The sequence below is a fragment of the Anopheles marshallii genome, chromosome 2, assembly GCF_943734725.1.
Source record: "Anopheles marshallii chromosome 2, idAnoMarsDA_429_01, whole genome shotgun sequence".
Lineage (NCBI taxonomy): Eukaryota > Metazoa > Arthropoda > Insecta > Diptera > Culicidae > Anopheles > Anopheles marshallii.
The window spans coordinates 83,414,518-83,557,789 of record NC_071326.1 but is presented as its reverse complement, the minus strand read 5'-3'; the positions used below and the strand labels follow the sequence as shown (position 1 = coordinate 83,557,789).

At 43.5% G+C, this 143,272-nt stretch overlaps 12 protein-coding genes across 12 annotated transcripts in view; 8 read left to right on the top strand and 4 right to left on the bottom strand.

Moving 5' to 3' along the window:
* Positions 1 to 13,167: 13,167 nt before the first annotated feature.
* Positions 13,168 to 14,799, bottom strand: LOC128709134 (insulin-like growth factor-binding protein complex acid labile subunit). The gene has a single exon (XM_053804120.1). The coding sequence runs from the start codon at positions 14,797 to 14,799 to the stop codon at positions 13,168 to 13,170; it is 1,632 nt and encodes a 543-aa protein (XP_053660095.1).
* A 27,228-nt stretch (positions 14,800 to 42,027) lies between these two features.
* Positions 42,028 to 43,268, top strand: LOC128709563 (gelsolin-like). Its single transcript, XM_053804570.1, has 2 exons — positions 42,028 to 42,258; positions 42,330 to 43,268. The coding sequence occupies exons 1-2, from the start codon at positions 42,028 to 42,030 to the stop codon at positions 43,266 to 43,268; spliced, it is 1,170 nt and encodes a 389-aa protein (XP_053660545.1).
* A 1,750-nt stretch (positions 43,269 to 45,018) lies between these two features.
* LOC128709562 (gelsolin-like) lies at positions 45,019 to 49,927 on the top strand. The gene is made up of 7 exons (XM_053804569.1): positions 45,019 to 45,078; positions 47,025 to 47,099; positions 47,167 to 47,653; positions 47,719 to 47,933; positions 48,003 to 49,085; positions 49,160 to 49,396; positions 49,865 to 49,927. The coding sequence occupies exons 1-7, from the start codon at positions 45,019 to 45,021 to the stop codon at positions 49,925 to 49,927; spliced, it is 2,220 nt and encodes a 739-aa protein (XP_053660544.1).
* Positions 49,928 to 51,330: 1,403 nt separating this feature from the next.
* On the bottom strand, positions 51,331 to 52,029 carry LOC128709885 (uncharacterized). Its single transcript, XM_053804922.1, has 2 exons — positions 51,816 to 52,029; positions 51,331 to 51,734 (listed from the first exon to the last, which is right to left on the bottom strand). Exons 1-2 carry the CDS (start codon positions 52,027 to 52,029, stop codon positions 51,331 to 51,333), a joined length of 618 nt encoding a protein of 205 aa, XP_053660897.1.
* A 1,512-nt stretch (positions 52,030 to 53,541) lies between these two features.
* LOC128709777 (uncharacterized) lies at positions 53,542 to 54,396 on the top strand. The gene is made up of 3 exons (XM_053804796.1): positions 53,542 to 53,614; positions 53,689 to 53,898; positions 53,972 to 54,396. The coding sequence occupies exons 1-3, from the start codon at positions 53,542 to 53,544 to the stop codon at positions 54,394 to 54,396; spliced, it is 708 nt and encodes a 235-aa protein (XP_053660771.1).
* A 1,576-nt stretch (positions 54,397 to 55,972) lies between these two features.
* Positions 55,973 to 58,037, top strand: LOC128718712 (glutactin-like). Its single transcript, XM_053812332.1, has 4 exons — positions 55,973 to 56,890; positions 56,961 to 57,332; positions 57,406 to 57,736; positions 57,820 to 58,037. Exons 1-4 carry the CDS (start codon positions 55,973 to 55,975, stop codon positions 58,035 to 58,037), a joined length of 1,839 nt encoding a protein of 612 aa, XP_053668307.1.
* A 1,428-nt stretch (positions 58,038 to 59,465) lies between these two features.
* Positions 59,466 to 61,507, top strand: LOC128707736 (glutactin-like). The gene is made up of 4 exons (XM_053802695.1): positions 59,466 to 60,431; positions 60,536 to 60,910; positions 60,979 to 61,309; positions 61,374 to 61,507. The coding sequence occupies exons 1-4, from the start codon at positions 59,466 to 59,468 to the stop codon at positions 61,505 to 61,507; spliced, it is 1,806 nt and encodes a 601-aa protein (XP_053658670.1).
* Positions 61,508 to 61,841: 334 nt separating this feature from the next.
* LOC128708338 (protein FAM8A1) lies at positions 61,842 to 63,077 on the bottom strand. Its single transcript, XM_053803312.1, has 3 exons — positions 62,693 to 63,077; positions 62,478 to 62,619; positions 61,842 to 62,313 (listed from the first exon to the last, which is right to left on the bottom strand). Exons 1-3 carry the CDS (start codon positions 63,075 to 63,077, stop codon positions 61,842 to 61,844), a joined length of 999 nt encoding a protein of 332 aa, XP_053659287.1.
* Positions 63,078 to 65,293: 2,216 nt separating this feature from the next.
* Positions 65,294 to 88,267, top strand: LOC128719245 (ras-related protein Rab6). The gene is made up of 6 exons (XM_053812868.1): positions 65,294 to 65,363; positions 67,785 to 67,843; positions 82,964 to 83,123; positions 87,566 to 87,771; positions 87,863 to 87,929; positions 88,200 to 88,267. Exons 1-6 carry the CDS (start codon positions 65,294 to 65,296, stop codon positions 88,265 to 88,267), a joined length of 630 nt encoding a protein of 209 aa, XP_053668843.1.
* Positions 88,268 to 92,883: 4,616 nt separating this feature from the next.
* On the top strand, positions 92,884 to 93,816 carry LOC128708203 (uncharacterized). Its single transcript, XM_053803164.1, has one exon. It carries the CDS (start codon positions 92,884 to 92,886, stop codon positions 93,814 to 93,816), a length of 933 nt encoding a protein of 310 aa, XP_053659139.1.
* A 91-nt stretch (positions 93,817 to 93,907) lies between these two features.
* LOC128708147 (checkpoint protein HUS1) lies at positions 93,908 to 94,789 on the bottom strand. The gene has a single exon (XM_053803108.1). The coding sequence runs from the start codon at positions 94,787 to 94,789 to the stop codon at positions 93,908 to 93,910; it is 882 nt and encodes a 293-aa protein (XP_053659083.1).
* A 36,295-nt stretch (positions 94,790 to 131,084) lies between these two features.
* LOC128709496 (beta-arrestin-1) overlaps positions 131,085 to 143,272 on the top strand; it is a 14,357-nt gene continuing 2,169 nt past the window's right edge. Inside the window, 6 exon segments of the mRNA XM_053804501.1 lie at positions 131,085 to 131,251; positions 131,487 to 131,578; positions 131,759 to 131,901; positions 136,501 to 136,860; positions 136,943 to 137,100; positions 142,884 to 143,027. Of these exon segments, the coding sequence (XP_053660476.1) occupies positions 131,157 to 131,251; positions 131,487 to 131,578; positions 131,759 to 131,901; positions 136,501 to 136,860; positions 136,943 to 137,100; positions 142,884 to 143,027 (992 nt within the window). The 5' untranslated portion in view covers positions 131,085 to 131,156.

Sequence of the window (143,272 nt, the reverse complement as noted above, 5' to 3'; positions counted from 1 at the left end):
CAGCTGTGGTTTGCTGTCGCTCGCTCAAGGCACTTCAGCTGATGGGTCAGTGGACGGAAGTTGTCAGTGAACTGAGTACGATTGAAAGCTAATGAAAAGCAAGCAAGATAAAAGGGTATAAAGGGAAAATAAACTTGAACCATTATTATTAGTACCGTTTCGTAGGTTTTGTTTCAGAAGAAATTCAGAATTAAAAATTTTGTATTATAACATATTAAATTACAAAAGAATAAAAGGGTATATCAGTAAAAGACTTTATAACAAGTAGGTACATACAATGAGACTTTATAGATGTTTGCAACACAGTTTGCAACAAGCAAAGAATTCTTTCAAACTGGTGTAGATCCTTCTTTTACTTGAAACGCCTGAAAGTATGCAAGAACGCGTTATTTATTATTACGTATGAGATGAACACGGGACAAAGCTATTATATTGCATACTGTCAGGAGCAACCATCATGCATTAGAGAATTGTGTAGAGCTTAAATAATTATAAATACCATAAATGTTATTGCTGTACTTCATGAATAGAAATTTTAAAAATCTAAACAAACTTCCTACATGTGACTTATTTCCACAATCCCTTCGAATGCATCCACTTATGCGAGATTATAATGGAAAGAACCGTATTTTATAACGAAAACGATGCATTTCACTGGCATTGATCGACAGGTTAATTTCTGTATTCAAATGAGATGAGAAAAGTGTTGCACATGACATTACGCTCCACTAGCTGACCCGTCACGAACATTTCTAAAGCTAAACGAGCAGTTTAAATTCTGCCCCGGCACATAAATCATTTGCTCGTACGCCCACGGTAACTACCTTCATTCACCATGCCGTGCTGATGCATGGAGCAGTGTCGGAAGAAAAACAAATTCTACGATAAACCAAATGGACTGCATTTGGTGCACCGTTCGCATGGACCTGTGGTCCTATAAATTATCCAACCCGGCCAAGATCGACGCTCAAAATCGCTATTTAGTGCGGTCCGGGTTTCGGGTCACTTGCCCGATCGCTATGTAATCTTTTCCCACCCCGTTTCCAAGCCGTTGGCCCCAAAATGCAGCTACTGCTGCTAGTGTGCTCCGTGATTGATAGTGGCGATCAAAAGAAGTTTGCGGATGTAGCAACGTCCCACCGGTCGTTGATTGGTGTAAAGCCGTATACGCCGGCCTCTTACATTCCCGAGTTTCATGTTTGCATCTAGCGCTCCGATACACCAGTGCTGGTATATGGGTCAGCACCTTCAATCTTGGTGTTTATTTACCGAAACTTTGGAAACGAATGGCTTCCTCAGGTTGATCGAAATACTGCGGTATATTTTCTTTTCACCTCATTTACAGCGGATTGATTTCGTGGAAGCTGATAAAAGGATAAACTAGGATTTTCACGAAACATGCTTGAACAGATCGAACTGCTCGGAATAAATATGTCTTTCAGAGCAAGAGGAAAACTTGCTTCAATTTAAAACGAATTCTCATTACTTCAAGATGACATTAAAATATAATTTTTATTCGATTTTCAATTTGATTTAATGAAAATTATTCTATAATTGTTAAAAGAAATTACTCTAAAGAAACCACGAACTGAAAGCTCTTATTAATAAACCGATTTTAATAATTTTATTCATGAGTAAGCTTGTTTGTCAGTAATATTAAAAACCTATGTTTAAAAAGAAATATCAACCAAGTTTTCTCTTCGTCCATTTTACAAACATCTCACTCTATGGTTCTCAAGCTGTCAGGCGGACGAAACACAAAATCTGTCCATAACACTCCAACAAAACTTCAAATTCCTATCACTACCTTCTGTCCATTCATGCGACTTACCTTCAAGTGCAGAGTATCAGCCGGAAAGCGGATGCAGCAACTACAACCCAGCCCAACGGTCGACCGGTTGAGCATCCGAGAAACATTTATCCCATTAAGACATGAAAGCTTCCCGGTTTCATTCAACCGTTGCATAATTTATAAACTCGTGCACACTGCAAACCGGGCTGGGGTAGCACCCGGTGAACAGCGCTTCAATGTACTGTTTCGTCGCAAAACGCTTCGCCGACGACTTCCGGTGGCGCAAGATCCTTCGAATCCCTGCAATCAAGAAGTGCATCTTGGCGAAAAGCGCCACAAAGCCCGACTGTACCGGCGGCCGGGGGATGGTTCTTCCGTTTTCCGATCGCACACGGAACAGCGCATCCCACAAAACGCACCACCTCTCCCGTTAGGCCACCCGATATGGGGTGGTCGGAACGCAACTCCAACAGGATGCTCTTTCGAAGATGCACTAATAGTGGCTGGCAACTCGAACCCACCAAGTAACGAGATTGAAGAACGAAGGCGCACCATGCTCGTCGATGACGCGACACAGGATTTGCGCTCACACCGAGCAACACCAACCGGTCCCTGGTGAAGGTGAAATGAATCAACCGATACCGAACCGGCACCCGGGCGGGGGAAAATCTATTGGCCTCCGTGCAAAGACGTACGACTGCCAATGCCAAAAAGGCTAAACCGGCTGCAAACCGATTGCCAAATGGCAAGTGCTGTACCGCCGAGGGAGAAGCTGCTGACTCGAGAAGCCGGCTTCAAGTACATCGGGTGAAGCATTGCTCCGTGCAGTTGCACGGCCAGAGCAAACGGTTGTTAAGACTATTCGCATACCACCGGACGCACCCGAACGGTAGTGGGAGGAAAATTATTCAATTTAAGTTTTGTTGTGAACAGATAATGTGCTCCCATAGATCTTGCGCCAAGAAGTGCTCCCTTCGAATTCGGTTGCAGGTGGTCAGGTGCAGCATGGGTGGATTTTATTTATTGGCAATCTTTTTTTCTTTAACTCTATTAAAATTTTTATTTCTCCAAGGAATGTACACTTCGAGAGGGATTTTCGTGGAAAATAACAACCTCTCTCAGTGTAATTGGTCCACATTGAATTGCTAATAGAGATAAACATAAGCAGTCAGCAGCAAATACACAAAAACAAATTAAACAAACATTCCAACATTAGTTTGTGATATTGTCATTTGGAGGGAATTTTTGCTAGACACTATTGTAGTAGACCACTTCAAGCTTCTACTACTTTTCTAAACTATATCTTAAGGAAGATCTTGCAGATATTGGCGCAATAGCAACTGCCATCTTTCCATTTTTCCATACGTTGTCTCACATCAAATTGCAGCACGAAGAAAATGTCGTAGAAAATTAGCTAGTAGACCGATCCGTTTCAAACTTTCATACAATAAAATTAAACCCTTTTGAAAGCGTTTATTATATTTTTTTTTGCATCCTACTTCAATTACATTCATCACATGATAACAAAATCTGCATTTGGCTGTAGTTTAATTCGATGGACGGAAATTCACTTTTTTCCACGTCTGGTTAAAAATTGACCTCCTTGAGATGCTTCCGTAGCGTCTGCTTCATATTAGCCCTGTATTTTTGAATGCTTCTTCGTGATCCCTTTTGTTTCATACCACTTAAAATTCCAGGGTAAAATTGGAATATTGGCACGAAGCTAGAACCATATTGTGTATATTGTATAACCATATATATCCGTGTTATTTCTGCAGAGGAAACAAACGAATCTATAGACACTCCTTGCGGTATATCTACCTATTTACAGTCCCGGTAGTAACGAACGGCACTGTATTCGTTTGTCGCATCACCAGATCGCTAATCAAATCATGTTTTTCTTGACAAACTATAAAAGTTTCTACTTTCTTCGTCCTTAGCTCCCATCAAACTTGTGCCTTTCAGTCTAAAGAAGCTACCAGAAGCGCACTTTGACGGGATCACTTAGATTCGTGATCGGTTTAGATTGAAAGATGGGTCTTCATTTATCCTATAATAGTCCCCTCTTTAATGTTCAGATATGCCTCATAATAGCATTGTGCAACTTAACATCACCCCAGCTACCATTTACAATACCTTTTACGTTGAGAAATACAGGATGGTAGCTTGAAGGTTGAGGTTGAAATTTGACAATGCCTTCGTAACCGGTTTTGAATCGATATGTTACAACCTCCATGAGCTCTGAAAAAAACTTACTATCTTGTAGTGAATAAAACTGGTCGGGCTCCGGTGGGCTTGAATTCAATTGAACAACGTGTGATAAATTACACCTCAATTCAATGTCTTGCCTGTGCCATACTGGGAATTTTAAAGATATTCAGCATTTAAAGTACTACTTTATGGTAAAGCAAAACATTTGGCAGAGTAGATTCACAATCGCAATACTCCAGATACAGACAAACCCACCCATTGATTGGAACTTCCTTTAAAGTTCGATTTTACGCAGAGCCACGGCTCAATACGGCTAAACGCTTAATCCCTTCACTGACCGATTTAATGCAAATCGGTTTAATTATACAACCAGTGGCAGTGGCGGCAGTATCAGCATCAGCGCAGTTCTTTTGCAAACCATTTTCGAGCACGGTTCCGATTCCCCGATCGCACCTTTTATCGCATTATCCTCAGATGGTGTCGATGATACCGAAAAACCTGTTCCCATTTTCACTCCACTCTGCCATTTTGCTTTCCCGTTTACGCGCGAGTTAATCCGCGTACGCTGAAGCTGGAGTTCACCAGTTGACTCTTGACGGGGCCAGCTTTGGTTGTGTTTGCTTCTTTTCCATCGATTCCACCGATTGACAACGATACACAGCCCCGAAAAGGGATTAGTATGTTGTTGTGCTTGAAGTCACACCGAACTCCAGTGCTTCTAGGCAACGGATAAACGCCACGACCAGCACCATTCACGTAGCGGAAATTATCAGCTCGGCAAGAGGACGCCTCGAAGTGCGTACACAAAATTAATCAACGTCAGCGAAGATTTCCTCCGCACCGTTCCGTGCGGGGATTGTTTCAAACACGAGTTTTGCAGCCAAGACCGATGGCTGCTGGGTACGTTTGCCTTTCCACACAAAAAGCTATTTAAGCTTTCCGGACAGGAGCAAACAAAAGGGAATGAGGGTCGAACGGTCGGGCATTAGCTCGGTGTTAGTTTCATTTTCCATCCATCTATCCATTTTCCCTCGCTTTAGATCCGTAGATTTTAACAAACGACGTCAGGAGTTTCATGTTTTTCCGGCAAAAGCTTTTCCCGGAAACGCAGCAAAACACAATTCGATGGAAAATAGCCCCGATAAAAACGGTTGCGCCTGAAACAGTCCATTCCGGGGCTGCCCCTAATGGCGCTGGCAATGTACTAGTGACCCCACCCTCCCCTCCGTTCCACCCGGTAGCGCAAGAAACGCTACGGAGCAAACCAGACGAGACAGCTGCCACCAGTGAACAGGATTGTTTTTGCGGAATAATGAGATCTTTATGTAAGGGAAAAACGGTTCGATGAGTTTTCCCACCATTCCCCTGGTACCGTGCCGTATCCGGATCGTGGAAAAATGAGCTGCTCCGCCTTTTTTTAAATGTCCGTTAAAGCAAATAAACACAACAGCACGATCGCCTTTTTAAGACCATTCTCTGTCTAACTGCTCTCCACAGTTCCACAGCTCCCTAGCACAAGGAAATAATACGAATCCATAGCTCCAAGGAACACCGATGTAATGCTCCACTAAAATTTAAAAGCCTAATGAAACTTTTGCCAAAGTCAATCAGCTCGGTAATATTTTCAATTATTAGCAATGGGGCTGAAAACTTCGCCCGCCACACCGCCCCGGTGAAAGCAATAAACCTCATTAAAGGATAAATTGTTGTTATGGCGCACTGTTTCGGATGTGATAGAAGGTAAGGCGAAACCGAACAAAAAAAGTAGCCCCATTCCCAAGCAAGCAATCATAACTTTCAATTTAAACATGATATTATCAATTTTATTACTAGCTCTTACGGTTCTATTACTACGATTATTACAATTGTTCTTGCATTGGTTTCGTGTTTTTTCCTCCATCTTCTTCTCATTTTTCCCTTTCTTCTGCATTGTAGATTGTATGTATTTGGCTGGTTGTGTGTTTCCTTCTTACTTTTACCTTTCACACATTCATATCTTCAAGTTAGTGTTGGCTGATATAATGATATTTATGCTTATGATAATGTTTGGCTAGCGATTGCTCGCATTCATCCTGGCATTATGGGACATTCGTTTTGTTTTCTTCTCCCGTTTGTTCGATTATCATATTTATGTTTTATGAATTGCCACCAAGTTTGTTCGGTATGTTGCTTCAATTTAAAATCAAATGGATGGTGTCCATCACGGCTACTTATCCTTCCTACTTGGATTTTGTCTTCCTTGGACTTATATGAGTTAGTTGTTGATTTTATTGATTTTCTGTTGGCTTTATACAAAAGAAATAATGTGTTTCTCTTTTATGTTTCCTTTTTTTTGTATTCTGCGTTTTAATTATTTCATTCAACTGTACATTTTATCTCCGTCCATCATTCACCCTTAGTCTTGCAGTGGAGTAATGTTACCGAAACTTGACGCTACGCATGATTAGCTTTATTGTATCAGATTTTATATTTAATTCATCGCAGCACCCGGATCCCGACACGTGCCGCAATAGTTTAACGATTCTAAGCTCCGTAATTTCACTTTAAACGCAGAGAAACTATGCAACCATTCCCGTATCAGCTGTTTCGTACTTGAGGGAAAAACTTAAACCATCGGGCAACATTTCCACCATTGAACAAAACCACCTTTGCCGACGGAAAGATAACCGACGGGTCTGGCTACCGGTAGAAAACTAAAGACGGGAGCTTATAAATATTCATCACTTTTACTTTCTTTTCAAGGATGGATCATCTCTCGCCCACGGTACATCCGTTTGGAAACACGGACAGGCAAATGGTAAAACCCCGGCTAGAGTCACTTGCAGCTTTCACTCTCTCCTAACGCACCTCGGCATCCCAAAAACAAAACAAAAAAGAAACACGGAGCTCCGAACCCATTGAGCGGGCTGCTAATTCGATGCGGTCGGGAGTACGGATAAGATAAATAAAATAATAACTTGAGCCCGAGTTTATCCACATTTACATAATTTATCCTAATTACTACACTCGCGGTACCCGAACGCGAACGCAGGCGAAGTATCTCTCGCGAACTTCCCAACCCTCCCCGGGGTCCCGAAAGCAAATACGGGCGGCAACACGTATCGGGATGTTCATTTTGTTGGGGCTCCCCCAAAAACAGTCGTGGCCGTGGACGGTTTTATCAAAATATTCACCCTTACTAATTCGCACCGGCTCATCATTCCGTGCCGACCGATTAGCTGATTAGGACGTGGGATGTAATGTAAGCGGTAATGTGTCTTTTTTCTCCCCGTTTTGTAGCGCCATAGTCCGTTTGCCTATGCAAATAATGCTTCCTCAACCAGTATTTTCATCACATTTCATGCAGCGCATGTGTGAAACCCGTCTAGTGATGGGTAAATTTGCCGGAAATTCTAAAACAAAGGAAAAATCGAAAGTAACCAAAATAACAACAGCGGAAACTCCTTTGCTAAATTCCAGCAGAGAAACTTTTTATCCATCCCAGCTCAGTTACGGTGTTTTGCCTACGTCTCAAACAGCATCCCGTCTAGGGGAATTTTTTTGTTGTTTCTTTTGGTGATGGAAAACTTTTCCGGTACCGTACCATATCGGACGGTTGATTTTTCGTCCTACCGTCACAAATATGTTCAAGTGGTTTGACAGTGGTTACCCCTTGTTGTAGGATGGATGTACCGCGCTCCACAGCTGCACTCAATTACCTGTTAATCTAATCAAACATTTTGACTCTGTACCGTAAAGTTCGAAGTCACTCGCACGGATCGGTATATGCCCGTGCGTGATTACAGGCACAGGTGACAGAACCCGGAACGTGTTAGGCTTGTGGTAAAAATTAGCAAAACTCATGCAGCGTTTGTGGCAGCGTGCTCTCTACGACCGTGCTTGCCATGTACAACCCGAGTGGAGTAAGTGATAGGAAAAATTTCAACAATTTACCATCGGCCCAACGAGGTGCTACGGAAACGGGGCGCAAAAAGCGTGGCGAAAGTATTTCGATGAGTTTATTACATTACCCAACAGTGTGCAGCAATGGTGCGAAAGACTGAGAAGACGAGGTTTTGTATTAAGTGGGTGGCCTTGTGCCTATTTTTGCGATAGGTAGTCGATGTATTTTTTTCCCCGCAAAATTTCCATATCACATTGTTCGGTAGTGTTTGGTGCGAAAATTCATTTAGCAACTCGTTTAAAAATTAAACCGTGCGCTCGAACATCATTGTATCAACCCTGTTGCGATAATAACGTTACAGGTTACTTATCTCGATCGATCGTAGATGATATTGAATGTACTGAAAATAGTTATGCGCATTATGGATATCGGAAGTGAACAGAAAAATATGTTTCCTTCAGATAAAATGAGAAATTCGAATTAAATCAAATAAATTTTTTTAATTTAAACTACTAGTGTTCTTTAAAGGGTATCCTTCATCAAGTTGCATCATGGAAGAAATGCTCTAGAAAATGACCTAGTTAACTAATCCTTTTACAAACTTTCAGAAAATTAAATCATTCCCTTTAGTAAGATTTTGGCATTTTCATATTCACTTACTTCCTTCTGTGTAACATCTGGTTGCAACAACATCGGACTTCCAATACATGTCCTTGGATAAGACAGTGAGCAACTTGGCTTTATATCACTCCGGGAAAAAATGGAATAGTGGCTCGAAACTAGATCAGACCAGAACATCGTAGAGTATCATGTATTTCTTGACAAACTTTGAAACATTTTGTTTGTCTCACTATCTCCCGAACATCAATTTTTCGCTTGGCGGTGAAAAATAGTATCATCCATGATAAAGCAATTTTCAACGTGTTTGCACAACACCTTTTCATCACATGACAAAAATATAAAAATAACAAAAATATAGTTGACACTAAATTTTCAAAATTTCGAATAACTGGTATCGATCAAAATCCATTGTAAACAATACACTGTAAACTGCTTTTATTCAAAAATTCCAAAAGAAAATCCCTAATGGATAGCATTCTATGGCTCTTTTTTTCTGAAATGTAATTTGATGTAGAACAACACTTTAATAGAGCGCAACGCTTGCTGAAAAGGTGCTTCAAAATATACATTGCATACCTTTAGGCGTATATGTATAACAAAAGCTACGACTCCATCATAAAGAAAGACAGGTAAATTTACATTTCATTTTGTTGATTTTTACCCAATACTAGACAGACACTGACAGACAGTTGTCGCTTGTATGTAATGTCTGAGGTTTACCAAAAACAAAACCGTCCTCTCATTTCACCACACAACCAATCGCTTCTAAAACAATGCAGACAGCGTATTCCCTGCACCGGGAATACAAACTATCCATTGTTACCGCACTAGTAATAGCAGTAGTTCATCGAAGCATACAATAAACAACAATCACTGGTGCACAAGTGGCACCCGGCCAGCACCGTTCCATCCAACCATCAGGAACGTCCCAGACACGCCACCGGAGAAAACGACAACCAGACCAACAAACGGACAAAAAATATCTCTGGCACTCTTTTTTACTCCCCGCCAAGAATCGCTAGCTTGCGGTACATCATTGCTGTTCCGAATGCTTAAACTTCACCGATGAAAGTAAAACTTGCTCTACGAAGCTGGCCGGAAAACAATGGCGACGGCTCCACGACTACAGGTCGCTTTCACCGTTCCAGCGCGGAAAGCATTAGTGTATGGGCAATCGCTTCCCTGTTTGTGCCGAGCAGGGAATGTCGACGAGGTGAGGAAAAGCTGGCCAGGATACGCCCCATACAGCAAAGTGAGAAAAACAAAAGGGAAAAACGATCCAACAAACTTCCACGAAAGCCTACTCCGCACCTGCCTCTGTGTGTGTGTGTGTGTTAAATGTTCTGTTAATGTTTATCTTCTCGCCAAACAAGCACGCGGGACCCGGTAATGATCATGCAGGGCCCGATTCCACAGAATCCGCAACATCCGCGTGAAGCCCCAACGGGTGCGTACGAGTTTATGTGGAGCTACCAGGCAAAAAAAAGAGCACGAACACGAACATACATCCATTTTTCAACCATCCAACCACCGCTTCTACACTGGCATGTGCTGCAAAGGCCGTTGTGTAGAATTTCCCGCTTTTGCATCGCGCCGCAGCGAACTGCCGGCCGACAAGCATTATGGGAATTCAAAATACGGCCAAACTCGCACCTCGATACATCACGACGGATGCCAACCGAAGAAGCACCGAACGGCACGTACACGTGTGCCCTATATATTGCGCAGCGTGCACATCTCGGTGTGGGGGGGTAGCAGCAGTACGAGCGGACGGGTAGCGAACCCTACCGCACGCGAGGCTAAAAGGTAATCGACCAGACAATCCCGCACCGTTCTAAGGATATGCTTTTCCACCGCATTTTCCCTGTTTACCCTCCCGTCCAACGGCCAACGGTAATTACAGATTCATGTAACGTGAGCAATTCGGATGGGAATTCAAATGGAAAATCCACAACACCAGACCAATCCACTCGAGACACTCGAGGCACAGACGCACGTGGAAGCTCCATTTGTTTTATTATCCCTTTCGCTCGCCATTTCCGGCCACCATTTTGGACCACCATAAAAAAAGGGAAAGCAAAAACAATGCGAGTGGAAATCCATAATTTGTATTGCTATTTTCAAAAAAACCTTCCGCCGCCGTCCTGTGGACTTGCCCTCTACATTGGTTTGGCCGAACATTCGTACATATCCGACACAACGGACGGTATGCGACCGGTCTTTAGATCCGAGTGAAAGTAAAAGTATGCAAAGCACCGTACCGAGCATCCTGGCCTCGGTCGCCTCCGACTAGCCTGGCTCGGTCGCATCCAGTACGACGGCCAGCGACGACTACGGGCCGTACGGGGGAACGTTTGCCAAAAATTTTGTGCTCATTATTTGTGTTTGTGGACTAAAGTTGCACCGAAAACACCGAACCACCGGCCAGTATTTGCCGAAAAATGCTTCCAAACAAAAGAAGTTCTTACAAACAATGTGAATAGTGCTTAAAGCTCCACACGTCGGCAGCAACATCGGTAATGGGGGTTGGGTTGTGGTTGCTCTTTAATTTTCTGACCAGTTTTACAATTCCACCGGATCCTCGGGAGGGGCGAGAATAATTCGGTGTGAAGGCACCGATAAGAACACTGTGCCTGGCCGCCTGCCGGAAGGTGAGCCGGCGAGTCACTCGCAAATCGTTTGTTTTAATTTTTACCCACCATCATCACCTCTCATCACATCCTGGTGCTTGTTGCCGGTTTTTCGTTTCTACCTAGACCCCGACGTCCAGGGTAGCCCTCGAACCTTTTTTACCCCATCCCCCATCTTCACCATGGGTGCTCTGAATGTGTGCCCACCAACCGACCACCTGTACCGTCGGCACCTACGAAACACGCATCCGTAACCGCACGGTTGCAAAAGTTTCCCCCAAAAAAAAACCCCCAAAACTCCCCAACATAGCAGGACTGGTGGCAGCAAAAACCGGTGATCCTTTGCTCCATTCCATGTTTGGAGCACTTCAAACACAGGGCCGTCTGTTACGGGGAAAACCTCCACCCCGAAAGCTACACCCGCCAATACACGCCCGGACGAAAAAAAAAATTGGACGAAAAAGCCGAAGGAACACAAACGGATAATCATGGCAAATGTGGAACTTTTCCGCATTCCTAGCACGCTGGCTGCTGGTTGTGGCATACAGCAACAAAAAAAAACCGGGAGGATTGTGGTTAGTTGCTGCTCTCTGGCTGGCTTCATCCTTTCAATTTCCCCACCCCCTTCAGACACCTTTTTTCACGTCTCACACATTCCCTCCGACCAGTGCCGGGAACGGTTCGCGTGCGTCTTTGGATTAGCGTAAAAAAGAGGGGGTGCTGGGTGGGAGGGGGTGGATTAAATTCTACCACTTTATCTACATGACGCCCTGCGACGAGAGACGTGTTTGCTAGTGCTTTTACCTTTTTACCGCTTTGGCTGCTTGTTTTTTTTTTGTTCTGCACCGCTCTCGTTACACTTCAACACATTATAATTACAATTACCGCCAGCAAGAGGTAGCGCACACCGGTATCGCCGGCATGTGTATCGTCACAGTTGCCTCTAACTGGTGGAACTGGAAAATGATACGAGTTAAGAAGTGGGAAAATAAGGTTACATCCGTACAAAACCGTTTGGAAGGTTTCAATTGTTTTCTCTTACCCCCCACCCCGGATGCGCTTTTTTTGGTAGGGACGTGGGGTTAAAAAACCAATTAACTTTGATTAAATTGAAATTCGGAGCCTAGATGGAAAATGGTACCCTGCAGAAGGGAAAGTTTGCATGATTTTTGTCGTTGCGTTATGTTTAGATGCTGCACGTGGTTTATGTATTTGCTTGTGTTTTATTTGTTCGACGCTAGGAATATTAAGTACTGAAGTAGGCGTTAATGATAGTGCAGTGGTGATAAAGCGGGGTTGCATTTCGTTTAACACTCATGTCCTAGATTCGTAGAGCTATTGTACCGTTTATCCGTTATTTTTTTATACGTTTTTCTCTCCTTCCTTATTATTGCTGTTGATTTGCATGTTTTGTAAGATGGGAAGAATAGGTTGCCTTCCATTTCGTTGACGGGATTTGCCGTGCGAGAGCTTAAGTGATTGGTAAGTATTGCTTATTCTACTGCCACCTCAAACCTAACACTCATCTAATTAGTCTCAAAGTACCGATGGCCCTCTCATCATATGCAGTCAAGGCAAGACCATTGTGTTGGAAAAAAATTGATCGTCTTTCTAAAAATTAGAGTACATCTCACCGTAACACAACACACTGTACGTAACATTATACATTCCGTATGCAAGAATTTTACATCCATTGTAGAAAATGAACTTTAAGCCATATTATACAGCAAAACGCTCTTAAATGTACATGATTCTTTGTTATTCTCTTCAGCAACCAAAAAACATCACAATCAACTTAAACGCTAAATAATCCGGAAGGGAATGATCATTTGGAATGTTTCCGTATGTAACGCTTGGCGGCGTTGGATGCTTATAAAGTAGTGCTGAACCTAATGTACGAAATAATGGTACGTTATTCAATAAATTAATCATAAACTTGTTAAAATTCAAGTAAACTTTCCAATAGGAGAGAGATACAGGTAGCGAGAACCAACTTACACGCTAGCGTCGCATTCCTCCAACCTTCAATACTATAACTCCGTAATTGGTAGTGGCTTGTTGTAGTATACGCTTGGGTTCTGTTGAAGATACAGCGGATATCCGTTCAGCATCGGTTGTCCAACGCCACCGTGGTACAGGTTGCTTGATCTAATAACGTAGTCATCATCGGTGAGCGTCTTCTCGTAGTCCACCACCGTCGATAGCTCCGTACGCCCTATCGGTGGCAGAACGGGCAATCCTGCCGGACCGGCCGGAGTTGTACTCGCTGCTGCCTTGCTCTTGCAACCGTTCTTCACGTACTCTCGCAACAGTCCCCGGAAGCGGTAGAACGCCAACGCGATCGCTGTGACGATCGCCACCAGCGGTACCACAACCGAGATTAGGTTCTTGTTCTTCTCCAGCATATACTCGCACTCCCACTGGTCCGGCAGATGGTGCGGACAGCCGGTGGCATTGTAACTGACACGTGCCGCCGATTGCAGTCGTTGCAGCAGTTTCGAATAGTAGCAATCGCAGTTGATGGGATTGTCTGAGATGTCGACCGTGCGCAGACTGTTCCAAGACAGCATACCCTCGTCCAGTCGCTCCAGTCCGTTGTTGCGGAGACTTAAGTGCTTCAGATAGAGCAATCCGGCGAACGTTGACTCCTCCAGCACGGTAAGTGCCTTGTTCGATTCGATCACTATCGATTCCAGGTTGGTGTTTGTCTGGAATGCAGCTCGTTCGATGCGCCGCAAGTACAGGGATCCTTTCAGCTCGAAGCGCTTCAGATTGGGAAGCCCACGGAATGCGTGAGCCGGTACTGCTTCGAAGTGGTTCTGTCCGATCGCCAACTCTTCTAGACGTCGCAGTACAGCAAGCGCTGACGATGGCACATGCACGAACCGATTGTCGGCTAGATTGAGTGACTTTAGATTTTCTATCCCACCGAAAGTACCCTCGGACACGTTTGGTAGAAGGCTACTCCGCAGATCCAACAGCGTCAGCTCCGAGAGCACCTTAAACGCACCATCCTCAACGGCAATCAACGAGTTCGTACCAATGTACAGTTCGGCCAGTTTATCCACGGGCTTAAATGTCTCCGCCGACGGTATCACACTCAGCAAATTATCATCCAGCAGTAGAATCTTCAGATCACCAATACCCACGAACGAACTCACGGACAATCCCACGCTAGCGATCCGGTTCTGGCCCAGATTCAACTCCTCCAGCTTGGCCAACGGTGTGAACGTGAGTGCATCGATCTGATCTATCAAATTGCCCCGCAGATTCAACACCAACAGCTCGCCCAATCCCACAAACGTCCGGTTCGAGATAGTGCTGATCTTGTTGTGGTTCAGATGCAACTGCTGCAGCTTTCGCTGGTGTCCGAACGTGCGATCCGGAATGTTGAACAAATAGTTGAAGCTAAGATCAAGCAGCGTTAGCTCGGAGTAGAATTGGATGGATGAGTCGATGATGCGTATTTTGTTGTTCTTTATCACCAAACGCTGGATGGACGGATTGAGCGCAATCGGCAGCACATCCAGATGACCCTCCTCACAGTTGACGTCCAATTTTTCATCATCACAGTGGCAGCGGTGCGGACAGTGCAGAAGACTCGATGATAGATCCGGAACAATCAGCCCGAGAATGAAGATCCACGATATGATGAGCGTCATTTTGGAAGAATTATGTTGCTCCTGGACGATTATGAATGATCTGCAAATAAATATCAAAAAAATACTACTTTAGTTAAATTATACAAATATGGTTTTGTTCAAAGAATTGTTAAAAATTGATTTAAAATTATGTCCATTCTTGTTCACAAATTATTCAGAGGTAGTGAAACTAAAATATACATACTACTCTTGGAAAAGCTTAAATAGAAACGCTTAAGTTACAACAACTTATCTCTAATATCCCGTCCATCCGTAAATTTATCATGCCAAAATAACTAATTGCATACTTTCAGGCGCAAAATTCAAACCCAGCAAAGTGTCAGTGTTTGATATACTTAGACCCAAAGGAAACACCACATTAAACTTTATAACGAACGAAATTAAACACGTTTTACGTTAAAGTTAGTTTTGCACCATCTCCAAACACGTTTCCACACACTTTCCTAACCATCTTTCTGCAATAAATGCCTTTCGAATAAATGCCACGCATGTGGAAATTATTTATTCAACACGCAATCCATTCGTACGCGCTAGGCACGATATGAGGAAAAACTGCAACCCGAATATACGCACACTTCTAACGCAATTTACGCCGAGACCTTTCGAGTGTTGGAAATCAAATTACACCTATGGCTGTTGAAGTGACAAGTATCGTGGCAGGAAGGAAAAAAAAACCTGCGCCTCAAAGCTTTTACCGTCCACGGATGTAAAAAGGGAGCTTGCGAACGAGAACTCTCATGGCGAACGGCTGAAGTCGTTATCGTTAACGCGATATGGTCCCTTCGCCCTGCAATATCAACAACACGATAAGCTGCCCAGTGTGAAAAGCTAAGATGAAATCGAATTTTCCAGCCCGTGTCATGAATCGTCCATCGCTTTTCCGATTTTGGTTTTATTTTTTTCTTCGGAAATCTTTCAGCCGGATCCACCGAAGCGCTTTCCAAGGGAAAAGCGGCTGCGCCCTAGATGCACCACATGCTGCCAGCTACGATGGATTAGTGTTTTCGAGGATTCATTTCGGAGTCGAAAGTCGGATCTAAATTTTGCTCCAAGTTCTGGTAACGATTAACTTTTTTCTCCCCCAATTTTAAAACCATTCACCTCATTCCTTACAGCTTCTTTGCTTTTGCTGAAGGGTACTACTTGGTGGAGCATTTCGATGAGTCAAGTGCTAGAAACTTTTGACAACTTCCCATCCCCTGGCTTGCCGTTTTTTTTCTTTTCTTTTGAGTGATTTTCCACGAAAAATCCTTCACGAAATCGCACATTCCATCGCACAGGCATTACAGACGTTTGCTAGATTTGCAGCGCTCCAGCGAGGAAAGCAAGCGATTCCAAACCGTCTAATGGCACCGACACGCTCCCGAATGCCGAATGATCTCCCACTCCGTAAGACAACTTTTCCAATAATTCCGTTATTTACTTCATCTGACAGCTTAAAGTGGAGGATGATAAAGTTTAAGCAATTTCAATGGCAAGCGACAATCGGCAGGCAAGCGTGTTCCTTCCACGTTCAGATCCAGCAAAGATCCAGTGTTTGTCCTATTGCACGGGATGGAATGAGCTCCCAAGCATGCATACGCTCACACTCGACTTTCCAAAATGGATGGCATTTATTTGCCATCCACACAGACAAACACACACACACACGTTCGAAGTACGTGGAGGGAAAATATGGTTCAGACTGCTTCCGGTTCCAAGCAAAAGAACGCACACATCACAGCACTGCTTCAAGGTTCCCGAGGACAAAGTCTTGAAAGTCGACTCAGTTCCAGAAAGTAAAGCTGAAAATGAATCGGTACGGCAGAATGGAAACTTTGCAAGCGTGGCACACCCGCACGTACGTGCCGGGGTGCGTACGGGTGCCTAAAGGAAGCTTACTTTAATAAACGATTCAATGGGCTAAATTGAATTTGATAACGTTCTGTTCTTGCCGGAACCTGCTAAAGCACTTCTTCCACCACCGTTCACCCAAGTCCCAGCGGTCTTTCACGACACATGTAGACATAATTTCCTCGTGCCAGACCCCCAGGTACGTTCAGGGTGAGGTTCTTTGCATTAAATTGTCGTCTTATGGATATATCGGCCGTAGCACCGCATTGCCGGAAGGAGTCCTTCTTTCGGATACTGATATGGCCGACCCACCTGTCCTGCTGTTCTGTGTAAATCCAACACCACCATATGTACCGCACGAGCTACACTCCCACATCGGAATCTTCGCACAACTGAGCGTAAGTATACTTCCGAACAACATTTATTGCTTTCCACCCAAAAACCTGCCGGTTGAGTAGGGGCGCTCCGGTACAAGCCCCATCGGAATGGCACCGGGGAGTGTCTTCACCGCTCTCAAACAATTCCCCAACAATCCCCGGAGTGTAATCAATTTTTTCCCGCCCTCAGCATCCCACTGCTAACTTTACGAACGAGCGGGTAACTTTCGGCTCACATTTCAAAGCAAATTCGGCACCGAAGAAATGTGCGAAATAATGTGCACCGTGCGGGCTGGAACATTGCTAATTCAGGACAAATAATGCCGCGAGCGGTGTGCGGTGCAAGGCAACTACCCTCTGCCCAGGAGGGTACGCTCTTTGTAAGCTACCAGATAGCAGCGATTCCGCCCAGCATCAAAGCAGTGTTGGTCGGGTGGTACGAGCGAATAAGTAAACGTCTGGAATTTTGGTGAAAAATCCCTACCTACCATCTCGTTACCTCCAGCCTAAAGCGACCCGGCCTCGCCCATATTTTTAACCACGTGACGATCGATCGACTTATTTCTCCCCCGGGGCCATACCGGTGAAAGAAGGCGCGAATTTCCATCCACGACCGCGACGGTGATGCCGCGAAACCCATGTACCCCAACAGGGCAAATGAAATGAGCAGCCTCCGCTAAACAATTTCGAAACCTTCCACACAGCACCGTCAACCGGGCCCGCATCGTTCGCGTACGGCACCGGGTTTGGCGGTGAAACTGGCGGTGATTTTGAGGCAATCTACGCCCGCGATCAAAATCTTCCATCAGGAACAGCAACAACATGGCTGCGGGGCGAAATTATTCTGTTTTGCTACCTACACTTTGCCGTTTGATTGCCAACAGTCAACAATCTTCAACACCGGCTAAATTCCGGTGGCATCGATCGATAAAGAATGGAGCATTGATTTCGCGCTTTATGTTTACTTTTGCGACCATGCAGCGTGTTTAACACGTTCGGTGCCCAGCACGAATTAGTGTAGCTCCCTGCGGGCCCCAAAATTTCACTATTACAATTAGTAAAAAAAAATGCACGAAAAGGACAAATTAATTAATGCTTGTAAAGGTCTTAAACGCTACAACGATGAACATAGAAAACTTTCATGAAAATTGGTTAACGCGAAAACTAGTACCCAAAACTAGCAATCGCAATAAATGACAGAGAAAAACAAACGCTCCACATTTCTCGCATTCGGGATTCACAAAGGTAAGCGACGAATTTGCAATAAACAGCAGAACAAATTGTTAAACTAACGAAAACATAAACACTCTTTAAATTAAGTCTTCTTGGCCTGTCCAAAACCACCATAGATTTGAAAAAAAAGTGCTGATATCGTGCTACAAAAACAGTAAAATATACATAGTTTTTACCAAATACAAAACTTATCTCTAAAAGTTTAAAGTTGTAGTTTTGTTATGCATTCCTAATGTACACTTAGAAGCTTGTTCGATTAATTACTTATCAGAAATAAAAATGGTGATTTAATTCCAAGTGCACAAGAGCGTCACCTATATTTGGGTGACGCGTCACCCATATTTGGGTGACATGGTATGGAACGTGTTGAGTTGTATTTTTTAAGCTGCTCGGTCTCATAAATCATCGGCCGTGAGGCGTCCGCCATCAATGGTCATCCGTACTTTTTAATACTAGAACTCTTTGTAAGCTTCATAATGTATAAAATTAAAAAAAACAGGTAATCAATATGGTAGAAAACACATACATATGTAACGTGTGTTGTTATCAAGGCACCAACAACCATTTTTTGGTTTCAATGTTTAAATCAAATGAAACATTATCCTCTATAAACTGTATAGTTTCGGATAATACATTCTGTGCAAATTGCCTGTTATGTACTAACTTTCCCAACATGAAAACATCGTTAGCTTTATGCCTTCCCAGTCCGAGCTAACTTAGCAGCCTAGGCAATCGATTTCTTGTCGCATGCAATCACCGGAATAAACATACCCACACCGAAGTTAATCATCGACGAAGAAACATAACTTTGCCGACACGAAACTTTGCCTTTTGCGTCCGTTCAATGCATAAGCAACGCACCCAAACCGCACGCCGTTCGCATCAGTGACCAGTGACAAAATACGCTGTGACACGCCGAATCGCATCCCCTTTTGCACATCCGCAAGACTGGCTTATTCGGGAGATTAACTGGGCGTTGCTTGGCGGTACCAGCGCCTGATGTGTTGACGCGTAAACCCCAGCCTTCACAAATAATTAGTCTTTCCTGACCAAGGGTGACATAATTGGTGGTGACGTTTGTGAAGGCAAACCACCAACTCTCTCAGCCCATGTTTGGGGCTTTCTGAGCGGATATCCCTTTGGATGGGTGGAGTGATAAAAACAAGCACTAGCTGCAATTTTCTGCACCAATTTGCCGCATAGAGGTAGCTCACCCCAACTGCCGATAGACTGATGGATGGCCATGCTCTCGTGTCTTGTGGCAGAAGGGCGGAACATCCTCAAGACCTTCGCAGTTATTATTTGATGAAGCACAAATAGCTTCAGCTTTGTCCGGTTTTTGCTACGGTCGCTCAATTAGCTGACCTATAATACACCGCGCACAACTGCACCGAAGCGTCCGAACGAAATAAGAAGCGTACCCGTTGCCGTCGCAGTGCCATAAAACCAAGCTCTCCTGCGGAAGATGAAATCGTGGACGTGTGAACAATCAGACCGTAGATTTTATTGCATCTCTTGCCGGGAGAGCTCCTGCTGCATCGCCGGAAATGTGCCGGGAAAACGGGTTTGGCAGCTCTTCACACCTTCCAAAAAAAAAAAAAAAACGGACGGCGGAAACGAAACCTGCAAAATGTTTGTGACGATTGTTTGAGCACTGCGAACAAATAGTGGAAGAAAACGCTCCTCACACACGTTACCCGAACCGGGGAAAATGCACACACAAAAAACCCTAAATGGCACGATATGCAGCCAACTTTTCCCATAATTAGGTTAGCAGGTCAGTTGAAATTTATTTTTATGACTTTATTTTCCACATCCTTGCGGGAGAAGAGCTAACGTCTTTTTTTTTCGTTGCTTTATTCGTTACAGTATCCCACTTCAACGTGTGCCTTCATTCTCTATCTAGCATAAGATAAAGCGTAGTAAAATGTGTTAAGACCGACAAAAAATAGGACCAACTCTACCGCCGAATGCTCATGCACACATCAACCCACTGCACCGACCGGTGCAAGCTGCCAGCCGGAGCGGCGAAACAATTCGCCGAAGCAAAAATTGTTTCCTGTAAAAATTTTAACAAACTACCGCAATGCACACTGTCACCGGGATATGCATCAGAGCTTCGGGTTCACCAACCGTTTCTCACCCTCCCAGCCCAGGGCAAAAAGGAAGGACGCATTAGAAAGTAAAGTGCAGCTCGTTTTGTCGTTGTGCGGTCCCGGGCGATATCACCACACCGGGCCGTACTTCCGCTTTTCTACGAGTTCACTCACCGATATGGCGACGACCATCAACAAAACGTAGCAAACCATTTCCGTGGACATAAATAATTCCCCGGCCATTTGTTGAGCCGTTTGCCCTGCCCCTGTCCCGGTAGCCATTTTGGTGCATGTTTCTGGCTATGTTTTTCTTTCCACCCCAAGGTTGTCCCAACAACAGCTTTTGTGCTGTTGCTGCAGCAGATTCACCATTCGGTGTCACCGAAGGCCTACAGCATGTTTTGTCTATTACAATTGTGTGCAATGCGCACTTTACTTTGCCGCTGTGTGCATGTGTTTGTGGAATTGTAACCGTTTTTGTATGTGTGTGCGATTTTGACGCTTTTATCGCACTTTTTGCACACGATTTCCATTACTGGCCATTCTTTATTGTTTTGTCCATACATTTGCACGATGTATGCCCCGGACAGTAAAATAACAGAAGTTTCTGTTTAGATTTGTGAATTATTATGCCAAAAACAATGGAGGAGTAATGTCAAGGAGGGAAACAAAAACAAAGTGCAAGAAGTGTAAATTTTGTTTCAATTAGAATTCCATTGTACTTGTTGTGTACAGGATTAAACATAACTATGTAAAGTAAATATATCTAAACAATAGCTTAGTTCTATTCTTAAAATTCGTTCTTGAATATAAAGCAAGCTATGTGATCAATTCTAAGATCATTTAAATAAGTATTTTTAAAATTATTTTCAAATTCCATTCAGCACATAATAGTTCTGTTTCTTATAGATCAAGTGTAGACTTGAGCGCCTGAGGGTATGCAATATTTTTATCTTTTCAGAATATGAGTTGGCAGCAACCCAGCCAAATAAATCGGATTAATTTGTTTAGAAACAAAGCGTTAATTTATAGAGCAATTAAAGTATAAATAAGGGTAAATTAGCATACCTTAATTAACCCATTTGGGCAATTCCTATTGCCTATTGACATAGGTGATTTAAGGCATGTTAATTTTCGTTTTCTGTACCGTTTTCTAATGAATCAAACGATAAATATTTCGCTAGGTAACCAACAGGACATAAAAAAAAAACAGTTAAAAAACGACCTTGAGGCAATTTTTAAGACATTAGGGTCATTGAAAAAACATTGTTCCAACAAATCCAATCTTGGACGCAATTACACTCTATAACGCACGGGTGAATGGTATTGTCTGACGAAGTAAACTGCTCACATGGGTCAATGAACAATTCGCTAACTGGCTCTAAACAAATTGAAAATTAAACGGAAATGTATATTTATACGCATACATAATCGGTTCGTAACCTTGTAAATACTCCTATGCAGTACTAATTGTATACTTTCAGGCGTTTACGTTTAAACTTCCAAGTAATCGGATAGCATCACTTACAGCAACTAGATATTCAAAGATTTCAAACGTTGTATGAAGCTCTATCATCGAGAAAAAGAAAATGGTTCAACTATCTAGCATGATGGTACCTAAAGTCTTACAGCTTTAAGGCCACCAAACAGCTTAAAGCTGATGCTCCCATTTGCGCTTGCCGCAAGCAAAAGCCGCATGAACGGTTTGTGCTAGCTTTTCCCATTGTGCAAATTTGATTTTCCAGCATATTTCACCTATTGTATCACTTTTCTCTCTATGCAATTACCCCTAATAATATGTACAAACTTTGGATCACGACTCACCATGCATACAGACCCACACCAAAACAATTGGCCCCCGCCGAAACCGAATACAACGGGTATACCGTCGCACCCATCCGCCACATCGCCACATCCACATGCGTTAAACGGAATACTAAACGGTAACAATCGAATGCAAAATTTTCCACAAAAAAAAAAACATTGGGTCGGCGTACAACGTGCCGCAGCATGGTCGCTCTCCGTGGACAGATGATATGGCGTATAACGAGATGGGCAACAACGGAGCAGGCGAGGGGAAGGGAGAAAAGGGTGGGGGAATGGAAAAAGACACCCCGAAACGGGACACGCTGCAAAACAAGGACGAAAACAACACCCACGTTCGTGGCGCAACAAACAAACCGTACAAGATTAAACCACGTTCAACCGCCGTAGCGAATCCGATTTGTCTTGCAACACAACACGACGCATTTATGAATATTTATGCGATTCTATCCCCACCACACACACACACACACTTCGTGTGCACTTGCTGTCTGTTGTTTGCATGCGATGGTTTCATTTTTTGTGGGCCCCTTATTGCACTGCTTTCCATTTTCCACCACCCGAAAACGGTTTCAGGATTGGTGGATCCCTGCAAATCGCGCTGTTAGTGTGTCCTTGCGCGAGAAGTCCCTTCCGTACAGGGAAGTTCTGCAAAACCCATCCTCCCGTTGCATCACATCCATCCATCCCACAAGCGCACGGGCCGAGAGTAATCGTTACCGACAACTTGCTAATGAATCTCCAACTATCGAAGTCTTTTCGAAGTGCCTCTCGGTTCCTTTCGTATCAGATTTCCTACAAATAGTGGCCGGGTTGTCACGTCACTTCTGCAGCATAGTTTGCAGCTCACGGACACGTCCCGGGCGGCTATTGCAGTCGTCCCGTAGCACAGGTGCGTTCGGCAACCGTACGGAAAACAAACCGAACGTGATCGCTGCTGCAACTGCTTTGTGCCCGTACCGGTGCAAGTATGCAAACAAGCCACCGTTGTTCCCCTCGGACCGGTACCGCAAAGGCGATATAGCAAGACGAAAGCTATACCCACCTTCGCCGGGACGCGCCACACAGCAGATAGGAAAACTTGACTCGCCAAGTGCTCAAGTACCGTGACAGGATCACCTCCTACCAACCAACGGCAATGTGTGGGGATTGAAAAATGGTTTAAATTAGCCACCCCGCCACAACCAACTGCCAACTATCGTCCTCGAATTACCATTTCCGGAAAATGCTCTACCAGCACCGCTCGCCCATGTAGTTGCCCTCGATCAGTTTCTGTCAGGAGGTACAATTTCAAACTCTACAAACAATCCTGATTCAAACCTCGGGCTTCCAAAAACCGAGTGGCGTGTGCACGTTACCACATAAAAGCACCCGAGAACGAGGGAGAAACGATTGAGCAAACAATGCACCACTCCCGGCAGTAGTACACACGCGCCCAACTACTAGCGTCATCACCCTCCGGAAGGCTAAAGATACATGGGAGTGATAGAGAAGGAGAGAAAAAAAATCTCCACACCTTCACCTTCGTCTAAGGGATGTATTTTATACTTCAAAAATGACAACCCAGTACAGCCCAACAGGCTACAGGACCATCAACAGGAGCAAAAACCCATTTCGTGGTCGTCCGTACAAAGGGGCATCCCTCGTCCACGGTGACGAGCGAGACGGAACAGCCGGCCGAACACGCGGTCTATGGCATATATTTGCGTACGAAATTTGCTGTTAATAGCAGGTTCAATTTGTACTCCCGTATCGGTACCGAGAACCCCTCGCAATTGACTAGCGCACACAGGAGGAACTGACTGTCAGCGTGTACGTGTACACAACCCCTCCATCCACCGAAATTTTGGCAAACCAACCGGAACGTGTACACCGCCCGGCAAGAGGTTCCGGGGGCACCATTTCGTTCGTCCTACATCCGAGCAGGGAGTCTGCAAAACATCCCACCGCCGTGTACATGGTTCGCTTACAGCTTCAAACGGTACCATGCACGGTTGTCACCTTCTGTCCCATCGCCACGCTTTAGTTTACTCCGAACCGAGTGGAGTTGATGGAAAAGTTTAAAGAAACAACACCCATTACTTGGTGGTTCGCCTTAATAAAAGCCGTGTCGTTTAGGGATGGCAACGTGTACGAAACAACCACACCACACAGGGCAATGGATGAGCGGACCCTTAACGAAAAAACCTGTCAATACACTCATTAAAACTGGAAGGTACGCCAGACGTGAAGGATGTTAAAGTGCTAATAATTGCTAACTCCAGGTAAGGTAGTTTCGGTAGTCTGCCACCAACACAAAGCCCTGATATGTAACGAATTGTTTGAATAAGCTTCCAAACCAATTCATCTTATTTAAACGCACACCGCTCAGGTTAGGGACTATTTGGAGACAAAACAAACATAAAATGCTTACCATCCCACCGACAGCAATGGCAATATAAATGGAAAACAACGTTCGGTTGTGGCAGCATCAAAGAGATTTTTCGACATTAACATGATCCATCCCGTGCATTGCCGTTAAAGGGTGCAAACACACTCAACGCGCGTGTCAGGTGATTTATTTGAATTTCGATATCACTGTCGAAGACAATTGGATAAACGACTATGTTGTTATTAAATATCGTGTAACTGAAGGTTCATTTTACGGATTACTATGAATTAATTGTAGGGCTATTATTAAAGAAAGTATTTGAATTATTTGTTTTATTCAAGTGGTGCAGTTTTCCCAACTGCCTTTTGATATGTGATCTGTAAATGGTTTAATTAATTTATCAAACATTCTATACCATTGATGATTTACGCGGTAGAAGGCTTTTGTTTCATGGTAATTGAATTGTGTTATGGAGGAGTAGCAATTGAGAATAAATGATTTAAATGATCTGTGAAACCTAGTAATTTGTGCAACCAGGAACCGTTAGTCGAATGAAACTGTTTCATTATCAGGAAAAGCGAGTAGTATGTAATAATTTGTCAGAATTGCTGATCCATCCAGAAACATATTAACAGTAAGTAAATTTATAAGAATTATTATTTTTTTAAATTTTCATTACTGTGATTGCAAAAATTTGAACATTTGTGTACTTATTGGAACTTTACCAGTGTGATAAGCGCCGTAATGTATACTTTTCTTGCTTTAAAATAGTTTTTTTCTCAGGCTAAAACACAGTTTTAACACTACAGAGCTGTTGGCATCAAATGTTCCAATACTCTTGTCCAAAATGTATCATTTATGTAACACATTGCATATCTCCAGGCGCAACGATCGTATATTTGATTCCAATGCGAGACACCCCAGGAAGCGCGATACTTTTTGACGCGATAATGTCACAAAGTAGAATTCTTTCTTTGGACATATTGATTTCATCGCTTTAAATAACTTTTTGAAAGAACACATTAATATTTTTAATATTTTTTACATTACAAACAACTTTAATATCCATTTTTTAACTACTGTATCACGGGGACTACCTGTACATGAATAATAGTATATTCCAAATTCCATTGAAATATATACTTCACTCAATTTTATTTCCCAATAAACTATTTCTTCCAGAAATAATGTTCCCCAACCTTAACTCATATTTTTCATTAAAAACCGAAACCCCGAAATAACAATAAAACAACATCCTTAACCACTCTCCATCATCTACTCAGCAAACGCGAACTTTTCACGCAATAAGTTCACCACCGAAACGTCCACGGTGGCATCTAAAATAAAATGCTACATGACTCAGGCAATAACAAGTGTGCTACGAACTGGGTGGGGAACAAGCACCTAGCAAACTCCTCAATAAGAATACACCTACAGATGGCAAGTATGCCCGATGCCAGTGACCATGATACGGCGTCTGAGAGGAACGGCCATAAAAGACAACGTCAGCGTGCGGGAGTTGCTATCGGCGAGACACCGAACACATGTTTCTTTAAAGGTTTATTTCAAGTCGCATTTGAAAAACTGCCAATCTTGCCGAGAGAGGTGCTCACGCGCGGTAAGTACGTACCTCGTCACCCTAAGGACGTACCGGTAAAGTGTACGATCAATCGATACGGGACGAGAACCGTGCCCCGGGACTGGCACGATAAAACACTACTTGCCCCATCGATTTCCCGGTCGCATCATTAGACGATGACGGGTGGCCCACGTCCCGGCAGGGGTTCGTTTGATTAAAACCACCGAGGGAGTATCCGTACGTTGTTGCGTTTGCTGTGACTGCGGGACGGGACGTGTTTGACATATATGCTTTGTATTCCCTTTCTCTCTCTCTCTGTTGATGTCCCTCCCAATGGTTTCGCCGTATCGTCCATCACAGCCACTCAGACGAACAAGTCCTGCTCGCTTCAGACGGCACCAGGAAACCTTCAAGAACCGGTAGTACGTCGAAGTACTTGAAGCTCCGAACGTCACTTGAACGCGTGACGTACCGCATACACCCAGAACCGTACGGTGGCACGTGATTGGAGTACCGAGCGCGAATTTTGCGTCCAATTTTTCCTCCCGACTGACATGTCGACACACCCGGCACAGTGACGGTTCCCAACAAGCCAGCTTGCCGACTCAATCATCAGCTTTAAAATCGGCCTGATTGGACAACACTAAACGATTGTCTGTGCAATAGCGGTGATAGGGGTCGCCACCGTACCGTCAACAACAGGGCGAAGCGAACTGTTCCCCTGGATGGCCGAAACCAACCAAGAAGTTTTCATCCACGAAGCGAGAAACTCTAACCCGCGTAATCTTCTCCCAACACCGCCCCAATTCCTCGGCAGCTCAGTTCGGCAGATGGGAAAATTTAATTTATGTTTATTTGCTCACGAAACGCGCGGACGACCGTTTTCCACCGTGCGGCACCGTGCTAGGGGACGTCGTTTGTCGGGCGTGAAAATTCTACCAGCCAAAGATGAAGAAGCGTACGCAGCGGGGATACGTCCCGGTACATCCGTAGTCAGCAACCGAAGGGATGTGAAAAATGAACAATTCGCAACCCATCACCAAAAGCACGCGCACCCTTCAGACGTACGTCCTTTGGCATGGCCTGCCTTCCCGAAGTCCTTCCGAAAACTTCACCAACCCCACCGCACCAAACTCGATAATGCAATTAGCTACTGCTTTGTGCTTCGGTGCAATTTACGTTCGACTGTCGGCTGGCTGCCAGCGGGAAAATGTTCTACCCCCTTGCGGACCTACCCGAAAACACCGGAAGAACCAAAATCAACAACTAGGACGGGCGGAAACCTTCCGTGGATTCCCTAGTTTTCCTGGGTCCACCGGGATGTTCGTCTTGTTGATGGAACTGCCCCGACCGCTTGGCAAAAAAACGGTTTATGTTTTATTTTATTTCGCCACTCATAGAAGGTTGGCAACTGGGCCGAGCGGCAGTTTGTCTGTGGCTACACCGGGAGGGTTTTGTGTGTGAAAATTGACTACGCCACACCAAACCAACCATCCAACCGGTGTGATGAGCAAGTACTTGCACTTGCCAGCTCGTAGAACACGCGAATTTACGACTGTCGTTTTGAGGTTTTTTTTTTTTGGGGGGCAAAATGGACAGTTTTCCAAACCGTACCGCCCTTGGTTCTAATCCTATCTTCAACCCCCCGGAAAGGAAATACCGGAAACCCCACGACAAGCAACAAACACCCGACATGAACGCAAGTACAATAAAAACTTGTTCCAGAGAACCCCGCCGCGTGTCACCTAGAACGGTGCAAAAAGGGCAAAACACCGTTCAAAACACAAGTTAACCGGGTGAGTTTTTCCTCCGGTGAATGGGAAAATTGGCAGTTCATGATAAATTGCTTTCGTTGAGCATGCCTTTGTTTGCATCTCCATCCATCCCGGTTGTCTGCTTTAGTGGATCCATTCCGTTTGGATCTTACAACCCAACCCTAAGAGTCGTCATATCAAGAAACGCATCGATGGATAAATGGTTGACACTTGCTGGTGTCGCTGGTGCGCTGTTTCCAAAAACCATCAAAAACTCCCAACACCGCGGCCACTTGGGGCAATAGGAAATGCCATAAATTATAGAGTTCGTTAGCCATGGAGCGCTCCCGAACCGCTCGGTGACTTTCGCTCGCTTGATTGTTTCGCCAAAATATGATTGCAATTCTTGGCGGATTTGGGTTCATAATTCCCAGAAACCCAACAGGGGGCTGGACGGAAGAAAGAAAAATATCTAGCTGACTGCCGTACTTGACACTTCGCCGTGGCACGCCGTAAGCAACCGGCACGGAAAGGTGAAACAACTTTTTCGTCCCATTTTCCCTGTGGACGGCGACGGTTGACGGGGCATTCGAGTCCCTGGACAGCTTGTTATAAATGTTAAAATGTTCACGTTTTTATTTGCTGTCATGGAGAGGGGATTTCGTTAGGAGATATTTAAACGAAACATACTCAACCGAAATAACAACCGAATTTAAAATGCACTTTGCTGTCCCTTGCTGTCAGTTGGATGTAAAATCATACAAAGGGATCCTTGTTCGGTGCACGAATTGGCAACTAATTCGAAATAGGACATATCGTTGAGTTCACTATCCCATGTGATGCTGTTGTTAGACGCCGAGAAGACGAGAAGACAAATCCTTCCATGGAATGAAGTTCATAAAACCCTGCAATTGACAGCGTTTTTGTGATAGAATATCCTTCTTGAGCGCACTCTTTACATCACACAAAGTCGTTACTTGCAATTTGGTTTCTATTTCGAGCACAATAGTTCCATGCTTCTTGGTTGACTCTACCTTCCAAACTGCATTATTGAACGAAACGGTTGTATAACTGGTCACTATTCGTGCGTTCCTTTCATCCAACTATGCGAGATCTCCGACTCCGCAACGTTTAGACGAAAGACCTCCACCGTCTATTTTCGGACACCATCAACAACGGGTACCTTCTAGCGTGTATCGTCCACTACCAAAAAATTCAATAAACTGAACATGTAATCGATTGAACATATTGCCGGAGCATGTTGGTTCTGCCTCTCGCCATCACATTCCTGCCAACTCATCTGAGGCTTTCTTAGTCCGTGTCCGCATAGAGACAAACCCCTACTGACGGTGGATAACAAGCCCAAGGGGAAAGGGACAAGTAATCGGTCTCACACGGCTACGAACCGATCCGGAACCCATCCCAACCGGCCCAAGCTCAATGGAGATTTTGAGGGGATTTGGGAATTAATCACCTCAAAAGTGGAAATCTTTTTTCGGTCCCATTATTCCTTCCAGTTTTGCTTTTGGTAACCGTCCCCGGCATGGAAGGCGAAAAGGCTCCGTGACAAGGGCCAGCTGTTCATTCCCTTCGCGCGTTCCGAGATGGGTTTTTTTTTTCAGTGCGGTATAATGCGGCTCAATAAAAATCTCTTAAAATTCGTACCATGTCAACGCCACCAGAACTAGCTTCATCATCCTTGGAGCATGGATACTCACGGACAGTGGAATATATCCGTATGCGAACATGGAAGGGAAAGCGAGTAAAGCTCTTTGGCTTTTTTCTTTTCCTTTCAAAACTCCTACAAACCGAAAACGATCCGCTAGCCAGAGGAACCAAACTCCTCGATCACGTCTTTTAAAACGCTGCAAAAGGACCTCCGAAACGGACGGCTCTAGGTTAACCAAAGTAAAAAAAAAAGGAAACCAACCCGCTCTCGCGCTGTTACATCACGCATCCTTCCGTCCTTTACCACAAACCAAATTTTATTCATCCTCTCAATGCTTAACCAAGGCCTAACAATGCCTTTCTTCTGTGGCTCGTCGACCCGCCGAGGATAAGCAAGACGAGTGTTGAATAGAACCTCAATAAAGCATCCTTCTTACGGGTGTGTACGTGTGTGTGTTTGTAAGTGATTTTCGGCTTTTCCGTAACATTCTACCCTAGTCCTCCGAAAGCTCTTCAACGCTACGGAAATGCAACGAAGAAGGTCCTTCCAGAGAAACCCCCCACACGAACGGTCCTGCATGTTTGCACCGTCATCGGCACACCTTGGAATCGAACGTGATTTTTCTCTCCCATGATTATCATGAATAATTTCAAGTGGTTTCCATCATCGATCCCGGACGATTTTCTGCCGTGTGTAGAGGAGCATGGATTACGCAGTGATTGGATTCAATTTGACGCTTCAGCGAACAGCTGTCATCACCGTCTGGAACCGCACCGCGAACCGGTTGTGCAGAATTGAGCGAGGGACAGAGGTAAAATAAAAACGAAACGGTACGATAAGACCGTTCGGTTCACCCCTTTCGATGAACATTTGTTCCTTTATTTATTTGGAATGTTTTGAATAGTTTGACAAGGCGTACCGCATCCCGATGCCAAGGGCGATGGCTTTGTGCCAATGTTAAACATTACCCAACACAAACCCCGAACAGATTATAGAACATCGTTCCCGGAAGCTGTGCAAACAAACACTAACCCACCAGTCGATGGAATGTACCGAACATCATCCAGGCGAAGGCTAATTTTCTGGCCAATGAAATTTGGTGATTAAAATTTTCATCCACTGCACTGTTTACGATGCACGTGAAAATAATAATCTTTATTGGCTTTAGGGAGATTGCAAACTGTGGGATTAAAGTGCCGAGGGTGAAGTTGAAGCGAACTGTTGAAGACATGCAATTGACAATTTGAAAAGCTCTACAGTATGGAAAACTAGCATTCAACCCAGTTTGTAAAGATGTTTTCTATTCTGCTTTGCATTGTCCTGTTTTCTTATATATATGCAGCACCAACAACCATCGGATTAGTTTGGTAAGTGTTTGTCCCAGCTTTATGGAACTATTTTCCTGTTCAATTTAAGACAATATGTTCAAACTACAAGCGATATTTGAACAATAAATGAAACAATAAATGTGACAGAAATCGATGAACATCTAGAGGTACTACAACCCAACACTAGTCAACTACAAAATTCAATACACACAATAACACACAATATAAATTTGGAAAAATAGAAACATTAAGCTAAAGAAGTTTGAAAAAATAAATAAACAACAACACTAACAAAAACTGCAGGGAGATTAAGCGAAGAATACATTAAATACGTAGAGAGAGAGGAAAAGGAAGTAGATAAAAAAGTTGATAATTAAAATGCTCAAAACAAATACAAAACCAAAAAAAGGAAATTTAAAAAAAGTTAACAAATAATAGTAAATGAAAGTAAACGAAGAACATATCTAATAAACAGAAAATAGATAAAACAATTGATAGTGAAAACGCCAGTACAAAGACACAAACCAAACTAGAATCCTTAAAAATAGACACAATTTCTGTTGGAAACAATCTAATATCGCATCCAATTGTTTTGGGCTTGATTTAGAACATTCCTTTCATATTTCATGTTTTGCACCATCCTGGACGCTCGAGGCGCATCAACCATAACCGAAACTCAAAGCGTTCCCATGGTGCCCATACATAAATCTCATCAAGCGCATTCGCATCCGAAGGCAACATTTATCCAGCCGAAAACAGCTTCCAGCGCACATGCATGCACACGGACCACCGAAGGCAAAAAAAATCCCCCGAAACAAAGAGCTTCATGATTTCATCATTTTTCAGCGCACAGAAATGGCATTCTTCACGCAAACAAAAGCCTGTTGATGCCTCCGACAGGATTCAACATTTCCTGGAACAACACCGACCGTATACCTCGCCGTCTTAAAAAAAGGCTGGGTTCTTATTTTCAGCTTCCTATTACGGGCTCCCACATTATATTTATGTACTTTTCCACACGCGTACCACGGTGTACCTGGTAGGTGTTTCTAATTTTTGAACCATTTTCGAAACATGACTCGTTTGTTTCGAATCACTCCGAGTCCAACAGGAGCTGGGCATTATTTTCCAAAAATACATTTAACGTAGATGAAGATGAAGATTAGAGTCGGGCGCAAATAGAACAGTTGGAGTTTGGGAAAATAAAAGTGCACACATTTCATTGCCACCTTTACGCCATCGTTCCCATCTCCGTAACGTTGCCTCATACTACGTCCTATAGCGGAGGTCCTTTGCGATTTAGGGACGATTTAGTTTGCCTCCCTAACCGACGGTCTCTCTGTCCCGCAAACCTACACGGATCGTGCTTCCGTTGCGATGTTTTCTTCCTTTAGCCCTCAGCACAACAACATTGTCCTGCAAATGTTCGTTTGAAGTGAAATAATCAAGCAAGAATATAATAAAACCAACTAAAGGATCTCCCGGCTCAATGAACGCGAGAGCCATTGCGCTACATCAAGGACGCAAGTAAATCTATTGCTTTCATCGTGCGAACGATTTATGCGTTCACTTCTGGTCCATAAATATAGCCATTATTTACGACTGGTGATTGCACCGACGATCATAATTATCGTAATTGTCTGGGCCGCCCTCCGTATCGTACCGGTCGATAGTCTCCCGCTTCAAAGGGACGTTATTCTGCTGGCTTAACCGACGAAAAAAAAAACGCCGGAGAGGGATGAAACTTTCCGCTACCGGCGCTACCAAACAGCGATACTCGACTGATGGCTTCCACTGCAGCTGTTGTGGTACGAACAGCCGCGCCACTCCTGGCTGGCAGATTATAACCAACATTAAGGAGGTTGTGTATAAATATAAAATGTATTATCTTTATTTCCACTTTCTCTGCCACTCGCGGTGGGAAGGAAAGTAGGAGATACGGTACCGCCATTCCTAACATTACCCACCCAGTTGCAGGTTAGCGTTGGGAAATTACCTTCAGTAGGATCATCTTCCTGAAAGCCCGTAGACAACGAAGGACGACTGAGAACAACAAAACGACGCAACGGAAGGCACACAGTGGAATAAATAATTAATGAATCATCGACATCAGCCGTACGCATATCGAGGAGTTGAGACTGTACCAGCTCTTCCCCCGTAGAAAAAAAATCCTTCTGCTAAAATTCTACATCCAGAAAACCGGAAAGGTCCTAACACCTACTCAGGAAATAAGTTCCCTACCGACGAGAAAACTCGGGAAATTGATGAACTTTAATTACGATTGCGGACCCCTGCAGAGGGTGATTTTGAGAGCTGGTCGGATCAATAGACTTACCCGGCCATTGGTTTTGGACGAAAATTTTAACGTAGGTTCGTTTTTAAATCCCTGAACAATGAATGAAACAATAACTGGTACAGAAATCGATGAACAGCTAGATGAACTTTAGCTTTACGGGAAGCTAATACGTAAATCGTCCATTCCATTCCTATTAGATGCATCTGCAGATTGGGAGTTGCACAATGCTGCTCACCCATGGGAAATCGTACGGAGGTCTGCTAGTCTACCTGAACAAACCAGAAACGATGCACATTTCCCACCCGGGGACACGAGTTTGCAGGATCAAGAAAACAAAACATTCAAGTCACTCCCGGACCAGACCAGTATGTCGACCATAAAATCCTCCCATGCATGGTCGAGATTTTGTGCCCGTCAGATATCCTTAAAGATTATTAAAGTATTGCAAAGAGCCGAACAAAAATGTGAAGAAAACCTAAACCTAACATCCTTACCAAAGAAAATGCAACAGCGCTGCTTTCATTGGAGTTAATTGTCTTTAATGAGCCAACCATATCAAGGGCGGACAGCATCTACACCGCTAACCTCCCGTGCACAAGGCCAGGAGGTAGGGCCATTTACATTGAAACAAAGGTCCTGCCAGATGAGAAGGAATTGAAAAAGGGGAAACCAAACCAAAGAAGGAAAAAAAAAACATATTACATCCTTTGAAACAGGTGTTCTGACAGGGGTCGGTACACCAAGCGTCCGGACAGTCCAGTGTTGTTTGGTGGTGCCCATTGAAAAAGTAATTAATTTTTACTGGCCCTTCTCGTGTGTTTTGCTCATTCTGCTTTCCTTTTTCGGGTTGTCGATTGCTCGGTACGGTAAGGCAATACCTCGATCCCACACCTCTCCAGAATTGTCTACCAGCATCGGGCGGGGTCCTTGTTGCGCTTCACGAAACAAAATTACAACTGTGTCCTTCTCTCGCCCTAATCCTTATTTTGGCTATGTGTGCTGGTTGGCCGGGTTGTAATGAAGATACCTTTCCCGGCGGATAACATCTGACTTATCGCACCTCACCCGTACTCAGGTACCGGCGCAGCCCAACAAAAAACCCCGCGATACTATCGGAACCAATTCCATCTCAGGTTCAGGACGTCCCGGGCACAACGTGTGACAATGCCTGTGCGTTCGGAAAGGCCAACTTTTTAGCACTCACTCACCACGCGTCCCGTTCTACGGCGGAGCCGAGAAAAAGGTTCCGTGTCCGGCTGGTTTCCGAGAAGTGTCAAAGTGGTCCAGTGGTGAAACTGGAGCCAACTCAAGAGGTGTCCGTACGTTGTCCAACATCGAGCGAGAGCTGATCGTTACGACGCGATAAAGATATTTAAACAAATTGCTCGTAGTAATCTTCACGTCCTTTGGTAGTTTTATCCCTGTCCGGTGTCACGTGTACGGTGAAACTATTCGGTGACAAATTAGATTAGAGTAGCGTTACCAATCCTCCACCGGTACGTAATCGGTGCGACCAATGTTCGATGGAACATGTGTTAATCGGTCGCTTTCTAGGCGCGGATGCACGAATGTGATGCTGCTAATGGGCAGAACGTGTACAAACAGGTCAGTTGATCGGTTAATGAACCATGCTAGCATTCCTGGAGAAACATGGCGAGAGTTTGGCATTGTAAGGGGAAAAAATCTACGATCTAATAAAGGAATATATTAGGTGGATGAAAATCCCAAAAATGTGATACTATAAACAAATTATATCCACAATTTAACCATCAATAAGTTGCCAAATTCTACAGAGCTGACTGCTTTACCACAACCGGTAGAGTATTTGACAGCTGTCATTTTTAAATCCGACTGACATAAGACAACTGTCAAATTAATAGGTACTAGCTCTTTGTTTACTAATAATTTAGGTATAATAAAGAAGAATAAATTGCTAGAAGTAAGAGACCTAGACTACTTCTAAAAATCCTTGAGAAGCAATCAAATATGACTCAAATATCTTAAGCTTCTCCCATTTATTCAAGATTAAAGTGTTTCGTTTACTACTCTTTCTGTCAAAATATTAACAACTTAATTTGTTTAGCAATTTGCTTCAAACCGATTATTACAATTGGAATGTTCACACAGTTCACACCACCTGAGAGCTACAGCTGTGAACACCAAATACAGCACCATGTTTTATTCAGCAGCTTCCAACGCCTAGCGTGAACTGCCTGTCAAATAAGTGTGCTAGTCCGAATTCGTGTCCTGTGATGCTATAAATTTAATATTAAGCTCTCCCAACAGTACACCGCCTACAGCGACTGCGGCACGTTCCATGCATAAAGTCACCGTACAATGGCAAATGTAAATATCACCATGTTGTTTGCGGTGTGCTGTCATTGTATACATTGCCGGCCCGATGAAAACCGATCAGGTGATATACCTCTCGGGGCCCAAAGCTGTTTTCCACCGTTGGTGTCAAAGCTCATTGTACTGTAGTCTCGCTCTCTCTCCCGCACACTTCTTCCACTTCGCCGCTTCCGTGGAACTGTTTTCCGTTCCGTCTCGATATTGGATGTCCCCGAGCGTCCTTTGCCGTGGCAGGTGCCTTCTAGTCATAAACAAGCCCGTTTCAGCAGACTTCATTTTGCAATTCATTGAAAATTTATTCCAACCATAAATCGAATTTATTTATTTCCATGTATATTGATTTACCGTACCCGTAGCGATCGATCCGCAAAAGCACCACGCTTCAAAGAGACTTAAGCGCTTGTCCCGAGTGCCGGCACGGTATATCCATTTCCCAGGCCTCTGTTTGCTTGCGGGCGGTGGAACGAGGAATGCTAAGGGATGCGAAGTGATGCAAGTAAATTTCACCACCCTTGCTCCCCCCCCCTTGAAGGAAGCTCCACAAGCGTGAAGGTGCCAATCCAGGTGGAACGCCTATTTCTCGGAAATTGAAACGAGTGCCACCACGTGCACTTACCGAAAGGGAATCATCACCGAGTACCGAGGTAAGGAAGAAAACAAAATCAAAGTACCAAAAATCAAATATCAAAGCATCCGCGAATACACAAACACACACATACACACAGTATGAAAGAAGCTCCATTTCGGCAGTCACGTCCAGAGCTTTTATCACCACCGTCATCCGTCATGGTGCACAAGAAGAATTTTCATTCCAAGTCACCGCAAGCGTAACCCACCCCCCCGGGCAACGCGAATCACCAACGGTAGGAGCTTGTGAAGAATTGCCCAACGAAACAGATCACAAATCGTCGCAACACACGCGAAAAACACAGACATCAGCTAAAGCAAAAAAGACGACGACGTGCTTCCGATAAAAATAAGACGAAATCCTACAGATGCCAGAACACCTCCAGCAAACGTAACCAGCAACCAAGCAAACAAACAAAAAAAATCAGTCAATAAAATTTCCGCAAATCTCAATATCAATGTCCCATCTGTCGTCGGGTCTCGTAGAGATTTCTTTCCCTCCATGGTAGTCGGTTGGCCTGGGACCAAAAAATTCGCGACGCCTGACTTCCGTATTTGCACAAACAGCCACCCCTCCCCCATCCATCCGTTCCGTTCGTTCGGAACAGGGGCGGATGTGTAAATGGACTCTCCAGTGCTCGGTACAGACCGCTATCGGTGGGGTCGGTTCCGGAGGGCTCGCTAGATGGTAGAATTTCAATTTAGGGCGTGACACGGTATTAAATTCTACCGCAAACGTCGGCACCTTTCGGCCACGAGATTCGATCGACCAACGGAGTAATTGTGTGTATGGGTGAATGTGTGTGTGTGTGTATTTGGCAAACCATTCGCCTTACTTTCACTTTCCACGTCCGTTTATCGTTGCTTTATTCTCTTACTTTTATTTGGTTCTCGCCTTCATTTGCCCCTCGGTTTGTCAAACATAAATCGCCAAGCGGTGAGACACCGCACTATAAACACGTACAGTACACGCACAGTGCGGCAGCTTTCACTTCTTTTGTGTCTCACAAACAGTGGAGCTTCTTTTTTTTTTAAAACACCCCCAACACCAAAAATCGCCCACAGCATGTGGAGTGTTTAGATTCTAGCCCGGGCAAGGCATGGCTTTGTGTTCTTTCCACTGCCGCGAGTACACTGGACACACCCTAAAATAGGGAACGACACCAAAGGCAACAAAGGCTCCATAATAAAAAACGGAAGCAAGATTCTCGCAGGATCCCCCGTAAGCATACGCGGCAGATGGTACAGAAATGGGGAGACGAGCGGCAAAAAGGATAACTTCCCACCGTGTAGCCACGGTAATGTTGCGATATAAATAATTCATGACCTCCTTAAATGGGTGAATGGAACATGGGGGTTGCAGAGCAGAGGGTTGAAACACAGGGTGGTCTCCCCATTGGGGCAGGAGGTATGAGAAATGGGGAAAGTAGGAAGACGAGAAGGGCCATTTAAAGGGAGGGTGGAGTGGTATTTAAAGAATGTAATAAATACGAACCTCTTTCGGCTGGTTCACCGTACACCGACCACGTACGCGACTACTTTAAGTGGCTTTCTCCTCCAGAGCGGTGGAGCTTCCCCGCAGACGTCACACAGTCTTCAATGGGGGTGCATTAGCTCGCTTATCTTTCGCATTCGCCGAGTGTCCTTTTTTACCGAATCCGTTAGTCCCTTTTTCCCGTTCCACTTTGCCGCAATCAGCATGCTTGACCCGTCGTTCCGGATAAGGTAGCGCAAAGGATGCGCCACTCCCTTTCGCGTGCCTTCGGCAGGGCTGGCAATCCGCTGCACCCAAACAAAACGGACACTTCCGGAATGATAAACTAGATACTCCCTGGCCGGTCAGCGTACGACCAACGTACCAAATCGGGCGGCCCCACTCAGTCGGTCTGTGCTGGTGATGGTTTCATTCATCAGCCGTCCGAAAATCGGGTCTCATTGGTCCAATTTGTACGCTTTCCGGTTCGCCGAACCGGATAGGTGTTCGATCAGGTGCTGGCCAGGGAAATTTTTGCCTGAATCTAGGAACCTCCAACCGTCGCCACCGGAAAACTCGGAACGCTTTTCGTTTGCCGACCTTTCAAAGTGACCCGGAGAATGGCACACAGAAACCGGAAACCCTGGACACGCCTACACACGAAAGTTCGTCGCTTCCCGGGCTCGAAGTTGGCCACCGTTCGTGAACGAATGCACGGGCCTATTTTCCGGAATTTTCCGTGCAATGTTTTCAACCGTAGTCATGGAAGCAGCAGGGGTGGATACTTTGACTGTTTTCCACTGTTTTTCGTGCAAACCGTAATAGGTTTGCTTTGGCACACAGCACATCCGGAAGTGTTGGGGAAGCGAAAAGGAAAATTGGGAAAATCTTTGTACCGTCCTTCGTGAAAAATCACAAACACTGTCGTAGCTAACTGCTTTCACACCCTTGGCACAGTAATTGGCATTTTGCGTTGATTTGGGGCAATATTTTGCGTGATTTGTTGATTAAACAATTCTATAGTTTTTTTTTGCTCTTTTGCACAATAAATTCACACACCTCAGCACACACACACACACGTGCCCAAGCTCACCCAGTCCGTCCGGGGGGGGACCTTTAATGCTGCGAAACGATGCGAAAGGATGCCCTACTGTCCGGTGACCGAGCGCAACCGACCCAATATTATGAAACATCCAGCTCGAACTAATCTTCTCTCTCTCGGAGCATCGCTTGTTTAGCGTCGCAGCAGCCTTCGCCTATTCGGGATGTTCACACACACACACATACGCGCACCGAGTGACTCGCTGTATCCTTTTGTGTCACCTGCTTTCGTCATTCACCACTACCAGCACCATCTTTTTGACAGATGAGAGAGCACGCAACCGAGCACGAAGCAAAGGAAAAGTAACACGCGCTCGTCTGCATTTACTGTCGGGAAAATCGGGAAAAAGGCGAGTCCTCTCGCAAGGGTGCCTTATTCTCTACCGCTCTATTTTCGAACACGCACACAAAAACGTGCTTTTCCTTTCGTTCCTTCCTACTTTCTGTTTTATACATTTCTCTTCTCCCTTTAACGTTGTTTCACCAAACAAACGCGGGAACCCCTGGTTGATTTGGGAAGAATCCCTTTCTTCCTTTACGAAGGGAACAATACAAAACGGACCCTTTTTAAAATACGTTCGACGTTCGTTCCTCCTTCCCTTCACTTCGGTAAAGAAGCAACAAAACACAGCGAACGAGGAACAGCATTGCGTTTAACGTTTTCGAAATCCATCCCTCTTCCGTTGGGAAATTGGGTTTGTGTCTTGGATAGATTGTTGCTCTGATATCCGGCTTTCGCCCCGTTTCCGCTCGGTGCGACTTTCCCGAATTTCCCCTGCAATGCGAACACGAATGAGGCAGGCGAATGTTCGCGGTTTAATTCATGCCGGCTGATGAACATGCTTCTTTCGTTAAGTTTTCCCCGGTGGCTCGTCAGGATGAAGGATGTGTTCATCAGATGTCCTTTTCAAATTCTCTGGGGTGGGGATTTTCAGTTTCTTTTTGGAGGGGATGAAATATTTCAGGACATGAATGAATTTCAGTGCTTCCTATTTTCTATATCCACCTAGAGTTGTTTGCTTTTCTTAAATCAGTAAAATATTTCGGTTTATTAAATAATACTCTGAGATTCTAATTTTTAATATTTATATTTCATATTTAGTATTATAATTTTTAATTTTTATAATTTTAATTTTTTCACGATCAAAAAGAACATAAGGGATGAGAGTAGGTAGTGGAGACGAGTGAAGGTGAAGCGAAATAATTATTACAATCAGTTTCAGAGTCCACGCTACAAATTGTAAGCTGTAATAAAGTTTAACGAAAATCACTCTAACTTCTGAGAAATAAATTAAGATTCTAAACAGATAGAATGTGAAGTATCTTCACACCCTTCACCCCCATATTCTCCTTTACGCAGGATTTGGGACTGGGACCTGTAGAACCAAGTGCTTCGAAAAAAAAACTCTAGACTCTATATCTTCATACCTTAGTAAATTTACACACCAAGTGGACAACAACTTCACACGTTTCTCGTATTCGTTTACTGCAGCTGCAACTGCAACTACACATGTCATCATGCCTGTGGTATTAGTTGAATTTAATGGCTAAGAGATCCTGCCTTATCAGTGAGAAGATATATTACCTATTACGGCGTTAAGTTAAACTTTCCATAGGATAGTTGTTATTGGTGCTATAATTAGGTTATAAAGCCTATAAAAACTGTAAGGAATTGATAAGGCTATGAACAGATCAAAAGTGATAAAGGAAATTGTTGTTTTTCGATACCTCATCAGAAGCATACGTATCAAGTATTACAATTCCCATGAATTCCAGGCGTATATAAACATTTTAAAACATGGTCAAGCAAGGTGACTCGATGATACGGATACGTCTGACAGTAGAGGAAAATACAAATAAGTACTACAAAAGAATCATAGTTCCATGTACAGTTGTTTTGCTTCCCACAGAGTACGTCATCAATTCATCTGATAGAAATCGAACACTAACGATGCTTACGACTGAAAGATCGTTTAGCAACTAGACCAGATCCCAGACACACTGGCAGTGATTTGTTTTGCTGCATACCAGTTCATACTGAATCACTTGTTTGTCTGATTACCGGCTCAGTGAAATGCAAGGCAGACGTAGTTCGGAATTTCCTTATTGTACGATAAGCTTTTACATTTTTTGTGTAAAACATCTTATTCATCCAACAACAGCACTATGTTACAGCGTCCGTGATTGACTCTCCTTGCTTTACCACCACAATCAATGCGGTTCACTCAAAAGTTAAGACTTGTTCGAAGTCTTGCGTCCAAGCATGCTGGACAATCCCTAGTTAAGTATCAACATGAAATATAATGTGTATAGTAACAGCATAGTCTCACGACCACTTGCACCGCACACTTGAAGCAGAGTTGTCCAACCATAGTGGTTTCAAATGCATTTTTTAACTCATTTTTGCCTAAATGACGATAGGTTCAATAAACGTTGAAAAGAGGATATTTAGAGATCCCACAAGACATCCTTATCAACTCTAGCACATCCTCCTCTAATGTTGTTTATAGATGTCTTGAGAATAATCCTCTTTTTGTTTAAAATTCATGGAATTTAACTAACTTTTTTGCATCAAAGGTATTGTTAAAAATTCTTTCAAAAAATCACACTTCAATTCAACCTCAACTATAAATCTGGCTCTTTCTACGCTTATTTCTATGCGTCTATCTTCGCATTTTTCATCGCAATGTTTCACACCTCTGTCCAAGACTACTCCCAATACCTTCGATGTGTGAATCAGTAAAGATGACCGTACGTCCATCCCTTTCTGGTGTCTATGCAACGGACGTGATCTTCAATTATTTTCCTACGATCGTATCGCATCTACCGTACGCAACGCACAACGGAAATTTGATTGTATTTGTTGCGGCGCGATACATTCGAAAGCCTACGAATATAAATGATCATCAGCTCCGTTGCGGCATTACGTTCACAGTGCTACACCGGTGAAGTTGACCACACGAGCTCCTGCTGCAAGGTAAGAAACATTGTGGAAGATTTGTGATTGTTGTGATTGTTGGGTAGTGTTCTGAGTTGTTATCGATTCTGTGGCCCTTGAAGCGTATCCTAATAGGAGATCGTAGTGCTTCTAGCGTCACACGTCCGCAAACCTTGAACTCATCGGCTTGATCACGTATACCGTCTATCAACGTGAAGGCTATACGGGTCATCGACAACGTAAAACAACCCGCCTGTACAATACGCTTCTCGTTGATAACCGTGACATCAATGACACTGAGCTGTTATTGAAACACGCAGCACACTGTTCAAGAAAGTAGCGATCTTTTACGTTCTACGTTGTTTCGTTGTACAGAATGGCTCGTTTGCTCGTTTGCACATTCCTGCTGTCCGCGGTTTCCATCGCCCTCATCCACGGTGCAACGATCGCTAGCGGTCCGGGCAGGAAGCTGAACATTCCCGCCTTCAACAATGCAGGCAAAACGGTTGGCTTGGAGGTATGGCGTGTTGAGAACTTCCAGCCCGTAGTCATCCCCAAGGCAGAGCATGGAAAATTCTACACCGGCGATTCGTACATCGTGATGAACGTAAGTGATAATCGAACGGACCGTAGCGATAAGCACTAGCTATGACTGTTCTCATTTGTTCATGCCCCCAGACGAAGGAAGACAAGAATAAGCTCAAATCGCACGACATCCACTTCTGGCTCGGAACGAAAACTACCCAAGATGAGGCCGGTTCTGCGGCGATCCTGTCCGTCCAGCTGGACGACATGTTGGGCGGTGTGCCGGTACAGCACCGAGAAGTCGAAGGTACGGAATCGGATCTGTTCCTCGGCTACTTCAAGGGTGGTGTGCGGTATCTTGAGGGTGGCGTTGCCAGTGGCTTCAAGCACGTAACCACCAACGATCCGGGCGCGAAGCGGCTCTTCCACATCAAGGGCTCGAAAAACATCCGCGTGCGGCAGGTAGAGCTAGCGGTGTCGGCCATGAACAAGGGTGATTGCTTCATACTGGATGCGGGTCGTGAAATTTACGTGTACGTTGGACCCCATGCAGGGCGCGTGGAGAAGCTGAAGGCTATCAATTTCGCCAACGATCTACGCGATCAGGACCATGCCGGACGGTCGAAGGTGCACATTATTGATGAGTTTTCCACGCTGACGGACCAGGAGAACTTCTTCACGATTTTGGGCTCCGGATCACCGACCCTGGTGCCGGATCAATCGACGGCTGCAGCTGATGCCGCTTTCGAGAAGACGGATGCGGCACGAGTGCAGCTGTACCGCGTAACCGATGCAAAGGGTAAACTAGCCGTCGAACCGATCACTGAGCGCCCGCTGAAGCAGGAGTTCCTCAAGCAGGAGGATTCCTTCATCCTGGACACTGGCAGCGGTCTGTACGTGTGGATCGGCAAGGGAGCGACCCAGCAAGAAAAGACACAAGCGCTTGCCAAGGCGCAGGAGTTTATCGGCTCCAAGAAGTACCCGGCCTGGACACCGGTCGAACGGATTGTGCAGAACGCTGAAACGGCTCCATTCAAACACTTCTTCCAGACCTGGCGCATTGCTGGATCGAACCAATCGCGTTTGGTGTAAATGTTTGCTGAGAGTGTCACGTAGCAAATGCGATTGTTTTAGAACAATAAATGAGATTATGTACTAAGCAGTGTGAGGAGCTTTATTGTGAATTTATTTATACAATTAGTTGACCATTTTTGATGATCCATTCCAATGTTTTTAAAACATCTCTAGCACATTTTAGAATTGCGTTTCTCACAGCTTCCAAGAAGATTTTTCCACGTTTGTTCACTTTTCACTTCAACCATTTAAAAATATTAATTGGAGATGATTATTCCTCACTGTAAATGGCTCTATTAGCAATTCCCATATCATGCTCCCAGCTAAATGGAATTGACTTAATTACACCTCCATGACGATGAAGGTTATTTGGTTTTAAATATATGCGACCTTTTGGAAACCCCATCGGTACAAAACGTTTATCATTTGGTATTGCGAATGACTTGGATTGCTCAGATACCAATGTGATCATATTTCCCTTATGCGAACAAAAGTTTTATTTTTTTTACATTTACTAATATCAATGAGTATTTCCTCTTTTTTGTCATGTAAATCTAATACATTTGATTAAAATCTTTCAGTGTATTTTTCTTCATAAATTTTTCTTAATCTTTTTTTGTTTAGGCTCCCGGTTAGTATGACTTTTGATATTTTTTTTTTTATTAAATATAGTTATAATTCATTTTACGTCCCATTTTTTTCAAACGGACATGCAAAATGATGATTTTTTCATTCTACTAGCTCCGTTATGGATTATTTTTTGCAATTTTTTGTTACGTTATTTCGTCATTTTTTATTAATTTAATTTTTTCTTAGTTAACAAGTTAAGAACTTTCATTTTCTTGTTTTTTGTGTCCACTTTTTTTTTTTATTTTGAGTTGAAATGTGTATATAACTACACTAGGGATGTACAATTTTATAATGATTCTATCAATTTTAATTTATTTTAAAGGGCTCGCACCAGTATTCTGAAGTAATAAGAGTATTTATCATTGAACGATAAATTGAGTGTTCTGGAATTCTTTTGCTTCTATTAAAAAAGTGTGCGTAGTAAAAAAAAACAGTTTAAAAACTACATTTCCAGGTCCGTTTTTGCTTTAAGTTTGAAAATCACTGTGCCTGTCGGCGGCCTTCTCTCCACTGCAATGACTCATCTTCAACTCTCCCGCAACGATGCATGCTCTACATCTCTCTCAACCAGATATGAAGGGTTTTTTTTCGGTCTCTATTTCATACAAATACACCACTATAGTACTCGTAGTACTCTCGCGGTGTGTTCACGTGCCGCGACGAAGCTTACCCAACCGCTGGAACGTACCGGCTCAAGTTCAAGCTCAATATTACTCTCTGTTTATCCACCAACGACAGCTTCTCATGCGTTTACCCCCCAAAAATCCCACGTTCAAGATACGGGTGCGGGACGTTCCCGCGTCAGGAAGGGTGACAAATCGAGCCCCGTTCGGCGCCATCCCCATGACACACCCGCGGGGTTCCAACGAGGCCAAAATGTTCGGTTTTGCGAGATAAACACACCACAGCTACAAATGCCGGTTTCATGCGATAGAAGCGTTACAGTTCCGCGCTAGAAGTCGCGTGCTGCGGATGCCGACAGTGCCACTAGGTTTCGTTCGCTACCATTTGAAGTGTGTGTGTTTGTGGGTGGAATTGTGTGTGACGGGTTTTATCGGTGATCAAGCGTACTGCTGGAAGTGATCGGTTATTATTGTCACTACTGTTAGAACGTGGGCTGCGCAGTGAATACGAAACGATGCATCCAGCATTTGAAAGTGCCGGCATTAGCAAGGGTCTGGAAGTGTGGCGAATCGAGGTGAATATAGCACTTTGGCGAGATTGCAATAGAACGTAACAACTTGAAGAGAGAGTTGGGGAAAAAAAACGATTAAAAACAGGTTTTTCAAAGCAAAGAAACACACGGAACACAAAGTGAAGATGCGTTGCAAACAAACGAAAAATCGCGATCGCAATTTGCCAACAATTCTGAAACAGCGGAAATCGTCCCACACTTTAATACGGTTGAAAGAAAACAAAAAAAAACACACACACATTGCCAGTGTGTTTGTGAGCGTTTTGTGATTTTTTGGCCACTGTTCTTCTCGTTTTATTATTTCGCCGAGACATCGCTATCGATTTGGCGTCCAATTTGGACACGGTTCGGCAGCAAACATAAAACGCGCTGGTAATGGCATGATGTGATGCCGGAAGGAAAACAACATGCACACCATCACACTGCCATGAAGAGTGATGGGCAGATGTGTAGATGCAATGGTGGCGTACAGTGGGATTGGTTTTTTTTTGTTTCTTTGGAAAATCGATGGCACCCGACTGTCGGGTTGGGAAATGCGTAATAAATTATACCAAAATTCTTACAACGTTCGTGTCCACTACTCCTGGCGCAACAGTAACTCCCAAGAGTTCTACCCTTCCTTTTGCTGTGGCTGGAAATTACACCAGCGTGTCTAATCCAACGCGAGGTGGTAAATAATACCTGACTCACGGAACCCTGCCACAATGTTATCTGTTGTGCGATGCTGTTGGGCAGATAATTATCAACCACGCGTAGTTACGTGCCATACGCGAGTTATGGTCTGGCTGTGAAACGACAAGGCGCTTCGCTACGCGATGCGAACCAGGAAACGCTGGGGCACTAGCCGCTAGGTTTCTTTGGTGATCATGTTTTCATCTTCGGCATTTTAAAAATAGACACCAAAAGACATACATCAGGAAACCGTACTGGAATGCACTAATGTGTGCCAGATGTTTTGTTTACATGCGCTCAAAACACTGCCATGCAGTGCATTAATCATGCTCTTTCATCATGCTCAAGTCATGGGAAAGAGAGGAGTAAGTTTTTTTTTTTTTTATTTAGAATATCCATTATTTATTTTATAATAAATATTTTTTATACTATAGTTTAATATACCCACCGGGATCCATTAAATTATTCTTAACAACTCGTCTCAAATATTAAGCAACAGCTGCATCGCCTTTGCAATGTTTGCAACAGCAACGGTTAACGTACCGAAACGATTACTCAAACGGTCAATAAGGCGTCAATCGAGATAAGATAAGACCGTATCATATCGACCCATTTGTACCGATATCTATGCTACGTACGAACAGCACAACAAACTCATACCTTCAAGCGAAACGCAATTAACCGCTGGTTTTTTTAACACACCAAAATCGAAACCCACCATCGTTACCGGTACAGAGGGTGGTTCATTTTTTTTTTTTTGGGGATGTATTTTTAGCGAAACCGTGTTAATGTAAACTTTGCCGCACGATGTATTTACAGTGAACGTTTGTTGTTGTTCCTTTTACCAGTGTGGAGTCACATTCTATTTAATTAAAATTGCACGACTAATCTACTCGCAAACAGTCGGCGATTATGTGCCCGTATCGAATGGAGACTATTTCCGTAGAATTGTAGCCCGGTCGAAGGGCAAATATGCGTCTCTGCTGTGCTTAAACTCCGAACCCAAGGTTAGGAGTGAAGAGACAACGGTTGGAGCTATGCATCTTCTAAACGATCCGTTTCACTGCACCCTCCGACCTTGTGAGTCATGGGAAATTCAACCACAAAGTCATAGACAAGCAATCGTCACGGACCGCGCACCGATAAAGCGTTTCGATGCAAATGGTTTTTGACAGGGGCATTGTTTTGACAGGGGCAGGGGACGGATACAAATCACTGTCATGATTCACTCGTGCTGGAACTTTTTAAAAAATCGATCATACTTGATATTCTTGCAGAACTTCGAACCAGTGCCGGTACCGGTGAAGGAGCACGGGAAATTCTACACCGGTGATTCCTACATCGTGCTCAACGTGAGTCATGCTGGTGTCTTCCCGCGGGGCGTCACTTGTAAGAAAAGTCTTCTCCTCCCCATTGCAGACGAACGAATCGAAGAGTGGAGTGCTGTCGTGGGACATCCACTTCTGGCTCGGGTTGGAAACATCGCAAGATGAGGCTGGTTCCGCTGCCATACTGACGGTCCAGCTGGACGATCGTCACAACGGTGCTCCGGTGCAGCACCGTGAGGTACAGGACCACGAGGGTTCCCTGTTCCTCAGCTACTTCCCCGGAGGCGTTCGATATGCGGCCGGGGGCGTTAAGAGCGGCTTCAACGAGGTAGAAACCAACGCCGCCGGTGAGAAACGGCTGTTCCAGGTGAAGGGTGCCAAGAACGTACGCGTGCGCCAGGTTCCATTGGCGGTCGGGTCGATGAACAAGGGTGACTGCTTCATACTGGATGCCGGATTCGATATCTACGTGTATGTGGGATCCTCAGCGAAGCGGGTCGAGAAAATTAAGGCCATCAGCGCTGCTGGTCAGATTCGCGATCAGGACCATGCGGGTCGTGCCAATGTGCACATCTTGGGTAAGGGAGCAATCGGTTTTGCAATTCGCGATCAGTCTGAATGTAAGAACGTCTTTCGGTTGCAGATGAGTTTGCCAGTTCCTCGGAACAGCAAGAGTTCTTCGACGTACTGGGAGAAGGTTCCCCTGAGGACGTAGCGGAAGAATCCGAGTGCGATGAGGTGTATGAACGATCCGACTGTAAGGCAATCACCCTCTACCACGTGTCGGATGCTAGCGGATCGCTAGAGATCACTCCCATCGGAGAGCGACCATTGAAGCAGAGCATGCTGGATTCGAACGTAAGTAATCCAAACTGCAGCTTCGGTGGACCGTCATGATTTCCACAACACCGCCATTCCTTTGATCAGCAGGACTGCTACATTCTGGACACCGGAGCAGGCAGCATTTACGTGTGGATCGGTAAGGGCGCAACGGGTCAGGAGCGTTCGCAGGCGATGGTTAAAGCGCAGGAGTTCATCACCGCCAAGGGCTATCCGGTGCATACGGCAGTGCATCGCGTTGTGGAGAATGGCGAAACAACCGACTTCAAGCAGTTCTTCTCCAGCTGGCGCGATAAGGGTCTTAACCATGCGCAGCTTATCAAAACCGCCATGGGCAACGGGGACGAATCGGATGCCGACGCAGAGTTTGATGCTGAAGTTTTGCACACCTTCAAGAAGAACGGTGGCCGTGCCCTTGGCTTCATGCCGGACAATGGTCAGGGAGCGATCGAAATATGGCGCGTGCAGAACTACGACCTCGTGCCGGCGGAACCGGACGCGTTCGGAACGTTCTTCGCCGGTGATTCCTATCTCGTGCGGTATGAGTACACCGTCAAGGCCGGTGGGCAAGGGTACATCGTGTACTTCTGGCAGGGCAAGACATCCTCCACCACGGAGAAGGGAGCCTCCGCGATGCACGCCGTCCGCATGGATGACGAGCTGAACGGCAAGGCTATTCTGGTCCGTGTCGCGCAGGGTAACGAACCGCGCCACTTTATGAAACTGTTCAAGGGCAAGATGGTTACCCTGCTGGGTGATCACGACAAGCAGTCCGCGGATGATACGAAACTGTTCCGCGTGCGGGGCACCTGTGCGGATGATGTACGGGCGGAAGAAATGACCCCGAGCGCTTCCTCCCTTGCATCCGATGATGTGTTCCTGCTGAAGACAGCGGGAACCGTCTACATCTGGCACGGTGTCGGTGCATCCGATCTGGAGAAGGACATGGCGGCAAACATTGCTGGAGTTGTTGCGCCGGACGCTAGCCCGGAAGTCATCGCAGAAGACTCGGAACCGGAAGAGTTCTGGAACGCACTCGGTGGAAAGGATGAATATGATCGCGAGCTCGATCCGCCAGGAGCACCCTTCTTGTCGGCCCGTTTGTTCCACTGTCGCATTCTGTACAACAAGAAGCTGCGCGTCGAAGAAGTGCCTCACTTCGAGCAGGAAGTAAATATGACTTCCAACATTGTTTAAACCAGCCTGATGTGTATTCTAAACGTACTCTAATCTACCCTCCGCAGGATCTCAACGTTGACGATGTTATGGTACTGGACGGAGGTGATGAGATCTACTGCTGGATTGGTAATGGAGCGACCGAGGAAGAACGCAGCAAGTCGATCGACATGGCCCGTCAGTACATCCGTACCGATCCATCCGAACGCACGGAAGAGACGGTCCCGATCGTTGTTCTCAAACAGGGCGCCGAACCGAGAAGCTTCAAACGCTTGTTCCCCACATGGGACGATGGTTTCTGGGAGGTTAGTCGTTAATTCGATGTTCCAGTGTGTTGCCTTAACATTGTGCTAGTAGCCGTGTGAGCCACAACAACAAAAAATCTTCCCGGTGTAGGAGGCCTGCTACACTACGACCTGCTGTTGACTATGCTACCACCTTTACCTAACTCTTAATTTTCCTTATCGCTTGTCTAACAAAATTATAATTGTTTCCCCACTACTCCACTAGTCCACTACTCTGTTCGTTAATTGGTTACCGTTGTTTCGGCTTTAAGCGTCTCTAATCGTGCCGCCGTCCGAATTGTTGTATTACTAAGCGCTGCTGTATGTACAAACGCTTGCACATGGGTTACCTACGGAATGGTTTGTTAGTTGTTTGAACTGTAAAACGAATTAATCAGTTGCCAAAGTGTAGTTTTTTTCCCAAAAGTATGGTGCTGTATCAAAAATTCATCTTATCTTCTGTCCGTGTTTTTTCTCTCTCCCTTACAGTCTCAAATGTCATACGAAGCGTACAGGCAGCAAGCATTGGAGCAAAACCAACCTGCTGCTTAAATACGCGTCGGGTCGTATCATGAGTCATTTATTTCATCAAACGAGTTTTGGGATCATATAATCTTGCGACATTTCACTATGTTTAATAAAAGCACAAAAATGTACTAATGTAGTAAAAGAGTTTTTTATTTATGAGGCAAGTATAATAAACAAGCAAAGTTCATATCTAAATAGATCACCATTGTGTTTATCTAATTTGCGCAAAACTATTGCAAACTTTTAATAATCGATTGTTGCAATGCAAATTGCGTAATTTCAGTCCACTAGGCAAGAGAAGCCCCTTAATTTATGCAATTATTTTTTCAATTATATACCCTTATTTCAAACTATTGTTATAGACATGTACAATAAAACCAAAAAATCGTATATTATCGCCGTGTCAGTCGAATAATGGCTCAAGAACATTATTTTGCATATTTACAGATGTCAAGAAACAATATAGTGTTGTATAAAAAACTGTGTTTAAAACACTACAAGAGTACATAATAGAGGAAAACAATAAGTCAATAAAAACAATAAAGCCAAATCACACGTATTTTTGATAAATTTGAGATTGCCTACAATCAAAAACTTTTATTTATTTTTCTTTCGTTCAATCTGACCTATCTTACCTTATCATTTATCATTCAACCAAGGACACCGATGAATTTACTTCGTACTTAGCTTTTAGCGAAGAAGGCGAATTGACCTGGTTCAACTTCTCTGCAAATAATATGTATAGTCTTTATCTATTGGCAACATTAATTTGCACTATGTTTTGAGTCTTCATTCACAACCATTTTCCTGCTATTAATTATGATTTCTATTGGTTTTCTACTCACTATCCAACGAGAATGCATGCGATGATGAAGCATTTACGGAACAAATTGGACCACAGACAGTGAATTGCTCGAGTCATTTGATTAGATTGAACCGATTATACATTTTGTCAAAGGAAGGGAAACTCATAAAGATTGTAAGTACTTGCTGCATCATAGCGATAAAGAACATGGTTGCAGACCGGATTTGAATTAGTGCCACCATGCAATAAAAAGCAAAGCTGTCTAGTAATAGGTATTTAACAGTCAAATAACAATTATAAAGCCATATAATGAATACATTATTATGTAATGTATTGTTGAAATTAAAATAACTAAATACAATTTTAACTAAACCTTTAGAAATCCTGAACAACTGCTTCCTTCTTACAGCATTCAAATTTCGTTAATTTTATTATGTTCTCAATATATATTTATCTTTCTCATCAAAGTCTTTTGCGCCAGAACATCCTGATAATTGAGGGCATGATAGTATATCGTACTTTATTCATATGCGTCTTACATTTCTAACCAAAGCCATGATTGTCAGCAACGCAGCTCATTTCGATGTCCACCGGATTGCATACATTTAGGCTGTGTATGTCGTTATTCAGCCGCCTCAAGCTCACCGTGCAAGCCGCTTACATCCTCCTTGTTCGATAGTTTCTCCCGCAGCTCGACACACTTTTCCGAATCATCGCGGAACTCTTCCGGGCAGGAAAGGGTAAACTGACGCCACAGACAAAAAACAAAATCGAACCCTTCCGGATTGCACTTTGCCTCGTCGGTAGGCGCAAACGCACTGTCGGCTGCTTCCACCTCGTCGAAACACTGCTTGATGAATCCTTCCGCCAGCGGGACCTTCCACTCGATCGTGCTCATATGCTCCATCACCGCTTTGGCAAGATCCGTGTGTACGAGGGCACCACTTTCGTCCGCAATACCTTCCTTCTTTGCGATACATTCGGTGATACAGTTCAGATGCTCACGATTCTTCATCATTTCCTCATCTGTGTACGGGGGGGGGGGGGGGACACATCCATGAGAAGGACTCTAAACGTATGAACAACACCGGCATGTTGGATACTTACGAGGCACCTCCTCCAAACCGAGCTCCCCGATGCAGGCGGTACGAACCTCGGCAAATTTGGCGTGAATTTCGCTCTGGTCGAACCCATCGTTACAGCAGCGCATCGAAGCATCACGACGCACTCTCGGTCCCAACACCGACCGTTCGAACCGGCCGCCGGCCACTGCACACACCACGACAAGCAACGCAACGCTCAAAATCAACACCTTAGCCATTGCTTATGCACCGTACCGACGGTTTGGATGGATCGCACTGTCCACCTAGAATGCTGTGGTACGCTTTTATACGATGCACCTGCAAGACCTGCAAGATGTTGATAAGATGCTGCACCGTGCGGTGATCGTGCGCTGATCGTACATTAATTGCCCTCTCCGGTCGGTTGTTAATTCAATGTCGCAACGGTAATTTCACCCACGATGATTTTCTCACAATTGTTGTACGATTTTAATGTTCCAATATGTCCCGTTCCCGACCGTGTTCGTCAACGTCCCGGTGGAAGGAAATGGCCGTTCAGTGGGCTGAGTGTACAAGCAAACACTTTCCGATCTACGATCAGAGTGCTCATATTGTCGGTACTGCAGTGAATCATCTGCAGTGTGTAGAAAATGCCAGGCAGTTTCCTCACTGTATCATTGGCAGCAAATGGCTCGCTTCCTACACAGTACCTTCAGTTGACTTGCCAAATTAGCATCCAAATTCCGGAACAGAGCAGACAACGAGTTTACCGATGTTGTTATTGTAGAATTGTTTTCCGCACCTTCTACGCTTGTCGTGTAAGCAAATTGTACACCGAGTGCGATAGTTCTGTGGATCATTGACCCGCTGACCATAGAGACGCAACGTCACGAACACAAAACCTGGATCAACTGGCAGGGCAAGTTTCACAAATGATGCAAAAATAATAAGCTCTAGATACATGGGTTTAGGTTGCTTTTGTTTCTGTTTTCGCAAACCGTAGCCCGGTTCGGGAAGATTCCAGATCTCAAATCTCTATGCGCAGAATGGACAAAATGGATGAGCCTCGCAGTCACGCATGCTCACGTCCGAAGCTTGATCGAGATCTTACGCCCATCAATCATCAATCATACTTTGTGGTGGCTAAGAATACGGTGCAAAATGAATCCGAACAGTATTAAAAGACGAACAAGTTATTATCTGACATAGGAGATTTTGTAATAGAATAAATTAAATTTCTAATAAATAATAGTTGTTTAAGAAAACTTAAATCGATATTTATTATTAAGAACAAATTGCCAATATTTTGATCATGGTAAACAATCAAAGTTTACAAAATTATTCCTTAAGTCCGTATTGAAGACATCAAAAACCTTCCAAATTTGGATTGAATAAAGCGCAAATTACATCACCCTTTCATCGGCTCCATTCTCCAGCAACAGAAAGATCACTGATCTTGTACAAATCAATCAGCACTTCAGCACCACAACTTCAGCCAGCTTCATCCACACACCGACGGGTGCCATCAGATCAGCTGGAAGAACGCGAAGCATAATAATCTGCACAAACATAGAATAAACGCGAACGAACTTTGGTGTAATGTATCCAACTCTTCGTCCGGCATCTTGATTTTTTTTTTGGCAGTCTTACATTCCACTGACCTTCCTATATATAGTGACCCGAACTGCGTTAGAACATCAAATTCTAACAAGCCCTCGGACGAAGCTGATCTTCACGGTTTGGTGCAGTGTTTTTTTGGTGGTGTTGTGAACATGTTGAAGCTCGCCGTTTTCGTCGGATTGGTTGGATTTGTGGTGGGGTACGATTTTAAGGATTCGTTCTACAGTAAGTGCTAACGATCATGCGTTAACAGTGAACACTGTGCTAAGGTTGGTTGGTTACATATTTTCTGCCGATAGATGAGGTTCTGCTAGAGGGTTTGCTCGAGGAAGCAGATGAGCCTTCCATGTTGGGTCGTTTCCGTCGTTCGCCGTCCGATGTGCTGGACGATAAGTGCAAGCGTCGTTACAAGTGCTGCAACGATGCCAACAACGAGAATCTGGACAAAATCCACGAAATCAAGAAGCAGTGCTTCACGGAAGTACGCAACAAGAACAAGGCCGACGGAGGTAAGCATAGTAATAGCAGGGAAAGGAAGATGAATAGATCTGCATCTGCATCACCAAATAACTCCTTCCGCAGCATACGAACCGGTGGACTTTTTCTCCTGCGAGCGATTGAACAAAACCAAGTCGGATGTTATCTGCGCCATGGAGTGTGTTGGACGGAAGAAAGAAGTCATCAACGACGACGGCACGCTGATCGAAAGCAAGCTGATGGAGTTCGTGAAGAGCAACTTTGCGTCGGACGACTGGCAGCAGCCGCTGCTGGCCGGACACATTCAAACGTGCGTGAAGGAAGCGAAGGATAAGGCAGCGAAAAACCCCCGGGAGGCCGGCCAGTGCAACTCGGAAACGTCCAACTTTGGGTACTGTATGTGGCGCCAGCTGGCGCTTGCTTGTCCCAAGGATAAGCAGGTCGCCAATCGGCGTTGTGATCGCATCCGGGAGAAGCTGGCCAACAATGAACCGCTTCACTACTACAAGGCTGAGCTAGACGATATGTAAGGCGTAGGGAACTCATTTTATAAGACTCATTGCAACGAAATGTTTTAATAAATATAGCAATTGTGCTGAATGCATTAAAACCCAAAATGGATAACATTTATTTTCAATTCGACAACTGGTCAGGCATCCACCTCTCCAGCTTCGCCATGGTTAAGTTATGACTCTCCTTCACTCCACGTCTTTAAAATAAGTTCAGCGTAATCTTCAAGTCCAACCGGGTTTCGAATTTTTACTGAAACTTATCTTGACAAACTAAGTCTCAGTCGTCAACAGATAATCTATCCTCTGCGTGAGAGTATAGAGTGTAATTAATAGGGGAGCCCAATGGATATGGCAGTAGATTAGAATTCCTATTAACCTATCTCTCAAGTTACATCAGAAAGCTCTTTATCATAATTGAGCTTCAATTAAGTTTTTAAATCTTATCACCCTGCAGTTAATGTTAGCCGCCGATAAAGGATTCACTCTCCAACTCTCCAATTCCTAACTAATCAAGCAAAACAGAAGTCGTAAAAAGCTTAATCTACTATCCGAAGAATTGTATCTCTCATAATTGAAGCCAGCTTTAAGAATAATTTGGCATCGATCGATCGTCTCAGCTCATCTTAAGACGCATTATTTATTACGCAAGTAGCAGACGCTTCCGTAACTCATCATAACACTGTTAATTACGATAAACAATCAAGATATAAGCAGATTGAACCTCCATTTATTAAAGCCATCCCATTAAACAAGGCGCTCCACAATGCATAATCTGTCGAGCTTGGTAAAGATATTTGAGGCAAACATGATCGCCTCACAGTCTCGCCAGGCTGATACCTTGATCCTGCTAATCCCAAAACAAAATGCGCCACAAACCCCAACACCAGGAATTGAGGTTGCAATGAGCTGTACGAAACGCCACCGGATTTTCAATGGAACGCAATAGATAACGGCCGTGTTTTGGTAGCACGTCAAAAATGCGGAACAACGCGCGATGATTTTTAGCAGCTCCAATGCCCCAGGTAAGCGTGAGCAATGGTAAAGCGGAACAACACACACAGATAAAGACAGCATACCGGGGTATTGTACATGACAATCCTAAGCATCCCACTCACTTAGGGGAAAAACGGACAAGTCTCCCTCCTAAGTTATTTCCCATCCGTGCGATGTTTATTTGTCGCATGGGTTGAGTAATGGCGCGATGTTTTTTTTTTCGCCGCTAATCAAATGAGGATCAATATTCACATACACTAGAATGATTTCGCCGGGCACGATAAAATGGATATCGAATTCCATAGTTTGTTTCTGCGAACCTTTGCACAGATAACAAACTAACACCTTCACCATCTTCGACGCAAAAGCCAGTCAAAATAAGAATCACTTAAAACCGTCCTCCTGGGTCAGAAATTCGGTTAGTCGGAAGGTGGCCGCGGCACTAATTATACCTTGACCGGACGAACCGAGGTGAATACAAGGTGAAACCGGTGCCTGGAAGTGTACGGTTTGTGAAGCAGTACTGCTCAGTGAGCTATCGGTTCAAGTGTACAAAAGGGAACTTGAGTTCCGAATATTAGTGATTCAGAGCGCCACAATAATGCTGAAGCTGTTGAGACAACTACCTGTGCGTCATCACGCACAGGAAAGGCTTGTGCGTGTATCTCTCTGTGGTGCAACCAATAATCGCTCCTGCTCCAGTGACGTTGCCCCGGTTGTGGAACTTCCCGGGTTTGGCAAGCTTAAAGGTTCGTACACTAAAAGTGCCTGGAGTGGAACACCGATCCAGCAGTACCTCAACGTACGGTACGCTGAACCAGCAGTGGGCAAGAACCGCTTCAAGGCACCAATACCCGTGAAACCGTGGGGTGGTGTGCAGGATGTATCCGTGCGAGGTCGTGGAGCTCCCTGCTATGGAGATCTTAAAAAACTTCCCAAAGATCAGTTGTCCGCGGATCTGGAGGATTGCATCAGTCTGTGCGTGTACACGAAGGACACTAGTGCCAAGCGGCCGGTGGCCGTCTATATACACGGCGGTGGTTTCTACAGTGGTAGTGCCGCTCAGCATCCACCCGAGTATCTGCTCGAGAAGGATATCGTGCTGGTCGTGCCACAGTATCGACTGGGCGCGCTTGGATTTCTTTCCACCAAAACGGACACCATTCCCGGCAATGCGGCCATAATGGATGTGTTGCTCGCGTTCGAATGGGTACAGAAGCATATCGCCCAGTTTGGTGGAGATCCCGCACAAGTGACGGCCTTCGGACAATCGGCCGGTGCTGGTATACTGTCGTCGCTGCTGTTTAGCCCCGCGCTGAAGGAGTCATACTTTCAGAAGATTATTCTGCACTCGGGGGCTGCATTCGGTAGCTGGCTGTTTGATCACAATGGCGAAACGAATGCCCGGGATATTGTGCGTCGTGCTGGGTTTGACCACAAGGCACCACTCGAACGGGTCGAGGAGTTCCTGCTCGAGGTGGATACGTACACCCTGCTGAAAGCTTTCATGCAGCACAATGTAAGTAAGGGACGCAAGTTGTGAAGGCCTTGTTTAAGTTTTTCTCCAACGTTTGGCTATTCTTAACTAGTGGCAAGGTCTTCATAAGGGAATCAATAGCACTGGGGGCCGTATGACGATCGGTGGACCATCCCAAATCTTCCCCAAATCACCCTACGAGGTGATGAAGGCCGGTGGAGGTAGGAAGAATATTCCCATGTTAACGGGCGTAGTGAAGGACGAGGGCACATTCGCACTGGTGGATGTGTTTACCATTCTGACCGCGTTGAAACTTTACGACAAGAAAGACTTCCTAAGGTTTGATGTGATCGAGGAGATTCAGCGTATTCTAGGTACGGTAGAGGTGTCCTGCTCCGTTACGCCTCTTGCCGTGAAGAGTATGTTGGATATGGAGGCGGCCGCGAATGGAGACATCTTGAAGATGATTCCTGGACTTATCGATGTGAGTTGTAGGCCTTAGACATCTTCTCGCTCTTGTTGTAGGTAGCAACTTATTTTTGAACTCTCCTTAACAGCTGTGTGGGATGCATCTGATCAAGTCAAGTGTACTTCGGTTAGCGCAGTACAACAGCAGACATACACCGGATCAAACGTTTGTGTATTCCTTCGACTATCGTGGTGAACATACGCGCTTCGGTTACGACCAAGACATTCGCCATATTCCCTTCGATGGTGGTGTACATCATACGAACGATCTGCTGTACCTGTTCCCCTATCCTCCCACAGCCGCCCAGCTTAACGAACAGGACACCATCATGGCGAAGAAAATGGTTGACCTGTGGACATCGTTCATTGTGGATGGTGTTCCTAACGCGCAAGAACTTCCACATTGGCCCCCATTCAATCGTACGTATATCGCACCATGAACGCTCGAAACCTCGACGGTACCGAAATCCCTCTCATGACTCATTACTCGCTATTTTTAACAGAGATCTTCGGTCCGTACGTTCACCTTGACCGGCAGCTAACAGTAGGCAACAACTTCCTGGACGAATTCACGGTCAACGCTGACGCTGCTCGGCGACAGCGGCAACAGCTAAAAGAGTCCCCCGTACCAAAACACCCTGCACAAGACAACGGTCCCGTCGGCACACATCAGGACGAACTAATCCGGCGAAATCTAGCCCAGCAGCAGCAACGGGTGTAGGCGCTTTTTAATCCACTTTAGCAAATCTTCCGATAAAACAAACAAACAGTACATGCACGCAGGCGACACGAAACGGTACAAAACAGCACCAGTGGTTACGATAAATGGCAGTAGCAGCAACAATACACCCAAAACCCCACAGTTAGGGTGGTCAGTTAGGGTGGACGGCTCCACTTTAGTAGGATATTGTCGTAGTCCAGTCAGAGGCAGTTATCTATTCTCGACGAAGGTACCACGATCCCAACGATAGACGCTGATAATGCAGATTATATGATAAAAGGTTTCAACAAGGAACTTGTGCGATAGCTGTACGCACTTTTTCCACAAGAAATAATATTCTTTTACAACACCGATGCAAGGCTTCATTTATCACGATAATTAAATAAATAAGTATTATTTTAAGCATTTATGAGATATTACTGGATCTTTGAACTCTTTAAAATAAACAAAACTATTAATATGAAATTAACCTGTCCAACCTGACGAGCCTAACAGAGCCCTTGGGACTAAAACCAATTTGGTACATGGTGTTCAGAGGAATCAGTATAAAGAAAAAGCAACACAAAAATCTTAAACTCAATAATTACTGTATGATTTGGTAAGTCTTTAAGGCAAGAGAAAGGGACATGAGGCATACAAACAGCACTTAGTAGCATGAAAACCGAATAGTAAATTCTTATAACGGTGTGACGAATTTGAAATTGAACTGCTCATAGTAATGAATATCTGGTTGATCCCACCATATGCAAAGTATCCGGTTTCTGGTTTCTTATGAACTTTATGGTTTTCAAGGTGAAACTGAAGCATTTAAAATGTGATATTTATATTTAATTGAGCGTTTTTGATAAATAATTATTACTTTAAATGGCTCGTTTAATAAAACTAGCAATTTTACTACACACAACCAACGGTCCAAGCGTTATACGAAAGCGCCTGAAGGTATGCAATAACACCAACACGTACGTGTTGGTAACGCGTCCACGCTGTTTTCAAAATTAAAACTCAACAAGCGTTAATAACAAAGTAGTTTATAATTTGAAACTCGTTTGTTTTGTTTTTTGTATGACCTCTTTGTCTGACTGGCCGCAATACAATACATTTTGGTAAGTCTTTTATTGTGTTCCCGCCTCCCCGCCCCGTTGGTATCCTTTTATCAAACCGCCCATGAAAAAAATGGCAACAGCCAACAAAACCCAAAACCCTACCGCATGCGTGCAAAACGAGCAAACGAAGTGGAAACAACTTATCCAAGTGTGGCAAAACATCCAACCCCAGCGCTTATCTTTCGGACAGCGCTAATCGTCTTAAGCGTGCAGATTCGCGAAATTCGTTTTTGCCAACCAAAAAAAAAAATATATTCCGCAACGGTTAGACACACGAGAACGAGCTGCTAGGGAGCTGTAACACCAGACCGTGGTCAGTTTCCTAATGGCCACCATCAGCAGAACACTACTGCTCTTGCCGGGTCGTCGTCGGAAGTTGTTCACCGTCGGTAACGGTGACGGACTGTTGCGTGTGTTCGGAGGCTCCGTTCGGAAGCTGTCCACAATGGAGGGAGGAAGCCCCAGCATACCGACGGACCGTCCAATAGTGGAGCTTCCGGGGTTGGGTAAGCTGAAAGGTTCCACCACGCGCGGTGCCTGGACGGGTGTGAATATTTACCAGTTTCTGAACGTGCGCTACGCGGAACCGGCTACGGGTGAGCGGCGGTTTAAGCCACCAGTTCCGGCGGAACCGTGGGAGGGTGTGCTGGATGTGTCGGAACCGAAGCTTGGCTCACCGGTGTACAAGCGCATGAAGCTGCTGACGGAGGAACAAAGGGCCGAAAATCTGGAAGACTGCATTAATCTTAGTGTGTTTACGAAAGATTTCAATGGCCGCAAACCGGTCATAGTGTATGTGCACGGTGGTGGGTTTTACGATGGTGCGATATATCACTACCCACCGAACTACATCATGGAGAAGGATGTCGTGCTGGTGGTGCCTCAGTATCGGTTGGGTGCGCTGGGGTTTTTGTGCTCCAACACCAAACAGATCCCGGGCAATGCGGGCGTGATGGATGTGGTGTTGGCGTTCGAGTGGGTCCAGAAGTATATCAGCCATTTTGGAGGTGATCCACAGCAGGTTACCGCGATGGCACAGTCCTCCGGGGCCGCGATGGTTTCGAGCATGACGTACAGCCCGCTGTTGGACACGGAGAAGCTGTTTAGCCGGTTGATACTGCAGTCGGGCAACTGTCACGGTTCGTGGGTGTGGGACCGAAGTCCTGAGCGTAACTGCCGGGATATTGCCGGGTTTGCTGGTTTCGATCGGAAGGCACCGCTGGAGGACGTGGAGCGCTTTCTGATGCAGCTGGACATCTTCAGTCTGATGAAGGCTTTCACTCAACATTACGTAAGTAGCGCTAGAGCTGGGTATGACGAATTCTTGAAGGGATTTCCAAAGAATTGGTAAACTCTTTACGATTTTTTTTTTTGATTACCCCAATTGGATCTTAGCGACTTCGAACTCCGAACGGAACAGACACGATCGGTGGTGCACGTTTGGTGTTTAACGATCCCAATGGACTGTTTCCGGAGAATCCTTACTTCATCATGCGCAAAGGTGGAGGACGGAAAAATATGCCACTCCTCACCGGTGCCACCCGGCACGATGGAACGTTCGCGTTCTTGGAAGTGTTTAACATACTGCTGTTTAAGAAGCTAATCGGCGATCCACACATCACCATCCACCGGCTGGTGGACGAGGTGAACCAGGTGCTGGGTGTGGACGATCCGTCCTGTACCATCCGCACGCTTACCATGGCCCAGTTCTTCACACACGAACAGCTCGCGTCCGGTGATTTGCGAAAACTTCTGGCAGGTTTCTGCGATGTAGGTGGACGGTGTTGTGGAGGAGATTGTTTGTGGTTGTGTTGTTTAATATTTGCCTTCCATTACAGCACACGGCAGATGTTCTTATTAAGGGACCCGTGCTGAAGATGGCCCAGAACAATGCGATGTACCTTCCGGAGCAGACGTATCTGTACAGCTTTGACTACGCAGGCGAACACACTCGATTTGGTTACGGTGGCGACACATCGGCCATTCCGTTCGATGGCGGTGTACACCACTCGAACGATCTGATGTATCTCTTCCCGTATCCCCCAATGGCCGCTAACCTGAACGAGCAGGACACGTCCGTTGCGAAGCGAATGGTCGACCTGTGGACATCGTTCGCCATCCATGGCAAACCGGAAGCGCAAGACGTGCCTGATTGGCCACCGATAAACAGTGAATAGCACTGATATATTGCAAGACTAGCATTTAACTAACATTTCTCTTCCATCGCTTTCAGACGTGCTGGGACCGTATCTCAAGATTAACAAGCAGTTTACGATTGGGCAGGACTTCAGGGAAGAGTTTACCGTGACGATTAAGAATCCGTCCGAGATTGAAAAGAAGAAGCGGAACAAAACTGCATCCCAGTAGGCAATTGGTGACTAAGAACAAATGTATCGAAAGAAATAATAAAGTGCTGATGTAAAACCATATTGTAAACGGTTCCTGTTACGGGTACACTTTACACAATTTATTACATTTATATTACCAGCGTAACACTTCACCATAGCGGGGGTTTGTTTTTTCTCTCGTATTTGGTTAACTGAAAATTTTACCTTATACTAATCAGCGAGCATTTTGATGCTCCAAAACCATCACAGGCCGGTCTTTCGGCTGCCCAGGAGGTTTTACGGCGCTGTGCATGAAAGAAAACTCTTTTGGTACTGGGCTCATCCACAGCCTTTGGCGAAACTCTTCCACCTTCCTAGCGCCGTCTTAGTACCGGGTTGGGATTGTCCTCCACCACGACCGTCTTGGTCATGACGTCGTAGATGGAGCGATTTTGCCGGAAGCACAGCAACAGCAAACACATGGGAAACAGAAATGCTATCACAGCATTCTTCACGACCGCCCGGGCAAACGCACGGCCAAAGCTTGGTGTCGTGCCCGGATACAGTAGCGCCCGCAGCGGTATCTGATTGCTTAGCAAACCGGGCTGAGGTTGTGGATCCAACACTGCCACCGATTCGGCATAAACGATCCGCAAACCCATCAGCATCTTGCCGGGCGTTGCACTGCCCGGTATGACTTGTACGTGTGCCGTCCATACCGCTTCGTAGATGCACACCGCTATCTTGATGCCTATCTCGAGAAATATCAGCTCCGAGGTGAACGATAGCAGCTCGGTGTAATCTTCCTCGAACGAGTTACGAATCGCGTCCAGGTCCATGTACAAGCTGGGAAGAGGTAGCAAAGGGAAAGCATGTTTTTTCATAATGCAGTCGGTATGCAGAGTGAGAAAACAGTTCCGTGGCAATCACGAACACGCTTATCAACGGTTTCACGCCCGGTTAGGTAACCGAAACATTAAACGTGCGTCAGCGACGAGGGTTGCACTTACACATCGATTTCGAACGCATCCATAAACGCCAGTGTGGTCATTATCTTAAGCAGAAATATTATCGCTATATCGATGGCTTCGGCCGCAAACCGTTTCCATAGCGGTGCAATGACGTACTCGTATCCTCCGTGCCGATTAATAGCTAAAGAAAAGTGGGATAAAAACGACTTATATTCCTTAACCTTCGCACTGCCTCGTTCTGCCAACTCGCTTACCATCGTCTGGTCGTGTTGGATCGACCGTTTCATTACGTCCCCGGTTCACAGTAACATTCTGTCCCTGTACCGTTGGAGCACCGGATGAATTCATCCCACCCGTCGTACTTCCGCCGTTCGTCGTAGGCATACCGGTCAGGAAGGATCCCATGCTGGGAACTGCCGACGGTACGCTACCACCCGCATTTAGCTGAAACAGCTGCGGATAGTTGCTCATCAAATAGTACGGGAAGTGAGCGTGCAGATGGTTTTGCATCTCCGCATGATAGACCCATGTTCGCAGCAGCTCGAAATAAATCTGTTTCGACGTTTTGGTCAGATCCAGCTGTGGCACACCATCGACCGGACTGTCCTTTTCATTGATTGTGTCTTGAGTTTCTGCCATGATGCAATCTGGACACGGCGAACAACCACTGAAACTTTGGCAATCAGTTCGTGAGAAAAAATCACCCCACTGTTTGCTATATCTGTTATTTATCGCGTAATGTTTTTCCAGCGCACAAACCAAAACAACTGACTCAGAACAACAGACGCACGATGGAAAGCTATGCGGTCACGGATGAAGACATTACGACACTGCTGCACCAACCCATTGTGGAGAAGATTTATTTTTCAAAAACTATTTATTTTTAATGTACACATTTTTAACCACTCATAGTCCATTTAATAAGCAGAATATATCTGTTCTATTAAAATTACCAGTTATTCTACGGTTCGGTTTCATAATGGGGAAGTAAGACTAATATGGAACTTCTATGCTGGTTAGGAGTCTACACAAAGTGGGACTTGCGGGGTTTGCAGTTTAAACGATCCTGTGTACTACCGATGCTCAGTTTGTTTTTTTTTGACGGACACATTAGTACTATCATTTCGCTTAATTTTGGGTTAACACGCCTCCGTTATTCGACAACCACACGTGAACAACCACAAAAAATTTTACGAACTTGGTCGTCCGGCGTCACTTTAATGACATAATCTGCACACCAGAGTCTATATTGGAGTCTAATTGGAGTCTAATTCATTGCACGAAAACGAGTTCATCGTACAACTGTTAAAGTTCCGTCTTCGTCTTTCCACACATACGAGACCAAAACGCTTTCTGAACATCTGAACAAGACGACCTCAAAGGTGTTTTGGCAATTTACAGCGTGTAAATGATGTCTAAGTTAGAAAATTTATTTTTGCTCTGAAATTTTAGAGAAACTTCTCTTTGTACAAATGCTTTAGTAATCTGTTTTTGTAATGCAAAACAGCGCACATTTTAGATAACTAAAATAAAGAAAATAAAGTTTGTTGCACAATCTGTCACGATAATGTCCAGTTTGCCCGACCCACAGTGTAACGTCAACACTGGAGAAAGCTGTCAAAAAAGTGTAATGTCACCAGATTTTTGTCGAAAAACGCGAATGCAAGTTTTTCCGATACGCTGAGCCAACGTTGGAGCAGCATCAGCACAAGAGCAGCAGTAGCACCAGCAGTCCAGCGATTATTTTATTGATCCACAGCGACGCCCGTCTGCCGCAAGCGTGTGGGAGGAAAAATCGGGCCCACAAGGTGCATATCGAAAGCTAAAAGGCGAAAAAAGAAGTGCATTGTGTAGTTTGAAATAAGCCAGGGCGTATCGCCGAGTAGGGGTTATTTTTTTTAGTCGATTCGCTGCTGCTGTCATCGTCTTCGTCATTGCCGTGCGTGACTGGGAGGGTGTGTTTGTGCACGCGTGCTAATAGTGTACGTGCGTATCGGCCGTAACCGCAACGGTAAAACAATTCCAAGCGCTTTTCCCTACGCGATCCAGTGCACCGTAATCTTGGCGTGCGTTTCTGTGTGTTCCGAAAAGTGTGCGCTTGTGCGTGTGTGGGTCAGTTTCTTTGCCCTTCTTTAACGTCCGTGTAGCATCCGAGCGGTCACCCGCGGCACGGTACCGACAATCTGCGTGGCCTTTCTACGCACACAGTGGCAAGGTTAGCGGTCCAGTCACCGGTGGCAGAAGAGTAGGCTGGCCGAGAATTTCCGTCGTGTCAGCTGAATCGCAACGCGACAGCCAACGCAGCAAACCCGGAGTACAAAGACCCGAAATTGGGTGTTCATTCCTTTCCCGATCCCAAAGAATCGGTTTTATTTTATTTATTTTTTTTTATGAAAACAGGTCATTCTCGTACCGTGCGTACCGGAAACACTGATACCCCCTGCGGATAAAGGTTGTTTCCTCTGAGGTGAGGTGAAAAAAAAATACGACTATCGCAGTCGTCGATCGTACGTGTGTGTGTTTGTGCTCCAGTTCCAGTGGAAAGTGTGGTGGTACGTGATCGTTGTTTTTCCCCTGAGTGGAAAAGCTCCGACCCAGCAACCGTACGGGTTTGGTGAAGAAAAGCGTGAGAGTGCGTCTCGTGCGGCCACAGTAGGCCACGGTTGTGTGTGTTGTGTGTGCTATTGGTGTTGGCCGTTAGTGTGATCCCATTAGTGTGTGTGTGTCTGTGTGTGCCTCTGCAACAACACCGTTGTTCCAAAGGGGAACGTACAAGAGGGAAAGAAAGTAGCGAAAAAAAAACCAACAACCACTTCCCTCCCGAAACCCACCCACCCACACCCCCGCGTCACACGATGTCGTCATCCGGCGATTTTGGAAATCCTCTGCGGAAGTTTAAGCTCGTCTTTCTCGGCGAACAGAGCGGTAAGCATCGAGTTTTAAACTGTACAGACTAACAAGTGTTTTTTTCATTTATTTTCTCTTCTTTTTGCGTTTGCTGTGTGTGTGTGTATCTGGGAACGATGGAAATCCGTTAACTTCTACGATATGTTCACCCTTATGAGGCTTTGCCCTTTTTCCGCACTGCAAAACAAGGGAGGCTTTGGCGATCGTGGTGTCTTTGGGGATGGAAAATGCTTAGCAACGGAACTTGAGTCTTGAAATGCGTGAGAAACGTCACAAATGTTGGGCGGAATTATCACTGAATAGAATCCGATCCCCCCTGGAGGGAGACTGGGGCTCTGGAACGCCACTACTAATTAGGCATTATTCAATCAACAAACGCATTTATGATCCATTTCCAACATCGCAACAATGCCGAGAGAGAGAATAAATGAGGCACAAGAAAAATGCCGTGCTGGAATAGGAAGATTTTACTCCCAGGAAAAGTTCAACGTTTCACAATCGGAAGTCTGAAGAAAAACTGGGAAGAAAATCCATCTTCCTGTATGGTACTTGGCAGGTGGTGTATTAAAATGAATCCCCCAATCAAGAGGGTACAGTAAACGGTGGAATAGATTGGAAGCTGTGGAATAACCGTGACCTCATCTAGCCCGCTGAAGGTGAAGTCCCGTTCCACCGGCATTGGCTGGGATGGCGTTCGGGCTTCAAAGAAACTGAAAAAGAAAATCCCATCATTAGAAAGGAAATCCACGTCCTGAGAATTAGATTTATTATTCATCATTGTGTCCATTTGGATCACCACGTTTCACACGGCAAAAACCACGGCTGATATAGAAAAAAGCATTCCGAGCTTTGTGTGATACGGACGTAAGCACGCAAGCACGGATAAAACAAAAAACTCCACACCGAAACTTCTCCATCGGAATTCGCGCACCGGGTGTTGTTCTTTATTGGAGTCGGGTGAGGTGGTGGGTGGGGGTGAGGAGTGGTTGCCTGTTTCGTCGTTCCGACAGACAAAAGAAAACCACCGTTCCCACCCAAAAATCTAATTCACTTATCACCAGAAACATCTGACTTGACTTTTATGCCGGTATTTTACAGGGTTCTCCAATAGATTTGATGGAAACAAATACACGACACTGTATCTCGCAAACGGATATGATATTCGCGTCAAATGTTGCAGAATCACAAACCACTCCAATGAGTGTATTTAGCTGAATATTGCTTCGTGTGCACAGTGTAGTGACTATTAGGGTTGTCACCTTTCGTTGTTAGTTCTTAAAACAAACAGAAACTAAATTTAAAACACCTTTTTTTATTAAGTTCGAAACAGTTAGATTGTCTAAATCAGTATATTGGTGATTCCATATCATATCAGTTAGCGTATATTTCGAAGATTCTGTAAAATGCGTTTGCGTTATCCTATCTATTGCGGAACCCTGCGTTTTGGGGGAGATGTGGTGATGCTGGAGCTTAATCCCATTCTTCACCCGAAAAAAAAAACACACCCAAAGCTTAGTTTTGTATGTGTGTGCGTGTTGGAGGGGGGGAAAAGTATCTTATACCAGTTCCTTATGAGCAACTTTATTTTACCCCTTTCTTTCTCTTATTGTTCTGCATTTAATCCATCTTACTTTCTGTTTCTTTGCCGGTTTGTATTTATACATTTGTTTTTGCACCCGACTGTGTGTGTGTGTGTGCTTTCGTTGCCCCGGTACCTTGCGAGAGAGGGAATGTTCACGTCGCACGAGTTTTGGCGATGGTACCGGTTCACGTACCTTGTAGCGAAAAGTGGCATAGAACAAAACGAATCAGACAGCATGCATCATACCGTCTCTCCAGGGACAGTCATCCGGGGGATCCGAGGTGAACGGGCGTTGGGACAGTCAAGGCTACCGTTGACATTTGGTGGTGGTCCGACAACCAGTAACAACACTTTTACCATGTCACACGGTCCGGATTGCTAGCCCCAAAAGCAATGAAAAATTGCTCACGAATCACCACCACCACCACGCTTTTGGGAGGGGGCGAGCTAGTTGGATGCCGGACCCTGAAAAAGGGGTCTACTCCACTTTTCACAAATCTCTTCCCGCACTGGTGCTGTTGGTGGTGGTGCATAATCAAATTATGCGATACATCATCCTTGGTTGCTCCATCACACGTTGTGATGGAGAGATGTTCGTGCCCCTGTGTGCTTTTATGTGCTTCTTTCTCATCTCCCCTTTCGCTACTTTGTACGGCTGATCACATGTTATGTACTCTTCTTTTTTTCCTTTCATGACTCTCACGGTACGAATCGATGCTTGTATGGAAAAAAAAACACCCTCAACCCCATCATGATGATGATGATGATGCTATTCACGGTCTGCTGGATGTATCCGTCGCGTGCCACTTGCTGCCACCACCAACAACACTGTTAACGTTCCCCAATCCGTCCGCCAGTGGGCAAAACATCGCTAATCACCAGGTTTATGTACGACAGCTTCGACAACACATACCAGGTAAGTTTGCCTCCAAGAACCAGGCCGAGAACGGATGGAGCGAGTAGAGCAAAAAAAAAAAAAGGGGGATCGAAGGACTGACAAAAAGGGATATAGGTATGACCTCGGGCACCGGGCAGGGATAATAGAATTACGCCGTATTCCGGTGCTGCTGCCTACCGGTGATCGGATATCTCGTCGTGAGTCATACGAACGGAATGAGAGGGACAACGAATGGGCACCGGCAGCGTACTCTCTATCGAACAGAATGGTACGACTCATCGCATCGGATGTGTGTGTGTGTGTGTGACGGTTGTGGTCAACCTAAAGTTGCCCCACCACCCGTACCACCCAGAGCTCGATCCGATTTTGTTGACCGTTATTAGTCATGCGACCCTTTCCTTCTCGGTTGTTCGAAAAGCAAACGAAAAGAAAGGCGTCTGATGGCATTTTGTCATCCATCAATTGCAGCTGGTTGTGATTTTTGGGTCAGATTGGTGGATGGTTGGCTTTTTTTTTGCTCTCCCAATGCTTCTTGTTCCGCTGAGGTATTTTACATATTGTTTGGTTGACGTGCGTACATTGTGGTTCTGCTTGTAATGTTTGCCGCGTATTGTGTTGTTTATGTTATGTCAAGTTTCTGTAAAGCAAAAACAATACGTTGTTGAATAACATTGTCAAATGCAGGTGTATTCGGCGAAGTTACCATTCTTCTCGGTTGGGATTTTTGTGTGTTATCAGCTGGGTTTGTTTTTATTAGATTGGTTTGATGTACATGTTCTGATGTTGGGAGAAATTTGGTTTTCTTATGTATTAAACTTCTTCTACTTGTTTATTTTGCTGTAATAACTACCGTTTTGCTTCAAATTTCGGACTTTCTTCACGTTTGAGCTGAATATTTCCATACTCATATTATAACTACACTTCTTATTAATTTTGTATAATGCCTTTCATATGTTGGAATCAATTTCTAAAGTTACTGACATCTGGTTGGTCTAAATTTTGCGCCAAATAAATATTGTTGTCCTGTCAGTTCACCACCGGTGGCTTTCTTTGTAGTTTTGCTTTAAACCAATTCCAGCGTAATTTCATCATTATTTCCCTTTCTTATGGTCCAGGTGTATTTTAATTAAATTTCCGTGGGGCTAGGGCCGAAATTTAAATCAAAACAAAAATACAAAACAAAATATGAAATATAGCGTCAAAAGTGTCCATAGTTAGATTCAACATAATGTTGCTATCTCATGATTTGTTCCAGCATTTCAAGTTATTTTCTTGGAACATTTCATTCATTTCTCAAATTGCTCAGAAGGTTTGGCTCTATTAAATCGGAACGTGATGTGCTGAGACCAATTTAATTTGCGTTTATTACATCATAATATGTGCAAGAGATGCATTAAATGTCCGTAATTTGACCCTTAACGATATTTTTGGTTATCATTGGAAGAAAGTTTCTGCTTTCCTAGAATGGTACATTCGATCTTGAAGTGCAATATAACTAAATGCATCTCAAGTGACAGATTGTTATCATTTAGTACCCTTGGGAAGGATTGGTTCGAATATTGAGGGTATCGGAGGTATAAAAATTGTAGCTAACAACGAAATCTGGTCTTATTTCGAGGGTTCTATGTGCTAAACATCATTACTTTCACCTGATGATGTCGGACCGTCCAAGGTGTAGGTCTTGTGAAGAGTTCAATAAAAAGCCTCAACTGGGACATTCTATCAGATAATATAATATATAATTTCCAGATCTCGCTATAATCTCCAGACTTGGCTCCATCAAATTGTAGCCTCTTTACATTTACAAGCTTCATGTACTTGATGAGGAGCGCTTAGTCCAATATGACTTACTAACTTACTTACTTATCCGGCGCTACAACCGCTTCGCGGTTTTGACTTACTGCAGGAGTCCTCTAAACTGCTCACGATAGAGCACCACCTTCGGCCAATCTTTTATACCGGCCTTTCTGGCGGATGCATCAACGCCATCACTCCATCTCAATTTGGGCCTAACACGCCTCCCCTGTCCATGTGGACGACCTAAGAGGACTTTACGGGCTAGGTCGTCCGGTGTCATTTTTATGACGTGACCAGCCCACCGGAGCCTTTCCGGAGAATCTTCCTTAGACTGTAGAAAGACTGGCTGGCAGTCAATACCCTAGCGCGTATCTCCACATCAATGTTATTGTCGGTGTTGACTTTGGACCCAAGATAGCTGAAATTTTGGATGCCTTCGAAAGAGCTGGTGGTGCCGCCATCAACTTGGTTTTTGACTCGTTAATCTCCAACCTGAGGTTTTCTGCCGCCAGCTAAATCCTTTGGTAAGCATCCGTTACGTAGGAGAACCGTAAACCAATGAAGTCTATGTCATCAGCGTATGTCAGGATCTGAATTGACTTATAGAAGAGGGTCCCCGAAGTTTCCACCTCCGAGTCGCGGATGGCCCTCTCCAGCACTAGGTTGAAGAGTAGACAAGCTAGCCAATCTCCTTGGCCCATTTCCTTTCGTCCCTGGCTCTGAGAGTTTTCCATCCATCATCACCAGGCAATATGAAGTTGACACAAAATGTGTTGAGATATAAAAAATGGCAAAAATACATGAGATTCATTGTGAGTGAAACAATTTTATTGATAAGAAATGCATTCAATTCCGGAATTTGTGTGAAAAATGGAAGAAGTATTGAACTATTACACCAATTTAAACATTTTTTGTCAAACAAATGTAATAATCTATTGCCCTGGTTAACCAATTATCTAATGTTTTAGCCTCTTCTCGTTATATTCTAGACAGGGAAATACAGAACAGCACAGAACAGATGTGGCAAATTGAGTTCGTTAGGCCATTCAACAGCATCGCTATGGCAATCCATCATAAAGCATTCATTTCTTTGTAAGAGAACCTTCTCCCCCAGTGCATTCGTATCAGCAGTGAGCAGCCATTTCGGTGTCATATTTGTACTTCTTCACACGTACACACACCATTGCCTGTTATCGGTAACACGGTAATCAATATTGGGCAGAGAATTGGGTTATAAAAATTGGTCTTTTTTATCACTTGCCCCGACATTCCAACGGCTGGCTGCAGCTTGCCGTAGCTTGACACCATTTCTGTGATGAGATGAGATCTGGCTGCTGATGGTTCTTCCCACGCCAGACGGGTGGTAACTGGCGCAACTGGCGCCCACCTTGCCTCGGAACGCTGTACACTTTCTGGTGCGAATGGGCAACGCCAAGGCGGCAAGGCCATTCCGTAGAGCAAAATGCCATAAAGTGTAATAGTTTTATATGCAGCACAGAAGTTTACGGTTAAGGCTTGTGTTGGAATCGAAAGGATCGCAGTGACGTCAAGTTTATTAACTTCTGTGGCGCCGGGACTGGGGCCACCGCAGCCAAGATCACATGTAGCATGGTGTTGAGCGTTCCATTGCGTTCTTTGTTGATGCTTCAAGCATTCAGATCCATCTCGAAAAGGGCTCTATTTCTTTTAAAGCTTTTAACGCGTTCTGTTCTTTAATGTTATATGATGTGCGCACCAACATTTTGTGTTGTTTCCGTGCCAAAATAGAGCGCCGTTCAGGAGCGAACAAATTTTGCACAGCAAAGTTTTTGTTTTAAACGAAGGAAAGAAGCGTATACGTGCCAGCAATCAACCGAAACAGCGGCAAAATTGTATTAAAACTTTCCCGTCGATCTGCTTCCCTTCAAACTGACTTTTAACCGTGCCTACGTTTGCCGGAAGGATCGGTGGGTCGTGGGAGGCGTGGGGGGGAAGAGAGGGAAGGCAAAATTATCCACCCACAGCAGGTGCGTAATTAAGAGCAATCCAAACATTCGATTTCTTCCGTGCTTCGTGGAGAACTTTTCTAGCGTATGGTGCCTTTTCATCATTCATTTCTTCGTTCTTTGCCGCCTCTCTTTCCGGTGGCGAAGTTGATTCGCTTATAATCTGTGTAGGAAGTAGAACAGCAACCCGCTGACCGTGGCAGCAGTGCCAGCGGTGTGAAACTTTCCTCTTTCAAGCGGGTCATGCGATGAGTGGGTCCCTATTATGCTGCTCACACGCTTGTCACTTTTGTGTTTCCGTTTGACAGGCCGTGTGAGAGCTTGCGATTCGATTCGAGAGCTTTTTAGTCTTATTAACCAAACTTAAATTCACATGATCGGTACAAAATGGAGGCTTTGTTCGTTAAATTGATGAAGACAACATAATGAAAATAAAGATATGGTGATCAAATAACATTTTTAGGAGTTTTTTTAGTCATATCTGCCGAGCGAATCATTGAACGAAGCGAAAAACTTGGCTGGTTGGCACCAATTTTGACTTCTTTCCAAGTTGAAATAATATGAAAATAATATGAAATATGAAAATATAGCTTTGGAACTTAACCATGTCTCTGGATACTGATTATAATGACGGTGATTTCGTAAAAAAGCTTTCTCAACTAACGCACCTAGGCAAAAATACCTCCAAATACAATGTGATGTGCATATTGTTTCAGAATGAATGAATGATTTTAATCTTTCTAGAGAGTGAGTTGATTCTAATATCCAAGAAGAGTATTTATAACTATATGCGATTAAATCATTCAAAATAATAAAATTTTAACTCTTCACGGAGACATTCACAACGAGCGACGAGCGACGATTGAAATCGTTAGTTAACTCGCGATTTAATTCTACACGACGATCTTTAACTCACGATTTAAATCATGAGATAAAGGACATAGAAACCCCATCCCCCCCTTGAAGAGTGAGTTTAAGAGTTAATTCTTCATTCTAACTCTTTATTTGGTTATTTATTTATTTATTTAATCCTTAAATTCTCTAGGATCCCATCTCTACTTCAAATATTCAACTTCAATTTAAAAATTACCATTTTATCTTAATAGTTGTGTATTTATTTCAACATTGAGACAAACATCCAGTGTTTGAAACAGTTTATAATACCGCTTTAATCACTCTATTCCACACGGTCCGGAAGTTTGCCGATCAACGCTAATAATTATTTTCAAATTTAATAATTTGCCCTGTACACCGAGGGAGAATGGAAGATTCAAGATGTCACCCGTAAACAGGCTTGTCTTTTTCAGCTTGTTTATCCCCGACCCGGTCGGTCGCTCCCTATGGTCGCTAGAATAAACAGGCAGACCGCGAAACTTGCACAAATTAGTCGTGCAATTAATTACAGCTTAACCTAATTACACTCCTCTCACGTAATGTGTCCCGGTATGGCGATGATGATGGACTGTGGCAGGCGCTTCTCGCTTGCAGACTGACGTCGTCCGTGTCGAAGGCTGTGTCGATTAGTGTAAATTAAAGGATTTCTTCATGCGGCAAATGACCAATGTCAGGCGAAGGAATTGGCACCACCTTCGTAGACTGTCAAATTGCTGCGGGATGCTGATTACATCTTGGCTGCGGTGTCATTGTACGCGCTTTGCTGCCGATCTGTAACATCGTTATCTCGCTCTCACTAGACGATTAGATGCTGTACCGTGCCAAATACTATTTGAATGAACATCCACGATTGTCGTGATGAGAAGCCGTGGACCAAAGCGGAAAACAAATCAATTCCATTGACTAATAGGCCAATACAAATCACTGTACCCACCAAAGCTCCACGTATGAGTGCCACGTCGTACCCAAAGGCTCAAGGCCAACCACAACTGATGATGAATCCTGCGTCACCTGTTGAAGGGTTGGCAGTGCAGTTATGCTTTATTTGCTAGCGATAAGAAACGGTGTGAAGGTTTAGTAAAAGTATTATTCAAAAGAAAAAGAGGCCAACTGATAACAACAAACACAACCGGCCAGGGTTAAGGTGGCAAGGGTTTGCCGATTCGTGGGGCACGGCAAATAATGTCCCCCCTCCCCCACCTTCAATTTCGAATCGACCACCCTAAGTGCCATTGGGAAAAAACACGCACATTCACAACTCAACAATCGGGACAGCAATTCAAGGTACCTCCACATTTGGACAACTTCATGAACTTTATCATAAAACGTTAAGAGAGTGGGTGGGGTTTTTTTGTTTTTTGGAACGAAACAGGTGTGTAATGTATTCCTTAGAGCTTTCCGTTTAGTTTTAATGCGCAAGCTTCTTGACACGCGGCACCACCCAAGTGCCACGTCAGTAACCACCCATTTGTAATTCATTAGCACAACTTTATCATGCGTCTCCCACTACTCTACTTCCTGTGGTTTCGGTATGGTTCCTGTTGGAAAGCTGAAGTTGTTGGATGCTTTTTGCTCTTTAATATTTTATTTTTAATGATGGCTGTGTGTGTGTATGTGTGCGTTTGCAATTTCAATTAGCATAATTCCGAGAGCTCATGATGTAATCGCTTTTTTTCCTGTCGATCTTTCCCGCTTCTCCTTTGCTAAGTTTTATCTCTTGCTTTCTTCTTCGCATGAATGCCAGCACGATTGCGAACGAATGAAGTAATTTGCTGTTCGTTGCAAGAAATTCGAATCCTGAATTATTCAAAATGTCTACCCCTCCCCCCTCCCAAATGCCCCATCGACTGTTCCGCGTGCAAGAGGCTAATAAACTTTAAGCACCGCGCTATCAAACGCCACCCAGACATTTCTCGTTCGCTCGGGAGCAAAAACACAGAAGAAAACATAGAAGCTTGATGAGCTTTCGTTTCATTTGATGTTTTTTTTCCCCCTCCGACCTTTGTATGCCGGGAGTTGATCGTAACCGGGTTCTTCGGATAACTGGCGCGTAATGATTAAGCAGAAATGTTGCTGCTGCTTTGGTGTTCAATTTGTCTGCAATTAATACGGAGCGCTATTTGTTCGGTGGTAAATTCCAAGCGAAATTAAGCACACAGCGGTCACTGTTCACCATTAACTAGCTTTAGTGTGATGCGGATTGCAGCCGAAAAGGCGCGGGATTGCACATCTATAATGTTCGCAGTTCGGGTTGTTTGTCCCGAACTGAATTGAAATTGTATCTTTCTCTATTCTTACTTTTTCTTCTTGATGGGAAATTTAATTCTTTTTAAGGATTTAAATCCGAGTTAAGCAGTTAGAGTGAATATTTCACTCTTAAACTAACTCTTCAAGATTCGGTTCAAAGGTCGCCGTAAAGAACTCTTGTGAGAGGTAACTCGTGATTTAAAGATCGTCGTGAAGAATTTAATGGCGAGTGGACTCTAACGAGAGTTGACTCACGATTTAAATCGTGAGTTAAAGGTCGCCGTAAAGAATTTATTCGCGAATTATCCCAGAATTCCCATAAGAGTTAACTCATGATTTGAATCGTTGCTTAAAGGTCGTCGTGAAGAATTAAATCGCGAGATAACTGCCACAAGAGTTAACTCACGATTTAAATCTTCGTCAAAATCTAAAGGTTACCGTGATGAATTTAATCGTGTTTTCTTCCAGAACTCTCATAAGGGTTAACTCATGATTTGAATCGTGGTTTAAAGGTCGTTGTGAAGAATTGAATCGCGAATTAACTCCCAAAGGAGTTAACTTACGATTAAAATCGTGAGTTGAAGGTGGCCGTGAAGAGTTGAATCTTAATTATTTTGAATGAGTTAAATCGAAAAGAGTTATAAACACGCTTGTTGGAGATTGAGATTGAGATTGAGCTGAGTTTGTTTTTCCTTTGGCACTGGAGGTCCTTTTCGGTGGAAAACAAAGCACCCACCCCCATCAGTAGCTGTCGATGATGTTTCCGTTTTATTGTTTTGTTTTGATGTATTAATGAACATTCAGCACCAACAACAATATTCCTTCTGGATCTGCTATTTCAAATTGACTCCGGTATTCCGCTATGTTCTGGTGTGGCGTAAAATGGAGGTATGAATTTTACAATGTGTACGGCAAAATAATTTTCCTCGCTCGCACACATACACCCGACATACGAACCAGTTCTTATAAAAAAATTGGAAGCAAATGCACGAGAGTTCAAACGGTGATGTTGGGTTTTCGCATTTTTATGTTGCAGGAGAGTTGAGAAATGTTTATAGCTGCGGTGCGCCATAAAGGCTAGCGATTTCGTTTCACTTGGCGTAGTAATCGGACCGCTGCCGGAACAAACCGAGCGTGCCAGAATTCGTGTTTTGTTCCCATGTGAAAAAATCTCATTGAAGGATGGGAGTTTATTGGCAAACAATTTTCACTACATCCGCGTACCGATGTGCTAAACACACAACAGCAGGGTTCGGTGGCGTTGGCGTCATCTCTGTGAGTCACCGCGAGTAAAAGGTCTGGTTCGTATGAACTTTCGTCTGTTGTGTTGTATGTGTAATAATAATATTATACTTTTTGTTTTATTTTTAGCCTTTACGCGATGGTTGCGTCGGAGAATTTATGTAACGAGAGATGTAATGAACCAAATACAAGTCCTCAGTACGATACAAGATATCTGGAATACGAGGAATTGCAGATACGATATACCGGGACAACCCGATGGTGTATTTGACACGACAAGACCGGTGCAAAATCCCTTTTAGACCAATCTTCCGTATGCAGGACTTACTATCCTTCTTCTTCATCGGCACTACAACCTGAAGGGGTCTAGACCTGCCATTGCACGGAATCATACACTAAGTTTTTTTTTTTTGTATGCGTTTTGACGTTTCCAGGCTTATCCGCTTACAGCACTCCATACAAATGGCAAAAACAGTTAAGCCTAGGCCAAAAGGATTAGTTTGTTCTCCCAACCGAAGCTTCTATCCGATTCTTCGTCAAATGTTCCGTAAAAATGATCCCCTATGTCATTCTTTTTTGTCAAAATGCTACCAAAATACACCTGAATTATTTGACAAACTCAGGCTGAGAAGGCTTAAGCTTTCTAACTTATGATATGATCTGCCTCTCGTATGGCCTTGATTGACTTTATTTATCACTGTAGGGTCGCCCAACAGACTAACCAGTTACGGGTAAATAAATTCACTGAAAGTCAGAAATGACAGGGTTAGACCTTTTGAGATTGTAGTGTCGCTATCGAAGAAACAGATAGGAAGAGTTTCAAATTTGACAGCTCATTTAGATGATGGCATTTGACGATAATTCTGAATTGCTGAATGTACCATGAGTAAATAAGAAATTCTACTCTCCAACATTGAACCATAAACCATATTGCACCCCGATGTTAGACATTCACGGTTATTCGAGAAATTCTTCAGAAGTCCGCGTGTCTATGATGGTGGTCCTCATCCCACTGCAAGGCTTTGTGGCTTCGGAAGTTGTTTCTGGGACCATTTACCTTGCTGAGCGTGTGCAAACTGTGCTAATAACTTACTTTTATCCTTTCATCTCCACGCCCACATTACTTAGAGCTGTCTGCCACGCGTTCGCACCGGCAACAAACAACGTGTTCCATCCTCTGCCGTGCCTCCACCCTCCGGAGAGGAATGCGGAATGTGATGCACCCGAGGGGTTGTTCAATTCTTCTTTTGTTCCTTGGCCGCTCAACATCCGGACCAGTAACACCTTGCCCGAGAATACGTAATGTGTTTGTGTCTGTACCCGGGTCCGTACAGACGTTCCGTTTTGCTGTGCAGCACATGGCGTAGCTTACTTTTCCCAATTTCGCTGTCGGGATGAAGAAACCGAAAAGCTTTACCATGGACATTAAAAACAAAAGCAACAGCACCGTGCCTAAATGAATTTTTAGGCTCCCATTTTCTATGCTTCCCGTGCGTGCGTATATTGCGCTGTTTCTGGATCGTTTTGCTTCAATTTTTTGCTTCTTTTGGGCGGAAATTTTGGGGAAAACTTTCACGGCCGTAAGAACGTATAGTATAATTCATCCGTAAAACCCAGCTCCGTTGGCCGCTGGGTGGAAGTAATTTTTCCTCGGCACTCACCGCACCGTGTTCTGGTGTGTTGGAGGTAATTTTCCGTGTCGGTGGGTTTTTAGGTTTTGCGTAAGCCGCGCCCGCTGACCTCAGCGGAATGTTGGGCCCGGTTCGGTTAAGCAAAATGTGTGGTAGCAACGTTGTGAGGTCATTAATTTTGGCAGCGCTCTCTGTCTTGTTTGTCGATGAATCGTAACCCCCCGAAAATTGTAAACTTTACGAAAGTTTCGTTTAAAATTTAATATTTTAAAAGCCTTCACATCAGCAATACGCCCACGGGTGAAATGGAACTTGCTGGGTACTGTTCCACGAAAGCGGTTCTTTCAATTCGTAATCGATCTCCACCGCAACAAGACGCGCTGGTGGTCGTCGGTACGACACATTTTAGAATCGCTTAACTTCGCTTTCGATCAATGACGTCCTTCAGACAATAAAGCGCCACCTAACCGCCGCTGCTACCGCCCACGCGCAACGTTCCTTCACGTCCCACGTACCATTTTACTCCCGTCGGCGGGAGTCGCCCCACATCGCCACAAAGAGTGATGTGAAATTAGATCATTAAAATGTATGCGGAGACATGATGTCGCCCCACGCAAACCATCGCAACGACGCCGGCAACAGCATTTCAATGGGTGTATCCACCCATTTGACGTTACTCACTTGCCACGGGATGTGTGTATGGGTCGATGTGTCGGACCCAAGGCAGCAAGGTGGAGATGGTTGACAGGGTGACACAAGGTTCCGGACACATTTTAGCAGCTCTATTCTGTGTGTGTGAGTGTATGTTTCCCTTTTGCGCCATGTCCTCCCGAAAAGGGTGACCTGTAATACAAACTCCTGTGGAGGAGGTACGCGTCACACGAGAACAGCGCCGGCATTGTACGTACCGAGCTTGTGCTGCATTCGCACACGCGTTGCTCTTATGTCATACACGTGTTAAATCACACAAAAGAAATGCTTTCAAAGTGGTGCGGTTTAGAATTTCCCGCCAGCAGCACCTTGCGCTATTCGCTAGTGGAAAAAAAGAGAAATTGAATACATCCGTAGGAACTACAACAAGAAACAATTGCTGACAAAAGCGCCATTTTGTACGCGTTCGCAATTGTATTGAAGCGTGATACCGTAGATGATTGATCAGCTTACAGGAATCCATTCGTCTCTGCAGGGAGAACCGAACCGCAATGTGTAACGGTGCCCTTTGGTACCGGCGTCATTTGTCAGTAGATATGTAGCACAGATTTTATTGTACTTTGTGAAGAGTTTATCGCTTAAACGAAGCTGCTAGAAAGCTGAGACCCGTATAAATTCTTCAAAAGTTGATTAATTGCAGGGGTTCTCCAGGGAGGCATAAATTCTTTCGCAAGTTTTTCCGGACATCTTAGCTAAGCGCGGACCAATTTGTTAAAAGATAAAGGGTTTTTAGGGTTTATATAGGGTTTGTAGACATGTTGAGGGAAATTATGATTTTTTTGAACATATAATAGTTTCTTCTAAGCAATGCGGCCAGGCGGTCCTTAACCCATGACATTCCAAGGTATGAATTTTCATACGCAAAAATACACAAATAACTGCATTAAATTTATTAAAGTAATATCCCCAGCATGTGTTAAACTCGAACTCGATCTCGAAAAACTCGAAGAAAAAAACGAAGAAGTAAAAATTTTGTATGAGAAAATAGATTTTTTCTTCTTCAGGTATCTCGAGTTCTGAAGATGAAAGTAATGTCTTAACCACCATATATGATAATTTCTAGAAGTATTACAAAATATAATGCCATTTTGATCAAGGTGTTTTAAGGTGTAGTAAGTTAAATGAAATAAAAACAATACATTCGTTTCTTCCGTTGAAGTTGTACAGAATGATGGCGTTGGTAAATTCAATAGATTTCGAACATTCAGAATTACCATCTGGAAAATTCTAAACCTTCACTCTTGGAAGTTCTCTATTGCTAAGGACTTTATTACCCAGCTATTGGTAAATTTGACCAAGATAATATCGAAGGTGGTAGTGGTATAATCTGGCATTAGAGTTTGTTTCTACGTGTTTTACAAAACAGAGTTGAAAATAAATAATCTGCTTTGGAACTGATCTATCAAATTTCGTTCAGAGATATGTCATGTTCAGAGGTTCGACATGAAAACTTCACATTTGCCTAATTAATTTCTGAATCAATCAAAATTGTTTATCACAGAACGGGTTCTTAGAATCGATTATTTTCGACTGAACAAATACTTCGTCAAACGTGTCAATAATATCGTCGAAAACCCCTGTAAATTTAAACATAACATATTAGATAAAATTGCAATACTAATTGGGCTCGCGTTCCTTACCCAATTGTGAACGGAATTTGTACAATACAACAGGTTCTAATAACATAAGCTTTTACCGTATAGTAATCCCGAAGGATATCCTTTCCATACCTCCACATATAGGGCATCCTCCCAGTCGGTAAGCGAGCCCGGTTAGAACACGAAAGTCGTTAAAAAGCATTGCGCTCCGTCACCGTCGCCGTATTTTCGTGACCCATTCTCCGGCGGTCAGAAAAATTCGAGGTGTTATCGTTTTATTTATTCAGTTTATAACTTTCGAATGCATTCCACGGTTGCACCGTTGTTCCCGAAAGTTGCACCAACATGAATGAGGTTTTTTTTTCTTCTGTCGAAAGGCACCAGTTTGCAGTTTTATGTATGTTTTACACCCTCTCCCATCCCGGCCACCCATTCGACGGGTTGCACGTGCAGCGGGGCGTATTTTCAAGTGTATTTCAAGTTGTGCCACCCCCCGGATGGGTTCAGCGAGCAGCACAGCATTCTGAAGTGGTCCGTACGGTCCTTTGGCCGAGTGTGGCAATCCTTCCAGCGGATGGGATCAAGTTTTACGTTGCAGCTCAACCTCCGGGGCCTGGTGGCGGTGTGGTGGTGGGAAGCAGCAGCAACCATTACCTCGTCAAAAAAAAAAAACCATTTCGAGAGGACCGATTGGGATGGTTGGGTTTGTGACAACCATTCAGCCAAACCGTTGTTCGCTTTCCACGGAGCTTCCCTGGAGGAACAATTTTCCAATTTTATTGCAGCCCGTGGAGCAATCGCACGAACGAAGGCCCTCCAGTTATTTATATCCAGAGAGCGGTTGCAAACAGTAGTGATGATAAAACTGCTGGTAAACATGCTCATTAAACTTAACCCGTTGCTGTGTCTGTTCATTAGAATACTGATGAAATGCACGAAACAAAAAGCTATCGGTTTTTTACAGCTTAAAGACACACATCCAGAGCGGATCTTGTGGCACTCCCACAGCTGAAATAAAAAGCCTCTTCTGTTACGGCTGATCTTAAAATATCTCCCAACAGACCTATCGCTGTTATCTGCTCCGGACACAAGTGCGTTCATTATTCTTAACGTGTGCCGTTCTCTGTTTTCTTCCAGCAGCTTCCGTTTTCAAGGCGAAAAGTCCATACATCCACACCACTAAACCGTCGCCCGCCCGTGTGCTGTTACTCATCCATATTGGATGATCCATATTTATTTGTTCGCTACCGGCGCCTTGAATTTTTCCCGACGTCTGGTCGGAAGCCGTCAATGGGCGAGAAGCAAAGGGACAAGGAACAAAAAAAAATCCCCTTTTTGCGATAGTACCTCACCTTAATAGGATGTGGGCAGCATAAAACGCACACTCAGCACGTTGCATTGCGTTTGAAGGTTACCTTCGTCTGGCACGAACACTCGGGGACACCCTGTGCTCGGTCAGCTGCTCAACCACGGTTGGTTTGCGAAGGCAATAACAAGGGAAAGCGCGCACCGTCCTCCGACTGATGACGCCATCGATTCGGTAGATTTATACCACACAGTCCCGTCCGTTTATCGATCCAGGTTACGGCGGTGGAAGCAAAATTGGCTGCTTCGAGGCGGTGCACACTTTACCTTCCCCGGGCTCGCTAACGTGAACGCCAGTTACGGTGAACGGGAGGAGTCGTGGGAGATCCGCCAAGCTACATCTACTGACAGAAATGATACTTTAAATGTTCCCAGCGGGCCTGTTCGAAGAAAGAAGAGGTTATGTCGTACAGGTAGTTCCCGAAATACACGGTTCCTGTTGTACGAGAATTGTCAGATATGTTGGTTTTGAAGTTTGAAAGCTCCGTAAGTTTACAGTACGTAAATTCAAGTACACCGTGGTCAATGAATTAGATTAGTAATTTGCATCGTCAAGTGTGCGTCATGTTCTTATTCTGTAGTGATATTGTTGTTAGTTTTAACTAGAAAGATTATCTTTAAAATGTCTAAAGTCTGTCTGTAATTCTGTCAAGAACAACTTCTTTCGGAAGGAATCAGCAAAAAGACGTAGAGTTGAACATAGATTTTCCTCATTTGGCACAATTTTTGGGGTCAATAATTATTATTTTCGGACGAAAAACTACAACTACATGATGTACAACACGATCAGGTCCCAGGACATCCTAAATGCATGGTCTAGGACGGATTAACCGGGTAATCTCCAAACCTCAACTTATGTTGTTGCCTCCAGTCTCCGAAACCTTTTGCGGAGAAGAGCACTGCAAGTTCCAGCAGGGATCTGTGTACCAGAATTCAAATTCTAAAAGATTTTACCGACTTTTGGGACACAAATTTATGGACACCAAGCTTCCCGGATAGGAATCCTGTCGACTTTTACTTTGGTTTTTTATGATGTCGATTCTCAATGAATACAAGGGACATCAATTTGGACCAGTTCAAGACGGTATTTCTGAATTCTCGGACAAAATTCGCAAACAAGTCGTACGAGCCGCTTGCTTCCGACTCGAGCAACATCTGAAGCTCTGATAATAATGACTTCGAATTAGACCAAATTAAATTTGTTTCTTCTCGAGAAGCCGGGCCTATAACTTCCAACTCCCAATACGATATTGCACCAGCGTTCCACGAGAATAGCGCATCTCGAGTGCTGCCTGTGTACATCTGTTGCCTTCGAGCAGATGGGAATAAAAAAAACCTGGAAAGCGAAACATAGATGCCATGCCCTGTGGCCACCAGCGGAAATGAGATATTCACCGTACCGCTGTGCTGTCGGTGAAGTGTTGTCATAATTGGGTTCGTATCGTTGGAGCGATTGATGGAACTACTTTATGGACGCATAACCTTTGCGGGCTCGACGACACCATACGCGTGGTGCGGGTCTTCATCTTCGGGATTGCTGGTTACACTCAACTTGATGTGTGGATGGTCTTTGTCGATGCGTCTCAATCATGCACCGCTTTAGCTTGTACATGCAACATCTTCCATTTTACTAACATACGTTCTTACTTTTTTTCCCCCCTTTTCCAGGCCACGATCGGCATAGACTTCCTCTCGAAAACGATGTATCTAGAGGATCGAACAGTGAGATTACAGCTGTGGGACACTGCCGGTCAGGAGCGGTTCCGGTCGCTGATACCATCCTACATTCGTGATTCAACCGTAGCGGTAGTGGTGTACGACATTACAAGTAAGTCATGAATGGGGCAACGGTCAAGTGCTTTTGTGTTGGAACCCGAAATTGGAATGACTTTTACGTATGTGTTCAGATTTAGTGCCGTAGTGCCGTCACCGGAGGAGATGGGTTGCACGATTAGGATCTTTATTCCGCACCATAAATCATACAACCATCATGCATTTCTGTGGGCAGTGTGCAGCAACGCTCATAAAGTATGTATGTCGCTTAGGCCCCAACCAGCATAGCGACCGCCCTTGGTGTGTGCCGGCAGGGAATGGAAGATGCCGCCCATTCTAAGGCCTCCCAATGTACATAATTTTGGTGACCTTTTCCTGTCTGAGTTGCCGACAATAAGCAAGCCCCTTCTGTTAGCAATTCTGGCCGGTTTAACATTCCTTTTTTTTTTTTTTTTGGTTATGTTTTGTACACTCCTCTTTGAGCCAGGGGGCCATTTTTTTTTATTCGAGGAAGCAAGTTTCACTCTTCCGATTCACCCACTTGTTGTTTGCCATGCAATTACACGGTCCACGGTGTGTACACATTGCTGCCAGGTAGGTCCCGGGTGCGAGTGTTCTGCTTTCTGCACTTCGGTCACTGCTGTGTGAGTGTGTGTAATGTTGTCGCTACCTGTCAGAAAGAGGCTTCGTTCTTTGGTGCTGGTGCGGATTGGAAAAATACTGTGACGGATAATTGCTAAACAAATCTGCATCGGGGTTCGGCTGGTGGCGGTCCCGTTGGCGCTAGCTATTTCTTATCACCGGTGACACCAATTAGCTGCGGCGTTCGAGTACCATGTCGTAACGCTATTGCCACCCAGTTGAATTGATTCCAGCCATAGGGAATGATGGTGTTTCGTCATGGCGAGCAATTATTTATTGCATTTAGTTGAGAACGAACTAAGTTGTGGTGAATTTTACAAAAATATTTTGAATTTTTAGACTCATCTTTTGGTTATTCTCTACCGACGCAACACTCTCAAGAGGACCTGTCATTTCTGGTTGTCTTTGACTTAATTTACCCATAAACGGATCCAGTCCGTCCTGTGTACGGAGAATTGATAGGTCCTGTCGTGTGAAGATCTATCTCATCTTCTAGGAATTAATCGAATGGCGGAAAAAATATCGGACGTATTCTTAGATATATTGGAACATTATTACATTATCAGCTTCATTTTTAAATATTATTTATCGTAGAAGTACTATGTCCATCATATCAAAGATGCGTTCTTCAAGATAATACGTTCTCTTAGGGATTAGGCTTATCACTGTGGTATATGATGGATTAACTTATTACAAAGCTTTTAAACGACAACCGTCTTATATGCCTTTTATGATTTTTATTAATCAAACAAATAGCCTCAATTGAATATGTTCACGCTCTACTCGCGGAACGCTTTATTGCAAGAAAAAAGCGTTTAATTGAAGGTTTTGGACTTCCTTGCAAACATCATGCAATGTTAGACTACGTTTAATTAATATTATATTATTTAATAAAACAAACGTTTTAGAGCAAACTTTTACATAATCTTTGGATGTATACCTAGAATATGGGACTATTTTTGTGCTAATGTTGTCAAAATGTTTTGGTTTGACACTTATCGCTGAGCTGATTTAAACATTTACTGCGGAAAATATTGTTAGTGTAAATGTCAAATTGTATATAAAATGATTGAAGACAGTAATGGACCTGACTGAATATTGGGCGAATCCGATTAAGATTCTTGAATCTGATAGATTCTTCTAAATGGATCTGAATCTCTATTCTCTATCTAAATCTACATAAAGCTTGGATGATTCATAACTTTGTGAGGATTTTGAGGAAGAATCTTATCAAATAATCCAAAATTTAGAACTTCACCTACGAGCTTGCCCCTCATACACGCCTCCTCCTCCCTCGGCACAACAACCTCAAGAGGTCTAGAGCCCTGCTAGTATGCCTCGGTCAAATAGTGCACTTCAACAGGTGTCTATTGGCATCACAGTAGTGTTGGGAAGATTCGAAGATCCGATCCCTTGAAGGATCCGATCGGATCGGATCCCATTTGACGGATCCCAAAAGGATTCGATCCGATTGAGATTCTAAAAGGATTGGATTCGATTGGGATTTCATAGGGATTGCATCCGATTGGGATTCTATAGGGTCTCTGTTGGAAATAGACCCCAACCAGCGTGCTGTCGCGCTGTGATAGATTTGTTTATTTGACAGACAAAGCGAGATGGTTTTGTTCGTTGGGATCCAATAAGCTGGGTTTGGGATTCAGAAATTCAAGTCCCAAGTAAGATTCGGATTCGAAGATTGGAATCCCTTTAAGAATTAGATTATCCCATCACTACATCATAATACAGCAGAAGTAACACAATTCACAAATAATCTCCAACAGCTTGAGTTCATCGCTCAACAATGCTTCTTTTTGTGGTTGAGAATTGAATGAAAGAAAATAGAGTTTAATGCTCAAAACGAAGGGCAATATCGCTCTTCCAATATCTTACTTTTTCTCATTGAAATGTTAACCTCAAAGTAATTGACACGCTGTGTGTTTACTATTAACGCCCGACGTGTCTTCCCCACCTAATTCTCGCCCGTTTATGAACCTGTTGAACCAAAACCAGTTCCATCATCATCGATACCGCATCAATATATCTGTTTGATTTTCACACCCTTTTAGGCACTCGAGCGGCGGGCATACAGTTTTATTAAATTTATGTTTCCTCCCCCGGGCCGCCCCGCGTCCCCCTCGGCCAGTTTGTTGAAAGTGAAACATTTACACACGTGTGTGTGTGTGGGAAAGGCAATATTGTCAAAACTTATCAGGACTGGCCACGGCTCATCGATGATAAAAAGCACACATACGCACGGGGCGGCCCGATTCAATTAGTGTGTGACTCAATCCGTCACGCGTCAGCAGCGGTCAATTTATGAGGTTTATACTCCTGCACCGTCATCTTACCGTCGTTGTGCAACTGCCCCCATACCGGCTGACGGTTCGGGCTGACCGGAGTGTCTTTTTTTTTTTGGGGTGACTTGCAGTTTCTTCTCCCACCTCCCCTCTCCCACGCGCAATTTAACGCATGCCGTTTGTTTCTATTTCTTTCGGCGCTGATTTAGACGGGTGCGATATTGGAGGAAGAATGATGGAAATAAAGCGAAATGGTCTGGAATGGAAGAAGAATCACAAAATGATTACGCGATTTGTGTTGTATTGTGCCAAGGTGGTGAAGCGTGTGCAATTTTCTTCCCGTCTATTTTTTGTCGATACCACACACCCTGAACCACACCGATTATGCCCATCGGTCACGCTGGGCTGGGACGAAACACGATACCGAATTCATCCTGACGCAACGCTGAACGCGATGCACACAAAAGTTCATCTGCTGCAGTGCGGCGTTCCAGTGCCGTTCGCATCGCATCGCCATTCCCAAATCGATTTCCCGCCTCCGCCAAGCGGTCAGTGGTCCGAGATTTTTCCAATCTCATCCGCCGTGATCGCCGTGTGAATTTTCCTCCGTACCCCGAGGGATTGGAACGTTCGAGCGGCACATTTAAATTGCGATGGAAATGCAATCCGTCGTGGTGTAGTGACCGGGCGCCTCCATCCAGACGATATTAACAAACCACAGATGGTCCATTTTGTGTGACTTTTGGTGACCCACGGCTAATGGCTTCGGCAATAAGAAGTCACTGTTGATGAAGCTAATGCGTAAATGTGCGGAAAGGGTCGAATGAATAAAATGATAATGAAAACTGGCTTTCCCTTTTAAGGCCTTTGTTGTGGATTTTCTGCTTTGCTGCCCCGCACCATGCTTGTTTGTGCTGCTGCTTTTATCAAGACTTACTATATTATCAGCCATTATTCTGCACACTTTTAATTGATGGTTAAATGATTTGTTTCTATTAGAAAATGGCAATAAAGTCTCTTTTGCTACTGAAGAACAAATAGTCTACAGAGTAGTGATGTGCACTATAATTCAGAATGAATTAATGTTTTAAATCTTTCTGGGGAGTGAGTTAAAGCAAATCTCCTTTAGAATTCCGACTCTTCGCGATTTAACTCATTCACAAAGAATTAAACCACGACGATCTTCAGCACACGATTTAAATAAACAGTTTAATTAAATGAACGATAAAAACGATAAGGTCACCGTGAAGAATTAAATCGCGAGTTAAATCATGATCTAAATCATGAGACGAAGGCCGCAGTACCCTTCCCTATCGCTTATTTGTAAACCTTGAAATCTTGAACATAGTTAAATCTTTATTCTAACGCTCCGTTCGTGATGCCCTACTATTTTGGATTCCGTTCGGTGTGACACGTTTTCGGTTGAGTTCAACAATTCATCAACTCACAAACTGTACTTTGTGATAGAAATTTTGCGAACTTTATAACTGTTGTATTATCAAATCAAGCATTCTAGAAACCATTTAACATTCTTGTTTTTCTCCCTCTTTCTCTAAAGATGCGAATTCATTTCATCAAACATCGAAATGGATCGACGACGTGCGAACGGAGCGTGGTAGTGACGTGATTATAATGCTAGTGGGAAACAAAACCGATCTTTCCGACAAGCGTCAGGTGTCGACGGAAGAAGGCGAGCGAAAAGCGAAAGAACTGAATGTAATGTTTATCGAGACTAGTGCGAAAGCCGGCTATAACGTTAAGCAGGTAAGGGGTGAAGCTTTCTCGCAACACCTAGCACCTAGAGTGATGAAAGGCTCTTATCATTAACCATTTCCCCTCTTTTTTTGTATTGTAGCTTTTCCGAAGAGTCGCCGCCGCCCTGCCAGGCATGGATTCGACCGAGAACAAACCACCAGAAGACAGTATCCTTTTTACGGCGCGAAAATGTCATTTATCGTTTCGTTGCAGATATAACATTTCTCCCGCGACATATTACATCGTGTAGCCATTTTCACATTCTCACAATAGCGGTGGGAAAGTAGTTTCATTCCAATTTATTGTTGTATACATTTTACGTTTTGTGCACACACTTTTTAAAATCGCATAACGCACATTTACTTTACGTTTCATTTGCTTTTCTTTCGTTGTGTTTTCCTTAACATTTTATTTTCTTCGCTCTCCTGCAACATCAGTGCACGAGGTTGTGCTGAAAGATTCACCGAACGAAACAAAAGACCCGGAAGGTGGCTGTGCATGCTGAAACGGTCCACCGCAGCCACCGACAACAGCAACAACAGCAACAACAACAACAATTGCAGCATTATGATAACCCCGTTACTACTACTGACTACTATTATTACTACCGCAATTACTACTATTACGGCTAATATAGCGACTGCAAGGACGGCGTTTACTATTACGATGATTATTTCTGCTTTATTTCGATGTAAGCCTGGTGACTGGCTGGACTTCTAGAGACAAAAGATGGTTGTACCTCGACGTTGAACTGGACGTGCGCATTCTGCGTGTCTCGTGTATGTGTGTAGTTTGTTTATTTTTTTTTTTGTTACACCCATTTTGCGACCTATTTATTTGTGGCAGAGCAACAGAAGAACCTGAGACGAGACAGTCGCGACAATTAATTCAAGTTAGTAGCATCAAACTATGTTGTAAGTGAGCTGGTTCACGAATGTCGGCGATGTAATAACAAGGTGCTGTGGTTTTTTGTTTGATTAATGAACATTATTTAACTGCTCTTGCTGGTCAATTTTTTATTCCATTTAAAGTGTTTTGATTGTCGCTCCATTTTTCCCTCTGTTTGTGATTATATATCAATTAATGGCATAGTGTTGTTTGCCCCTTTTTTGTCGGGCGTTCCACTCTGTTCGACGGACGTTCCGAATTTACGACACCCGCGTACGGATGCTATATGATGAATGTAATGTTAACGATTCAAAGCCAGCAATATGATTGTACATTAATGTTCCCAAACCTACAACTTATACAATGTATTGTTTTTTTTTATTATAATGATTATTATTTTATTCGCTTCGCACCACATGATAACCGCAATCGAGAATCCATAACACTCACAAATATTCCGAAAAGCTCCCGAGAAAAAAAATCCTCCCTCCCTGACATATGTAAAGCGAGGACGTATCCCTAGACACCGAGGCACGGACATTGATGTGTAAGATTATACTGTTAAACGGCTACTCGGCAACGGAAGGACATACACTACCATGGGGACACTTACTTTACTCTTACTTATTAACGTTTTTAAGCATAAGTTGTTAGAGAAGTAATAAATGCAAAAACAGTCTTAAATTTCAGTCTTCTATTTTTTTTAAAATAATTTCTTATTTTACACATGTTTTTGACCTGAAAGTCCATTTCGTACGAAAATCTCCCAACTAACATGTACTAATGCTCCTTAACCTGAATATAAAAAAAACCTTTCCGCCACTAACGTTTCCTTTTCAGCTGTCGATTTGCAAACTCAACCATCGAACTCTGGCGATCAGCAAGATTCGGAAGGTGGCTGCATGTGTTAAGCCTTCATGCCTGCCATAAAGCAAATAAAAAAAAAAGCAGAACCCCCGGATGAGAGGAAACAAACTGATAACTTCTAAATCGTAGAGAGCGCGTAACATTTGGCCATCGTTGGCTGTAAACGGAGGCCGAAACGAGTGAAGGCAGCGGAAGCAGTAAAAAGAAAAACGACAAACGAAACGGCATCAGTAGCAGCAAAGCGCGTTTGCTGTTAGTTTTTATTTTGCTTGCCTCCCCCGAAAGAGAAAAGAAAAACTACACATCCCAACGCTGTGAGCAAACATTTTGTGTTAAATGCGATTGTTTTCCCTTCTAACGGCTGCACGGCAGAAAAGTGTTGTTGCCGCGAGTGGACGCTTTTATGCTTAAACCATCACGGACGATAGGTACTAAAGCAGGAACAGGGGAAGGATAATGTGCTACTGAATTACTATTGCCTGCAATCGTGTAGAAGAGCGTAGGAAAAATAAGGAAGAGTGAGAATAGGGAGAGCAAAAAACAGAAAACAAACCCGCGTAAGGCGTAACGGGCTAGTAGAAAAAGGATTAAGAAAAAGGGCCGTGCAAAGGTGCAAAGAATTGTAATATGAAAGGAAAAAGAGGGAATAACGCAAAGCGAACGATTCAATTAGGTAGTGTAGTAGAAGGATTGCAAACTACACACACAGACACAAAACAAACAAAAAACATGCCAATATGACTAGAGAATGGAAACGTTTTGTCACTAAACGGCCAACGGGACAAGGTGTAAAAAGGAGTATCGCCAAGATGATGGAAAGATTGAATTAGAGTATAAATAAGATGCATTACTATGTTTTTGCATGTTTCTGTCTCAAGCTAGTATAAAGAATACCACTCTCTTCAACTGTCGGTTACGGTCGTGTAGGAAATTTTGAAGAAAGTTAGTTGCATTCCACAGTTTCCCACTTCCGTCTGGTTGTTAAACTTTACTACAAAAAAAAAACTGTTGTGTATATGGTTTGGACTAAAGCTCACAAAAGCTTTTCTCTCTCTCTCTCTCTGTTTCTTTCAAATACGATCGTTGCTTATCGTGTGTAAGGAAAATGTGAAGCAAACAAACCTAATAATGTGTGCATGCCAACAATGTTTCACTGCCTGAAAAAAACATAAAACACCCCCCGTCATCCAATTGTGTACTGCATGCTCGCTCATCCATTCATTATCAATCACGAAAGGGGTGTATGGGGCTTGCTAACGGAGCCCTCGCAGGTTACGCTATACGCGGCACTAGGAAATTAGCAATTGTATCGGGAAATTTTGGGTAGGAAGGAACACAACACTAATCGTAAACGCAGAACAAAAAAAACCTAACCTCTAAACCTTAACCGATGTCAAAGCAGTGCGCAAACATTCGTTTACACCGTGTTAAATGCTGCTTAAAGTGAGCTTTTGTGAATGGGCAGGAATTAGGTAATGACGGTGGTTGGCCGGAAACCGATGATTTAGAAACTGCAGCGTGAATATTAGATAACGTATTAAAAAGTATTAATACAAGTAAATTGAAACAAAAAGAAAAAAAAAACACATAAAAGAAAGTAAATCGAATACATGCACTCACACAAAGACAGAAACTACACATACACAAGAACTGAAGGACGACGGATATCATCAATACTATCCTCGCACATTTAACCTGTGTAGAACAACGGCAAGAAAGAACTACAGTGGGACAAATATGGTACGACAAAACCAGCTACGGAAGAAGTCTCTTTCATCTTGAAATATTAAACCTAAACCAATTATTACTTAAAACAAAAACAAAACGACAACAGCTAACGTTAGATACACATCCATACGCGTAAGCGAATAGTACGGGGTTTGGGTTTTCTTTTGCTTACTGATGCCACACGCCGGCCAGACACTTTGTACGGTTGTGCAATGAAACGATCATTTCAACACAACCTTAACAGGAGTTTTTAAAAAAAGTGCATGGGACATATAAAAGGGAAAGGATTAGCGGCACGGTTCGGTTTTGGTTGTTTCATCTCCTCAACTATCAGTAATGAATTTGTACATTCGGCTCAGTTTAGAAGTTTTGGTACAGTAGCAACATATGGTAAACAATATTGATACAACCTTTCTACACACGATTTCAGCAAACTATTTTAACAAGAAAAAACAAACCAACGGATGTCTTTAATATCGAACTGGTGGGATTGTGGATGGTCAGAAAGGGAAAGCCTCGGCAGCACGCTTAACCAGCGGATAAACTCTGAGAAAAGACGCTACATTCTCAAAGGGCAAAGAATAGTTGAATTAGGCTTATCATGTTCCCTTCTACACCCACACATACACTCTATCTCTGGGGCCGCGTTGTATCTGCTTTAGTCGCGGCACTGGTCATGAAATAAAACCCGCAAACACACTTGCGAAAGGCACGGAAAACTCGCATACGAACGTACGTATAAAATGCAGGCGACAAACACGACAAACCAAACTAGCATAGCACATTACATATTTATCACGCATTTCCTCATAAAACAAAACTTAAAACAATCGAAAAACCGATCACAAAAGGGTCAAATTATGAATGGTGGAGAAGAGAGGGAATCGTAGTTTTAAGCGCTGGGTTCTGTTGTGCGCTACAGTTGGCAACGGGGGAATATGGATGAGTGGAACGAGCAAATGGGACATAACAATCAAACGAGTACGGCGCTCGCAGAAGTACAGATCATACACACAAAACACACCCGACAACAATAACTATCGACACTCAAACCCAACAAACACACACACACTCCATGGGATAACATCCATATTAGTCGCTTTTCATAGTTAAAAATAAAGAAATCAGAAAATGAGCATGGATTGTGGAAGTGTTTTTGTATTGTTTGGGTCTTCAATTTCATCATTGAGAATCTGCCAACTGTTCGGTGGCGTCTATTTAATTATTTATTTATGAATGGTGTTTATGATGAATAACATGATTTGTTGATGTTTTGATGTTTTTCTCCTCAAACTTTATCCTTTTTTGCCTCTTGTACGCGAAGGTCTCTAAAAACGTTCCTTTCAAATCTGCTCGTGTAGAAAAATCGAGCAATTTAATTCGAGTAGTCCGAGCTGTCATTTTTGTTTTGTTTTTTTTTTGAGATGCCAGAGGAAACCAAATTTAAAAAATATAAACAAAAGATACGATTTGTGTACAGTGCGAAATAGTTGGTAAACTTTCGTGAGATTTAACAGAAACATCGATACATTTAGTAAGTAAAACACCATTTTGTTGTTGCGGAAAATAGATTAGAATCTGTTTTCATCAATAACGTCTTTAACATCCTCCTTTTTCATTGAACTTCAAGCGTTGGAAATGGCATCGAAAGCGCAACAATGTACAATATGTGGCACGCTTGAAACAACAGAATGGTACCTTTTGAACGAAAATTTCGTTTGTGGCGATTGTCATGATGTTCAGTTGAACCCTCCACTAGAACCGTTGGACACGGAACGATCTCCCGAACGATCGTTGGCGGAAAACATAGAACAGCAGGAACACGACGAGCTGACCGAAAACGATGTAGAAACATCAGCAGAACATAGAGTGCCAGATTGCATGGTTACTCCGAAGAAAATGGATGTAAAGAATCCTTCCAGCAATGAACATCCCGACGTAGAACTAAGCGCGGACTTAAGCAGTATAGAGGAACAGGAAGAAATGCATGACACTATCACTGCCCTGAGCATGTATTCGCCCCGACGCTTGCGACACCGTGTTGTTTGTCCGGTGCGGGAACCGGCGCGGAAAGGTTCGAAGAAGAACGGACGTACCTACCAAGGGCCAAAAGCCAAATCGAGACGCACGCTCATGAAAAAGGTGCCTGTTAAGTCTCCCCGTGAGACAGCATCGACCAAAACCGTTTCGAAGCTGCTGGATGAAAACACCTGGTACCAGATCGGTGACATTGTATCGATGGTCGATACAAAGGACAATACCTATTACGCTCAAATTCGTAGCTTAATCGTGGACGCGTACAATGAGAAGAGCGCGGTATTGACTTGGCTGCTGCCAACCACGGTCAGTCCACCGCCAAACGATGCGTTCGATCCGGCAACGTATCTGGCCGGGCCGGAAGAGGATATACCACGGCGGCTTACGTACATGAAGTTCGTCATGCACGCTCCGAGTAATTACTATCTGGATCGCAACAACCCTTATCCGCGTCCTGAATGTTATGGACCTTCAAATACAACGCAATCCGAGAATCGTAACTACGTGTGGACTAGCATCAACCGTGATAGGTAATTGTTCCTGAAGCAGTTAGGTAGCAATATTCATTATTCACATTATGGATGTAGGAAATAAGAAGTTTTAAGTGAACAGTATCAATTGAGATTTATTCGAAATTAGTAGCCGGTAAAATATAATTAACAAACGCGTTCTGACGCATATCGAAGCGTATGTTTAACGCCTGCTCGTGTCGTATATTCGCCGTCATTACCATATCGTAAAAATTAATAGTTTCAAATAGTGCGGCAAGTTTCTTCGTATCCACTCGACAGCTTGCCTCGGATAGATTCGTAAGTTGTTCGTGCGGCTGCTGGTCGGTTGTTTTCCGCGCTGGAGCACACTTGAGATTCCGATAATGACTCGCCACGGTAACCACTTCGGTTTCGACCACAAGCGACAGTTCGTCGCTGAGTGTGGCGTACAGTGTAACCGTTGGAGCAAGGTTTTTCTTCTTATCCAGCAACATGCGCAACGATTTCGCCGATGGCATCGCGATCGACAGATCGTACTCAACCTCGAGTGGGATTTCGTACTGGTTCCACTCGTTGCGCGGAACGACCGTGATGGGTATGGCATGCTGTATCTTTGGCGTCAGAACGTCCTGGTCGTTGCTGATCGTAGCGGACATTTCCACCGCCAGGCAGGGCATGTGGGTTTTGATGAGCTTTAGCTTGATGTAATCAACCGCGTTGTTTCGTACATAGGAAAGCGCTCGCAGGAAACTGCTCGCCAGGCAGATCATATAGATTTGGTTGTGCTCATTGTCGATACCGTCCATGATGTACTCGGAGAAGAAACCTTCCCGCAGGGAGGCATCGATATCACACCACAGGTATTGCCCATCGTACGCCTCGGATTCGATCTGTAGAAGCAGCTTCTTCGGTTGTACATTGATGATTAGATTCTTCTCCATGCGAGAAAAGGTAGTGATCACGTTGAGAAATTCTTTGATGTTAATGCCATCGCTTATGACTGCGCGAAACTTCATTTTTATGAAAAAACAAAACCTACATTCATTGCTGAAACCGTTTGCGTTGGCTTTTGTAAACAACGGCTATAGTCGCCGGCTTGCGTGACGTTTGGTCCGGCGGCAATGGCCAAGGTATATAGAAATATAGAAATTTCAAATACCTCTGCTCAATTAAAGAAACATAAGTTTGGAGACTTTTCAAAGATTGATATTGCAATGGGGTGTGTGTAAGTTTCGATTTTTAAACACCATTTTGATATTACCGTCTTTAAAGAGTCTAATGTGTTAGCAAAATGTATTATCCGTCAACTGCATTTCTGGTTGGAAGCTTATTAGTCAGTTAATAAAAGTCTCCACACTTGAGTTGCCCATAAACGCTACTTGGGTCTGGAATATATTCCGGCTACCATCGATAGGGCATTTCCAGCAACCTTGGCAAAAAGGTTCTCGCCTTGGGCAGAAATAAGGTCAGATCACGTAGAACCATTTGCAAAAAGAGAGAAAGAGAGAGCCATAACAATTTGGCAGCTGCCAAACAGTGTCAGTTGGTGCAAGTTTCGACGATTTTTTAACCCATTTATCTACCTATGTGTTCACAAAATTTGTTAAAAACTCTTACAAATAGCAATTTCGGTCATTTTTTCGGTATTGCTATTTTCTTTTGCCAAGAAACTCAATTCCAAGAGCGTGTAGTTGGGTTGAATTATGGTCGGCCAACTGTCAAACTGCCAAACATGACAAGGATGCAAGAAACGACAGCCGGCCCACCTTTTCCGTAAGCACCTCGATTGCTGATTTCACACATTCCGTGAACGGCATCGAGTTGGAAGTGCGTTTCGTTATCTTGCATCGGAAGTGATCAATCACAGTAGTGGTGTGCTGAGTCAGCGTTCGAAAGAAAACTATCGGTTTCCGTCGTGTTTTTCCACCGAGCTTCGTACGTTTTCCTCACGCTGCAGAGCGCTTTGCTCCACGTTTTTTTCCCACCGGAGAAAATCAACCGCTTGTCGCGAATGTCCCGTGATGTTGTGCATCGGCTAACAACTCTACGCGACAAAGAGCAGAAAAAAGGTTCGCGTTGCAGCGCTGATTGTAGCATTAATTGAGTTTGCCGTGTTTAATGTAGCCGCGTTGTGTGTATGTGTGTGTTTGTGTGCTGTGTTGGCTGTGTGTTTCCGTGTGTCCCAGGAAAACAGTCATCCAGGAAGTTCTAGCAACCCGTCTGCGACATTAAGGCCGTAAAATTGGTGCTTGATGATGAAGAAAGGCGAATATCGAGTGAATCATCAACTTCCAAACAAGACGTGTGTACGGGGGCTGGCACATACACACGGAACCGCACTGACATCCAGCCGCGGACATTATTGTTATTATTACGCCCCGTGATAGTGTCTCCGCCGCCGTGTCACGTATAGCGCGGGCGCTGACGAGAATGCGTATCGAGAGAAAACCCCCGTCACCAATCTAGCCAACTCGGTTGCGGCCTGCAAAGTTCCGATTCTGACCTAGAACCTTTGAACACACACGTTTCCAGCACCCGGACCAAAAGGGGGGGTTGTTTCCTGCCTGAAAAGCACACGTCAACAAATGCGAAGAGAATTGGTACCGTAACATGTCGGGGGCCACCGTTCTAGAAAACACCGTGACCCAAAGATTTAGACCGAGCATCCCGAAATCCGTGATTGTTCCGCGTCAAATGCTTTGATTGATCGATCGGTCTCGGTTGTGGTCTCTGGAAGGGTGGTTGGAAGTTCTTTCTCTTTTGGCAAATCGTCCCATCACGACACACAGATAGTGCCACATTCGTTCCATTCTTCGCTTCCGTTGACAGTTTCTGCTGGCTGGAGAAACAGAACCCAAAATAAGAATTATTATAATTATCTCACGCTCCGCGACTCGGTTTGGCATGCCATTTTTGTCCGGGTCTTCGGAGCGCTTACCTTTCGTCAGTTTGCGAATCAAACCAATTGAACGCGTCTTGGGGCCACTGTCAAGGCAACGGGAGTTGCGATACAAGCAAACGGAGCAGACACATGCAACACGGTCGATTTATTTTGTTGTGTGCTTATCTAAAGACCGCTGCCCGTTGGTAATGGGACACATGAGGGGGGAGGGGTTGGCCAAGCTACCCACAACAACACGGGTGAACTGATTTGATGCTTTTGCTACTGGTGTGTGGTTGTTATCTGCGGCAGTAGTGCCTTCGGACATCCGTATCTTGTCCGTGTGTGTACACCCCGCACACGTGTACGCAGAATCGTCTTGCAGGCACAGAATACACAGAACACAGTTGTGTGATACGACATTTCGATCCGGTTCCGGTTCCGGTATGGGCTGGAATGTAGACAGGGAGAAGGAATTTGGGAAGGTTCTAAATTTGAGGTGACACTATACCGCGTTTCCAGTGTGGTTTAGTTTTAGCCACTGTGCTTTTGGCCTAGTAGGCGGATGTGAATGGGGAAATGTGTTTGTGCGATACATAACAGGGGAGAAGCTTTCATGTCGTGTGCTAAATGTGTTCCGGATCTGGAAAAAAATACATTCACATCAGCAAGTTGTATAGCCGTGAGAAACTGGAATTGATGTTTTATACCGGCAAAAAACACGCGTCAAAGTGAGGTCATCTTCGTCAACTGCTTTTCTAATGCTAGAACGCAAAAAGGTAAGTGACAGTTACAATTATTATTTTCATTGCATTCTGTATCATCGCAGAATGTCAAATTTCTATGTAATTTTTTTTCTTGAATGATCAAACAAGGACTACTTCAATGAAACAATAGTTTACAACCATGTAATAATTTGCTTAATTAATATAATTATCACTAATTAATTCGCTGTTGACCAGTACCCGGTTTTGACGAGGAAATATTTATGCTACAAATATACATTCTACAACTAGAGCATTCGAATCTGTGGATCTCTTTTTTTTTGCTCCTCAACGTCGAAGTTGAAAAATTGAAGAAATGTTTGGTCTAACATGGAATGTTCAGAAAATGCTTAAATCAATACCATCAGGAAACCAACCGTCAACGATATGTGGCTTCAGCTAATTCTTAGAAATTGCGACACTTAGAACGACAACACTGAAGAGCTTCTAACGGAGTGCATGGAAGAATGTCTTCGAATTCTCGGAAGAATTTAAGGAGCCACTGATGCTACGCCAAGGTTGCTACAACAGAACACAAAACAAATCCTCAAACAACAGACATTTCAAAGACATTTTGAAGTTGTTGAGAGTTGTTTCCTCATGTTAAAAAGTAACCACAAAAACAGGATGATGAGCAACTTTAAGGAAGTGGGAACGGATGTGGGACGGATTTTTTAACACGTTTTCATATAGGATTCCTTGAAAGGATTCTGCCGTTTCGCAGTTGTGACAGGGTTGATAGGTTGAGAATTAATCCGTTTAGATCGTTATTTATCAATTCTATCAATCGAAGAACTACGGATGTACTGAGATATTAAGTTCAGTGTTATTGATCTTGGACTTACCTTAATTTACTTGACATGAATTAATGATCATACCTAAGAAATATTGGTCCGGAGTAGGTGAATTCTGTCTCAAAAGATATAGTTCTTCTTCTTTATCAGCACAACAACCTCAAGAGGCCTAGAGCCCTTCCATTTCTGTGTTGAGATGTGTATACTAGCGACTTTGCAAGATTTTTTTAAAAAATACGTTGTATGAATAAGGAGGACTATCAATCTAAATGTTCAATGTAGGTGAAATTGTTTGTGAACTAGTATTTAAATGCCCTAGTTGGGTGTGAGCTATCTCATATCTTCCTTTGGTGTTTTTTTTTTTTTTAATGAACCAAAGCGTGGGAATTGACCTACTGAAGCAATACCTAGAATAAGTAGCATATAATACTGTAACACTAATTCCTTCATGACTATTCTATAACCAGAGTCGGCCAACTTGTTCAGCCCGTAAAGTGTGGAACAATTTTGCGGGTTGCGAACATTCTACATTTTTCCCTTCTTTAAAAGTGCGACAGAAATTCATGTCTCTGTCATCTAGAGTATTTTAAAACTCGTTTTGAAATTTCAATGCTTCGCCCTTTATCAGTCAGCGTGGTGTCACTCAATTAATTAAGTATTAATTAGGTCTAATGCGTACATTTCTCAGTGTACTCGGTGAATTGAAACGACTTATCGGTCGATGGGCCTGCGGGGCTCAGCTCCATTTTTCCCCCCGATAGAGCTTAAGCACCACACCACGAGGGCAATAACGATGGCGATAGTGTGTTTCGCATGGAACATTTAAATCAACCCAAATTGATCGGCAAGCTTTCGCCATCAGTTGTGCGTTGACACCGAGCTGGGTGGCATTGTGGGGGATGATGAATTGGAAAAACTTCACACACGTACACACACATTTACCTGTGAATATAGCGATAGCCTGGTTTTTGCACAGTATTTCACCATAATTAACCAGCCCTGCGAGCTCTGGTACACAGGGCGGAGGGGTTTTTTGAATGGTTGAGGTAAGGGCTGTATTTTGCACAAACTTCATTCGACACTCGAAAATCGTAGGTTGATTCAGTAATTCAGCGCGTCTATTTCATGCAAGGATAAAGTTACTAATTGCCACGATCCAACCAAACAACGAATCAAAGCGTAAATTGCGGTTTATGTGTACCGGTAGCTTACGCCTCTTACGTCGAGGATGTGTTGGTTGTTGGTCCGTGCGTGTTTATTTTGAAGTTAAACGGTTAAGGTTGATAACTCCTACATGCCTATCCCGGTTGGAAACGGTTGTTGGAACTCTGGCAATACTTACATTCAAGCCAGATGATTCAAACACTAGTGATGTGCACAATGGTTCAGATTGAATGAATGATTCTAGAGAGTGAGTTAACTCACTTCTCCGAGATGAAAATATTTATATAATTCTTTTCCGATTTGGCTCTTTGAGGCGACCTTAAACTCATGATTTAAACCGTGTGAGTTAACTCAAGATTTAACTCTTAACGGCGACTTTCAACTTACGACTTCAATCATGAGTTAACTCTTCTAACTAACACAGATTGTATGTTTGTGAATTGAAAGACGCCGTGAAGAGTTAAATCTCGAGTTAACTCAAAAAAGAGCAAACAAATGATTTAAATCGTGAGTTAAAGGTCGCCGTGAAGAGTTCAATCTCAAGTTAACTCACGCAAGAGCCTTTAAATCATGAGTTGAAGATGAGTTGAAAATTAGTAAATTAGTAAATTAGAGTCCATAAAGAGTTAAATTTCGAGTTAATTCACAGAAGAGTTACCTCATGATGTATATCGCTCATGTAAATCATGAGCTTAAATCTTGAGTTGATTCCCCGTCCCCTTCTTTCGCTTACTTAGAATTGTTGAAATCTTTATGAGTGAGTTACAGAGTTAAAACTCGATTCCAACTCTTTAACTCGGATTTAAATACTTCAAAGGAATTATATTTCCCATCTCTACAGGTCACCATCAGCGTGGTTAAGCATTGCGAGCGAATGCAACAAATGTTTGTCCCTCGGTTTTATGCTAGAAGCCTGTAAAGTACGGCAAATTGCAAGCATTCAGTCATTTGTGTTGCTGTTCACAGCTGCATGCGGCACTCGTGGGGAGAAGGGCTTCCCTTTTTTGGCTTCTTCCATGAAGTTCCAGCTTTCATTAGGCAGGTTCGCTTTCTTTTTTCTGCGTTACAGTAATAATAGCTCAAAAAAAAACCCTGCCTGACCTGATTCTTGCCGTTTAAGTTTGGTAGAGAAAACCACTGCCAAATTTTCACTCAGAATAACGTCGAACAAAGTGTTATGCTCACTTGGCAGAGGGTGGCAGAGTTCCCCAAATATCTGGGGAAATAAAATAAATAATCCGTTTCCCTCGAAATCCATAGCGATTCGTGAAGCTGGGAGGCCAACGCCCCCGTTTTAGGTACCTTTGAGCGAGGGGGGGAGGATTAGCCAAACAGTTTCATCGTCTCGTCCATAGCGGTGGCGCGGGGACGATGTTGGGGGGATATGTTTCTTTTTTTTTGCTTCTCCATGATGCGTCGGGTGCTATTGCCGGGTGATGCTGCTGGCAATGATGGTCAATTTGTTGCAAGGCAATCAATGTTTCCGTTTTAGCTACCACTTGGACGCGATCCAATCCCGCACTGGAATGGGTGAGAAAATGAGAAGCGGGGGTGGTTGTGTTCTATTTGTAAAATTATTACAACCAACCCATTTTCCCGGTGGCCGGCGGACGCGAGTGGGCCATAGTGCAGCGCAACCCGCACCCGCGTATTTAGCAGCGCAAAGCGCTCCGACAGAAGCGATCGAACATTTCGGTTTACGGTAGGGTTCGTATTGTATACAAAACCACCGTTTGGGAAAGTGTTTATTTTTAACAACCATTATCCAGTTGGCCATCCTCCAGCGCGAATGCGTCTGCACTTGAGTGGGCAGTGGGGGTTCGAGATTCTGGGTCGATTCTGGGGGGAAATAAATCCGAATTACGACGGCGGACGGTGGATGAAGCGTTGCCACGATGAAGAAAATGTCGTGGCACTATAAGTTACTTTAGTTTCTTGTGCATCTATTTTGTGATCTTTTATATAAAAAAATGAATAATTGTTTGGTTACTGAATTTTCTAGTGTTAGGAATTGTGTGTTTTAACAACTTAGTTCCGTCTGTCTAAAGTAAATCATATTTAATAAATAAATATATCCGCAGTTCGGCAATTCAATTCGGTTTCCTATTTAGAATGTCTATTTATTCTATTTCCATCTAAGTCTATTTTTCTTTCGGGTCCGTCTCAGATCCCCTCCTCAATATCCCTATCTAACTGTTTAATTATGGTTGTCTGTGTCTGTGTGTAAAAAAACCTTTAAACTATCTGTTCCTCAAGTTCCTCTCTGGAAAACCGATTAAACAGTCATAACAGTCAAAGCTATTCTACTAGCTGTCATTTTTTAGCTCACGGATAATCCGCCCACCGGTTAATCAGGATAATCGACGTTCCACTGTGAGTAAACAAATGTTTGGTCCCTTTATTTCAATTTTTTCCTTCTTTATTCAGTCGATATAGGACCACAGGAACTGACAAAATCTGTCAAAACAGAGCTTTTATGCTCGTTTTCTGTGAGCTTTTGTGAAATTTCGGGTTATGGACGAAAACAAATTGACAAGCATGCTGTCAAATTTTTTGACGTTTACTCAAAACGTAAACAAATGCCCTAAACAAACTTGGGTGAAATATTCGCTGATAAATGTTTGTTTAATAACTGATACTGTTACGCAATGTAAAAAGCTCTCCGAGCCGAAAGCTCTGTCGTGTGTCAAACGGATCCATGTGTCAAAAGTCACTTTTATCAAACGTTTGAGCCTCATCTCGGATATGTCCGATGGTCTGATTCCCGTCTGCTATACCGAAAGATTTCATATTTTTTGTAAATAATTTATTTCACATATTTTTCCTAACGAAAACCATGCAGAAGCATACTCTCAAAACATATCAGTGCGCAGAACGTAAACATGTATGGCAGACCTAGCGTCAACACCTTTTCGGATGATTAATTCCGAATGGTTCTAGTTCGCTCAGTCCACGGGATGCTGTTCGTTCGCTTCGCGGCGTTGCTTGCGCTGACACATAGCACCGAGAGCAACAGCAATCGACCGAAGGTGCATCTTGGCAGGCTGCCCAGCTTTTACACGGTTTTCAACGCAACCTCCACCATCGTGGCATCGGGTGGTGTGGTAATTGTGGAGCTTCCACCAACCGGATGGGCATTCCTCACGTTCGATACACCGCCGCGATCAGTTCGTTCGACGACCGTTTCGGTACAAATCGTAACATGTCCCGGTTTGGACAGTTTACAAACTCGCGTTCGCCCTGTCCCTTTTTACGCGATCTTCCACAACATCGTGTGATGTGTGTCTGTGTTGAGTGGCACTTTCGTTTTCGTTCGAACCGTCGCTCCGTCGCTGAACGGCTAACTCTGTGGCACATTGGATCGATTGGGCCGCTCGGGCCGTTGATTGAGTTGTGTCCTTCGGTGACGATGTGTCATTTGATTTACAGCGATCTATTCACTAGAGCAGGGAAAACACACTACTGTTTACCGATCCGCGTGTGTGACAAGTGCATTGGGTGTTGGATCAAGCTGAATTGTGCGTGGACCACACTTTTTTTTGTATATAACCGGGCTTCAACTTCAACTTCAAACGCAGCTATGTTTCAAGTTCATGTCCCCGTTTATGCGTGCGCCAAAAAAGGTAATGCGTAGCGACTTAACTAATTCCATTCGTTGAACCAGATACCACTCAGCGCGAGTGTGAGATTGGGCTCATTCTTGGTCAAGCGTGTACAGCTGGCAGGGAAAACAATCAGTACAGATGTTTCATGATGGGTTTTTTCTTTAAATAAGAACGGCTTGATTGATGTGATTGATATTTCGTAACATTATAGAACTTGCTGATGGTCTATAATACATTCACTCAGGATTGTTTGTATGCGTTATGAGGTTTGGAACGCTGCAAGCTTTTGTATACAAACTAACCAGCCAAGTTATTCGAGTCCTTGAGTTTCAGCTTTCTAACATAAACCTTCATCAACTTCATTGTTTACTTATTTCACGCCAACTTATTATCAAGTCATCCTTCACATCAGAAGGTTGGGTCGTATAAATCCTTATAAGCATTTGTACAATCTGAATCTCTCATGAATGATTCATAAATCCTCAAAAATTCAAAGACTTAAAGGCTCCTCAACATTTATGAATCCTCAAAGATCCAAGACTCCTCAACGTTCATAAATCCTCAAAGATTAAAAACTCCAGAAAAGATTAATAAATCATCCTAGATTTATGAACTCCATGGAACTTGTTCCCCTCCCTGGTCCAAAGTTGGAGGTCCAACTGTCATTGAGTCCCAACTGTCATGTTGCTTACGACCTTAAGGGGGGTTATCCGAGGATCCGAGGCTCTGAGGATACATGATGGGAGTTCTGAAAAATGATTTAAATCGAATCAAATAGAATCAACTTCTCTGACAAAAAAATTAAAATTCTCAAACACTGTTTTGGTACACCATTCATGGAGCTCATAAGAGTAACTTAAAACAATTTTTTTTTGATTAGTGTATCTTCTTATTTTTTTATTTAACTCGTAAAACTGTTTCATTGGTTTTAAGTCTGTCATCTTAATAAGAATGAACAACTATGTTACCCTTATAATATAAAATTCTGAGCTAAAATAGCTAAGCGATGTCGTGCATATGTGGAAGTCCCAGATGTTTGAACCCTGACTGGAAGTGTTTTGGAGTATTGCTTTACTGACTGTACTATTCGCCCAGCTTTTTTACAGAGGGGGATACAAATATTTAGATCGTTTCTGCATGTTAAGATTTCAAATTAATTGATATGAAGTTTTCATTTGTTCATTTATAAAAAAATACGTTTATATTTCAGGTGAGTTTAACCAGATACTCTGAATTTTATTTATTGATTCATGGTTCTGGTTAATCTATCTCAAATATTTCAATAAAAGGATCACCTAAAATACAATAGTTTCTGTAAGGCACGTAATCTTAAAGATGTTTGATCGAAGTCTTCTAACAAGAGTCAACAAATCAAAATCAAACCTACCTTTTGCAAAGCCTATCTAATGGCTTCACGTTCTTAGTCGTCTAATATTCGCTTTTATGGAGCTTAATTTGTTTTAGCTATCATTTTTATTATTCTAAACAAATTAACATTTAATTGGGCCCAAACTTCGTGCGTCTCTACCATTCGATTCCAACTCCAACTTTACACCGTTGCCGGTTTGCATGACGTTCGTTCGGAACTCCGTTCCTAAAGCGCGCAATACATATTTCCATTCATTGCGTGTCTGCCCCATCATTCTGAATTTATGTGTTTTATCTCGCTCTCTCGATTCGATGCGTAAGAAGATAAAGTTTTTAGCATGTGCGGGAGGTTGCCGAATGGGTTGGCTCTGCATTGTGTACTTACTTTGGGCACTGTACGGCACTTCTCAGGAATATTCGTGCAGAATTCGTCGAGCTCGCAAACGCGCCATAGCAGCAGCGTGAGAATGCGATGGAAGTAAATGGGGGGTAACTGGCAATTGTGATCCGCAAATAGCATTGTATATTCATTCCAGGGTGTTGTTTGTCGTTGTTATTAGCACTGCCAAATAACGTTCGCTTACTTGTGCTTTGCCGTGCCGGTTTTCCGAAGAATAAAGTACTCGAGGTACTAAAGTACTCTTTAAATCTAACTTTACAAGTGGTGTGCATGGTGGAGCTGGTGATAAAAAAGGGTATTGCAACGTCAGTAAGCTCGCATCTTAATATTCTTCCTAAAAGGTAGAGGATTAGCGTTTTTGTTTGATGTAATACTGCATTAAGCGAGATATATCAAGTATGTTACGCGTTAGTCTTAATTTTTGCTAACCTTTTGCATGTGCGTAGCCGATGGCTTACAGTGGGTGCTTACACTATTGCCCACTATGCAGCATATTTAGAAACGTTTTGCCCGTTTGATATTTAATCTGGCGAAATTAACTTGTTTAGTGTCGACGTTCGACGGTTTGGGAAAATCGAGAATGAAAAATTCCTTCGAAAGCAACCAAAAACAAAATGGCACCATCTATACGATATCCTTTTCGTATCGACACGACAAGGTCTGGCGAACTCCCGTCTTTTGGCGTTTTGTTCTTTCTTCTTCTCCCGATTTGCCTTTTCCGAAGCCGGTGCGATGATTCGATTTGCCGCTGGAGAAATGATGAGAAAGCACTTTAAAACTCAATTTGCGGTATGCTTTTCGTGGAAAATTGTATAGCCCAGCTAGTAGTATTTTTTTTTCATTGCTGTCGCTTCCTGCCTTGGTCTTGCCCGGCCAGTGGTATGCCCCTGACAGTTCGGACGTAGATGTATGGATTTGTATCTAGTTAGAAAAGTGGAAAGTTGTGGCATTTTGGGGTTTCGTGCGTTAGTGACGGTTGGTATCTTTTGTGATGTTGGTGTTTTTTTTTTTTCTTCTTTACCAGCCTCCGATTACCGCTTCTGCTGGTTTGACGTTGAACAATTTCATCGCCGGTCTCTGCTTCCCCTTCTGCTCTCTGCCTTTCCTTTCGCCCGGACACCCGATGTGCATTCAATTCGACCTTGGCCTGTGAACAGCGGCCGGATGTTTGTGCTAAAGTAAAATTGAATATACGATCTCGTTACGCACGGTAAAGTTCCCGAACGTTGCTAACAATTTGGATCACCACGATCACACCACACTGTTGAATGTGTGGAAATGGAAATGGGGGAAAAAAAATGGACATAGTTGTGAAGTCAGCTTTCGGTTCCCGATAAAACAAGTTGTGTATTAGGAGGTTTATTTCTTACTTAGTGAGAATTGGTGACAAAATTGTTTAGCTCGAATGCTTAAACATTTCCTTTGTGATGAATGACAAATTTCTAAATAAATTTCCATAAGAAAGCGACTTTCTTATGGACTTTCTTTTTATAAAAAAGAGGCTTATAATTTGCACCGAGAACAAAGTCGTGTTACTTTCATCTGAACAAAATAACAAAAGAAAAACTTTGCCATGGTTGATAAATCTTCCCGCTGGCAAAGGCTCCAAATGTTGACTGCATTCTATTTCAATGAACTGTCATACATCATTGACCACAGATGGTGTTTTCTTGACCAGTGTGAAGTCGGGAAGGAAAAGTTTTTGTTGCAGTAGAATTAGCGCTAGGAACTTCAAGGTGATCTTCACTTTAGTTTATTACAACAAATATATATTTTATTCCAGCTTCCTCACGAATTCCTTACCAAAAACTTGGGCTAGAGTCCTCAATTTTTCGTTAAAATATCGTCGTCGTTGAGGAGATGCTGTTTGATAATCTGGAACCCTTGGCCAATATTCGTGTTGAGAAGATGCTGAGGTCTTTTATTAAGCTTACACTTTGCAAGATCCTTGGTAGTAATAATTCCTTAGATGTCTTGGAATTCCTTAGTAGTCTTGGAAATTCCTTGGTAGTCTTAGAAATGTATTTACAGTCTTCTGTCAAGTTTGCAATTCCTTGACAAGATCCTCGAAATTAATAACTCCTTTGCAATGGATGGTTACGAAAAGGCTTGTAACCTAAAAGTCTAAGAATTTTGCGGATGTTTTGTTACTCCACTTTATTACTACGATGGACTTTGAGAAAAATGTTCGTAGTGCTCCATAGCTTCCAAACGTTTATGAAGTGCTTAACGTGTTCCGAATCGTGGTGTACTTAGAATTACAGTCAATTCTCGCTAACCTGCAAGTTGAAGGGATCAAGGCTATCTTAGACAGATTTGCAGCTTTGGGAAACAAAAACGCTTGGTTGGTATACCATTTATGCATGGCAAAAGTCTTCAACCATGCTCTGTAAACGCAGCCATAAACGAGTTGTCATTAGCTTACCCCAAAGCACGGCTACCTTAGAGAGGCACTGGTGTACAAACATCACGTGCAGCTTAGAGAATGCCGTAGAGAAACAGCGAGACTTTGAAGCTGTTATGTGAGAGACATAAAATGTATTGAAAATGAAGGGACTGTCAAAAATGTTCATCTCAGAGAGACTTGCTATCTTTGAGATATATTTCCTTAGGGAGACTGCACTCTAAATTGTTTCAAATGACTCTTAACTGTTCCATAAATTGAATAAATCCATATTTTTTGAAAAGCGAATGCTTTGCTATTGCTGTTTGCTATAAAATGTTGGCCACTACCAACATCGAGTATATTATCTTATCTTATCGTAAGCTTCTAAGCTTCTAGTTATCAGTGCCACAGAATCGTTAGCAGTTAATGCTTTTCTAAAAGGATTTGTTACTTAAACCTTATGCACAATGTCTAATCGTGCGTATCGTTGTTGACCTCGTTTCTTCTGGGTGTGTAGAGCTGGGGCAATATTCTAGGATGTTCTTTTCGTAACTGCTGTACTGAGCCACAAAACCCAAGCGGGAAAATGAATATCCTCTTCGCTTCACATTCTGCCACTAAACCCCTCTTATTCGTGTTAACCCTAGGGTAAAATGAAAAGCTGAGAAGAATTATAATTATGTTATTATGCCAATGTATAATGTAAAAAAGGACAATTTAGAGGATGTACTAATTTGGAAGGTTTTAATTGAGCTATCCGCACCATTATACTGTGTCGTATGTTATAAAATACAAAAAAAAAACATTTTCATGCTAGATTAAACCTTACGTTTTCCTTTTTTTAGGTAGAAAATTGTTTGATCAACCAAACGTTGCGTGATTGAGGTGGAGGAAAATTTAACGATTTGCGCGAACTCTCGCATCCACGGCTAGATGCACTGATGTGATGCTTTTCCGGTGCCCACGTGAAAGTGGTGGTTCCCTATCGACCACCGTGCGGATGATGGTTTGATCTACTCTCGTTCCACGCAGGATCCCATTTCTGAGTTATCATTTTATGGAGTCGATAACCGTATGTGAAGCCAGACGCATTTGTCTGTGCCCCGTTTCGGAAAGGAGACCGCTGTCGGTACTGAAATGATGCGGCGACACACACACACACACACACACTCGCGCTGCTGCTCTGTGCGGTGCAATGGAGTGACGAATTTGAAATGGCCATCGATTTCCGTCGTTCGTTTTACCGTACCGAGCGGAACCGACGCCGTTGGTGTGTCTGGTGCGTGTTTGGCATCGGTAACACATTCTACTGCAAGTTTCATAGTTGCATACCAAATGCATTGGTAGACAGAGTTGATGGATGGCGGTGGGTGTTGTGGGCGCATATATGAAAATAAATCTTCTACGATGGCAAGGTACGATGACTTTGTTACAACCGTGCATTTCACTTTGCACTTTGGTGGTTTGGCATTTAAAATACCACCCAATGTGTGTGTGTGTGGGAGTAAGTTCTCGACATTGGCAGGTCAATGGCCATTGGTGAGAAAGTTCAATATTAGTGCCAGTAGGTGTGCTGTCTACCGCAACACGAAATGCTGGCTGACCCTAACTATTGTGTGCAGCCTAAATGACTCGATTTGTGATCCAGGCTCATCCTGCTGATGTAAAACGCCTATGTTTGGCTGGGCATCTTTATCCTCGAAGCGAGGGAAAATTGGAAAACACTCGTGGATATATTCGTGAGCGTGGAAAGCATACAACCGACTGCAATAACAACGTCAACGAAAACAGTTGGGTCGAACCGAATGTAGCTTCAGAGCAAGCTTTAGCCAATGCTCTCGTTATGTGGTGCTCATATACGTTTGATAGATTCTATCAGACTCTAAAAGAGCATTCGATGAAGATACATTGTGCGCGAGAGAACGACTAATTGGTAATCAGTGATTTGGCGCTGTAGGCTGTAGTGATGGGAAAAATGGCTCCGGCTCCGGAGCCGATTTCGGTCGGCTCCGAAAAATAAAAAAAAAATTCCGAACCTACGGCTCCGAACTCACGGCTCCGGTGCCAGCTCTGAACCTACGGCTCCGAACCCACGGCTCCGAACCCATGAAGGTGATGATGAAGGGGAGAGTGAGAAAGGAAGCTTACGAGAGATGAGGAGGAGGAGGAGGGAGGTGATGGTTATAATTTTCCAAAATGCTGACCGGGGGAAATTGGGAGCTCTTTTTGTTTCCCACAGGCTTTTAGCAGTTGGTTCGGAGCCGTAAGTTCGGAACCGTAGTTTTGGAGCCGGCTCCGGAGCCGTTGGTGCGCTCCATCACTGCTAGGCTGGCTGCAACGTTTATGCTGGGAATTAGACTCGGACGATTGCCGCCTCACCAAAACGATAAGTGTTAGTGGCATACCTTTTTATCAACCTTCCATCCGACACCATCCGAACGGGTATTAAAACAAGATAAAACTGTCCATAGTTTCTCTACACCTCAAAATTGATATTACTGAATGGAACTACTACGAGAGTTACGTCCGCCGTAGTCACTAGTGGACAAATCATATATTAATGGAGATCATTTTGGACTTTCATTATTTCAACTTCTTCTTCATCGGCACAACAATCTCAAGAGGTCCAGGTCTACCATTTCTGGCTTTAACGTTTGGGGATTTGTTCCGGAGGGGATTTTGGATCGGTCCTGTCGTGTGAAAACCGGCGCCGCTACCAATATACCACCGGGCCATTATTACAACAGCTCGGACATAAATTTTTAGTGCTTTGTATGTTTATGATATTCCCTCGGGAACTTCGCGCTGAAATAACGGCTTGGGTATGCACGCCTGAAGGTATGCAATATAATGCCAAAGTTTCACCAACTGTCCCTAAGCGATAGTGAGTCGAATCAAGGATCCTCCCTAAAAACGAAAATTCTCGAAATTAGTTGCATACTTGCAGGCGTTTGGAAACCAAAAATCCTCTCCCAGCAAGACGAAGACTCCAAACTTCCATGAATGCGAAATAAGGGATGAAAATGGAAGATAATCTAAGGTATTGATTTAACCTTTATTACGAGCTTTTACAAATTGATGTACAATGTAGACAAATTGAAAAAGCAAATGAGTCCGCCTAGATTTATACTATTGCCGTGCGATTTCACCGAATTGCCCCTAACGGAGGAGATACCCGAAGAATGCGAAAAAAGATCATTATTTGCAGTAATCAACAACGGAATGGGAAACTTTTCCACGACACCGGGGCAGACACGGGACCCGTAATATGTTGCGTTGTGTGCTGTGCTTTCTTCGATTATATTATTTGGGCTCCTCGGCTCCTCTTCGTCACAAAATGTGCTGCCCTGAAGAGGGAAAGAAGCGGAATGGTAAGGGGGCGAATGGTGTTTGATTCGCCCTTATAGTGTGTGTGTGTGTGTGTGTGTGCGTGTATAGTATAAATACAACAGGTTTTTCAAAAGTTCAATGGCACTCTAATCAGCCTATTGCCGGCTTCCGGTTGATTGACGTTCCTTTCCTTCCCGTGAGACACGCTGCGTAGCAGCACACCTTCATATTTCAACCCCCTTAGGGGGGATGTCACTTTATTGCCAGCCAAAGTCCCGCGGGCAACAGGCTGGCGGCGAGACTGTTGATGGCAAGTTCTTACATTTTGCGCGATTGGCCGTAGACGACCGAACGGAACGTCGGTGTTGTTTTGCAGCCTGTCTATAAATGATGGACTTTTGACGTGCTGTTGGTTGAAATGTGGCCGAGGTGGAGGAAGTTTGCCACTGCACAGTGAGTAAGTTGTGTCACGTAAATAAGTATTTTCTTATCAATTTTTAGACATAATCATATTTTGTTTTCTTTTTTTTTGCAAATTTCGTTAATGACTTTGGCAGTGTCTCGGTCTATGCCACAATTAAAATGATCCTGTCTGAGTTGTAGTTTTGTTTGATTCCAACAATTACACATACCTTTCATCTGTTTTTTCTGCTGAAATTCGGCAAAGTTTAACACAGCGGCTGTTTGCTTTTTTGTTCCTTTATTTGCTCCAAAACATCACTTTCAGCGTTGGTCTTGGTACTTGGTACGGGTAGTAGACGCGAAGCACGGCAATGTCGTCCTGTGGTGTGCTGCACTGAATGTGGGCAAACAACACCCAAGTGGGTGGTGGTGGTGGTGAGGTTTTGTTGGTCAATAGTCTTGCTGATGGATATTTTAGGACCGAAACCTGTCGTAAACATCACACGAACGTACTAAAAGCTTCACAGCAAAAGCTCTGCCTTCGATTGTTTCGCCCTTGCAAGGGCAAGAATGATGTGGAGAAATGTGTGGAAGGCTGGGTTTTTTTGTGGACCGAGAATTTTGAATGTTATATTGCGCCGAGGGTGGGTTTCGGCAGTATGATGGCGATAACAAAGCATGTGGTTTATGGGAAATGCTTATCCAGTTTGGCCGATTAATGTTCTTTTTTAACTTTCGGTTTTAACAGATTTCCTCCTGGAAGTTGCTTTATTTTGATAAATATCTCTCAAATCCTTGTAATCCGGGACTCAGGCATTGACGTTTTTTTTATATGAAGAGCTTTGACTCTAGTCGTTGGTTTGGGTTAAGGTAAAATAACTGGAACAATTTATGGTGGCATTATTATAGCGCCGGGAAGTATGCAATCGTTTTTTTTTATTTCTTTATTATCTGCATGGGGCGGCATTGGTGGTGGTGTATTGGTAGCGGTGCCGGTTTTCACAGGACAGGACTGGTCCAAAATCCTATCCGGACCAATCCTCCGTACGCAGAATTGACTATCGGTATACGAGGTAAATAAAATCGAAACATGTCAGAAACGGCGGGTTAAAACCTCTTTAGGCTTTTGTGTCGATAAAGGAAAGAATTCTCAGCTTGTGTGACTTAATAACAATCCTCACAGGCTTGTCGTGGTAATATAATCCCCCTTTATTTACCCCTTGACGCCATAATTCTGTTGGTCGCAATAATCCTTTGCTGCGTGATTTACGTGCATTTAATTCCTCGTCTCACTTGTTTGATTTTCACCTTTCACATTCCGTATTCCGTTCCTTGTTAGGATCCTCACATTAATCCTTAGCCCCTCTCAATAGTTTCTTCTCCTAGCTCTTAATGCATGCTTAACCTTGATCTTAATTTTAAGTTAGCCATAAGTGTATGTTGATATATACATAAATTTGTATAAATTATTAGTTATAAACTAAATATAATCGATTCATCAACACATTAGAAAATGTTTCGTTATAGCTTCAGTTTCAAAAAGAGTTGAAAGGGGACCTCAATATTCGCAGACTCTTATCAAATCTAATCGATATATCCACATCACATATATCCACAAAAACACTTGATCGTCTTTTTCATGTGCTCAAATAGGGCACGTTTATAGAGATAAAATGGCCGTCCAACGTGTGGGATACAGTGATTGAGTTGCTAGTTTGTGATTTGTAGAGCCTCCCGGGCTGACCGGCACAAAAGGCACAATCCAAATAGCGTTGCACCAGATCGAACCAAAATGGTCCCGAGTAGCCGCCAGAGTGGCCAACTAATTGCATTATCCCTGACAAAGCCACAGCCCCAAATATTCCCCCAATATTGGTGTGTTGGATGCTGTGGTACCAAAAAACTTTAACCCGAGGGAAAATGGAATTTGATCAAACCTCGGCTTGTGCTGAGCGTGAGCGCGTATCAACACGCATACAGAGAGGCTTTCCGTGATCGGATCGGTTTCTGTTTGTATGCCCCGTGGTGGCAGGTGGATCGTAGTGCAGATTAGCGTTAGCACACATACACACCCACGTACCTTACCGCACGAAAGAACCGGACCGGTGAGATAGTTAGCAGCATTAATTTAATTACTGGCTGCGCCGCTTACACATCACGCCAGAAAGATGGTCCGCTCATAACTAACCTTAATCCGAATCTAAACACCGGCAGCGGGGTTAGCAACATTCACTCGGTTTTGCACCGGGAGCAGAAAGGAACTTCGGTGTGCCGGTGGTACTGATGACGGTGTTGCACATCACCTTCCGTTCGAGCCAATATCCGATCTAAACGGAGGTGAAATGCCGGTGGAATAGCAGTGACGGTGTGTTCGATCGAGGTGATTGGTTGTGGTACTGGTTGGCGAAAATAGTTTTGTTTACACGAAACATTCAATTTTTGCCATTCGACGCTGCGTACCAAGCAGTGGGGGGAATTAAGGTCAGAGGTGGAGAAAATTGTGTTTCCGACGATGTTTTGGGTAAAATATTGAAGTCAACAGGATACTTTAACTGATGCGCAATATTATCTTTGTGTAGATAGATAGATGCGATGTGTTATTTAAATACAAGCAGCAGTTAAATCCGGAATTTATCCTGCATTCCTCGAACCGGATAATTGATGTTCAAGGATGTGCGGACTTGCAGCCTTCTATATCGCACGTTAAGTTTGTGGAAAAATGTCGACGATGAAGACTGGTTTACTATACGTAAACATCATTGAAATCTTTAATTTAACTTTATTTAAGTTCTATGTTTTTAGCTCACGGATAATCCGCTTATCAGCTTTATCAGGCTCTGGTTAATTAAAGGTTCTACAACACTTCACATAGCTACTATACCTTTACTACATGCAGAAGCAGGTTATCGAATCTCTTCATTCTTCACCTTGGTGCTTCATTTTTATTGCGTTCTAATGTGTAGCAGCTATTGTAAACCGTTCGCAATCCCAACCTCTGCTCGGTACGCTGTGTGCTCCGGAGTGTGTGTTGGTGATGAGTGGGCTAGGTGTTAGAAGTTAGAGAGTTTATGGCCAATATGCGCACTGTACCACCCCGTACACGCTACAACCCAGCAGCGGTGTAACTGTTTAATCAGTTTGTTTATCGAAGGAAATCTAATTTCATTGCAGCGGTGTGCGCATTCGCGTGTCTTGCAGGCGTCTGCGTCTTATCTGCGGGGTCGGTTTTTTCTTTGCGCTGGAATGTTGGAACGCTACGCGAGTGCGAGTAGTCTTCGCTAATAAACACCCGGTAATGTTTGAGGCGCGGCTCCGCGGGATACGGCATTCGTCGCTGAACCCACTGCTGCAAACAATCCCCTGTTCGCTGAGCTGGTCTGGTTTCGTTCATCCGCCAGCGTTAGGTCATAAGTGCATCGCGTGAACCTAATTTTAAATGTTAATGATTCATCATTCCAAGCGCGAAGAATGGAACATTACCGTCGCTCGTGTGAGTGTATATTTTTGCATCCAAAATGTGCTTATTGTTTATTTTGGTGCGCCCGTTTCGTTTCCTGTTCTTTTCGTGTGTTAATTTACTGCTGTTAACTACTGTAAACCATGATTTTTAATCTTAATTGACTCTGCTGAGTTATTTTTTTATTATTTTACTTTAAATTCATTCACAATTATTAAAGCATTTCGTGTAATTACAATATCAGAAACTATCTTTGTTCGAATAATGATTTAAAATTATGGATTCCAGCCCGAAAAACAATCTCATGTTTTGAGTACGAAAATTAGCAGACATTGAGTTTCTCCTGCACTATTCACCAATTATTGAATCTGAATGAAGATCCAAATAGTTCTTCAAAGATTGGAGACTGGGCCACCGAGGTTTGACGAGTTGGAAATGTTCTGCCTACTCTCTTATTCTGACAATTGTCTTCCGAAAACCGATCCAACGATGGATTTGACTGCTCGGAAGCGGTTCATAATATATATCACACTTTTTGATCCCACCATGCGCAAAGCATGACTTTCTGTGAGTGAGTATTTTGCTTTGGTGTCGAAATATTTTGAGGTTTGAGGTTTTTGAGGACATTCTGTGGTCGTCACTGGCATAAAAAATTGCAGAATTCTGAAATCTTACTAGTAGACGAAATATAATTACAATTACAGTCGGGTTTTAAATCACGACCGATAATGGCCTGGATCACACTCTAAGCTTGTTTTTCTGTATGCATTTTGACGTTTCCAAGCTTATCCGCTTACAGCACTCCATACAAATGGCAAGAACAGTTAAGCATAGGAAAAATGGTTTGGATAGTTTTCCTAATGAAAGCTTCGGTCAGCTGTTCGACAAATGTCAAAACAAACCATTGTTCTAGCTGATCTTAACCAGGTTAGGTCATGTTTCACGTGTGCGAACAATGTAAACAAAATGTTTTAAAATAAAACAACAAAAAAAAAAAAGGATTATTTTAATAACCAAATTTATATGATCAGATTTTTCTCAAATTGTATTTCCGCAAAAATGATCCCTTGTTGTCAATCTTTATGCCAAAATGCTATTTCCTGCTTTCCTAAATAATGATACAGCCCGGTACGAGGAATATTTGACAGATACAGGCGAAAAGCATAAACTTTCTAACTTATGGTATGATCTGTCCCATTGTTGTGTTGTGTTGAGTCATAGTTTACTGATTACTCCAACGTTGGCTCTAATTATATGAAAAAAGGAAATTAACATATTTTTTTTATAATTAATTTTCCATCTCATTAGACTCTATTTGTTTACTGATGATGACAGCAGAAATGCAATCACCACATCCCTACACTATTGTCTTCTTTTTTCATCAACAGAATTGTTGGCAATACGTCTGGTACGCATGGCACTGTAACGAGTGTAAATAATCTGCAATATTGGAAGAGGCGTGTATCAAATAGCTTTGCAATCAATACCGTGCCCTCACATGGAAACGCACGAAATGTTGGATGAAAAATATTGCTCATTGAATTGCAAAATTCCACAATAGATGTCCATGCATAATAATGTTCAAACAAAAACTATGAATATTTAAAATGATAAATAATATTAAAATTACATTGAGTTCGGTAGCGCAGATGCAAATGTAAATGAAATATAGCTTTTTTCAGACCCAGCGGGTTGATATCATTTACAAAATCTATTTATTTGTGACACATTTGAGTAAGCAACACACAAATTTATTAATTTGATTTTTTTACATTTCTTTTTAGGTATGTTTCCGGCATGTTTGGCAGCAAAAGAAAACGCAAACTGCGGTCATTATTAATAACTCATCAATAATCCTTTCCGGGGGCGCATCCTGGACCCAACCGTGGTGGTGTTCATGTAAACGTGGGCATTCAGCAGTAGCGCAGAGGTGATACAAAATATTGCGTTGCGTGACCTATTTCTTATTTGCCACGATAAAAAGTTGCACTTCATTATGGCGCGGTTAATGGTTAACGAGCGGTGCGTGTGCGGGAGCGTAAATGTGACAGTAAAAAAACATAAACAAGTTAGCAACGAACCGCAGACACCCAGTGGTTACTTGCCGTCCTGCCCGCGGGGGAGCATATCCGGCGATCCGTTTCAACGGCACAGATGATTTGGGTTTAAAAGTGACCGGTACCAGTAGCAATCGATAAATTATTGCTGCATGCTGTGTTGCTCACTACACCACCCTTGATGTATGTTAGTTCGGACATGCAGCAGAGATCCGGTCCCGGGAAGTTTTGAAGAAGGAAATCCAAGACATGGGTTGATTTTGTGATTTGTTAGGCCGTTTATGCCGTAGGTGTGTGTTTGTGATGTCGTCACAGGAAATCGTGCATTGGGCAGAATTGATTCGCCGTTTCGATGGTGATGCCCGATGTCGCCAAAACGTAACCGTAGTCTGGCATTGACGTAAGCGGAAGTAGCACCGAATGCGAACCGGGACACTGTTCGATGTATAGAAAATTATGTCTCTGCCGTAGGGAACGAAATGTGTTTTTTTATGTATGTAGTTAATCCAACAGCACAATGCGTTTTATTGACACACATTTCTATCGGGGGGTTAGCACCAGTAACAGTGACACTCATATCAGTAACCATTTTTAAAGGGGTGTATATGTTCGATGTATTTTTTTTTTCATCCCCACCGTTCGACATCGTCTGGAACTTATGATCATAACATCCTAAAAGTTGGGGTAACGTATATGCGCCCCATAGTAAACCCGTTTTCCAGTTCCGCAACATTGTAACCGTCATCGACACGAGAACGTCTGTGACGTCAATGAGACGACAACCGCGCAGTGTGTTGTATTCTAATACAGATGAAATAGTGTCGATAGCTCTTCGCGTCTATAGCGCCATACAGTTCTTCTTGATTAATTTTTTGCCGCGTTACTTAAGAGCACGGTTTGGTTTTCTGCTCTGTGCAGTTAAAACTTCTTCATCGTACTATAGCTTAGCCGCTTGCACAATGATTGATTTAGAATATTTTTAGCCTTTTGATAGTGGGGCTGAACGCCATATCGTCATGGATGGCGGAGTAAAACGTTCTCTGGTGCGTATAAAGAGACGCGACAGTCCACTGTTTAGTGGGGACTTTTTTTTTAAAAGCCCCTGCCGACATTCATTTGTCATGACGTCGAACCTATGTGTGCGCGTGTCGTTCGGTATGGCGTGGCATTCGCTGTCGTGACCGGTGTGCTGCAGGCTGCTCTGCCGGCCAAGTGCAACAAGGGCAAACAGATGGAGAAGTGCTTTGTAGATAGTTTGTTGAAGCTCTGGGCCCATACCTTTCACGTCGCACGTACCAGGAGTTACTGTGGAAGATGAAGGGGTTAATAGGTGAGCCACATTGCATGGGATGAAAAAGGTTGAATTCCATCACTGTAATGATGTGAGTGGAAATTCTTTCCGGAGTTGTGCTATATTAGTTAATTAAAAAAACTTGCAGCGAATTAAAGCTATCAATTGCATGTATGTATTTCAAACCAAGAGCTGTCACAGGGTTCGAACAGTCTTTGATCGTTGTCATACACTTATCAATCAGGCAATTGTTCGAATGAAGCACTCTCTCGCAGCACATGACAAATTCACACAATGCTGTGCACCACTATGCACACGGCAGATTGTAATAACATGACGTCGACGAGTGCCGTACATGATACCGTAACGCCAAAAGCATTGCGTTGTTCCTTCCAACTTCGTTTGGGGCGGCCGCAACGATATAATCCACTTCCCCCGACACGGACATAAATCCCCACTGCCGCCGCGCATGTGGATATTATTTTAAATGCGAAATATGACAATGACGCATTCTTCGAGCGTACCCCAAAACGCTGGACGCGGGTGCGATGAGGGGTGAGAAGCCTTTTGCTTATGTCATCTTACGCCACTTAGGGTCGCGTCTTGGGTGAGCAAATGTTGCCCTTTCCGTTTGAACGTGCAACGATGATGTGGAGTTTGGTAAAACCATCTCACCCGTGAGTCGGTATCTGTTTCCGGGAAGTTTGTGGTTTTGCAAAATGGTTTGAGTAATCCCCGTAAGAAATTTTGTTCCGTGGCTGTGGTAAATCTTCCGGTCGAAGTTTTGCGCCTGTTTACGAGCAGGTTTATCGAAAAATAACTCAAATACTTGAGCAACAATTTTGAAATCAAATTATTTCGCGTTGTTTATTCGACGCTTTACTTTCATTCGCATAGTAATACACATTTGAGTAGCTTTTGAGATGCTTCGTGGCGTTGAGTTAAATTGCTGAATGTTATAGCTGTACAAAATCATAGACCCGAGATACCAGTGCTTCGGCATTCCCGTAATAAATCCTTATTAGCATTCATCAACATGAAAAGAGGGAACAATTTGATTATATTCTCATCGGTATGCGAACACCCGTACACGCTCGATTCGATAGTGTCAGTATATTACTATTCCATCTTGATCCTTCTGTCCCTGCAAATCGTTGCACTCCATATGATGATTCACTAGAACAGGTATTTGATGGTTCCGGTCGCTTCGGTTTTGTTGGTTTGCATCACACTCCGCAGCACAATCGCACTGTGGCAGAGACACGACACACACGCACACACACCAGTAGCCAGTAGTTGAACACAGGGGTTGCGAAAATTGTTGCCGGAGGTTGTACATAAATTGAATTCGAGGACGATTTGCATCGCCCTCTTGAGTTTGATTTCTGTCCCATTCGGTGGCGCGTTGGGTTTTGCACCACCCGTTGCCGTGTTTGGTGCATGCTACAGGTCGTTGGTTTTTTGCGTGATGTGGCGATTGATGGTACGGCTAAGGTTTTGCAATCAACCAGGGCTTGGAAGTGCTCTCGAGAACCGATAATGATATAAATCCCACATAACAATCTGATGGATAGACAGCAGCGCATCTCCGGGCGGGGGAAAGGATGCAAACTACCCGGAATAGTAATTTCGTGTCTGGCATTTGAAGAGCGCGCTGGCGGTTGTTTGTCTGTTGCGATGAGAAAAAGGTGGTTAGAATCCTATTCGTTAAGATACAAGCGTTGATTTGATTACAGTACACGTGGTAAAATAATTTGCAGTCAGAAAATCAGCTTATTCATGCAGCAAAATCTTGTTCCAATGAAGGAAAAAACAACCTTTTTCACTTGCCATTTCCTTACGGCGAATATATTAGTTGTAGTTTTAGATCGGTCCCTTGGTAGCATAAGCAAAATCCCCGGAAGGACCGATAACGGATGGTTCCCGTAATGTAATAACAAGAGCGAAAGTCGTCTCGAAGATTAAAAGTCCATTTCCGTTACGATTACGGTTGATACGATTTTCCCATGAGAAGGTCACATTCATGCATTAACCGATACATTTGCAGATAAAATTAGATTCCAACAAATCCGATTGGATGTGATCGATTATTTCGGACAAACCTTTTTGCCGATTTCCTTCCATCACACCCAATCGGGTTCGATATGCTAACAGACACAGTTTTCTTTATTAGAGCAATTTATTAAAATGAAGTTTTTGTTTAGTTTCTTTATGGAGAAATAGTGGTTGGCTGTAATTTTGGCATAAAAACCTCTTGTGTATTTATTTTCTTATTGTTTTATGATGTATGACGGATTGTTTAGGAATGAAGAATGTACTTAAATCTTTCTTAAGGATTATCCCTGAAGTAATTTAACAGTAATTTGCTTTTAAAACGTTCCACGGAAGAGCTGAAGGCAAAGTGTTAATAGAATTGATTACAATTACCCATTATTATTAGCACTGGTTAATTATGACTGTATATTCGCGTACACGGAGGGGAAGCTATCAAATGTATACATCAATTGATTTTGTTAAACAGTCAAAAGAACCAAACTATAACTATTGTTATAAATGTGACGGAAAATGTGAAATATGACGTGCATATGCTGCATGAGGATGATGTACGATACCGAAGCAATTAATGATAATTAATGCCTGCAAGTGTTTATTGCGTTGCGCAACTGCACAAAACCGGAAACTCTAGCACTGCCGTTTTTGCACATTGAATGAGAGAGAAAATGGCAAGGAATTGATTTCAATTAGTATTGAAACCATTTAATGGCATTCAATGAACGGGTTGACATTTATGAGTGGTTTGGTATTTTTTTATGAATCGATTTTTAGTCGTTGTTTGCCGCGTTGTTCATGCTTTGTTTGAGTGGATCGTAAATTGGTAAGTGGTAATAGTGTAACGTGATTAAGAGAGTGAATAAAAGAGTTGCAAAATTAAAAAAAAAATGCTGAAAAACATAAATATCCCAACTGTGCGACAGTCAATAAACAGTCAGGTTCCAATTAGGTCTCAAGTGTTACACGCATTGCATAAACGCAGGCGTTTATAAATCTTTAAATGGCGTGCAACTGAGCATATGATAAGTTTATTTGATAAATATTATAAATTTTGCGTAATTGTACTATTTAGGATGGATGGATTAGATTGATTATCTAAATTTTGAAATAATTCTAAGAGCATCATGCATAACCTCAAAGTTGCAAATATCATTTATTTGCTTACCAAAGAGCGATCCATCGCAAGTAGCCCCAACGTTAATTCAGCAAAATATTTGTAATTGTTTTAAAGCTATTCGTTTTCAAACTGTGGTTCACATCCTTCACCATTCTTTCCCTCGGTGTCTGTCTGGGTGATCGAAATTTAACTTCCGAAGTAGCTAGAGGAGTGTCTTATTTTGCAACGTCTCTGATAAGGAAAGCAATTTATGGACTACGGTTCTCTGCCGCATCATGTTCTTGGTGAAAGGATATGTTTACAGCAGGACGGAGCGGCCCGTCGTGGAGACGTTAGACCGAACGGTGAAGACGCGCTTTACCGGCGCCGAGAAAGATATATCCAGTGACCCAGTTCGGAGCTATCATCTGCTGGCTAGGGCAACAACGGAAGCCACACCGGAGGTTAAAGGGCATTGCACTGTTATGCGCCTGGGTGATTAATGTTCCGTACACGTCGCTCAGCGCGCGCGCGCTACGTCTTGCCGTGAGTGGAAAGTAAATGAGCGCCAGGTCTGGGGAGGAGAGAGAGGATGGCGTGTGACAAGCGTCTGCTAAGGCAGAGTTTTTTGGACTGTTTTTCCAACTGTTTGCTGCATGCGAACGCATCCAGGCCACTGGTTCCGTGCAGTGCAGTGGGAACGATGCCAAGTTCGGATGGGAACCAAACGTTCCAAAATGAGTTATATCCTTTGGTGGCGCCCAGTAGTCATCCTAATATTTTCAATTATCGTCGAATCGCTTTCATTTCCTTTTGCACCGCTGCCCAGCTCTGCATGTGTTTGTGGATGCACCAAAGCGAAAAGTGTTGGTTTTTTGGTGTGCTTAGAGTTTATGATGTGAAACGATTTGTTTAATTAACAAGAGAGTAACGTAAAGCACCCTCAATATAGCAAATAAATCGTTTATTTTTAGACAAATTATGGAAGTAACAGGTTTTGTGATGTGTTGTAACAACCAGTGCATGATTTGGCACTGGTTATAATTGTTACCACATGGCAAATTCTTACGCAATCGTTGCCTAACCTACTGATGTTATCATTTCGGTCCATTTGGTTTAATGCATCATCATGATGACATTAGCAGCTGAGTGGAGTTTACGTATAAGAACTAGTGTTGTGCTTAATGAATCTTTTCAAAAGATCATTCATGCGAATCTTTCGTGAAGCGTCATTCCAATCAGGATTCGACTCGATTCGCCTCGACTCGACTCGCCCTCCTTTGGAATCGACTCTCAAAAGCTTCATGAATTCCCATAGCAGTGGCCGATAGTGCCTCTTGGAAGCCTAAAGCGGGTTATCCGGGTTTGGCAACTGATGCGCGAAGAAGGCCGGATTCAGATTCATGAATCAGAATCAGATTAACTCAACACTGATAACAATAATTCAATTAAGGTTTTTTTTTGGAATTTTACCCTGTTTGATCTTTTTCTTTACTAATTTCCAGATATAAAATAAATTTAATTCTTAGTTTATTAAGCTGATCTTCTTAGTCAATTGTACTTGTTGTGCTATTCCTAACATTAGATTTGCATTAGGAAAAACATTGAACAAATGCAATATATCATTTGTTTAGGTAAATCTGTCAGTAATTGCGAGTTTGTTACAATATGCTCGAATCTATTCCTTATGGAGAAGCAAAGACGTGGAGGATGATTAAGGAAAATTGTAACAATAAGTTCCGCTGATGATGTATAGTCCAGCTGTATCCACAAGAGAAATAACAGTAATGATGTTCGTTCCTGGCCGAAATCAGATGGCCGATACATAACGCAATTAATAACTAAGCAATCTTATTTTTGATCGTAGAGCAGTAGCGAAAATGCTTTCCCCAAGCAAGACGCAACGCTTGGTTTAATACGGGCAAATAGCTATAGATGTGTATGCGTACGCGTATATCTCTCAGACGACTTTTAGAAAGCTCAGAATTCTCATGTCTTTGTATTAAGTTTAATTTATCGCTTTTTTTTTCGAGAATGTTAAACAGTCCCATGCAATACGACAATAAATAATTCGGCTTCAAAGCTATGAAAAAAATGTTGAAAATAATTAATATCCTTTCGGCGGTTGTACGCACAACGTAAACAGACCCGAAGAAATTGTTTGTTGTGGATTGGTTAAGGTTAAAAAAAAAATGACAAACTGATAAGGGTTTGTGCTGTGCATGGGTAACACGCCGCATTCAAACCCATGGCTCATCCTTTTGATCCCATTGAGTAAAGTTTTCCACAAACGAGAAGCGCAAAAGGTTTTCCGGTGACTTTAGCGTGTACGGTGCCTTTCCCATCGTACCGTTCGGTGTTCCAGCACACTGGACATGTCATGTGGCGGGGACAGTATGTCGAATCCAACCTTCCCCCCAACGGTAGTCGTCTTGTTGACAGTTACGTGCTCCACCTTGGGGTTCCAGTTCGGCCTACGCCGGAGATACCCACCGGTGCTTTCTGGCATTTCCAAATATTTCCTCACATCCAATCCATCCTATGCATCCCGAAAATATCCCTAAGGGGCAAGAACACACAACACTCCACATGGACAAATGGGTCCGCATGTTTCATAATCTTCCTCTGGACTTGATTGCACGGGTGCGTTCCGGTAAGGTAGGTGGGGGTAGGTTGAGAAGGTACATTGATGGGGGGGGATTGGATGGGGAGGTTTTGGTTGAGTTGGTTTGCGTACGGATCCCGTCGAAACGTGACCTGGGCCACAAAGGCGTACATGTGTTTGTGATTAAGCTCCGTGCATATGTGTTGCCTGTTGCCACCGGTCTGGGCCGTTTGTTCACTTGCCGGGGCGCACCCATTTGTAGCGACGGACACGGTCCATCGCCCGATGATCACTTTCGACCGGTCTGCACCTTGGATCGTTTCCGTAGTCTCATCGGCGGGTTTGCGTGCTGATTCTTGGTCCCGCTAGGGTTACGTCTGGCCCTGGCTTTACGATATCCAGTTACTGGTGCGAGAACATGAGTTTGATAGTGTGATGGTATCATGTTCAGGTGAGCACCTCGCACAGTAGCCACCAACTAGCAGGGCGATCTGTTTTTGGGGGGAGGTTTTGTTTTCGGTACAACACAACGGAAGCTACTACTGCTTATTTGTGCAGGAACTGTTTTTTTTCCTGGCCCCCAACGGCAAGTGGTCGTTGGCCGATGTAGAAGTGGTTTGTCAATATGTGAACCATACCTTCATCGATCTTTTTTGCACAATATGATGACCCCTCCAGATGGATGATGGGAAAGCGAAAAGTATCATGAATAGGATAAATTGAAAGGTTGGATAGCAATTCCATATATTTACCAACCTTTGCACTGCCATAACTTGATAAGTAGTGTAGTATCGTTGATTTTACAAGAGTAGTGAATGTTTGCAGTAATTAGAGCAGCAATACTCCACTTAGCGCCGGTGCGGGCAGGGTATGTCAATGTTCTCAAACAAAAATTGCAAATTTTCCAAATCAAAATATTTTAAAAAATACGCTAAGTATAAATATTCTAAAGAATGGGGGAGCCCCATGGCATAGTACAAATGAAATTCACAGGATTATCGGAATGATGAAAGTAAGAGAGTTCCTCGAAAAATGTTGAGCTCCACGGTGCCCTTAGAGGTGTTTGAACATTGTTAGGTTTATTTAATATGATAAGAACTTACATTATATGATAGTTATAAGATGAGTTATTAGGTCATTAGGGATAGGTCTTTCACACAACCAAACCGGTTACAATTCCTATTCGGACCTAGTCTGTACTAAAAATTGACTATACGGCTTCGACATATAATTCGAGTCATCCCGAAATGGTAGACATCACCTAACACCAGGGGTCGGCAAAGTGCGGTCCACGGGCCCCGCTAAAAGATTTTACCGGTCCCGATAGAAAATTTGAAAGACCTCACAAACCTCACAAGACCTCACCATCACGACCACCAACGAAACATATCTGTAAACAACAAAAACGGCATCCAATGTGTCGTATTTGTCCTCCTTTTCCTGCAAACAAATATTTGGCTGTCCTTTCCCAACCAATTAATTCTTGGTCGGTCAGTTACTGAGGTTACTTCAGTGTAAAATCTGGAACATGCGGTAATGGAGACAATTTTGTTTATGCGTTGTGTCACGCATGAAACCTAATATCTCAAAGAAACGATTATCGGGTACCATGTAATAGGGCTTGGTCAATGATTCAAGAATCCGACGTTGTTTTTTTTTATACTCCGCAGGCATCCTAAGGATTTTAAGTCAAGTAACAATGTCAAGCAAAAAATTGATTTGAAAAAATTATAAAACGTTAAATCAGAATTGCGGAAAATTAGCAACGATAATTAAAAAAAAAAAAATCTCGTTTAAAGTGTCTGGTCTGCAGCTTCAAAATTGTTTTTCCCATCTGGCCCTATTTGCGAAAGGTATGCCGACCCCTGGCCTGAACGGGTCGGCACGTCAAATAGAAGACAAAAGTGGCTTCGCTGTAATGTTCAGCACGTCAGTACAAAGACACCAAACAATAAACTCCATGACAAATATTTTTGGTCCAGACAGATAGATTATGGTTGACATAATGCCATTTCTCATCCTTCAAGGATTAATCCGAACAATCTAACGTAAAGTCAACAGAAAAAGGACGCTCCAATATTATGCGCTGACTACGTTTAGAAAGAGTTACAAACTAAACTTGCGGAAACATTGTTTGGCTTGCAATTTATTCTCAAAATAAAAAATCTAAACGCAAACCAGCAGGATACTACAGTGCAGTAAATCACTCATAATAAGCAACTGCAATGGATGCTCATCCGTTGATCCTTTAAAACGTGCTTGGTTGTGCTTCACACCTTCACGGTGTCGTGCTGTGCGCGATGCGAGAAGAAATCCTTCTAGATTTCGATTAAAGTGTTTCTTTTCCCACCGCAAGGGCGTTTACACCGCCGACTGTGCTGCTCGAATTGTGACTGTCCGCACAAGCTCTGCTCACCCCGCCCTGGCGCGCTGTCCACGGCTCCAGTCGGCTGAGAACTGATGCAATGTTTCCATTTCGTTCATCGTCCTTGTCACACACACACACACACACCACGACGCATTCCTTTCGGTGAAGCGTGTGTGGTGATAGTGTTCAGCTAGCTCTCCGTAGCCATGTGGGATAAAGGTTATTGTACGATCGACGGGGGAAGGATTGTATTAATGACGCTGGTGTGGACTAGAAGCAAATCCATTCCAAACAAAATGGCAAGTGAAACCGGGACAATCGCTTCTCGCATCCGTTCGGTGTGCAAACACCATCAGTGCAGTGCAGGAGATGCAAAAAAAAAACTTCTACCAAAAGGGGTTTTTTCTGGACCGGACTGGATAGCGAATTTTGTGCGAATCGTTGTCTTTTTTAGCTGTGTGTGTTTTGGGGAGGGAACGCATAAGAAGATAACCCACTATCTAGGTCAGCATGGAGGAACGGTAGTGAAACAGTAGTTTAGGATGTACGTGGTGATATAGCGTTGCAGCGTGATAGCAGCGAATTGCGACACTTTTGCGATCCTGTCACGACACGCCGACCTCAATTGCTGGCACCGTAATTCGAGTGAAAACAATTTTCCGGCAGCCAACCCCCTGGTGAGTTTGAATGTAGGGTACGGTTTCGCATACGCGTACGCAAGATCAAACCGAGAAAACACCGGCATTAGAGAATATCAAATCATCAAGCGGTGTTGGAGGCGAAAGAGTCGACCCCGTCGAGCAGCAGCGGCAGCAGCAAATTGAGCGCTCCAATTGCACGGAGGGCCCTGCTGTCAACACAGTGCACTCTGTGTTTATCTCACTGTATATGCCCTGTATTTTTTTTTTGCTGCTTTCATTGCATTTTTCAATTTGATACTCCATACGATCATAGCCCGACAAACCCTTTTATATTTGCACCACGTGAGAGCGGAAGCATAGCAGTAACGTTCGCGTACCGCCGTCTGTCTGTGACCTCTGTGCTGTGTGCGCCAACCCAACACCACCAGAGTAAAGGGACACGAAAGGACACGTGACATGCGATGGCTTTGGGGATTTCGTTTGCTGCATGCGCCCGACTGGCGCCTGCACGGAAGTCCATGCACTGGTCTCTCTCTCCTCCTGTATCGTGTTTTTTTTCCCCCATTTTTTTTTTTTCCTTCCTTCCGTCTATGAACTACAACCACCATTCTTCCCGGCACTGATTACGTGAAGGATTATAGTTGAGTGAAACGCCGGTGCACGAATTTATCATCGTTTGAAAGCCATGGTTTGCAATGATTTTTGATGTGTGTTTGGTTGGAGTGCGGGGGGAGCACCCAGAACGGGGGCGAAAGGATGCACAACAAATAGCGTCTTGCATAAATTATCGGCTGGTTGGAACCGTTTAATTATTCATGAGCGTGCATGCACGCGGAACTCGGTGTTTTGGTGTCATTTGCTTTCTTTATTTGCTATGATTTTTTGTTTGTAGTTTATGTCATATTTCTGGTCGGGTTTACATTTAATCACGTTCCAGCGATTTTTGTTACTCTTTTATATTTATAAATTGTGCTAACTCGGTTCTGATTATTTTGGTGATTTGGCGACACAGTGGTCTAGTGTTACTTTACATTATTATTTAAACGATAAGATCGGTGTCCAATCTCATCGGGATTGTGTTCACGTATGCAGAAATCTGTTTTGATATTTGATTTTATAGTCAATTTAAGTCTAGAATCCAAGACCCTTCGGTCTTGATATTGTATCGCCATGGATAGATTGTAGATCGCTACCTCGACGCATTCTAATGCCATTTATACAGAATGGTTCTAGACTCTCTTATGTAAAACTAAAACCTCTGGAAAACCTTTTAACCTTACACTTTCATTTAAAATTTTTTTTTATTTTGCGTTTTAGTATACAATTTTTTGACAGGTAATACTCAAGGGTTGCTCGACCAAGCATACAATATATCGCTCAAGCTAATCATAAGAAATGCTATGAAACGATCTCATTTGTGATTCCTTCTAAATCTGGTTGGATTAACGTGGATTAAGGCAAAAGCTAAACAGCCATAATATCAATATAAAATAAACAAATTTGATACAAAAAATATTACAGAAAAAAAATGTGTACAAAACACTAGTATTAGTATTCTGGAAGAGAATTAAATTTTCTACAGAATAATAGCAGAAATAAAATGAAAGACGGAATAAAATAGCTGTCATATTTTAATAAACAGTTATTAAGTTAAGCTAGAAAATGCAATTCATTTCCGGGTATCCGGTTGTAGTGTTGAGGGTTAATCGATCTTTTTCAAGTTGAACTGGACTATGTACAGGCAGATGTCGGAATATTGCCACCTTTCTCGAGCTTTTGCAAGGTGAAATTGTTCTCAAGAACGCTTTCTTAACTCATTCACTTCAAAAACTTTCCGGAGTGTCGGATATCGAGAAAGTTATATGCAACATTCAGAAAGTGGGAAGGATTCTCTACATCTAAATCAATGCACATTCTAGTTCAACTTGAAATACATCCAGAAATGGCTCCAACTTTACCCCTGGAAGTTGAATATTCGATAGTTAGTAAAGTTTAGGATAATTTTTTAAATGATCACCCTATGTTTATGTCGACCACCCTATGTTTACTATTTTGGCACATTTTTCCTCCATAATATTACCACAATTCCACTGCTAATGTACATTACAAAGATAAATACTGCTCAGTTTACCCACCATAGCATAAACCATCTTCAACATTAATCAGCTTTGAAATATATACTTTTAATTTTGCTCAACAAATCCACTAATGCCAGTTATTCTTTTCGTTTGTCTTTTTCAGACATTGCCGTCATAAATAAACATCGTCTGGCCGTTGCCGCTATCATCTCTTCCCCGCAAGCTTTATCGAAAGTGTCCACTTGAGCGAGAGGCTTCGCCCCAAATCCATCGCCAGCACTCGTTATTCGCGCTGGGCTCCGGCTACCAGCTCGACCGAGAAGAATACCGGCCTGGAGCAAGCTTCAGGCTCATTAATCACTCGTGGAATTTTGGGGGGATTCGTTCGAAAACCCCTTTTAATCAGCAAGATTCAGTTAAGCCCCCCGACAGCCTACCGTTACCCAGGACACTTCACGGCACTGCACACACCGTGGACACACGTTGGCCAACGGCAGAACCGGCCGTCCATCCGACCAACAATGACGTGGTTAACGGTGGAAAATTAATTACTGCTCAAATTTAGTAACGATCGCCCAATCCTGCCCCAGGCCGCACGATTAAGGGAGAAAATTAATTCAATTAAACCGATGCGTGATAGTGTGGATTGTGAGCCTGGTGAATCGGTTTCGTTGCCTAGGTTCCAAGGGTGCTTTGCACCGATTTGGTTTGGCAGGTTTAGAAATGAGGCGTTCCAGCTAAAGTGTCATTGTCAATAGCTTCTCGGCGTTGTGGCCCTTTTAAATGGGAGTTTTCTAAAGTTTTTCTTGCTCAATTATTTTATTTTTAAGCGTAACCATGCATGTCAGAAAGTTGTTATTGGTCGATGAAGTTAATATTTCTTTCCTTGAATTTGTCATTCTCTTGAATACTTCGTATATTGAATTTATGACGCTATCGTCCAAGGACTTTCTTGATGTTCGTTTTTCGGAACAAAAACAACACGCACCGATCGATCGGTTACAAGCACGCAGTTGAGCAGACTGATGAAACATGTTGCTCTTTTTCCCAGCATTTTTCCGACGAGAAAACCATCCTGCTCGGGGCGAAGGTGTTAAATTCCTCCGGTAAGGAATGCCTTGAAAGACTCTCGTAGAGTACGTTTCGTTTCATCTTACGTGCGTCGTTCCACGTTTCTGGATGGCTGCTGCGATGGCAAGGAATGACAGAGACGATCAAATCGAAATACAATTTTTCCATTGATTTGGTACATTTCATTTCCCTTGATTGATGGGGAAATTTGAAGAATGTTGGAGCGTTGATGTCAAAATGAAATTCGCCAATTTTTTATTACATTCTTCCAGTTGTAAAATTCGAATGCTCGCATTTAAAGACCTTGGCCTTGTACTCACCTTGCTTTCGCCTGGTTGAAATTATGTTACTAAAAAGAAATTTAATTGACGAAAAACATATTGGTTTTAGGAGCTTACAAACATGCCGAGTGTTAGTTTTGTTTCGCATTTCTTACAAAATGGTTGGTGTGAACTTTAGTGGTAAAGTGTGGTGTAGTGAAGTGTGAAAGAAGAAAATTCTTCAACTTCCCACCGCCCATTCCGTGTGGGTCCGGTGTTCGGTGAGCTCAACTATGCGGCATACTTTGGCATTCACCGCTGCTGCTGTCCTGCCGATGGGATAGCGTGCGGAAAAGCAAAAGAAAATCACTCTCCCGTAAAGGCGGCAATGCACGGCTCTATTCAACAGCCTTTTTTTTCGTCCCGTGTTTGCCACCGCCTCTTTGTTATTTATTCCAAATCTTGAAATGGAACGAGAGCAACAACACTTCAACCATTGGCGGCAAATTCATGGGTGGCACGTCATCGCAAGCAGTTGGTTCTCACACCGACACACGGTGGGGCAGGAATTTGTCGGCAGAAATGTTAGCGTACCGCGCTCCGTGTGCATACAGCTCGAGTAATGGTGTTTGAATAGTGTTGAAATCGGCGAAGTGTAAAACAATCATTGTTCGTCTTGGCACGCGACAGCCAATTCAGGGACACAGCATCTTGTAGCGTACATTGTACACGTTTGTACATCTCTTTTGTATCGATGTGACGCTTTTGAAACATATTGCAGAACAATGCAATGTATTTCGACATTTAGTGTTATAAAAATTATGTCCTTTAAAATATATTTACACTCTGCGGCAATGAATGTCTGATTAGTCATCTGTTTCCGTGTCGTGTTTATGCTTTAAATCAGTCGTAAAATTCCTTTATTGTGCAAACTCCGCCGTGACAGTAAATGTAAAATGTTGTGCAACCTCGATCCGTCTGTATGAACATCCGTCTGCCCCCTTTAGCCGTACCGGTGTTCGTGCGTCCCCGTGTATGTTTACCTTGCAATTAACCTCTCTAGTGTTCATGTGTTTTCATTCATGATGGTTAGCAAAACATTCGAGCCGCATGGAAAACTAACAAGATTCGGCTTTTAGTTGGCTGACACGTTGCGGTGTGAAATTAGCGGAAGTGAAAAGTGTTTCCAAGAGCGAGAGAGGGAGAGAAGAAGAGAGTGTAAAAAAAAACACAGGAAAACGGAAGGATAATTGTCTGTTAAGCTAAGACTCGACCAAGCTGCACAGTGGCCTCTAATTAGAAAACGGTTCGAAATGAATACCCATCTGCAAGGATCATCACCCAGATCTCCCGCACCGTCACCTGATCCGGACGTTGACGAGGGTAGTTCTAAAAAGCAGGCAACAAGGTAAGTGTGTCTAAAATGACAGGGATTTGTCTAAAAAAAAACACACACAAATGTAACAAATGGGTTAGCGTAATAGCTTTAACGGAATCTTCCGGTGTTTGTATTCCAGCAAAAAATAAAATTCACATCTTGTACAAATCATTCTGGTTTGATTAGTTTTACATTCTCATTCTTGGTTAATTAGTTTCGTCCTTTGTATAATATTTTTTTCTTTTCTTTCTCCTTCTCTTTTTAGAGTATTTAAGAAAAGTTCATCAAATGGCAAAATCACCGTATATTTGGGTAAACGTGACTTCGTCGACCACATTACCCATGTGGACCCGATAGGTAAGGGTTGGAATAAATAACAAAAGCGCTTCAAACTAGTTGTGCCCACCGTGTAATAAGTTCCGTGCAATCAACAAGTCTTCTTACTCCTTTTTTTTGTTACTCTTCTTTCCACGCGATCCGACCACTCGGGGCATCTTCATCAAAATCAACAACCACCCGACCGGCGCACACGTGCAGATGGTGTCGTGCTGATAGATCCCGATTATGTGAAGGAGAGAAAAGTTTTTGGACACGTACTGGCCGCCTTCCGGTACGGGCGTGAAGATCTGGACGTGCTGGGACTAACCTTCAGAAAGGACCTTTATCTCGCATCGGAACAGGTTGGTATTCGGCGGCGGGGGCATGTATGCCGTTTAATCTCTTGAATAATCGAACGGCAACTGGAGTCGATGAAAGCACACCCGAACACAAATGTAAAGAAAAGGTGTACCAGGGCGTACGATTGAATTCATGAAACAAAGATAGGGGGACGACCGTGGTCGATAGGTCGTGCAGTTAGTGAATTCAGTACACACTGCCTGTGTATGGCTAACACCGAACGTGAAGCTGTAGGTCAATGTTCTGTTTAAGAATAAGGAGAAAAACGGTTTACCTGGAATTGGAACGGAATGCGTTAACATTTGTATTAAGCTCGTTAACTTACGTCTGCGCAACGTTCGAAATGAGGCTGGCGTGTGACTTGGCGCATTTTGCAAAATCATTCCAACGATGAAACGCTAACGGGGTGTATCGGATTGCGTCGATGTTTTGCACTTACAAAAAGTAAACATGTGTATCTTTTAATCCCCCCCGATGGGTGGGCAAAGCAAGGCACAACAAACGCTTTCTTAGGACACACACACACAGTGAGCAGTACAGTGAGACCATCTGATTCGACGCAAACAAGTTTAAAATCCGTGAAATAAATCTTCCTCACTGGTACGTCTCGTCGTGTCATTGCCGCCCAGCGACACCATGCGTCTCCATCACGTACGAGCAAACACACGGGCAGACAGAGGGAAAAGTATATGCGGTCGGCGCCTGGTTTGAGTATGCGAAAGTAATGTGTGGTTGTTTGTTTTTGTCCTTTCCCAAAGGAGCGCTCGGTGGAAGCACGTTCGGTGTACATCAGCACAAATGATGTAATTTTGATTTACGATGTAGCTTTGCCCGCCGAGTTCGTTTCGGGTAGGAAAAAAACACTTACTTAGTGAAGCACAAAATGTAAAGTTTGGTGTGCTGATTAATTTGATGGTAGTCTGGAGGATGTATTTTTTTCTCTGTGAGAGCTATTTGCTTATGAAATATCTGTTTTCACATACAGATGATCATGCACAGTAAAGTATGGTAAAGTAGGGAATAGTTGTAAACTACAGAGCTAAACCCAAGCTGCCATTAAAGTTTCATTTTTATTAAATTATTTTCACAACATAGTGCGGGTATGATAAATAACAACACGTACCTCTTGTACCACAGTACGGTAGTAGGTATGTTGTGTTTCTCCATTACGTTGAGTAAAGCAAATCGCACACTCAGTGTTCCTTGCTGCCACCGGAGCAAACGTGTGCGAAAAGCAAAAAAATGCCACACGAAAGTAATCAAAATTTATGGTTTCTTTAGCAAAATGGAACGAAAGCATTAGTGTGCAAGTGGGTACAAACCGGGGTGGCCGTGTTCGTCACACTAACGCTTTGCGTTGTTGCGAGATGAACGCATGAACACGGCGCATTTGGAAAGTGTGATACCCCGGCACACATTGGCCGCGATATTCTTAATGGATGTTGATCCACCGAACGTTGCCGGGGATGTTTTGTGTGGTTTTAAGCATGTCAAGCGATGGAAACACTTTTGCCGGAGCGGTTGCGGTTTGCACACATCCGTCCACGAGAATAAATTCGTACGGTCTACAAACGGACGACAAAAATTGTACATTGCATGTGTATAGACAATACAGCGGCAACAAATGTTCGATGAGTGACTGTTTTGTTGGTCAATTTATGAGAGAACAAAAAATCGAATCCTTCGCTCACTGTGCGTTTGATGGTTTTTTATTGACCTGATTTGGTACGGTATGACTTCATAATTCATTTCGGATTTAGTCTGTCACACTAACGATGTTAACAGATGAATGTTGGTTTTTGGTGCGGGCTATCTGTTGTGTATGAAAAATCGTTCATTCGAAATGATAAATCTGAAGGTTTTAGATACATCACATAATCTACTGTCGGGTTGTGTGCAGCGAACGATAAAAGCAACAGTCAGTGGCTATGCTTGACTTCGTTCGTCCCGGGCACGTTCGTCGCTTTCTTTAAGTGGACAGTATTAGAAAAAAAAATTTGATAAATTGCCTAAATTCGCTCTCATCTCACTTTCGTTACGTCTGTTAGACTCACGAGGAGCACTCTACAAAGGATCTTTATATCCGATTTCATTCTTTCTTGCATTTCGAAATCTCACTCCTCCACAGCAATCGATAAAAAAGTTACAGGCAAATTTACTTTTATTTGGTTGTTTCTTCATTTAATTTTTTTTTCATTTTTGACTGTTTGTCTCGCGTAAACAACTGATTTATCTAATAATTGATGTGCAAGTCCGTGCCCAAAAGTCTTGTTTACTTCTTCCCATACAATAGGGCTCTGCGCATTGGGGGTAGATCATACCATAAGTAAGAAAGCTTAAGCTTTCAGCCTGTACCTTTGAAATAATCCATTTACCAGGCTGTATCATTGTGTACAGATTCGTAAACAATGTCCTTTAGGCATAAAAAATGACATAAGGGCTAATTTTTGCAGAATCATATTTTGAGAGAAATCGATAACAAGTTTAGAAATTTACTTTAAATTCAGTCCGTTTGAAACAAAATGTAAATCTGGTTATTAAAATATTCCTTCTTTTTGTTGATTTTAATTTAAAAATGTTTGTTTACATTTTTGACATACGGAAAACATAGCCTAACCTGGTTCAAACCTGCTGGAAAAATGGTTTGTTTTCTAAACCAATCAATCTAAACCATTTTTCCTTGGCTTTCCTAGGCTGCTCTTGTCACTTGTTTGCTGGGCTGTAAGCGCATAAGCATGGAAACGTCAAAATGCATACGGAAAAACAGGCTTAGAGTATGATTCCGGCCCGGCGAAGTCTTTATCCATATAATCGTCAAAGTATAACTCATTTTGAGTAAGCAATACGGCCTGGCCGTCCTTGTTGAATAAAAAAAACTCATTTTGAGTAACTCATTGATGAAATGAACAAAAATGAACGGCATTGACGAACGCTCACGGAACGAACGACTCCATGAATACTGCTAAATATCTAGTAGCGTCATAGAACTACCATATACCCAACCACAGTAAATATTAACCTGAACCACCCCAAACATTACTTTTAATGAGTGTCATTTATTCGCTTACTAAGAAATTAATGCCGCTAAATATGTAAGCGGTCCAATAAAACGGTGACAATTGCAGAGCCAAGAATCTAACCGACAAACCCGTGTCGGAACAATTGACAATCCCGAGAAGGATATTCAATTACCTTCGCAAATAGATTAGCAGCAAAAATCGCCGATGGTTTAATTACGCAATCCGCTCGGGCATTGTTTGTGATTGTAGTGTAATTTTGCACCCCACAGACGCTTGCCACGCATAAGCTGCCGCAGCCACCTATCGGCGGATAACGCCAAAAGTGGCAGCAGAATGATAATTATTCTGCGAAAATAAGGTAAATTAAACCACACCAGCCCGGGTATGGGTAGCGCTAGGTAGAAGGCAAAAGCACTACAACGGGCTACAACGAACGAAGATATCGTGGAAAGATAAACTGATTTGGTTAGATATACCTGACCAAACCGGTGCGAGCATTGCGCTATGGTACGTTTGGGAGCCCCGAGAATCATCTGCGCCGCTCTGCCGCTCTTTAACTGTCGCAGTTATGCACAAGGAAATGACCAATAATGACGTGTTCTCGCAGTACGGGGCTCTTGTTTCGCTTCTGCTATTATGATCCTTTGCGCCATTCCTTCTATTACAACCACCACTCGATTGCGCATAAAAAAGGATGAACGTCGTTGCGTAGATTGACCTTCTACCCGAGTACATAGTGCGCGCGGGTTATCATTTGAGAAGGTTGGAAGGCAACGAAAAAAATATATTTTAATGGGATCCCATTTTGGAGGTGATTTGATTCGTGTCCCTGTTTTACGACATTGGCCCGACCGGTAAGCCCGAACACGCATTGTTTCGCATTTCTTAAGTTAGACTTTTATGAACCACCGGTAGTCGTTAGTGCTGAATCGCTATCGAAAGCCCCTATCCCGTGGGTAGCTTGTGGAAATGGTATTTCATTCGCTTGAAAGGATTCTTCTTCCGTTTAAAGTAACGGTCGGCATTAAAGGTCAAACGAAATGGTAACGATCCTAATTGTTTATAGCACATTTTTTAATTTTTGTTCGCATACCATTGACCAAATAGCCGTTGCGTACTAAAAGTCGGTGAATAATTTCAATCATTTTATCTGTTTTTTTTTTGTTCGTGTCGTACTTGAAAAAAGCTCATTCCATCATGTCTACGACGGACATCCGGCAGCAAATAGTCGTCGAAAGAAGATAGAAACGGCGGCTTTAGGAAGCTTTTGTAGTTTCGCTGAACAAAGCACGGTTAAATTAAGTATAGCCATTGTGTGCATGCTAACGTTCTGTTCACAATTTACTAACAGGCCTCATAGTTGTTTGCAATCTGCAACGATGTTGCCAGCGATGCGACCTTGCCGCCGGCTAACAGCGCACCATGGCATGTTTTCGCTGGGGCCGTAATTGAAAATAAATTATTCCATTTCTCTTTCGCGTTTGCTTTGTGCCGTGGTATCTTTCTCGGTGCGTTGGCCGGGTTTGTCCGTACCGCTGATGGTGTTACTGCTATATCCATTATTTTTGCTCTGTTCGCCAGATTTATCCACCGTTGGAATCGGATCGACCGCTAACCCGCCTGCAGGAGCGCCTGATACGGAAGCTGGGCGCGAATGCCTATCCCTTCTACTTCGAAGTGCCGCCACACTGTCCAGCATCGGTGTCGCTACAGCCGGCACCGGGCGATACCGGCAAACCGTGCGGCGTGGACTACGAGCTCAAGGCCTTCGTCGGCGAGTCGCAGGAGGACAAACCGCACAAACGGAACTCGGTACGGTTAGCGATAAGGAAAATCATGTACGCACCTTCGAAGCTTGGCGAACAGCCGTCGATCGAGGTTAGCAAAGAGTACATACTGAAACCAAATAAAATTCACCTAGAGGCAAGTCTGGATAAGGAGGTAAGTCATCGCACGAAGCTCATTCTCATCTGTTATACTTACCTTTTTTGTTCTTGTTTTTTTTTTGTAACTATCGTTTCAGCTTTACCACCACGGCGAAAGCTTGTCGGTGAATGTACATATAGCGAATAATTCAAGTAAAACAGTTAAAAAAATCAAAGTATCGGTCCGGCAGTTTGCGGACATCTGTCTCTTCTCGACGGCGCAGTACAAGTGCACGGTAGCGGAGGTGGAATCCGAGTAAGTACTCCGTTGCACCGATCTGAGATTGTTAGTGCAACAAATACGCGGTGCAATCAATCGACCCGATCCAGGTGTTGTGCCATCCTTGTTGCAGTCGTCGTTCATATCTCTGCGTCACGTTGAATGCACCAGGACGAAACAAAAAATACCGAATCAAAAGGATGGTGTGGTTTGCAGTGTGGTGTTCCATGGTTGATTCCCACCAATGGCGCACCATTGACCGCATTCACAAAACTGGCCAGTGCAACAACTGTTCGCAAGAACTGGGCTTCTTTATTTTTTTTTGCCCCTTCCTTTGCCGCTCGACAAAATAAGACCGAATGGTAATCATGTGTGGGTGTGTTGGAACGCCGGTTGGTTGAGAAAACTTTCAATCCCCGTTTGGCGTTATGGCGTTACTTAAACATCCAGAACGCAGAAGAGCACTCAGGTTTAATTGAAGGATTGAATACGTACAGTAGACGTACATGTGGCTGGTTTTGCTGGTGTGTGAGTGTAGCAGACTTTTTTCTTGCTCCCTGAAAGATTTCTTCGTGTGCAGCGGAAATGGAACATGGAAGGGTGGTACTCGTCGATGTAGCATAAAAGCGTAGCAACAGTAGCGTCTGAAGGGACCCATAAAGGCCCGCCAAACCGGAAGCTGAGTTGTTGGCTGGGTTCGGAACGGATTACGGTTGCTCTTCAAGACGGTGAAGGACCTAATGCACGGATGTCGTCATGGAGCGTGTAACGTGAGTGCACGGGTAGTCAAAAGTGACTTAACGTGCGAATCTTATGTCCCTATGCTTCAAACGCTTCTGTATGGTTTATGTGTGTGTATTAGTGATGCGGCACACAGTATGTCAGATGATGGTAAAGCATTCGAAAGAGGGTTCGTTTTTTCTCATTCTCTACTCCAAGCTAACGATGCGTTCAAGCCGCATGAAGCATTGCATGGTGCTTTTTTGCATCATGCACATCCTACGTTATTGCTCGAAACCATGCACCGGTCCAGTGCACCCTTAAACACAACGCGATAATAAGCGGTATGTGGCAGGAAATAGTTTATGTTTTACGATTACATGCAGGTTCTTGGGAGATTGCATGCTTTTAGGGGGTCAACGCAATATCCCCACTATACCACCCGAGTGCGAACATTAATACAAGTTATAAAAGACACGTAAAGCGGGATTTAGAATACGCTGCTATTTTAATTTATCCCTACTTTTCATTAAAGGTAATAATTTGTACAATATTTTGCTAGATTTGGCGTTGATTTTAGCGTGCTTGTGATTCAACTTGCAGTCGCGAAGAATGATATTGATGAGGGTTCGGGAAATTGACAATGACATTTAGGGAGTTGTGTCAGTTGATGATATTTCCTTCCCGGAAGAACCGATCCAAAAATTACTGGAAATGTTACTGCATTAATTGAAATCAAATTACTGCGCAACAGAAGTGTTGACGTGCATTCAGCGAAAAGCGTAAATAATTTACTTTCATGTTAGTCTGCTAAACATCACTCTGAACTAATTTGTTCAATTCGTTCAATCTCGAACTGGATGAATGTACTGTAAATTTGAAAACAGAAGGGTAGGAATTAGTAAGAAGCTTAAATGCTTTCATTTATTGATGGAACATCCTTTCGATGTCGTCGGCGTATTATACCCATCAAGCGCCGTGCCCTGTCTATCAAATAAGCTATTAGCGCAGCACTTTACTGCTGGCAAACGTTCGAGCGAGTGTAATTTTCCTGGGGACCGAAAACAATTCTCAATTAAATTTTTCAATTAAACCTTTCCGTTGCGAAACGAACTGCGGCGGGTATTGCGCTTGACCTGAGAAATCAGTCCGTGCTGAGAGCGTTGCGGAAAATCGATAACCGTACCGAAACCGTAGAAGAAGCAGCCATTATTCTGCACCTTGGTTTGTTGGTGGCTTGGTCATCGGTTGGCTTCGGTTGCTAGCAAACGCTGGTGGTGGTAGTTTGAGCACTTTTCCCGTTCGCAATCGAGCAGGTGTGCCTTGGTTGGGAAAGCACACCTCATGAACAATGTCGGGGTCAACGCAAACTTTATCGAAAATCGTTTCCATTCCACATTTGGAGGTCATACTGACACATCCACACAATCGAGTGCGAGCAGGATGGTTTCTTCATGTTGGACGTTATTCTACTGCTTCCGCAATCATATCGCACAAACGAAAGCGCACCCGTTTTTTGAGAAGAAAATCCATACAATAGCATACAGAAACGTGCAACGTGTCATCGATTAGAACGTTATCAAGCGAAAGCAAAATAAATACCGGGTAAAAGGTTACGAAAAAACATTCAAGAGTGTTGTTTTTAAAGGTTAAGAAACGTTTATTTTCTGTACCATCAGCTGAAAATCGACCCGCCCATACAATTCTTTCTAACGTTTACAGGTGTTAAGCTTCTGGCCGGCTCATATCTGGTTCGCCTAAACATCGCACAACCTATCTAATGTATCTATCCTTCAATTCACCACAGAGAATACTCCGTCGGTCCCGGCTTTACCCTATCCAAAGTGTTCACCATTAAACCGCTGCTTAAGCACAACAAACACAAACGCGGCCTTGCCCTGGACGGTCAGCTGAAGCACGAGGACACAAATCTAGCGTCCAGCACGATGTAAGCGAAATGGCGCCATGTTTGTACACTGGTGACGGGAAGTGGTTATGGTATATAGCGTTGGTCAGGAAAAGTGAACATTTAATCGAAACTGAAAGTGGCACTCTGAATGGATAGAACAATCTTGCAAAACCCCGACTCCCGAACCCCCGATTGCGTGTCCCGATGGCAAATGGACTTTCTTTGTTGCTTCACTTCACATTAGAGCTATTGTAGTAACACACAATCATAGACATACACAGCCAAAAATCATTCCGGTTTAATTTACATAACACTCCATCCGGACTACCCTGTGTAGGACCTCCTTTCATTGGCCCAGGTGAAACGATAAAAACTCAATACCGTTTTTTTTTTCTTTCCTTCATTCTTAACCCAACCTAAGTTAATGTATTGTGCCTGGTAACAACATTTCTCACCATCATGGATCGATTAAGGTGACATTTACTATTAAACTCATGTCCTTGATTTCATGATCATAATACTATCTATATATTGAAAGGAGATTTTTAGTTGGGACTGTTTCTTAATTGTTGTATAGGGAACATTTAGGCGATGAAAGCAAATATTATGAAGACAAAAATATTTCGAATTCATCTGATAATTTAACTTTAGAATCTAGTGAAAGTCCTTCCTTCGGAAGGTAGCCAAGCAGACAGTCATTAAAGTTCTATGGAGAAGCTGAATCTCTAAGTCCTTCCTTTGTTCGAATAGCGAGTTCCAATTATCTGTTCCGTATAATTATCCCGAAGTCAATTGAAAAAATGGCCCGAGCGTTTTCCTCCAAGTCTTGCATGACCAGTATGTACCATGCAATCGGTAGCAAACAGTTTTAAATAATAATTTGGTGATGGTTAATGGTGGTAAAAGCGATCATATAGCGGATATTATTGTAAATAATTTAATGTCTGTATAGCTAACATGCATTATTGTCAAATAATTAAAAAAAATACCTTGAACAACTTAATGCGAAGTCTAAACACAAACTTCCGGTGCCATGACACCATCGATATTGCTTCTAGTTTATATTTATTTGTTAAACAGCAGTCTAATAACCTTTCCCCTGTTATTAACTAGCAACTAGTGAGCATGTGTCTGCCTGTTTGCGTGTATTTCTAAAGGAGCGGTCAGGTGCGACACAAGTGCTCTGCAGAAACTGCCCTCTTCCATGGCAAACCAAGCCCGACTCCGGGTTAGCGGGTAGCGGTTTTGTGAACTTTTCAACATGCTCTTGATTTGCAGAAACCCCTGACAATGATGGTGCGGTTGGGTTGTGCTTGAGAATGTGGCATATTTCAAATATTTGTGGAGCATCAGCAGAAATGGCTTCAGCTGTGGGGACTCTCCCAATGTTTGTAAGCCAATACACCGGTGCCGTTCCGTGGATGAAATTGCTGTGCGTGTGTGTGTCGTTGGCAAAATAAACTCTTCGCCACATAACGCTGATAAGCTACGCCTCATTCATATCGGATCGGGTACAACCGTAATCGGATTGAATGGCAGTTGTAGATGATCGTGTGGCGTGTCTCGAGGATATATCTTGTGTGACACGGGATAGTATTTCATCGCTGCAACATTCATCGGAACACACGTGCCAAGGAAGCTAATTCGTGTTCGGGGTTTCCTTGGAAAACTTTGCCCAACAGCACAGATGAGCTCATCTCCAATCGAAGTTGAAAACACACACGTGCACACACACGGCCGTTCGTAACAATGCCTGACAACGCAAACCAACAGTATGAACGCAGACAATGTTTGGGGCCAACGAAAATCGACCTGCAAGCGCACACCACCGCGTAAGCAGAGGAGGAAACGTTTGCGTGCGTGCCGCAAGTGATTAGCTTTCGTTTCCGCCAGGCCGCCTGGTGCTTTTAACCAGTTCAACCGACCAATCTACCCAACCCCGACCTACCGGATCACCCTTCGCCGTGTTGGGTACGGTCGCGGCAGGAAATCGATGGCAATCGGACCACCACCACCACGTGCCGTCAGGTTGCGCGTGCGGAAAACGTATTCATTTTGCACCGTACGTTTTACTGTGCGGTTTTGGGTCCTCGCCCTCGTCACCATGTCTCGCCACGGTTGCTGATGGGGAGGGTGATTATGCGCTGTATGTTCGGTAATGTGAAGTGAAGTTGGGTTTCATTTCGATTCCGTTTGCTTTGCCCGGCGTGATAAATATACACTCTAACCGTGCGGCACCAGGCGCCTCCATGTAATAGATATGTTTTATTTTATTTACTTTTTTTTTCTTCGCGCACTCATTATCCTTCAAGCTGTATGTGTGCTAAGGCTTTTGCGTTTGGGGAAAGGAACGAAGGAAAAAAAACATATTCAGCCCAAATTCGAACAATGGCATTGTAAATGAAGAAAACATACTTATTTTTCTTGCCTGTGAAGCACATTGGTGTGAAGGTTTTTATGTTACGTATTGTATTATCCATCCGTTGCCGTAATTACGTTCGAATCAATTTGCATTTTTAATGCAATAATTTATTGGCGGTATAGGGGATGTTGCTCAACTTTACAGTCCTTATTTTATTGCGCACGCAATTAAAGCGATATGTCGTCCGGAAATTCCCGGTAGAAATTGATTAATGTCAAGCGATACCCGGATAGATTGCATCAAAACGTCTGTATATGCAAATTGTGCGATGAAAAACACAGCAGCGGCAAGCGGATGGTGTACACCCGGTCGATGGATGGAAACGGTTTCCGCATCGAATCAGTTCCACGAAATATCGTCACAAGAATGTTTGATTACTAATTGTACCTTTTTGTGTTCCTTCTCTTTCCCGGCCTTTTATCTCTCTCTCTCTCTCTCTCTCTCTCTCTCTTTGTTTGTTTTTCTTTTCATGATGTGAACGAAATATGATGCTCTTATGCTATTGTATCAACTCCGTCGGTTTTGCTCTCATACAAACAATAACATAACGGTGCGCCCTTTCGCTGTTCGGGTTCAATTCTGCACCACGTGCGATAACATTAATGCGCACCATACGAACATCTACTACGCAACCTTCAAACCCCGTTACGATCACACACGCGTTACGCGTCATCCTTTCCATCGATCCATTGTTCCATCCCCCGGTCGGTCCATCGCCATGAACACTCCGTTACCTCCCCCCCACCCACCACGACAACACAACAACAGAGACGGATGTCAGGTTGCTCCCGGATTTACGCTTTCGAAAGTGTTTACGCTGACGCCATTGCTGGCCAATAATAAAGACAAGTGGGGCCTGGCACTTGACGGGCAGCTGAAGCACGAGGACACCAATCTGGCCTCGAGCACGCTGTAAGTTTGTTGATACATCTTTCCCTCGTACACTTTCTTCTTTGCCCCGCCACTACACCACCCCTTACACTCCCACCAGACTATCCTGGTGGCTTTTGCTCCTTTGGCCGTGTCGCGTGTCGTTTTCTCGTCTCATGTGATGTTTTTGTTTTTTTTCCTTTCTGTTTCTTTTCTTTGTTACTGTTGGTTCACCTGAAAGGGTTTTATGTTTTCTCCATTCTCCTGTTGCTCTCGCCTTCTAGGTG

Excerpts from the sequence above, each read along its gene's own strand:
- LOC128709134 (XM_053804120.1), bottom strand. The coding sequence starts at position 14,799 with ATGACGCTCATCATATCGTGGATCTTCATTCTCGGGCTGATTGTTCCG.
- LOC128709563 (XM_053804570.1), top strand. The coding sequence starts at position 42,028 with ATGGCTCGTTTGCTCGTTTGCACATTCCTGCTGTCCGCGGTTTCCATC. Across the intron at positions 42,259-42,329 it reads ATTCGTACATCGTGATGAAC|ACGAAGGAAGACAAGAATAA; the intron begins GTAAGTGATAAT and ends TCATGCCCCCAG.
- LOC128709562 (XM_053804569.1), top strand. The coding sequence starts at position 45,019 with ATGCATCCAGCATTTGAAAGTGCCGGCATTAGCAAGGGTCTGGAAGTG. Across the intron at positions 47,100-47,166 it reads ATTCCTACATCGTGCTCAAC|ACGAACGAATCGAAGAGTGG; the intron begins GTGAGTCATGCT and ends TCCCCATTGCAG. Across the intron at positions 47,654-47,718 it reads TGCCAATGTGCACATCTTGG|ATGAGTTTGCCAGTTCCTCG; the intron begins GTAAGGGAGCAA and ends TTTCGGTTGCAG.
- LOC128709885 (XM_053804922.1), bottom strand. The coding sequence starts at position 52,029 with ATGGCTAAGGTGTTGATTTTGAGCGTTGCGTTGCTTGTCGTGGTGTGT. Across the intron at positions 51,735-51,815 it reads CGGTTTGGAGGAGGTGCCTC|ATGAGGAAATGATGAAGAAT; the intron begins GTAAGTATCCAA and ends CCCCGTACACAG.
- LOC128709777 (XM_053804796.1), top strand. The coding sequence starts at position 53,542 with ATGTTGAAGCTCGCCGTTTTCGTCGGATTGGTTGGATTTGTGGTGGGG. Across the intron at positions 53,615-53,688 it reads TTTTAAGGATTCGTTCTACA|ATGAGGTTCTGCTAGAGGGT; the intron begins GTAAGTGCTAAC and ends TTCTGCCGATAG. Across the intron at positions 53,899-53,971 it reads CAAGAACAAGGCCGACGGAG|CATACGAACCGGTGGACTTT; the intron begins GTAAGCATAGTA and ends CTCCTTCCGCAG.
- LOC128718712 (XM_053812332.1), top strand. The coding sequence starts at position 55,973 with ATGCTGAAGCTGTTGAGACAACTACCTGTGCGTCATCACGCACAGGAA. Across the intron at positions 57,333-57,405 it reads TGATTCCTGGACTTATCGAT|CTGTGTGGGATGCATCTGAT; the intron begins GTGAGTTGTAGG and ends TCTCCTTAACAG. Across the intron at positions 57,737-57,819 it reads ACATTGGCCCCCATTCAATC|AGATCTTCGGTCCGTACGTT; the intron begins GTACGTATATCG and ends TATTTTTAACAG.
- LOC128707736 (XM_053802695.1), top strand. The coding sequence starts at position 59,466 with ATGGCCACCATCAGCAGAACACTACTGCTCTTGCCGGGTCGTCGTCGG. Across the intron at positions 60,432-60,535 it reads AGGCTTTCACTCAACATTAC|CGACTTCGAACTCCGAACGG; the intron begins GTAAGTAGCGCT and ends ATTGGATCTTAG. Across the intron at positions 60,911-60,978 it reads TTCTGGCAGGTTTCTGCGAT|CACACGGCAGATGTTCTTAT; the intron begins GTAGGTGGACGG and ends CTTCCATTACAG.
- LOC128708338 (XM_053803312.1), bottom strand. The coding sequence starts at position 63,077 with ATGGCAGAAACTCAAGACACAATCAATGAAAAGGACAGTCCGGTCGAT. Across the intron at positions 62,620-62,692 it reads TCCAACACGACCAGACGATG|CTATTAATCGGCACGGAGGA; the intron begins GTAAGCGAGTTG and ends ACTTTTCTTTAG. Across the intron at positions 62,314-62,477 it reads GATGCGTTCGAAATCGATGT|CTTGTACATGGACCTGGACG; the intron begins GTAAGTGCAACC and ends ACCTCTTCCCAG.
- LOC128719245 (XM_053812868.1), top strand. The coding sequence starts at position 65,294 with ATGTCGTCATCCGGCGATTTTGGAAATCCTCTGCGGAAGTTTAAGCTC. Across the intron at positions 67,844-82,963 it reads GCTTCGACAACACATACCAG|GCCACGATCGGCATAGACTT; the intron begins GTAAGTTTGCCT and ends CCCCTTTTCCAG. Across the intron at positions 87,930-88,199 it reads GAACAAACCACCAGAAGACA|TGCACGAGGTTGTGCTGAAA; the intron begins GTATCCTTTTTA and ends CTGCAACATCAG.
- LOC128708203 (XM_053803164.1), top strand. The coding sequence starts at position 92,884 with ATGGCATCGAAAGCGCAACAATGTACAATATGTGGCACGCTTGAAACA.
- LOC128708147 (XM_053803108.1), bottom strand. The coding sequence starts at position 94,789 with ATGAAGTTTCGCGCAGTCATAAGCGATGGCATTAACATCAAAGAATTT.